The following is a 144,179-nucleotide window of genomic DNA, read 5'->3' on the forward strand; positions in this document are numbered from 1 at the left end:
GCCTATTTCCGTTCTATGGAGGCCAGGCGTGAACGCAGACTCTACAATTTTATTATACCATCCCTATTTAAGTTAAAACATACTTATAAAAGTATTCTTATGTACATCTATATCAAAAACTCTTGTAAACGTTTTTTTTTTTCATTTTTTATTTCCATACTTTGGGGGCCAGGCGTGAACGCAGACCCCACAATTTTTATGAACCACCTTTCTGCCAGATCAAACATACCCATTCCTGATCCTCAATACATCTTCTATCATTATATGTGATCAGTTTTTTTAAAATGGTCAACCATATAGAAGTCTATTCGTGACCAGACACACACACACAGACGTTCAGCTTTATTTATATATATATATATATATATATATATATATATATATATTGATGATGATGATTGCAACGTCTTGTCAGACGAGTGCCACTCCCCCAGACACTTAAAGTCCATGAGCCCTAACATGACTTTATTTTTTATTTATTTATTTTTTTTAGTGGTATCGGCGAATTCACACACTCAAGCAGACATGACACTGAAGACGGTCATTGCTATATATACACACATTATATATATATATATATATATATATATATATATATATATATATATATATACGTACATGCATACACACGCATATATGCATACATACACAATACATATACACATGCATACTCAAATACATATGCATATATACAAATACAAACACACATATACATACATATATGCATACATACATTTAAATACATATACACATATATCTATGCATTTATACACAAACATACACATATGCATAGATACACACACACATATATATATATATACATACATACACAAACAAACATATATATATACATATATACATACAAAAACATATATACATAAACAAGTACATATATAAACATACATACACATATACATACATACACACACACACACACACACACACACAGATACATATAATGATGGCAGATCAATTATTACATGCTTCCAGCATTTCAAGCCTACACGCATCACAACTTTTCCATTGCTATAGGACTATTTTATAGACAAATACCTGAGGGAGTATCTATACAAAGATGATGTTACAGAGATTTAGCTTTGTACAACAGCTAAATCTCTCTCTCAGTTCAAAATGTTGAGGTCCAACAACAAGTAAGAGCAAGATAGCCAGCAACAAGTTAAACTGCAATGAAGGTGATGGGTACAATTCAATGAGTTTGGCAAAAAAAAAAAAAAAAAAAAAATCCAAAATAACTAAATATACATAGAATAAAACGAAAAATCCAAATGAATAGAACAGCGTTTCAAACGGCTTTTAAAATTTTTTTTAAAATAAAATGTTTGTACACAAAAACTCATGTCTCGAAGGCAGACAACGATGACGAACTTCACACATTATTTACAACCAATATACATAGAATCAGACGAAAGATCCAAATGAACAGAACATACATACATACAAATTAATAGGCTGCTCGGCATCGCCCAGTGGTAAAATACACATAAATATCATATTTTAATTCATACATAAACATGTACATGTCAGTATTGTTTTTTCTACAGTCCACTTCTTGCATGTGAAAATAAAAAAACCTACTCAGCTGAGATCAAAACCAAGACCAAAAGACAGTGTCAAGTACGAAGTTGAGAAGTGTCCTCACACACATACACACATTCTCACTTTTATAGATATATCTATATCATATATCTGCAGTAATTTAGGCACAGCACTTTTAAAGCATTCATACATTAATTGAAACTCTTTTAGGCCTCTCGTCTATTACTCTCTCTCTCTATATATAAAATAATTGATGTATACCCTTATTGAATAAATGAATAAATATATATATATTAATATATAGTTTTTATAGATTTTCCTTAATTCAATCTTGCCTCGACAGTCAAGCTGTATATTTGTTCCATTTCTTTTTTACCCACATTTTATCTTTATTTTAATAATATATTGGAATTCTTTCCCATTTCCTTGTATCTATTTGTGAATTATTTCACGGGTTTCTGTCTTTTGGATTACTTTGGATCATCTTCCAATTACGTGGTTCCCTTGGATTTTACTTGTGCAAATGGAAATTTAACTAACTTTCTTGGATTCTGCATCTTTGGATTTTACCATCATTGGAAATTTTACCCTTCACCAGACTATCCATTCATGTGAAATCACTTTTTTATTCACCCTATTCCCTCTGCTTCACTTTTTGTTATCAAGTAAGATCTATGACTTACTTGTAGTTTCATTTAATACTTTTGCAAGCAAAATCCGATCCTGCATTTTGCTAAATCCTACCCTCTGATGAGAAGGAAAGTATTTCTTCGAAACTCTGCGGATTAAGGACTATCCATTTATTTAGTGTTTCCTTTTTAAAATTAAATATGTTTTTAACTCTTTTTCAAAGTGTTTTTTAACATGTTTTATTAACTACTTGTTCTTATTATAAGCTCTATCTCCTATTTGGTTTTATCGAGCTGTTACATCTGGTTGAGATTACTTTATAAATATTAATTCTTTAATATTTATAATTTACTTTAGTTTTGCCATCTTGGATCATTTTGGTAAACTTAACTGTAATTCTTATTTTATCTTATATATACACATTATATATATATATATATATATATATATATATATATATATATATACTAGCCTACCTGTGTTCTGCTGTTACCAGAGAAATTAGATTAAATGACAAAAATGTAATACTACGACTATTATTACAAATGATGTTCACGATAATAGTAATACTGAGGAAAATATAGTAAAAATAATGGTGATACTATTGATAACAATACTCACGATATTAATAGAACTAACCATAACAATAAAATAGTACTACTATTAAATAAGAAGTGAAATAACATATGAAACAGAATGGTAATAAATGAAAGAATAATAACATTAAGACAAATAATAATCATTAGAATAACTATAACAGTGATATTGAGAATAGTAAAATAATGATAGAAATAATAGAATAATAAGAATACTACAAATACTATTAATAATAAGTCCAACTAATAGTAAAAAATGTATGAAGAATGTAGAAAGTCCAAATAGTACTATACGTAAAAACATTATCTCTTCAGTATAGTTGAACCTAAGGATGAGATTTCAATTTTATACAACCATCTCTGCTTCATTAATAAACTGGATGATTTTTTTTTTTAAATGCCAACAACTTACCAGTCAAGTCCAATTTTATAAACATAGATGATTTTATCTGTTTGTCCAACAGCGATTTTTGTAGAATCAGGGGAGAAAGCAATTGCTTTGACAGCATAACTTGTCTTGCCAAACTGAAAAAAAAAAAAAAATTGTCTTTGTGAGTTCATGTATAGACGCAATTTTTTCAAGAAATTTTTAAAAAAGTAAATTCCAACTTTAAACAATTCTATTTGGTTGATTTAATGACCAAACAATAGCAAATGTTTTCATACTTTTACTCTTAAAGAATATTTCTTGTTATAAAGGGATACAAATAAAAATTTGTGTTTTTATTCAAAATACCCCCCATATTAACAAAAATAAAGAAAAATCTGTATGATATGTGTACCCTGGATGAAACAAAAAATATGTTCCAAAAATAATGTAAATTGATCAAGCAGTTTTATTATTATAAAGGAAATCATTTTTGAATGACTAATGAGAATTCATAGGCATTACAAAATAAATCTCCAATCTTGAATTATTGTTGAGTTATCTCCCTTTGTTTCTTGACTTTGTTGTTAAAATGACGGACAAGATAGTAAGATAGTCTCTCTTCAATTACTCATAAAATTTGATTTTTTTAAAAATAAAACTACTTGATCTATTTACATGATTTTTGGAATAAGATATTTTCATTTCATCATGGGTACATACATCATACAGTTTTCTTTATTTTTGTTTTTAATATAGAGAGAATTCTAGACTAAAATTATCAATTATCTAAAAAATTCCAAAATGTGAAACAATCATCATTCTTAAGATTAAAAAAAATTCTATTTTTTATTAACTCCAAACAACCGATACTGTCACTCAAGCATAAAAAAGGGGTAATTGTGATAGTGGTCAGATTTATAAGGGAGGGGGCAACCTAGGCGGAGAGTTGTCAGAATAATGTTTGTTTACATTACATTTAAATTTATACATGTTGGCACTGTCACGGAAACAACTTGATTGATACTTTCTACTCTATTTCTAGGGAACGCAATTCTGTCAGCATAATAGCTTAAACCTACACAAGGTTTATATATAGTAAAATCCAACCTCTGGTTCACATCCTGGAAGATGATAACAGGGTTAATAAATAGCTGTATATCTTGAAACAAAGCTTTAGTTTGTGTCATTCAGACAACTATCCTCATTTTTTATGTTATTCTTAAAATTTTTAGCAATGTAACTCCCAACCTTCTCCAGATGCAACTTTTAAACTGGGAAATCTAATATACATTAGTCAATAAGTACCAGACCTAACATAAGATAGTGCCACTAATAAAAAAACATAATTTTTTATAAACTATTAACCTTCAAACTGAGCCCCATTAGATTATTAGTGTACAAATTACAGCGAAGCTACTTTCCAAAACAATAGAAACATTTGAATTTTTTATATTGATAAAGCATTGCTTTCTGATGAGAAAAAATACTCTTCAAGGAAATAAATAACTTGAGTATTATTCAGAGCTTGCTCCATCAGAAGCAATAATTAAGAGGTGGTATGCTATTTTTAACTTTAATTATACAGATAAAAGTGATGCTAAATGCTCAGGTTATCGAAATTCAGCAGTTTTCCCTGAAAATATACATAAAAAGTTCACTAACTCGTTTTTTGGCTGATCATAAATTAAGGTTGTGCAAGAGAGCAGAAGTCAAAGATATCAAAAGGCAGTGCATTCACCATTTTGCATGTGTAACAAAGTGTAGACGCGTTTGATAGCAGCAGCTGTATGCAAATAACAGCCATGTGCGAAGTGACAGCTCAGCAAGGAAGAAGGAAAGAAAAAGATTTTTTTAAAAAAATGGCCGAAAAAAAAACAGAGATACATGTGTTACACATGTAGCCCAAAAGTGACAGGGAAGAGACGTGTCCTAAACATGGCTGGACAAAGAATGCTATGTGTTCGTCACAGCAAAGGTTTATTAAACACTTTGGAGTACAAGAAGACTTGAACAAAAGACAAGACGTTATTCTGGAAGTACCTGTAAATAAATGTCTGTTATTTCAACTAAAGAAAGGGAGTCAGATTTTTTTCCTTGTCTTTGTTTCCTTGCGACTGTTTGCATACAACATGTGGGTCCCAACTGGTGACATGTAAGAACTATGTTACACGTGAACATTTGTGAATGAGAAAGCTGCATTCTAACTGGGTGCCACAATCGATCTAAAAACAATGATACGTCAACAATTCAGCGTCGTTTGTAATTATGCACATGCAACAAAAAGAATTTTTGCATCAATATGTAACAATGGATGAAACATGGATGTGCTATTTCACTCCAGAGTCAAATCAGCACTCAGTTGCATGGACAGCAGCAAGTGAAAGTTGTCGATAACAATCAAAGATGTAAAACTGATAAAGATAAAAGTAATAGCTGGAAGATGGCTTCTTTGGTACCAGTGTGTCTACAAGAATTCTGGTGAAAGGACTGACCCTCTCAATTATCACCCTATCAATCTCCGCCCCTTCTTTGCTAAAATCTTTGAGAACTTAATCAAGCACTAGTCTACCACCTAATAAAAGCAAATCTCTTCTCTAACAAACAGTACGGATTTAGGCAATGTCGTTCTACTGTAGATATTTTAATAGTCATCTCTGAACGCATATACCATGCACTGGATAAGGTGGATAAAGCCAGAGCTGTAGCCCTTGATATATCCAAGACCTTTGACAAAGTGCTGCTAATGAAACTTAAATCATATGGTATAACTGGACGAATACTAAATATAATTAGATCCTTCTTAGACAATAGGACCATCCAGGTCATTGATGGTCGTTCATCCAAGGAGCATAAAATTAATACGGGAGTGCCTCAGGGGTCAATCTTTGGACCACTATTATTCCCGATATTCATCAATGACCTTCCAGATAATATTGTGTTCAAGATGGGTATATTTGCTGATGATACAACGCTCTATAACATGCACGAAGGAAGAATGGATGTACATAAACCTAAGGCTATGACAGAGTTGTTAGAAAATGACCTCCAGATCATAGTGGAATAGGGCCACAAATGCATGGTAACATTTAATACTAGTAAGACTAAGATGCTCCCTTTTAACAATTACAACACGCGTTTCCAACCACTGATATCCATGAAAAATAATACCCTACCTGAGAATTCTTCCTTCAAACTTCTCAGCTTAACATTCACAGGCAATATGAACTGGAACAAATACATTAAGGACATTGCAAAGGCTGCTGCAAAGAAGGTGGATTCCCTCTAGTGAGCTAGAAGACTACTCACACCTGAGAGTATCCTGTACTTCTACAAAGCCATCATTCACCCATGCATGGAGTATTGTTGCCACATCTGGGCTGGTGCATCTACCACTAGCCTCTTCCACTTGGATAGGGTTGAAAAAAAGAATCCAATCTAATATATCCCACTTTGTCAACTAAGCTCTAAACCCTGCCCCATCACCGCAATATTGCATCTCTGTGCCTGTTTTACAAATATTTTAATGAAATGTGCTCTGATGAACTTGTTGCACTCATGCCCCTTGATGTACATATCCCGACAAACTTGCTCAGCAACAAATCTCACCCCTTCACTGTTGAGGTCCTTAAATTTCAGAAAGCTTTCTACTCTAATAGTTTCTTCCCTCTAACAGCTAAACTTTAGAATTCTCTTCTTGCTACTTGTTCCCCTGACTGTACTGATTTGCCGAAGTATAAATGTAATGTAAACCAACATCTTATTAATCTTTCCTAGGCATAGTCCCAAACAGTAGCCCTTATGCCCAAGCAGCAATATGCCTTGTTAGGGGTGAATGTTAGTAAAAAAAAATCAGCAAGGTTTGGGCTTATCGATTATCTTGAAAAAGCAAGAATATCAACAGCAAATATTACATAGTATCATTGGCACTATATAACATAAAGGGAATTCTGGACAAGAACTAAAATTATCAATCCTTATCTAAAAAATTCCAAAATCTAAAGCAATCTTCATTAAGATTTTTTTTTTTTAATTTATTTTTCTTTATTAATTCCAAACAACTGATACTGCCACTTCAGCATGAGAAAGGGGCAATTGTGATAGTAGTCAGATTTATAGGGGAGAGTTGGTCAGAAAGAAATTTTTGTTCATGAATAGGTTTAGGTACAGATAAAAAGTGGGGGAAATTTTTAATAGTGTTTTCAGCCAAACAAGTATCTCTTATGAATGTTTGGTGAGGGGGGGGGGACCATAGATTGGAACTCATACAAGCACTAAATTGCCATAAAAGGGAAAAGTAGAGTTTACTGGTATATTTTCTCATCCGGGTGATTGGTGAAAGGCATCTTATTTCTTTGATGCCTCATTCCAAATGGAAATCTCACCCTCAAATATAGAGGGGGGGGGTGAATTGTCATCTAACCATACATTACTTTTCATCTTTAGTGATAAAGAAAGAGAGTGTAAAATTCTTGGAGGCAAAGAATGAGAATTTGCCAGCTTCCCGACTTCACCTAATTAGCTGGTGGCTGCTAGCACTAACTGACCAGAATTTTTAGGGTCATCAGCTCCAGAATTTTTAGGGTCATCAGCTCCAGAATTTTTAGGGTCATCAGCTCCAGAATTTTTAGGGTCATCAGCTCCAGAATTTTTAGGGTCATCAGCTCCAGAATTTTTAGGGTCATCAGCTCCAGAATTTTCCAAATGTTTTATTTGATGACTCACATAATGTCTTCCTTAACAAAAGGATACAAAACGGAGAAATGGCTAGCCAGAATGAAACATGGAAATGTCCAACATGGAAAATAACTTTATATATTAAAAGAAGGAGAATAATATTGAAATATGTAAATTTCTATATATAATAAATAATACATGTCCTACCTTAGCATCAGCAGGTTTCAAAGAAAACTTGTCTTTTTTTTCTCCCATTTCATCATAAATTAGCACCACTCGTTCTGAAGTGCACACCGCTAATTTAGCGTTATTTGGTGACCAGGACATGGCGCAGATCTTAGCAGCTCCATCCTGCAAAGAAAGAATAAAAATTATGAAATGCTAGAAGATGTACCCGGCGTTGCCCAGTATTAAACGTAATGTTAAATTCTTGAAAAAAAAAAAAAGACAGAAAGAAACTGAGACATGTGCATGCAAGTATTGTTTTTTCTAAACAGTTCACTTCTTGTAAGTAAAAAAAAAATACTCAAACTGTGATCGAAACCAACACATAAAGACAGCGAGTCAAAGACGATAACCATTAGACCAGATTGCCACGATCTTTAAAAAATTTTTCAAACCTCATGAAACAGTTGACAAACAGATAAAAATCCGATGCCCCCCCCCCCAAGTACCAATTTTTCAATTGTATAAAAATTAGCAAAAAATAAAATTGCCTCAAAGCATAAATCATTATATTATTGAACTGTTCTCTCTCTTCATCTCTTGTCCAAGTTTTCACTCTTAGTCAGTTCTTTTAGATAAAATGAAAAATGAAGAAATAACAAGACATCAATTTACAAAGAAAATGGCAAAATTGAGCTGCCGTTCACTTTACATTTAAGCTTCTGTAGATTAAGGAAACAGGAAAGGAAATTACAAAGTCTAGCAATCCGAAGGAAAAAACTACTAGAGTAGTAGGCTTTTTTAAATCTGCGGACCTCAACAGTGAATGGATGGAATTTAGCTGCTTGTCGGGAGAGGGCATAAGTGCTATGAGTTCATCAGAGTACCTTCTATTAAAGTATTTGTAAAACAGGGATGACACATTGCGGTGATGAGACAGAGGCTGGAGCTTGGCTGATAGTGTGGGACATTAAATCTGAGATTCTTTTTTGGACTTAAGAGTGAAAGACTAGTGGTATGTTTCACCAGCCCAGATGTATGGGCAAAAAGCATTTTATAAAGATACGGGGTACTCTCTGGTGTAAGCGATTTTGTGCTATGGTGGAGGAAGCCCACTTTCTTTCCAGCAACTTAGTCACATGTATATCCCAGTCATAGGAGATGATATTAGGTTTTTGCAATTCTTGCAGGGAGGTGTCGATGTTTTCCTACATACAGCACCTGGTATTTCCAAATGGTGAACCACCTGATACTGGTCGGGCTCTTAACTCCAGTGATCCTACGGGAACGGTGTGTCAACGTGACTATTCTAGGGATATCTACATAAAACTTGTCAATCCCAACTTTCTGTCTATCCAGATTCCAGAGACATCATTCCTGAAGATCCAGCACTCCTGCTATCCAAACTCCAGACATGATGTTCTTGTTGAGTCAGCCTTTCTCACTGTCCATCTTCCAGAGATGTTACCAAACTTCACCTTCAGTTCTCCTGTAATTTGCTTTTGTACCTTTGGTGCAATAAGTACGATTTCGAACTTTCACATCATTCATCTACATTTGTCTGCTCTTCTTTGCTATTACTTTTTATCCATGCCTCTTTCTTCATTGTAAGACCACTATTAGTGCAGAAAATCTGGTGCTTGTACAGAAGATGACCTTATGTACTTACCTATCAAGTTAAAATTATAATAAATTATAAAAATTACGAAAAATGATCCAGTAGAAAAATAATTACAAGTAAAAATAGAATTTATTGCATTATCGAGTTTTAATAATTTGAATGATATATTATTATTATTACATAATCATAGTTAATTAAAAAAAAATAATTTAATTCATTAAATGCTTCTGTAAGTATTGTTTTCTGTTTTGCTACCTTGTTTTTACTGCATTTGTTTTGAATTATGATAAATTTTGGTAAAAAAAATTAAATGTTGGATTGTCTTCCTTTTCCCCTACCATAACTCATCCGAAAATGAAAACAACAACAACAAAATACTTCCAGTTATATAAAGTGTATTTGTGCCAATTGGCTTTCTCCGTTCATAGTCGAAACTACTTATGTCAAGAGTACAAAATTCTGGATACCTATTCCTAAAAAGCATCAATTTTTACTTTCTTTCCACCATAACACTCACCTGTAAAATGACAACTTTTATAGATTTTCCGAGTATGCTGAAAACGAATATCACATTTAAATTTTGGTCAGACAAGTAGTTTTCTGGATCTTAAATTGTTAGGTGAAAGTACAGAATAGTTACAAGACACCCACCAGCCCGCTAACATAAATGCATAAGTACCAAAAAAGTGATTTTTAATATCGTATTCAGCTAAATCCATAACAAGCGGCACTTGAATTAATGGTTTATTTTATTGATGCTTGCTACACCGTAATCACGTGATTAAAATTTTAGCAGACGAAAAATTGGGAGTTGAAAGAGTAAGGAGAATCAAATTTTCTATTCGTTTGCTTATTTTAGAAAATACAATTAAAAATAAAAACTCATTTCATTTTGCAGATGACAGCTCCGTGCAAAACCTTTGTAAATATCGGGTGGTGAAACTTGAAGATACTTCAGTTTCTTGTTCTCTGTCAGTAGAGGGGAAATCCTTCACGACTGAGACAATTTTTATTTTTGTTCCTTTTCTCCACATTAAAAAACGACTCTGGAGTCTAACTCTGTCCCCTGGGGGAGGCATTGTAAATAGGTAAACTACATTTTTTTCTGTTCTCGGTCAGTGAAGGGGAAATCATTCTCGGTTGAGGCAAGTTTTATCTCAATCCTTTTTGGGACAGTTGGACGGTACTTGTACAGTTTAATCAAGACATTAAAAAAATGAAAATATCGAGAAAAAAAGAAGAAAAAAAAAGGTTATATTGTACGTATCCGTTATGGAATGAAGTTCTCCGGGGGAAAAAATTAACTTAATTTCATCAAGTAGTTTTTGTTTTACATCGAAAAAAGAATTTGTTATGATACCGAGCAAAAGGTTGAATTTTTAGAAAGAAAAACAAGTATTAAAGATGGGGAGCGAGCGTTGGCGCTTTAAACCGAGTTATCTCCCCGTGGCGTTTCTAAAATCCAAACAATTTTTTTTTTTTTTTTTAATTCCAAGATGTCTGCCTTCAGCGCGCTGTCATTAAAACGTGTTTTGCCGCTGTAAAAAAAAACAAAAAAAAAACACCTCGATCAAATTAAGTGAAATTTTTTTTCGGATATCTCCAGTTCAAAACGGACACGTATGATACAACCTTTTTTCGATATTTTCATTTTTTGATGTCTTGATTAAACTATACAAGTACCCTAAACTTGAGTGAAAGTTTTATAAGTTTTAGAAAATATGTTATGTGTGTATGTGACATACACGTACACACACACACATAACATATTTTCACTGTATGTGTGTGTGTGGTTATTCGGAATTTTAACGTATTGTTCTAAGGGAAGTAACTATTTTAATAAAATAATTCAAAAATCCTTTTTGCTTACAATTACTCGAATATATTAATTGTACAATATCATCGCATTTTTTTTTTTTTTTTTTTTTTGTAATTAATGTTATGGCACTTTCTTACGTTAAATGAAGTAGTTGAAGAAAAAAACAAAAAACAAAACAATTTTTGGTACTTATGCATTTTTCGTTCCGCGCTGCTGCCTGCAATAATAACGCTATTATTTCGAAAGCCATTCTTAACGGGGAGGAAACGGTGTTTTGTAACTACATTGTGCTTCCACCAATCAATTTAATAATAATAATAAAAAGATATCGTGAAAGTTAAATTTAACCTGATAAAAAAAAAAAATAACAATTTAAGAATAACGCGGTACCAAAAATACATAAACACCAAATTTTTTTCTTATAATTGTAAGTAAAATAGTTACCTCCCTTAGAAAAATAGGTTAAAATTCCGAATAACCTTCATCCCTAAACTAACTCTAACCGAAGTTTTAAGCTTGGTTTGGTTCAAATTCTATAGAAGAAGCACCGTAATAAATTGAAATAGAATTTTATTTTCAATTTAAAATAATAATTAAAAAAAATAGTTTACCAAAATTCAAGCTTAAGTTGTTTTTTGTTTTATTTTTTTTATTTTTACTCTTACACGTACATTTTGAAAAATAATAAGTCGTTTTTTGTTTTTTTTAACAAGAAACCAAACTTTTTTTATTTTTAAGAAAACAGAGTAATGGTGAAAAATAGCTTACTTGTGGAGTTAAAATATTCTTTGAATGTTTAATTAACATTGTTTTGCTTTTGAAAAAAGTTGTCAAAAGTTCATCGAATTGATAGAAACAACGTGACAACAGGTGAGTTGTTGTTTATTACCATGGCGGCCTTATCAACAAAACAACGGCGATTACACTGAGCTAGAACTTTTAGTTTCGTAGTCGGCCAACCGTGACCGGTTGAGTCAGTATTTGTCGTATATAGTGGCCTTTTGGTCAAGATCGAGGTGTGGTGTCTGTTCTTCAGATGCTGCACTTCCATTTCTTGTTCTCTTTCGGTGAAGAAGCAGTCCGTCACGATTGAGACATTTTTTTTTATTTTTGTACCTTTTCTCCACGTTAAAAAACGACCCTGGTGTCTAACTCTGTCCCGTGGGGAAGCATTGTGTGTATATATATATATATATATATATATATATATATATATATATATATATATATGGGTTTGTATTACTGTACACAGATTCGAAAAAGTTGTCAAAAAACAAATATATAACAAATAAATGCTATCATAGGTAAGATAAAGTATTTTTCTACCAAAGTGGACATATTTTTCGTGTTTTTATTTAATGTAACATGTTTATTCAGCTCGAAAAGCTGACAGTGTTTACCGATGTATTGGAAAATTCAAAATGGCGGCCGACTCTCTCTCGGAGAGGGTAAGTTTGGGAAAAGGTATTATAAATAATAAACTAGACAAAATACTGTTAGAAATTCGCTCAATATATGTTACCGTGACATAAGTTGACATATATTCGGTTGTTTTTTAATAGTATTTTATCTAGTTTATTATTTATAACATCTTTTGCCAAACTTACCGTGTTAAAGAGACAGTCGGGCGCCATTTTGAATTTTCCAATACATCGGTAAACACTGCATGTTTTTCGAGCTGAATAAACATGTTACATTGAATAAAAACACAAAAAAATATATCCAGTTTGGTAGAAAAGTAACTTATCTTGCCTTTGATAACATTTATTTGTTATATATTTGTTCTTTGACTTTTTCGAATCTATGTGTACAGTAATACAAACCCAAACAAAAAAATATGTTTGCAAAAAAAAGAAAAAAACGTAAATGTGTTTGGAAAAACAAAAAAGAAACGTAAATGTTTCCAAAACAAACAACAAAAAAATAAAATAAATATGAAAAACGAAAAAAAACGTAAATGTTTGAAAATAAACAAGCAACAAAACGTAAATATGTTTGAAAAAAAAACAAACTTAAATATGTTTGCAAAAAACACACAAAAAAACATGTTAAAATATAAGAAAAACATTTATTTTTATTTCAAGGGTGGTATTATATACATTTTGTACTTCCATAACTGGGTGGACAGACAGTAACGCCACCTATAGTTAAACGGAGGAAACAGGCTCTCTCTCTTTCTTCCAGATTACCGAACCGAAAATCCCGAGGATCCGGGTCAAATTTTGCAAGATTACCTATAATTTAATATATAATTTTTTAATTTTACCATTGGGTGATTTACAAGAAAGTATTTAACTGAAATTGGATGGTGCCATAAATGACGAATGGTTGGTTGCTTTTGTGTTACGTTGCGAAAAAAAATTAAACTTATGTTCATCTTGTGACGTATCCATTTTAAAGTGGGCTTTTAGAAAATTTGTCCTTGGGGCTCTTTATTGACGTCTGAATATTTTCGGCTGTATATCCTCAGTTTTGAAGGAGTTTCAGATTGGGCACTGGCTTATTGCTTTCACGAATAGGTGTTACTTTTGGGGGCTTTGAAGATATTTTCATTGTTTGAAAATTATTTGATTTAACACCTTTATGTTAAAAGTTGCTAGCTTTAGGAAGTGAGGAGGAAGCAGTGAAGGAAAGAGTATGAGCGATTTTAGTGTTTGTGGGAATCACTTTGGGATTCTATCACCGCAAATATTTAACAACTATTATTTTAAAGAAGAAAAGTGTTATTCTACACTGCCAATGGAAAAATAAAACTGAGATTCAAATTTTGCCCCCTTCCTCCCTCCGTATTTTTTCAACAGAAAAAAGTAAGACAGATACCCTTCATTAACCTCAATAGTAACCCTAAGTCCGGGTGACACTACAAAAAATGGGGGTGGCCATATGAGAAAAAAATCTAAAATATACAAATAGTTTTGAAAACATGTTTTACTGACTTATACTTATAGTGGCTATTGTCCTGATCGGATTGTATCGGAAACCACCACAGTCTGGGCCAGATCGCAGGAAATGGCTAGTCACTCCCGATTCCAAATGCTGTAGACCAACTACTTGTGGGCCGGATAGTACAACCATGTCACCCTTAATTGTGGTTGTCCAGGTCTTCAGTTGTCCACCAACATATTTGTGCCAACCATGACTGATGTAATGAAAGCATGCTACCTCTGTGGATTAGATAAAGGATTCTGTTTGAAATTCTCTGCAAATTCCTGCGATCAACAAAAAGACTACTAAGTTCAACAAAATACACTTGAAGAAGATGGGAGGTTACATCAGCCGAAATGTTGTGAAAATAACACTCAAGATTGTAGTGTTATCATAGAACTACTTTCATACGCGTAACAAGTAAATCATGGCGTATGAATATTGATGTCAACCGCCTAATACATACGTATTCGACAACATGGCGTAGACCTCTACACACGTACATTCGATCTCTCTTCTTATGTAAATATGTCAATAAAGTTCTATATTAAATAAAACCACAACCTGGTTATCAATTACTTATAACAACAAACATAAACTAACGACATGGTGGCAGCGAAAGGGATACTAAACATTTATAACAGTTAAAAAAAAAAAAAAAAAAAAACTCAGTTGGATTGACTAGTCGCAACCGACAACAGAAAAAAAAAAAAAAAAAAAAAAAATTCGGCAACAGACCAGAAAGGAAAAACATTCGGCAACAGACACGAGAGGAAAAATACGTTTTCAAAAGACAAAACAAGGCATGTAAACCAATTTTCATTAATTTACTCACCTGTGCATTTTATAAAATTTTGCTGTCATTCTCGTATATGCTATAAACACGTGTGAATTTTTGCACAATAGCAGACATTTTGAATTTTTGTCAACTGTTGTTATCGTATATGTCCCCGTAAACACGTGTGGATTTTCGCACACCGGCAGACATATTGAATTTTCTGTTTATCGAAAAAATACATAGCTGTTAATAATAATGTCTACCAATAATGACATTATTCCGTTTATGGACTGGGAAATGCCAAATCCAGTGGAAACTTTTTAAACAGAGGTTAGAACTATATTTTGCTATAAACAAAATAAAAACCGACCAACAAGTGAATTACATACTGCTAAAGACCGGCAACGAAGGTCTCAAAAAATTTAACACTTGGAAATTAACAGATGAGGAAAAACGTTCTCCCGACACCATTTTTAATAAATTCTTGGAGCATTTAGAACCTAAAGAAAACTTTAGGATTAACAGACTAAAACTAATGTCTTATAAACAAAAACAAAATGAGACATTAGACGACTTCGTCAATAGATGTCAACTTACGTTAAAATGCTCACTAACCGACACTGAACAAGAACAGCGAATTATAGAACTAATTATTGCGAGTACCCCAATTGTCGAATTCCAGAAAGAACCACTACAAAAAGATAATACGCTAACACTGGATTAAACCATCCGAATTGGTAAAATGTATGAAGCAACAAACGCACATATTAAACAGCATAGAGAGATGTTAAACACCAATAACGAGGAGAACAATAGCGCCAATACTGACATACAAGCAATTACAAAATATAAACAAAATAGAAAGACAAACAACTGCCTTAATTGCGGAAAAAGTCACGAACGTCGACGTGAAGCATGCCCAGCATTTGGTTCCAAATGCAAAACGTGTGGAAAATATAACCACTGGGCAACAGTATGTTTATATAACAGAAGATCAAGGTCAAGGTCGCAAAACAGAGACCGTGGGAAACAAAAACCATTAAACATGAACCAGACCAAGAAAAAACACTTCATCCAAACTGATATATTATCCAGGAACAACAGCCAGGAACTAAATGAACAATTCGAAAATTTAACTTTTTCCACCATTAACACACCCTCTCAAACACAGAGAGATGAAGCCTTCGCTTATATAAATATAAAATTACCTAATCGAAACGCGACTCACAGACTATGAATTAAAGTCGATACTGGAGCCCAAGGTAATACATTACCAATTTCTACATTCCGTAGAATGTTTCCTGAGAAATTAACCACTGATGGCTTCCCAAAACTAAAAAAAACAAAGTAAGGACAAAAAATTAATAGCCTACAATCGATAAAGTGCTATAGCAATATCAGTATACCATGCAACTACCAAACCTCTGATAGGCACGAAAGCACCTTATATATAGTATATGTAAATGGACCAGCAATTCTAGGACTACCATCACTGGAAATACTGAAAATAGTCACTCTTCACTGCATGGTGAAAGAACAAAATATAGTCAAACCAATCAACAAAATCGAAGACTTGGTACAGATCTATCCAGATCAATTCAACAAAATAGGCTCTATGCCTGGACATGTCAAGTCAACAACGAGCAAAAATGTACAAACTCACATTGACCCACCAAGAAAAACCCCAATTGCCCTAAAGGACAACATAAAACAGGAACTAGACAAAATGGTCAGCAACAAGATCATTAGAAAAGTCACAGAGCCAACAGACTGGGTTTCCAGCCTAGCTTATTCACACAAGAAAGATGGAAGCCTGAGAATCTGTCTAGACCCAAGACGCCTTAACATTGCACACCATGCAACCCCTACAGTGGAGGAGCTAACACACCACTTTGCAGGTGCCAAGCTGTTCTCTAAACTTGATGCCAAAGCTGGTTATTGGTCCATACATTTAGATCAGGAATCTCAGCTGCTAACGACATTCCAATCCCTTTTTGGCAGATACTGTTTCCAGAGATTACCATTTGGGTTAAGTGTATCCCAGGACATTTTTCAAATGAAAATGGACCAGATACTCGAACACGTTGATGGAGAAATTGGAATTACAGACAACATTGTTGTCTATAGTAAAACGGACAAAGAGCATGATAAGATCTTGTACAGGCTCATGCAAGTAGCTGCAAAAAATGGTCTTGTGTTTAATTCAGCAAAATGCAAAATAAAATCAAAAAATATATCTTTCTTTGGAATGATATATAGTGAAAATGGTGTTAGCCCAGACCCAGAAAAACTTAAAGACTTACAAGACATGCCATATCCAACATGCAAAAAAGAGCTACAAGAATTCTTAGGCCTTGTCACATATTTATCACCATTCATCCCAAATTTGGCTGACAATAGGCTTGTTGAAGAAAGACGTACCTTTTCTCTGGGAAGAGCATCACAAGGTATGCTTTGAAACACTTAAAACAATAATCACCAAAGACTCCACATTAACGTACTTCGACACGAATGAAGTACCAATACTGCAAACTGATGCGAGTATAAAAGGACTTGGTGCAGCATTAATGCAAAACAAAAAACCTATTGCATATGCATCAAAGTCTCTAACAGATGCCGAGCAACGGTATGCATGCATAGAAAGGGAACTTCTAGCAATTGTATTTGGTGTCCACAGATATCATGTCTACCTATATGGACGGAAGTTCAAGGTACACACCGATCATAAACCCTTGGTCATGATACTACAGAAACCACTGACCAGTGCACCTCATTGGCTACAACGAATCTCCCCAGTACTCAAAACACTGACATGATCGAGTTAGATATTCGAGTTGACTTGGTGAGATTTAGGAGCGAACGCCTGAATGAAATAAAAAAGGAAACAAAGGCTGATCCAATACTCAACCAATTACATGAAACCATAACAACAGAAGTACCACCAACAATTCGGTCATACTGGTCATACAGAGATGAGTTATCTGTCAGTGATGGCATAATCATGAAAGGCTCAAGGATTATTATCCCTGAAAACCAGCAGAAAACTATCCTGGACCAACTACATTACAGCCATCAAGGTATCGAAAAGACACGTCTGCCAGCTAGAGATACTGTATACTGGGAGCAAATTAACACTGATATTGAGAACATGATCAAAAAGTGTTCAATATGTCAGGAAAACCTCCCAGCACAACCAAAGGAAACTTTACAACCACATGATATCCCTAGCAGAGCATGGGAAGTTGTTGGCACTGACTTGTTCCACTGTAACGTCCAGGAATACCTCATAATTGCCGATTATTATAGTAAATTCCAAATCATACGGAAAATGAATGGTATGGCCACAAGCAACATGGTCATATCAACAATGAAGCAGATATTTTCAGAACATGGTATTCCCACCAGACTTATTAGTGATAACGGACCACAGTACTCCAGTGAAGCATTTAAAGAATTTGCTAAACAATGGCAATTCGATCATATCACATCATCTCCAAGGTTTCCTAAATCAAATGGTTTCATTGAACGACAGATTCAAACCATTAAAAGAACAATAGTCAAAGCAAAGCAAGCAAGAAGAGATGTTAACCTTGCAATGCTGTGTTTAAGAACAATGCCTATCAGCCACAAACTTCCAAGCCCAGCTGAACTTCTAAACAGTCGCATCATCAAATCGAACCTGATTGCAAAAATCACGAATCACAGATTTCCCAACCGTGACCATATCCACAAAGAACTAAAGCACAGACAGGATATACAAAAAAACCTATCACGACAAAACAGCCCATGACTTACCAGCACTTGTCCCTGGACAACATGTACGTATGTGGGATAACCAAACTGGAAAATGGAAAGCAGCAACAATTCTCAGCAAATGTACAGAACCTAGATTGTACATCCTCGAATTGCCAGATGAACCATCTAAAAAAGACGTAACAGAGTCCATATCAGAGCAGATGGAAAAGCAACCCATAAACATGTTCACTTCAGTGACCAAACCCAATCTCAATCTGGACTCCCTAACACAAGCATCTCAAACCAAATAAACACTAAGAAACACACACCAAACATAACAAGACATGGCCGTGAAATCCATAGGCCAAACAGATTTAAACAATAAATATCTGAACAATGTGTACTACTTTTCTTCCTTCTGGTAAGGGGGGGTGTAGTGTTATCATAGAACTACTTTTATACGCGTAACAAGTAAATCATGGCCTATGAATATTGATGTCAACCGCCTAATATAGACCTCTACACACGTACATTCAATCTCTCTTCTTATGTAAATATGTCAATAAAGTTCTATATTAAATAAAACCACAACTTGGTTATCAATTACTTATAACAACAAACATAAACTAACGACAAAGCTAAGAACAGTTTTTAATTTTCTTCCTTTGAAGATTGTAACGTTGACTATGGGGTAGCCAAATCAGCTGCCAACATTGCCCTCCTTTTTATTGAAACCAGCCGAGAGCTCTTTTTAGTATCCTCATTGTTCCCTTAAGTGCAATTGTCTGGATCTCTTTTGCACTTGATTCACCAGGAATATTAGTTAGGTAGGACTTCAGGTTCTTCTTCATAAGCTCTGGGGCACCTATAATAACTGGTATGATTGATATCTCCCTAAGATTTCAGTTGGAGAATCCGAATAATATGAATAATCATTCTTTCATCTTAAAAGAATCAGAAACAAGAACAATCTACCTCCGTGAATTAAGTAAAATGTTCAGTAAGAAATTCTGTACAGATTGAGCCAGCTTCTTCCTGAACACAAACTGCATCTTGAACCATCAAAGTCCAGTTTCAATGATCGTGGGCCAAATCACAGGAAATAACTAGCCACTTCTGATTCCAACACTGGAGACCAACTACTTGTGGCCCCAATAATACCACTAGGTGGCCTTAATTGTTGTCATGCAGGTTTTCAGCTGTCCACCGACACGTTTATACCATCCAGACAGAGAGGAAGGGAGAGAGGATTCTGCAAATGAGCTCTCCCTCTGATCAATGAACTGCATGTCCAAACTACCAAAGATATCATTGAAGAAGGACAGACATAGAGGCGTATGTTTAGTTTTCAGTGGAGAACAGAAACCCGAACATGATCTCCACCACGGCAGTGCAGAATGTTGTGAAGACAGTTGTTGTTGAAGACTTCCAGTTTCTGCAAATTCACTATTCTCAAAGTCCAGCCACGTCTCATATCCATAGAGAAGTATGATTCTCACCATTGCCTGCAATGCGTCTTTTTGTGTCGAAATGTATTTTCCTTTGGAGACCACAAAGACTGGTTGAGATAGAAGAATGTGGACCATCCTTTTTGCCATCCAATCTCATCAGCTGTCTGCACAGTTGGCATGATAGTAAAACCAAGATAGACAAAAGAATCCACATCATTTAGGTAAATTCCATCCAGTGTAAGCGGCTGCCATGTACCCTAGTCAATCAGCAAGGACATGACCTTTGTTTTGGAGATATTGATGTGCATCCCTAATCTGCGAGTGACAGTCTATATTCGGTTGAGCAATTCATTGCAATTCATTGCCAGTTGATCAAAGCAAGAGGATATCATTTGCATAAGAAAGGTCAGACATGTTCATGTTTCGCTCAACCGCAACCTTTTGTGACTTTGAAGAGCTTCAGTAAGTATATAATCAATTGCATATTAGAAGAGAGTAGGGAAGACGGCATGGCCCTGACCTCACCTCAAATGTCTTTGACTCCCACCATAGTGTCAGAAAAACATGTTTAAAATCGTAGTCATTTTGGAAATACAAAAAATGGTTACCTGTTCTATCCTATGCTTTGTGGCTAAGAACTGGATGACTAATAACACTTTCTAGTTTATTTTATGTTATATTTATGCAGTAAAATGAACCCCCATTTTAAATTCTAAATTAAAAAAAAATCTGGGTATTTGTGATTTAACATCACAAAAAATGTAATCTCATTTTTATTTTCCCGTCGATAGCATGGAGGCAAAGGGTAATTTTCTACTACCATAGATTATTACTAGACCATCTGTAACCCGTTGAGTCATTTGTTTTATATAATATTGAATATTTATAAAAAAAACGTTTGGAATTTCAAATATTTATGAAACTCTCTTTTGATACAATATCTCTTGTGCACAACGCAGATCAATGCCTCTTCTCTCAAGAAACTCAACAATCTCACTAGACCTTTTATGCAAGCTTTTTTTTTTTTTTTACATGGGGATCACCACTTATTAAGGCCTGGAAGCCACTCAGGGATAAGGGTTATTTTGTGTACAATAATCAATGGGATAATATCATAGTAATAGTTGGTATTGGAGATTTGATAAAGTGTCTTACTTAAGGGGGCGATTAATCAGGAATTTGTTTATGTTGGACTTGAAGACGTCCAAGTTGTAGTCAGGTGGGAAACAGGCAAACGGAAGAGAATTCCACAGGCGTGCACTTCTCAGAAAAAAAGCTATGTTCATGGAATCTACGTTTTGATTTAGGCACAGATAAAGAGGGGGGGAAACTACTGACAGTGATTTTAGCTATTAGGATTGGCGAGAGGGGATCAGAGATTGGAGCTCGGACGAGCACTTGCCATGGAAATAACAATAAAACAAAGACAGGCTCGCAACGTCTCTTCTGTGGGAGAGAGGTTGTAGGGGAGAGAAGAGAGCATACCCCACTGAGCCACAAAGTTTATTTTGTACTTTGTCAAGGCAGGATAGGCTGTTTTTTGAAGCTCCAGCCAAGATGTGGCAGCAGTACTCCATCTTTGGATGTACTTGGTTTTTATAGAGATAGAGAATTGCATCCGTAGTGAGATATCTTCTGGAGCGGTAGAAGGATCCCACTATTTTCCCAGCGGCCCGGGCAACAGCTCCCAACATTTAAAGGAAATGCAACCAAATTTTTTGTGAAATTGTTTCCTTATTTGAAGCAAGATATTTATAGACCAGATAGCCTTTTCGGACTTAATTTTGTTATCACTCCATAGCAAAAAGCAACAATCAATCAATTTTATGGATCAAAACAGAATAATTACACAACTTATAATTACAACAAAGAACAATAAGGAAAAATTGATTTTACAAATTTTTTTTTTTTTTTTTTTTAATTTATCTCTCTTTATTGATTTTGGAACTCACCAGACTTAACCAAATACCTTCACAAGTCCCGACTGACATCAATTTATCGACAAAACCATTCACAGTTGTTCTGACTCTCACTAATAATTTGATGCCTCCGTTTAGTCTCGAAAGACAAAGGATATTCTGTAGGGGCAGCTGCACGTGTAATTGTGAGGCAAGGGTAGTACAATCCGTAACCACACCTCTCCTGAATCGGTACCACTCGAGTCTAGTGGCGATGAGAAGTCTAGGACAACTGGAAACAATGCCGAGATAAGCGGAGAGCACATACAGCACCTGTAAGTATCAAATAGTCACCCATTTAGTACTGACCAGGTTCAACATTGCTTAGCTTCAGTGATCCAATGGGAACCTGTGTGGCAACATGATTATACTGTACTTCACTGATAATATGTTCAGGGATATTAGCGTACACATTGGATATTTGACTCGTGGATCAACGTCATCTGGAATTGACACAGTGGCATGTAGATGTCGAATGATGCCTGGGTAAACTCTTGATTGAAAGCCCCAAAAACTCAAGTATAAGTCCTAGTACTTCTTTCTTAGAACTGCACGCCTGTGGAACTCTGTTCCGTCTGCCTGCTTCCCTCCTGACTACAACTTGGATGTCTTCAAGTCCAATGTAAACAAATTCCTGATGAACCGCCCCCTTAAGTAGACTCTCTAAAATATCCACACTAACGTACTGTACTTACAATAACCCTTATCCATGAGTGGCTTCCGGGCCTTGATAAGTGGTGCCCACCTTGTAAAAAAAAAAAAAAAAAAAAAAGAAATGTTATGAAAAAGGGAGATGGTTTGAATACGATTTAGATGCCTGGAGCCAACACTTCTCTGTATGCCACTGAGTTAAAGATAAAATTGAAATCTATAAACTGAAGGTTATTTATATAAATAATTAAGTTTATCTATTATATAAAACGGCAGTTATCTGCATGTACATGTGTTTGTATGTTCGGCTAAAAGTGAAAACTACAAAACAAACACTCACAAATATTTGCTTCAGATGAATAATAACAAAAATTTAGAAAAAATATTCATTCTCTGGAGGTCAACTGGGCTAAGTTTCTTGGGTGTTTAGTGATTCTTTTGTCATTTTATTTACTAATTTGGAAAGAAAATGTTGAATCATTCTTTATATAAAGAAGAGTTGTCTGTGTATATGTATCCAGATAGAGAAGAATGGGCAAGGTAGGAGAAGAAGGGGATTGGGGAGAGGGAAGAAGAAAATGAGAAAGAGAGATGTAGAGAGACAGAAGTTTTAAAATAGAAATATGTTACACATTTGTCCCAGGCAATGTTAGTGCAGTTAAATGGGCTGGTATTTTGAGAAGAAAAAAAAAGAAAAAAAAGAAAAAGCAGTTCACAGATAGAATTCGTCACTGTATTTCCTTTTCCTCACAATTTTCTCTCTAAACTTCCAGCACACATCTGTCCCTCTCACCTCTGCCAACAGGCTTTTTATTAAAAAAAAAAAAAAAAAATGACTGCATTTCATTTGCATATGTGTGCAGTGGGCAGTGTGATCTCATGCGATTCCATGAGACCACACTTTATGAAGCAATGATCACCATCTTTAATCTCTCTCTCTCTCTCTCTCTCTCTCAGATCCCACTTGAAGGTAATTTGTACAACCACACAAAGCACACACATGTGGACGCTTGCTTCTTTGACTATTACCTTCAACTCCACAGTTAGTAGTAGTAGTTAGGTATCCCTGCTAGTCTGAAATATTTTGTGAACCAATGAAAGGTTAACAAACCCTGCTCTAAAACCTTAGTTAACAACAATTTAGTTCAACAGTTAAATGAAAATAGTGCCACCTATGTAATCTTTTTAAGACCCTGTCTGAGAATGAGAGACTAGTTGTAGATGTAGCAGCCCAGATGCTGTAGCAATGCTCTATGCATGGACAAATGGCAGCTTTGTAAAGATATAGATTTATGATTAAGAATATTCGTGTATCCGTACAAAAAAAAACATTACTAACCACAAACAAATGGAATTGCAGAATAATACTACATGTCTGCATTAATAGGTAGACGGATAAGAGCCCCATGAGATGTGTTATTAAACCAATGAAAACATGTGGTACAAAAGAATTAGGAAAGCTGAGTATGAAAAATCGAATTTCATATTGCAAAAAGGATACAGCACGGTATTGATATGCAGAAAGAGTAATTGAATTGTTGCCCACGTAAACCAATTAAAATCTAGTCAAAAAAATGAAGCGACTCCAAGTGAAGATAGTAGTGACACAATAAAAGGATAATATAAATGGGCATGAAAACGTGGCAGAAGATAATCATGGTTGTTCCGAAGAGTCAAATTATGAAGCATCTGGTCCTTACAAGCGGAGAAAGAAGAATGAAAAAAACAAAAAAACAAATGAAAACAAAAAAGAAAGAAAGAGTGTGTAAACTTACATGGTAAAACAAAAAGTAAAAAAGAAAAAAAAAAAAAACCGTGATCGAGAAAGAATGGAATAAAAAAAAATAGAGACAAACAAAAAATAGAAACAAACTACAGTCTATGATGGATAGAGGTGTGCACAAGAGAGAGAGAGAGAGAGAGAGAGAGAGAGAGAGAGAGAGAGAGAGAGAGAGAGAGAGAGACAGAGAGAGAGAGAATCTTAAAAAAAAAAGAAAGAAAAAGGACGTAGAATGAAAAAAAAAAGAGACATTATTATATGTGTTATGAATTGCAGTTGTATTTTATTCATTGTTTCTATTGAAGTTCTCACAAATCAAGGGGCCCCTTGATCTTTATTTGAGACACATAGATATTTGAATATTCCATTAAAGTTCTCCCCAACCTTTTAAACGCGGAGTTCGTAAAAAGGTTGGGAATATAATTTCCCTTTCTTCAATTGACTATTTAAATAAGTTATAATTTTCTTGTGGTCAACTGATCTTACTAGATTCCAGGACAAGAATTTATCTAGTCTGGTAGAGTATCCAGCTTGATGCTGTTACATGAGGTAACATCACTTGGAGAAAGTACACCATTTCTCGTTAAAGCCAGTGTGGGTTAGCCATACCGAGAAGATCTTATTTGTCCTGTGAATACATGATTTTGAATAGGCATGTTTTTGCTTATAGAAAAACGTATCCTTAAGTCAGGTTTTCCTGACAAATACCTGTACAGAAAGACCTTTGTCACTCGAGGAAAATGTAGGGAAGTGTCCAAATAAATAACAATTGTCTGATATAAGGGGTTTCCGCCACATTGATCAAACCTTATTGCATTCAATTTCTCTTCTCTATTTAAAAAATTTTTTTTTTTATTTTTCTTCCTTTGAAGATTGTAATGCTGGGTATGGGGCAGCCAAACCAGCTGCCAACATTGCCCCGCTTTTTTATTGAAACCAACCGAGAGCTCTTTTTAGTATCCTCGCTGTTCCCTTAAGTGCAATTGTCTGAATCTCTTTTGCACTTGGTTCACCAGGAATATTAGTTAGATAGGACTTCAGGTTCTTCTTCATAAGTCCTGTGGCACCTATGATAACTGGTATGATTGATATCCCCTTGTGCTGTAAAAGAAAAATAGAAACTGTGATTTTTATTTAATTATTTGGACTTTTATCCTCATCTTCTAGTTGTTGTTTTTACAACGTTTCAGCTAATTATTCCTCTGGCCTTCATCAGGTTAATTGTGATGGGATCGGAATATCAAATCCTCCATCTACATCCACACCAATTGCTACCTTCAGTAGCTGTTGTCATCTCACCACAGTTTGGTCAAATAATCTTTTAACCGTAATAGTAGAAAAGTAACTTAGCCTTCAGGACAAGATCAAAGTGTAGAAACTGTTCTTCAGATACTGCACTTCAATTTCTTGTTCTCTGTCAGTGGAGGAGAAATCCTTCACGACTGAGACAATTTTTATTTTTGTTCCTTTTCTCCACGTTAAAAAGCGACCCTGGTGTCTAACTTTGTCCCGTGGGGAGGCATTGTAAATAGGAACTAATCCTCTAACCGGGTTTGAGTGGGATTGAAACCGCTACTTCTAGACAATGCTCATCTGAAATTGCAGATATTCTGCATCTCTATACACTACACCACGGGCCCAATTATTCTTCCAATTGTTGGGTCCATACCGATTGTTATATTATTGATTAGTTAACCCAACCGTGGTGAGATGACAACAGCTATTGAAGGCAGCAATTACTGCGGATGGAGTTGGAAGATTCGACATTCCTATCCCGTTGCGGTTAACCTGACGAAGGCCAGGGGAATAATTGGTTGAAACGTTGTGAAAACACCAACTAGAAGATGAGGGTAATAGTCTAAATAATTAAATAAAAAATCATACAATTTACTCATTTCCAAAATAATTCCAAAACTAATTCAATAATAGAAACTGTGATGTCAAAAATGTCATTTGTTGCTGAGAAGATTGCTTCAGTTTTTTTTTTTTTTTGTGTATAAGGACCTTGTTTTTATTCATTGTCAAAAAACGTAGAAAAACAATCAGAATAAAAAAAGAAAAGAAACCTAGATACTCAAATAACCTTTGTCTGGCAAGAGGGTTAAATGCACACTTATGGTTCCCGTTTAGAAATTAGCCTATCGAGTTTTGCTTTGTTGTTCTTGTTTTGGGTTTAAGAAGTCTCATATCTCTGCTGTTTCGTAACTTATGTAATACTAGCGGGGGTACCCGGCGTTTCCCGGGTGTTTGAAGGTGTAAAAGAAAAAAAAAGTTCTGGTTGGTAGGTTGGTAGGTAGGTAGGCTCAAACCAGATCCCTTGAGATCAATAGCCTGATAACTTATCACCACGCTATGCAGGCAGAGAACTGAGAATAGGTGAGATTAAGCGATTAAAAAGTCAAACGATTAAAAAGTTACGTGACAGGTGCGTAACTTTAATGAGGTCAAACATCACACCATAGCAGAATGAATTCCCGCACTTAACTTTGGCTGCAAGCCAGTTTCTACGTATGTTGTTTGTTCCCCACAAGATGTTTGGGAAACCAGCTCCCCCCATTTAAAGGGGAGTGTCCAAATGAATAGCAATTGTCTGATATAAGGGGTTTCCTCCACGTTGATCAAACCTTATTGCTTTTCTGGTAGTTCTTGGCCGAGTGCTTGATCTGCTACGGGTTCAGTTTTGCTTTTATACTAAAAAGCCAAAGAAACACGCAGAGAGTAAAAAATAGTGCGAGAATAGCGTGTAAAAGTCGCCCAAATTAAAGATACATGTGACCGTGTTTCATAAATCGTAGATATTATAATCTATGTAGTATATAAAAGGTTCTAAGAAAGAGTAACCACCACGAGCGCCCCCCCCTCCAAAAGCCTTTGCCAGACATACACAAAAAATGCACACACACACACACACACACACTAACACACATTTTGCCTTCAATGTGAGAGACGACGATATGGCCAAAAGAGAAAAATGAAAGAGAAGACCATCGACACAACATTGGGATTGATATTTATTGTTGAGCAGGCAAGCATGTGCTATCACAGTGAAGTTCATAAGAGTCCAAGAGATGTAATATGGTTGGCTTGTCTAATACAGTAATTAGCTTAGCTAAGCTTTATTGCTTATAGATAACCAGGCATTACCTCCTCCTCCTTCAGGGGAAGGTTGTTTTGTTGGTGATCACTTGAGGAGCCCCTAGCAGAGAAAAGCGGGTTCGTTTTCAGTTATTTTTGTATCTGATTAAAATGTGTTCCCACCTCTGCAGGAGCTAGTTTTCCCACCTTTCGGCTTTGTGCCACATTTCATTGCAGTGAGACGCAATTAAATAGAATGATATAAGCAAAGACACATCTTGGCATCATTGTGGCATAACGGATAAAGTACTAGGTAATTTTGGTTGTGAAGGTTTAAGGTTCAATCCTCAATGTGGGCGATAGTAAGAATACGATTCCAAATTACTTAAGATTTCTACCTGATCATGGCTGATGGAACGAGAGCTACCCTTCTCGATTAAATAAAGGGCTCTGTTCGAAATCCTGTACAGATTTCTGACTAAGACAGAAAGATTCCCGAGTTGGACAAAATAAACTTGGAGAAGGTTGGATGTTACATCAGCCGAAACGTTTCATGAATCAAAATAATTCAAGTAATTCAAATTTAGTGTATTTCTTGAACAATCGCATACGTCTTTACCAAGATGAGATATAGTTAAGCTTGATTCTTAGAGATAAACTCTCCCAGGAACTACCTCCTCCTTCAGTAGGTCATCATCATCATCATCATCATCATCGTTGTTGTTATTCTTGCCAAATGCAAAGATGGTAGTGGTGGTTTATTGTCGATCGTCTGAGCATCTTTTAGTGGGGAATGCCAACGGGAGAACATTCTCTACTGTTTTTGTATCCTTTCAGAGTATCTCTTCAGTGGAGCTGTCCCGACTGCCGTTCCCACGTTATACTGAGTTCATGATAAAACTTGACAGAACTTACCAAAGAGGGCAGTAAGTAAATCGTGAAGTGAAGTCGAATGGACACCCCCTTTCGAAAAAGTGTTTTTAGAATATTTTGTTTATAATATAAACATTTGAGGTAATGGTGCATAAAACGAGACCCTAAGTTTCAAAGATGGCGGCAGGTCTGTCAATTGAGTTATGAAGCATAAAATTGATACAATACTTCTGCTATTCTTCAAAACTGCTAAATTATATATTTGGACAAAATATTTTTTTTTGTTAATATATTTTTCTAACATATTTACGTTTTCTTTTTTAAATGTAGTATATTTAAGTATACTTTATTTACATATACTTTATTTAAACCTGTGCAGTCTATTATGATCGTCGCCGACTACAAAAATTATTTTACATTTATCCCCCCCCCTATAATAAAAATATATAAAAATACATAAATTTGATTGATTTTGTGTGTTTTTTAATCGCATAGCAATATCCAAACAAGTTGACAAAATATAGTTATTTGAAAAAGATATGCGTTTAAAAAACACAAAATCAATTGATAAAGAAAGCTTACACATATTTATATATTTTTATTTTAAAGCAGGTGAAAAAATAAACCTAAATTATAGTTAACTGTATAAAAATATATTTTTTCTTATTGGGGACGATCGTAATAGACGGCACAGGTTTAAATAAAGTATATTTAAATATACTATATTTAAAAAAGAAAACGTAACTATACTTGGAAAAAAAAACAACTAAATATGTTAGATTGGTTGGTTGGTTGTTTTTGTTTTACAGCATATCAACCCTTTTCGGGTTATTTAATGCCGAATCCAAAGATTTTGAAGAAAAATTTTTTTAATAGAATATATTTGTTGTTTTCACGTCGGTTTCTATTTAACCCATAGTTGGGACCCTAACAGGTACTACCACTCCGGGTCAGAGTGGACCTGGGAGCAATGGTAATTAAAGGATGGCTCCACACTCCCCAAAGCCCACAAGCTGGGGCCTCACCACTGGATATAGTTTAAGGTCATATCCAGGACCCCCATTGAGGGACTTTTACCCTCTGCAGGGGGGCAGTCGGCGTATTCTAATGCCCCACCGACAGGGCCTAAATATGTTAGAAAAAAATATATCAACAGAAGAATCTTAATATTTTGCCCAAATATAAACAGTTTTGAAGAATAGCAGAAGTATTGTATCCATTTTGTGCTTCCATACCTCAATTGACAGACCTGCCGCCATCTTTGAAACTTAGGGTCTCGTTTTATGCACGATTGCCACATTCGATGTTTAATCAATAAAAAATTAAAATGAAACAGAAGAAATAGTTTAAATTGCAAAACAAAAACACCAAATCACATTCCACAAAAAAAACTTTCACTTAGGGATGTTAGCAAACTTCACATGATCCTTTCCATAAATACTCATTGTCCTTCTAGAAAGAATTCTAACTAGAAATAATTCTTACTAGAAAGATATTGAGGAAACGAATGCCAACAAAATCATCATTAATGCATCGCGGTCTCAAATCACCACTCCTTTGTCTTTTGTAAATACCACATGCTAATCGGCAGAAACAGACACAAAACCCGGACACTTTTGGAAAGATGTCACAATCATGTGGGTAAAAAAACAAAAAAAAGAAACTTTTTCTTCAACAACAAAGAAAAAAACACAAAACTCAATTTTTTTGCAACAAAACAAAATAACAGGATTTTTATTTTGGGGTTGAGAATAAAATATATACATGGAATAAACGCCACAGACATTTTTGCATGTAAGAAACTAAATACAGCACTCTGTCAACTGTAGCATGAACAGTGATCCATGAAACAAGTGTTTCACAGCAAATCTCCATCTCAGTTCGGGAGTTATGAGCACTCCCATCCTGATTTGACTCTGGTCAAGTCACTCTAGGGACTAAGGGTAGGAGAAGGCGATGCACACTCTGCTCTCTACTGCTACTTGCCTCCTTGGACTTCTCCTCACAGTCTGCTACTCCAGTTCCTGCAGCTTCCAACAACTCCAGTGGCCCCAGCTTATTCCTGCAGTTTCCAGCAACTCCAGTAGCTTTCAGTGACTCCAGTTCACTTCTGGAGTGACCGGTGCTTCCAGTTCACTCCCCAGATTACTTTTGCAGCCTCCAGCTCACTTCCTGCAACCCTAGTTCACTCCTGCAACTACGGTGCTTCCAGTTACTGGTTTCTAGTGCTTACTGACGTCCATCTACCTATACCAGTGCTCAATGACATTCTGCTACCTATACCAGTGCTCACTGATGTCTGGCTGCCACTTGCTACATCAAGGACCCATGACTCTCAACCTTTCGAGACGCCCGTTCTCATTGTAGCTGATCCTGAATTCATTGCCATACATATTATCTTTTCCTTGGTAAACAATAAAACACGATATCCTATTGTCTTAAACTGAATATTTGTGTTTTTCATTCCTCTTTTCTATTGCCCTCACTTTCCTTGCCTTGTGTCTACTTTGTTAGTTGTACGGTCGATTGACACCTTCACGCCTTTCAGCCCTCGGAAACAAATGATCATCATCACGATGCTTCAACAACAACAACAACAACAGCAGCAGCAGCAGCAGCAGCAGCACCAAATCAACTATCATGGTTCATTTGTGTTTCTCTCTTTTCACAATCGATGCTCGGATCCCTGCTTTGTCCCAGTCGAAAGAGTAGTTTTTGATCGTTTACCCTACCCGAAATGGACTTTCTGATCACTCGACATATATATGCGGTTAGTCATGAGGTCAGTTTAATATGAAGGAATCGGACTACCCTACCCCCCAAAGAGGAGTAGCTTAAATGGTTGCAACATTTGCTGTAATCAGACTAGAAAAGGAATTTTGTTTCTTAAATTGTTAGCACATAATAGTTAATAATGTTCTATCCCCATGTTAAGAATCAGTTTCTAAATAATAACGTTATTACTTCAGCACGGTCCGTAAACTGTAAATGTTAAAAAACGACCCTGTCTAACTCTGTCCCGTGGGGCGGCATAGTAGATAGGTACTTATAAAACAAAAATACAGAAAAAATCTTTATGACGTATGTACTCGTCATGAAACGAAGTTGTCATATTCCAAAAATTACGTAAATTGTTCAAGTACTTTTATTTTTAACTAAAAAAAAAAAAAAATCAAATTTATGAGTAAGCAAAAAGGGACTGTCAGCGTCACCATCTTAAAAAACAAACAAACAACAACAACAACAACAAAAAAACTAGGAAAGATAAGTCCACAATAATTGCGATATCATATAATGCTTCCAATTTTACATTAATCGTTTTAAATCGTTTAACAATTATTTTCTTTATAAAAATAAAACTACTTCATCAATCTAAGTGATTTTTTAAAATATGACATTTCCGTTCCCTTGCGGGTACGTACATCATAAAGATTTTTCTATCACTTTTTTTTTTTTTTTTTAAAAATAAGAACCCAAACTTTAGCACGAATTTCCTAACTGCATTTCCTTTAAAATAATTTATATCACTAATAGTAATAGATAATAGTGCAGTGGCAGTGCAGTGCACTTATTAATCCGTGCTGAAATAATAACGTTATTATTTAAAAAGCCATTCTTAACATGGGGAGGGGAGGGTGTTTTGTACCTATTCTGTACTTTAACCTTACAATTGAATAAAAAAAAAACATATCATAAAAGTTTAATTAAACTTGGAAATACGATTTAAAAAATAGCGCGGATCAATAAGTGCACTAGCACCTAGTAATGTTTATCGAATAGGTAATGACTAGGGGAAGTGCATCCTAGGAACAAACCGGACGCGATTGCACTCTGATATAGGCCCGTAAACATGTGCACGGTAATGATTTTGAAATCAAGGCGGCCAGGAGCGTAATTTAGACGGAGTTGAAACAGGTGCGCGAACGTGCGCACACCCGTGCCTACGTGTTCCTCTTATTATCCGCGGAGCTAGCAAAGGAAAAAGGAAGGGAATTTTCCGTAGTTTGGTATCCGTTCTTATACTGTTGATAGCAGCACAGGCGCAAAAATATCAAACACTACTAAAAGAGAGAGAGAGAGAGAGAGAGAGAGAGAGAGAAGAAGAAGAAGAAAAAAAAGCGGAGACAAACAGAAAGATTGAATGAACGAGTTGGAGAGAGAGCGAGAAATGGCGGGATTCCATTTGGAGAAGCTACCCTTGCCTCCAAACATTTTACGTTTATTCATTCTGGTATGTATAGAAAAACCCATCTTTTTCTTTTTTGTTCTTTCTTTTTTTTTTCACACGTTTAATTTTTTAAGTCAACGCCGCTTCATAATTCTTTGCTTTCCCCGTCAAGCCATTGCCCGCTTGTTAAAGAACGAACCCCCGGCGTCTTTACACAAGCAGTCTTAAAAAAAAAAAAAAAAATACGCTCATAACACAAACCGCACGTATTCCGTCTCTTTTAAATGTACATAACAAGCATGGACCAAAAGTGGAGGGTCGATTTTATATAAACTCTAAATAGAAATCGAATCCCCCAGTTTTTAGTCGCAACTGCCTTTTTTTTTTAATAGTAATTTTGACTTGACACTTGTATTAGCTTTATAATATCCATCTATATTCAAACGATTATTGCAATTTTATTTTTATAATAGAAAAAAATAATCAGGATTTAATTAAGCTAAAGTTTAAAAGTCTGAAGGAAAATCGAATTTTTTAATAAAAATAAGTTTGAAAAACATTTATTTTACTAAGTAAAATACATGTTTTTCGAACTTATTTATATAATTATAAAATATAAAAGGTGCTTATTTAAGATTACACTTAATTAAAAAAAAAGGTAAAACTATACAAACACCGTGACAGCGAATTAACCCTAACCCTAACCCCTAACCCTAACCCTAACCCTAAACCTAACCCTAATCCTAACCCTAACCCTAACGCTGTCACGGTGTTTGTATAATAATACCAAAAAAAAATCCAGAAAAATATTTATGATGTACGTACCCGTCACGGAACGAAGATGTCATATTCTAAAAATCACGTGAATTGATCAAGTAGTTTTGTTTTTAATTAAGAAACTCGATTTTTTAGCGATTAAAGTTTTAATTATTTTGAATACAAACAAAATCTCTGTAGTCGATTATAGTTATCGTTCTTGAATTTTCACATATTTTTTTAAAATATGGCGGCTCCCGGCCCTCGTCTCGCTTCCGTATAAAATTTGATTTTCTTAGTTAAAAAATAAATACTTGATCAATTTACGTGATTTTTTGAAGTATGGCATCTTCGTTTCGTGACGAATATGTCGAACATTATAAAGATTTTTTTGTATTTTTTTTTTAATTCAATATAAAATCAGCACCATATAAATAAGATAGGAAACTATTTTATTTATTTAGTAACTATGTTTTTTATTTTTAATATTTAAGATATAAATTTAACCCAGAATTATTTTAAATTGTACACACGCGCATGCGCGTGTAAATTACCTGTTGAATATACCCGGTGAAGCAAGTGCAAGAAAAATACAAATAATTGCTTGGTTGGAATGACTTGAATTGTGTGTGATTATCTAGCATCCGGTAGGCTGCTTCATCACCATGAAAAACAAAATGCTAAGAAAAAAAAAAAAAATGAACGCGCACACATAAATAAATAAATAAATAAATAAATAAATATATCTCGTTGAAGATTTTCTAATATATAAACAAAATCTTTTAGGAATTTTAACTTGTATATTTCTTTGATAAAAAAAAAAAATAGCGCATTTAGTATACAGAAGGGTCTAATTTAGCAACGGACAAAATGGAGGTGGGGGTGTAAGGTTTGTTTTGACGGGATCTCTCTTTAAAAATCTACCAAAAATCAGGTAATTATTTAATCAATATGAAGTTTTCACCGATTATTAAGTGAAAGATTGCACTTTATAAAAGTCTAACGTCTTTTTTTTTCCATTATCGCTAGTTTAATTGAATCCCGTTCCTATTTTGAACGGCGCACTTTTTTATGCATTAAAAAGAGAACAAGCGCTTTTTCGCTTCGCTTTGTTGACCATAGTCTCCAACGAATTTCTTTAACCAAGTGATTAATTGGGTGATTTTTATAGAATAAGAATCACTCCCATCGAAATAGATTTTTTTTTTATACGTAACCCTGATCGAAAGGAATAAATAAATAACGGGTTGGAACCCGCTTTCTTGACATGAATGATTCTGTAAAAATGCCGGCAATTCATACTGGCTAGACCAAATTGTCAAGATTTTTCTGCATTTAAATTTTTTTTTTTTTTTTTTTTTTAATATAGGGAGAATTCTGGACAATCACTGAAATTTAATTAGTATAATTTATAAAAAGAATATTTTCATTTATTTTGAGAATATGGTCGGAAATGTACAGCAGTTGTATGGGAATATATTTCCGGTAAGTAAGGTGGAGTTAGTTCACCTGACTTAGTGACTTACTATAAATATATTCCCTACTACTCAGAGGCGTCCAACGTCCATGTTTCATTCTCATAAGAAATGGTCAAGTTAAGTCCGAAAACTTAGCCTAACAATTTCCTGCGACGATTGAAATATGGGCGCCTCCTCTGTGTAGCTTAATTGCCATATTTTCATACTACTACTAATACCAAGCTGAGAAGCTCTACTCGTGTATTGAGCACAGCACTGCTGAAAATCTATACATAAAAAACAAAGAGAAAAAAAATGCGGACTATGGACAGTATTGGAAGCTTTCACAGATGAGATTTTAAAATGGATTTCAACTTAGGGGAATTAATAAGGGCAAACAGAAGGAGAAATAAATAATGATTAAAATCCAAACCAGATTATTATTTATTTATTTATTTTTTAAAGAAACGAAACAAAAATGTTTGGCACTGATATAAATTACCCTCCATGACTATATCCATAATAGATTCGGTAGTTGACTTATGACAACAGCCGAAACACAAAATTAAAATCGGGTTCATGAGAAAAAAAATCAATCACTCAATCAATAAAAAATAACGTTTTTTTTTTTTTTTTTTTTTTTTTTACTTATATATATTAGTGGTGGTGGTGGGATTAAACTTCTGTTTTTGTTTGCCATATTTTCCTAGTTTTTATTTATTTTCTTTTGTAGTTATGCGGGCAGTTTATTTACAAATCTGAGGTATTTATCTTTCTCCCACGGCGGAAAAATGTGACACTAGGATCGGAAAGTAGGATTGAGGATCCAGCTCCCACAAGAAGGAGCACTCTGATCTGCAAAAAATGCCTGGGCAGCCCCGTCGGCATTCCCGGTAGGAGCGCCTGAGGCGATTAGCAATAACGTAACCTCCTTCTCCAAGAGAGACGGCAAAGCCTGGAAGGGTGAACCTAGTGGCGCAGTTCTAAGAGGTTCACTGAACCTCTTAGAACTGCAACTGCACAGAGCGCCAGTACCGAAATCAACAGGGAAAAGGCCATTTTAAAAAATGGTATTTTATTGATTTTTGTGTCCAGAGATCAAGTATGGATTATTGAATTTCGCGCGTACACCGCATTATCTCTACTATTATATGAAAATAACTTTCTGTTAGTGAATTCGTACCCTATGGACTCGAAAACGGCGGGGTCAATTTTTATGAAATTTCAGACGAAAGTACTTTATGTGCCTCGCAGTGTTCTTAGAAAGGTTTTCCATCGGAATGTCTTCGATAAATATCGATAATCGAAATAATCCGACGAAAGAAGGAACAAGCGAGCCTAACATCACAAGTGCATTTGAGAAGTTTTCTTACCACACAAGCTGAAAGGGCCGATATATAAACTCAACAGTAGGTTCTTAAATATGACAGGGGTGCATTCGAAATGAATGTTTCTGTATAACGCACAATTGCACCATGATACTTGACTTTTAAACTTTAATTCAAGCCTTTATATATAAAAAATAAGTTTATTAAATTAAAGTAGATTCTCTCTTTAGACTACAATGTGATGTGGACTAAGTCACTGCAGGGAGGCATGTGAAACTTCCTCCCGGTGCACTGCGATGGGGCCCTAACTAGAACAGGCAATCAATCGATTTGATTGATAAATGGACGATTTCACTGATTTCGATGACAATAAAAATATGGGAATGTGGAACATTCGTTAATCATGATTCAATCCCAGGTAATGTCGGGTCCTCTTGCTAGTACTATATATCTTATATCTACATTGTAACCTTTTCCCAAAAATTGAAAAGTTGTTTCCGACTTTTGGAAGGTGACCTATTCGTTGAATAAGCGTAGACGTAAAACTCGAAGGCAAAAAAAAAAAAAAAGCAAACAAACAAACAAAAAATAAATAAATAAATAAACGTCCGTATGAAAATGCAGCAATTTATAAAAACAAACAAAAACTAAAAAATAAATGAAACAAAAACACTAGATTTTTTTTTTTTTTTTTTTTTTTTACAAAAAACAGCAAAAAAGACAAACGTTGCATTTTTCTTTTTTAATATTGCGTCACCATTTACGTTTCTAAATTTTTTATATGAGGTTTAGTCTATTCGTATTATTTGGATTCTTCGGACTACTGTTCTCATCTTTAGTATCGTTTTCACAACGTTTCGATCGATGTAACCTTTGACCTTCTTCAGGCGTATCTTGTCAAACTCTGGGAATGTTTCCGTCGAACTCGGGGGAATTTAGACGAAATTTACTTCACAGGGGTACTATGCTCTCGTTCCGTCAGCCATGACCGGATAGAGATCCTAAGTAATTAGCAGTTGTATTTTTCGGTCGTCCACACTGAGATTTGAACCTTTCACTTTCAGGAGAATGTCACTCAAGGTCCGCAAGGACCCGTGGTGTGCAGTAAGTACTGGAAAAATCGATTGTAAAAGTGATATTCCCGAGTTCGACAGAAACATTCCCGAGTTTGACAAAATACGCTTTCAGCAACAATTTGCGCGAGTGCGCGTGCGCGCGCGCACACACACACACACACACACACACACACACACACACACACACACACACACACACACACACACACACACACACACACACACACTACAATGTAACAATGTAAACGTATTAGTAAAAGTATGCAAGTTAAATAAACCAATAAGTGTTGTTTGTGGTTTTGTTTTTGTTTTTTCGTTTTAGGTTTTGTTTTTTTTTTTTTTTTTTTTTTCGCTTTAGAGACTCTGGTTTCATTTTGTTTTGTCACCTTCCAGCAATTGCCAGATTTTACCAAACCAATATAGATCGCCATGGGGGCTGATTTATATAATCGCCAAAAAGAAAAACGAATGATATGGTATGAAGAGTATTTAGTGCTTTCAGATGAGATTTTTAAAAGAAATTTGCATTTACCCAAAGTACAGAATAGTTAACATTTGATAACTCATTCCCTCTTCGTCTCCTAATGAAATTCTCTACTTAACTAAGTTTTAATATATTTTTTTTCTTGGCCTTCTGGTTTGGATCAAAGTATAGTATCATAATATATTTATGATTCAATAAAACCTTTTCAAATTTGGGTTTAACTTAAGTAGGACAGCCCCTGGAGTGAATGTGGTATTGTGGTGACAGATATTTCTAATTAAAAGTAGGATAATTTTAAGTATTTGTGATCAAGGATTTTCCCCACACTTTTGATTGGTCTTGTACCTAATTTTTTCAATTTGTAGTTTTTTTTAATATTTTGTGCAAATAAATATTTCAAAGTGTAGTATCTGTTTTTGTCTTCGGTTGAAGGCGGTGAAATGCTTTTTGACTGGAGCGATTAAGAAAAAAAGAATTTTTCCTCCGATGTAAACTACCCCCTTTTGAGGTGTTGGATATTTCCTACATCAAAAACTGACCTTGTGTCTGACTTTACTCTGGTTGAGAGGCAAGTAAAAAGTGACCTTTCCTGTGAAATGATGGGAGAGAGAGAGAGAGAGAGAGAGTGAGAGAGGTAAAAAAAAAAAAAAAAAAAGATCTCATTTTTTTTTTAACTCTCTAATTTTATTACTAGTAATGGTGGGGTTTTGCCGGTCGTGAAATATGCTTAAATATGATATTTTAATTTGTCCAGATTTCGTACATATTATTATAGTCATGATTCAAAAGTAAAAAAAAAACAACAAAAAAAAACAGTATTTAAGTGCCATCAGCTAGAATCGAAACCGAAAGCAAAACTGTAGCATTCAAAGCTTGTGACGTTATCACTGTACCAATGTGACACGCATATGAACTGATTAAAAATAAACTAAGATGAAGGTACAAAAATGTATAACGATTTTTTAAAATTTTGACCCCTTAAAAACTATTTTAACTAACCCATAAAAGAATGGTCCATAAAAAATCCAATCCTTTGAGGCCCCTAGCGCCGCTCTGCGACTTTTAGTTTCAGAAGAGATAGTTTGAAAATATGGAGACAGACAGACAGACAGGCATAGTGTTTTATAAATTAGATTTATATCCTTCCAGGTAACGCCAGGTAACCCTGCTAGTCTATAAGCTAGTAATGTTTACTTTTGTAAAAGTGAAAGTAAAACTAATTGTTTCGAAATGTCTCACTTTTATTTTCACTTTCACTCGAAGAGAAAACTTTGGCATTCTTGTGGTATAGTTTACGCATAGGAAATTGAAAACCTAAAATATGCAACGAATATACGTTTATGGAGAAATCTGCTTATTCAGTTATATTTCACCCTTTATTTATACCAATCCTTGAATTTATGAAGCCGATGTAACTACAGAGCATATACAAATAAATGACACAAGTCTCTCTATTTTTTTTTTTTTTTTTGTAAACTCTCTTATTTTGTTATTTACATCCTTCCAGGTAACACCGGGTAGCCCTGTTAGTCTACAAGATAGTAATATTTACTTTTGTTTAGAAAAACAAAAAGTGAAAGTAAAACTAATTGTTTGGACATGTTTCACTTTTATTTTCACTTTTATTTTCACTTTGACTTGAAAGGAAAACTTTGGCATTCGAAATGTATTTGTTTAAAGTACAATTGCCCAATAATACAGGGTGACCCCCCCCCCAAAAAAAAAAACGGACCCCAACTCTAATTAGGCCCCGTTTCTTAGTGTTTTGTCCGAATGAAATAAAACTTTGGTCATAACTAGTTTATTATATTCAAAACATCACATCAAAACACTAGGATCTTTGGCCTTTTTTTTCTCCGTTCTACAGCATATGTTCTAGATGGCCTCCATTTAGCATTTGTTTTTTTTGGGGGTCACCCTGTACTATAACTTTTTCATTTTCAACTTAGATTCAAGCCATTATCACTGCACAAGCAGTAAAGCCAGGCATATAAAATCAACAGTAGGTTCTTTGATATTTCTGTTTAGAGCACAATTGAACCATGATACTTTACTTTTGCATTTTAAACTTTAATTCAAGCCATCTATAATATAAATCTCACCTGTCTGTTTAAATGTATGTATGTATGTTTGTATCACTCTCAACTAGGCACTCTTTTACAGGGAGTGGTCGCTTTTTTCGCTGATATTTTTGAACGTCATCCACTCTTTTTTATTGACTAGCCTTAATTTAAACCTTCACCACTTTTAGTTTGGCAATGGACTCAACGGCAAAGACGTCACATTTTTTTTTCATGTTCTTTTCCTCCTTCCCGGTACAGGTTCGAGCCTGCCTGCCTGCCTACTATCACTTTTTTTTTTTTTTTTTTTCGCTCAACACACGCCTCCAAACATCTAGGCAACACCGGGCACCCAGGCTAGTTATTTATATATAAAAAATACTTTTATAAAATCAACAGTAGGTTCTCTTCAGTGCAATGTAGACTAGAATGTATTGTGGACTGTCAATGTGGGGGGAGACATGTGAAGCTTTCTCCCGTTGCACTATGATGGGTCCCCAAATAATTCAATTCCGGGCAACGTTGAGTCTCCTTGCTAATGTGCATATATATATACATATATATATATATATATATATATATATATATATATATATATATATTTTCCCCTGATTTCTGTTCTGTTATTAAGCATATTACATAATTACCAAAGTTCGATTATCTTTCCCATCAAATTTGATTTGAATTTCATAAAAATACAATATATTTAAAATTTTAAGGGGTTTATGTCCTAGCCCCCTTAGAAGTGCCACTTACAGATTCGGAAATACTTCCATTATTATCTTTCCTGGTAGATTTTACATAAGAATACACTTCTAGATTTTATTTAAATTCTCTAACACCAACAAACACAAATAGACATTACGTTTTATATGCAGAGATATATCTTCTTTTTATATCTCTATTGCTACTTATATATAAAATGCATTTTGTGTGAGTTTGTTCTCTATGGATTCCAAAACAGCTGGGCCGATTTTTAAAGATAATTTCACACAAATATACTTTATGTGCCTGGGAGTGTTCTTAGATAGGTTTTGTATCAAAATACATCCAATAAATATCGAAAATCGATAATTAAAACAAAATCCCATTAAAGAAGGAACAGTCTGATTTTGATCAAAGTTAACACCCTTTTACAGCCTAACATTACAAGTGGATTTGAGAAGTTTTATGAAGGAGGGCCCAGTGTATAAAAAAGTGTTCTGATTGGTTTTATATGGAAGGATAAACTTGCTCATAAGAAAATAGGGTCCAGGGTATAACCTTAAAATACATCCATTTGGGGGGGGGGGATGTGGGGTTGCTCCTTAGTTTCTTAGTTGCTTCAGGATCCACTTTGGACTGAAGTTAGTAATACCTTTTAGGGCATCTGGTGCTACCAGATCAGACTGGATAAGGTAATCACTGGTCAAAAATGCATATGGATTTTTTTCCTTTTCCTTTGCAAAACTCAGTCCTGTTCTGCAAAGTCAAAAATAATTATAATTTTTTGTTTTCCACAAAACAATCAAACCAAACACTGTAAATAAATATTTGAAGATATAAAGAAATTGAAGCATAAAATCTTTTTTCCAAAATTACTGAATTTGGCATCAAATAACGCGAAAAGGGTTGATATGCCGTAAAGTAAAACAACCAAATCAAACTAAAAAGAAAATGGAACGTAGGCGTAGAACTGCTACAATATCTTCCTCATTTTATTTTTGTCCTAAATCTCATATTACATATATTTTTGAATGACTGGCTTACCAAAGAAATTGTCAGATTTTCACATTGGTATTGTGCAGATATTGTTACAGAATGGATTGAGAGAGAGGTGAGTAAACGTGGAGTGTAGACACGTTTACCAGAACCGAGGGTCAGCTGACCAGATTACGTATGAGTGACGTGGTCAGGTTGGCTAGATCTGAGAGACTGGATTTGGACTTTGAAGAAGACGGACGGCTTAATAGCTGTTCCCTCCCCTTCACTGGGGGTGGGGGACGCTGACGTGTTCAAAGCAAGCAAGATTCACTTCCATATTCTGTGTCGACATCTGGAAGGAAAATAAAAAACTATAAAACCAATTCATCGTCTTGGAGTGATAAATCTTCGTCTAACAGGTACCAGTCTCCCTCCAAGAGAAGATGAATTCCAGATGGATCAACATCGACGACACATGAAGTAAGGTATGTCGAAGAAAATGCATGTAACACACACACACGAAAGCATATGAACAATTAGATATGAACACACACAACCGCATATGAAACTAGACGATCATACACACACGGGATTCTTTTATGACACGCATAATCTCCTTTCATTCTAATAATAATCATTCCATGACAACAAATACAATTATGGTCCTCCCCTTTTATATTATATACCAAACGTCAATTTGGTGCCCCTCTATGATAACCCTAGTGATAACTTAAGTGATAACACTATGTAACAATATCACTAAATATATTCTCAATAATTGTTATATTTTTAATAATATAATAGGTTAGATTTGGTGATTTTGTTGCATAGGGCTACATATTGGGGACGCATTAATGGGACATGTATAACGGAGACTCAGAACAGATGATGGGATGATTCTTGGGTACTTCATATTAATACGGACTGGGAGATATGATGCAACAGACCTTATAACACATATCAGAGAAGGAGAGATACATTATTGTTGATGGAGGACACATAATACTTGGAAGAGGTTACACAAGGTTCGTTACAAGATGATGATAAAACACATTTACCTTTTTTGTTCTAAGGAATGACGACACGAGACAAACACTTACAAACATAGTTGGTTTCTTTATTCTTCAATCGACCGATGTCAGGAATTCAAACTTTGGTTTACATGGTCTATTTTCCTTCCTTCGCTTCTAAAAGGCTCTCCTTTCCAACTGACTATCACCGTGTGTGATCTGCTCTGAATCTCTGATCCTCATCAACTCTAACTTCGGACCCTCAGATTCCTATATTGAGAAATCTCCTTTGTTTATGACGTCATAAGTATGTTTATCAACGTGACTATATCACGTTTTCTACATATGTCTGTCCAACACACTTTTGGCAAAACAAAGAATCCTCAATTGTAATTTTTAACTTATTTTTAAACAATATATTTTAAATCACATTGTGCATTCATTTAACTGATATATTTAATATCCAGATTTCTAAAAGAATGACAATCGACTCTTTTTCCGACATAAACAATATTTAACTATTTCTAACAGAATTAACAATGGACTTAATTTCTAACATTCCATTTTGCATTAGTATCTTTAACACTTGCCTACAGGGTTCGATTCTAGCCTTATCCTAATATTATTTTCACTTATCTAGTATGTCTTCTTACTTACATGAGAAGGGGACAGCCCTTTCATATAACACTTTCTATGGTCCCTCCTCGCCTAACTTTCACAAGAAACACTCGTCTAGCTGTACACACTATCAATAATTCCCCCCACTCTTTATCTGTGCCTAAACCTAAACGTAGATTCCATGAACGAAGTTTCTTTCTTAGAACTGCACACCTGTGGAGTTGTCTTCCGTTTTCCTGCTTTCCGGCTGACTACAATATGGTTGTGTTCAAGTCTAATGTAAATAAGTTCTTGATGAGCCGTTCCATATAAGTTATCAAATTTTACGAATTTTCATTACTAATGATTACTATATTGTCCAATTTCTACTGTACACTCTTTAACCCTTATCCTTGAGTGGCCTCTCGGCCTTGATAATGTGGTGATGCCTGTGTAAAAAAAAAAAAATATTACAGTATTGAAATAACCAAGAATATATTTTCTTTCCTAATGATATGCAGTAACATGCAGGTACTTATTTGTACTGGTAGCAGCAGCAGCTGCAATAAGATATGCAAATGACGTAGCCAGTGTGCAAAGTGATGACGTCACAGCAGAGATAAAAGGACACAAGTGTTCGGAGAAGCGGTGTTCGGAAAAAAGAGGTGTTCGATAAGCATGTGTTACAGGAAAAGCGTGTGTTCGAGATGTGGATGACGCCATAGCAGAGACAAAAACTCACACACAACCAGAGGAGAAATGAACTGTTTAAATATTTAGAAAAAAAAAAAAATGCGTTGCTGGAAATACCAAATATAAAGACTTTTGTTAAAAAAAAAAAAAAAAAAAATGAGTCAAGTTTTTTACTTTCTTCTGTTTTCTTGTGATGGAATCTACAATGTGTTGAGCCCGTTAAAATGTAATGACACCATTAAAAAAAAAAAAGGTGTACAATGTTACATACTGATGCCTGGCACCCTTTATTATATGCCCCAAAGATTCAAGGATTAGTCTTAGTATTGATAAATATTATAAAAAAAGGGAGATAATCTGAGCATGAGCCTCCACAATTTGGATTCCAGGGATAACTACTCAATCACTAATCAAATACCTGAAACTAAAGTTTGAAATAATAAACATTTTATTCATAAGGTTTTTTCAAATACAATACCAAAAGTCAACATTTTTGGAAAATTTGATGCAAATTTATTTTTCTTTTAAATAAGACCGTTATGAAATCAAAAGAAAGAGGAAATCAATTCGTCTAATGATTCCCTAGTAATGCTCGGAGGGAGGCAACTTCTTGATTGTATGCCCCAAAGACTCAAGTATAATTTCTAGTATTAAAAAATAGTATGAGAAAAGGAGTTAGTTTGAATATGATTGTATTCCTGGGGTCACTGGTTTGTCCACCCTCTCTCACCTTTCTGTATGTCACTGCATCACTGATATATTTATAAAATACTCTATTTTATGAAATTAAAAAAAAAAAGTGTTTGTTTTTTTGTTTTAGAAATCCTTTTTTATTTTTCTACTAGCAGGTCAGCCTGGCTTTGCTCATTCATAACTTTATGTGCATATATATATATCTATATATATAGATATATCTATATATATATATATATATATATATATATATATATATATATATATATATATATGCACTGTTCATAACTTTATGTGCATATGTATATGTTTGACTCATGTCCAGGTAATCTACATTTAAAATTTCAAGTGTTTTAACCCAAAATTGGCAGAGGAGTTTGGTAGAGTCTGCAAAGGTCAAATCTTTTGAACTTTGACTCCTTGGCAGCGAAATTTTTGTCCAAAAACTGATTAAAAAGATTGCCCTATGTCTGAATACACTCTACGTAAAAGTTCAAATGTTTAGACCAAAATTTGGCTGAGTAATTTGATAGAGACTGCAGAGGTCAAATTTATTTTAACTTTGACCCTAATTTTGACCCCCTTAACACTTATTGTTTTCAGCTCAATCAAATTAAAAAGTTTGATCCATGTCCAAGTAACCTACATCTAAAATTTCAAGTGTTTAGACCCAAAATTGGCAGAAGAGTTTGGTAGAATTTTCAAATTGTTGAACTTTGACCCCTTCACAGCCACATTTCTGGCCAAAACTGATTAAAAAGTTTTTCTCAAATCTCAATATCTCTTATGTCAAATCACGAGTCTGTAGATTGACAGAGTAGTTTGGTAGGGAAATGTACACACACAGACACACATACAATTTTACTTTTGTAGATATATATATATATATATATATATATATATATATTCTTGATCCTCGATACATCTTCTATCATTATATGTAATCAGTTTTTTAAAATAGTCAACCATATAGGAGCCTATTCGTGATCAGACACACACAGACACACACACACACAAGTAAGTTCTTGATGAGCCGTTCTATATAAGTTATCAAATTTACCAAATTTTCATTACTAATGATTACTATATTGTCCAATGTCTACTGTACACTCTTTAACCCTTATCCTTGAGTGGCCTCTTGGCCTTGATAAGTGGTGATACCTATGTAAAAAACACACACACACACTTTCACTTTTATAGATATATAGATTTGTTCTTTTGTTGTTAAAAAGAACAAAGTTATGATAATCTTATTTTTTCATTGTTCTTAACATAAAATCAACTTAAAGAATATCTTGAGGACAACCTCTTCAGAATGCCTTTGCCGATGCATTTCTGAAGGGACAGGAAATGAGTAGAATTGCTTTAATTTTAGTTTTAGTTTTTTGCAAATCTTTTTAAAAAAATAATCTTTCGACTGTAGTTTTGATGTATTTTTACTTGAAGATGGTTTTTGTTTAAAAATTCTTTTCGTTAAATAAATTATTTTATGTGTTTTCAATCTGAGAAACAGAATGAGAAATGAAGATAGTCTCAATATGACTTTTTAAACAGAAATTGCTCCTGACAAGGTATGAAGCTACTAGATGTAAGGAGTTAAAAATGAATTTCACTTCCCAACAAAAATTAGCTAATAAGTGTCGGATGGATAGAAATCAACATATCCTCCCTCTTTGTCAGAAACATTGTTCATGGAACGTGAGGATTAAAGGACAAAATAAGTGAAGGGAGAGATATGATATGAGAAGAATAGGATAAAATAAGGGAAATAAGAGTTGCTGTCAAATGTAAACCCTTCTATTCTCCGTATTGCCTCTTATTTTCTCCTTTGTAAAATGTTAATAGAAAGGGATATAGTTTGAATATGACTGAATAGCCGGAGCCACTGATTTGTCGATCCCCCTGTAGACGTCACCGCATCATTGTTATATATAAAAATACAACTTTATTTTATAAAAATTGGAAAAACAAATGTATTTAATTTTATTCCTGTTCTTTCTTTAAAAAGAACATTAGAATAATCTTATTTTTTCATTGTTCTTAACATAAAATCAACTTAAAGAATATCTTGAGGACAACCTCTTCAGAATTTCTTTGCCGATGCATTTCTGAAGGGACAGGAAATAATTGAGTAGAATTACTTTATTGGTCCCCTGACAAAGGAGCGATTGGACCTTGTAACTCTCATTCATTTGTTTGCACTTTTCTTAAAGTTGAATTTTTTTTTTTAATTTTGCACAAACATTAGTCATGGTGAAAGTAAATTTTTCACTTGTGAGGTGGGGGGGGGTGGATCTTGTTTGCTAGGCTTGTTTTTTCTTTTTTTTTCTTTTTTAAATCTCTTCAAAAATAATCTTTCAACTGTAATTATTATGGCTTCTTTTTATTTGAAGATCATTTTTGTTTTAAAATTCTTTTTGTTAAATAAATTATTTTATGCGTCTTTAATTTTTTTATCATGTTTTTTTAGGTGGATTCTTGAATTTTGAAAAAGTGTTCAGGTTAAAGAAAAGGATATTCAAATCTTAGAGAAAAAAAACATATATATATATATATATATATATATATGTATATATATATATATATATACAGTAGCGTCCAAAAGTTAAGGAAATGGTGAAAGACTGCCCCCTAAGTGCGTTAAAAGTACAGTAAAATTTGAAGGGGGTAAGTATAATGGTATGGGGCATATCTTCAAAAGGAACTGGCCCCTTTGCGAGGATTCATGGAAAAGTAAATACCCAAATGTACAGAGAATTTATTAGAGAACATGTGGTTCCTAATCTTTCTGATTCTGATATCTTTATGCAAGACAGCGCACCATGCCATAAAGCAAAAATAGTTTTAGAAGAGCTAAATGGATCCAATATTTGCATTATGGATTGGCCAGCTCAGAGACCTGACATAACGCCAAGTGAAAATGTTTGGAAAATTATTACTGATAAGATCACAGAAAAAACCCCACAAATCTTGATGATTTATGGGAATGTATAAGAAAATTCTGGAATAATATCTCCCCTAAAACATGTAAACGATTAGTTCTGTCTTGCAGCAAAAGATACCATAGTGTGATTGAAAACAAGGGGCTTTTCACTAAATACTGAAAGGATTCTTTGTTTTTTCATTAATAATTTCCCCCGTTTTTTAAATTTTGGACACCAGTAATTTAATTAAATTTGTTTATATGTAAAAAAAAAAAAAAAACTGATATGTATTCAGAATCAAAAACCAAAAAAAAAATTTTTTTTTATTTAACTACCATTATTAAACATTGGAAAATTCACCAAAATTTTTTTTTCCCTTTTTCATAGATAAAGTTAGAAGACATTTAAAAGAAAATGACCTTAACTTTTGGACGCTACTGTATATATGTCTATAAAAGTGAAAATGTCTCTCTGTGTGTATCTGTGTACATTTTCCTACCAAATAACTCTGTCAATTTTCAGTCTAGGTCTAAAGACTTGAAATTTTAGATGTAGGTAACTTGGACATGGGTAAAACTTTGTATTTTGATTTGAGACCAAAATAATAAATGTTAAGAGGTCAAAATTGGAGTCAAAATTAAAAAAAAACATTGACGTCTGCGATCTCTACAAAATTACTCAGATAAATTTTGTTCTAAACATTTGAAAAATTACATAAAGTGTATTCACACGTATGAACAGTACATAAGAGCTGAGCAAAGCCGGGCTGAACTGCTAGTATATCTATGAAAGTGAAAATGTGTTTGTGTGTGTGTGTACATTTCCCTACAAAATAACTCTGCCAATTTTCAGTCTACAGACTTGAGATTGGACATCTGGGCTATTCAGATTTGGGAAACTTTTTAATCAGTTTTAGGCCAGAAATTTGGCTGTCAAGAGGTTAAAGTTCAACGATTTGACTTTGAAAACTGTGGTTAAAAGTAAAGAACCTTACCTCATGCATCGTTCGGCTCGTGTTAGGAAAGAAAAAAAAAAGAGAAAATAAAAATGGCCGCCCCCTGGTATTTATGGACTGAAAATCAAGTGATGTGACGAGAGGGGGGAGGGAGTATGCAAATGAGATGAAAGAGCCGTCTTCATTATTTTGGGCGTCAGTGTGGAAAGTGCAGATAGAAGAGAACAGTTGGATTTGAGTTTCAGACTTTTGATCTTAGGTTGAGTTCAAATTTAACGTCAAAAACTTTACCAAACTCCTTCGCCAATTTTGTGGTCTAAACACTTGAAATTCTAAATGTAGGTTACTTAGTCATGGATCAAACTTTTTAATTTGATTTGATCCCAAAACAACAATTGTGAGGAGTCAAAATTGGGGTCAAAGTTTTAAAAAATTTGACCTCTGTAGTCTCTATCAAATTACTCCACCAATTTCTGGTCTAAACATTTGAAATTTTACATAAAGGGTATTCAGAGATAGGGCAAGCTTTTTAATTGGTTTGGGTCGAAAATTTGAGCTGCCAAAGGGCCAAAGTTCAAAAGATTTGACCTTTGCGGTGTCTAGCAAACTACTCAGCCAATTTTGGGTCTAAACATTTGCAATTTATACATAACGGGTATTCAGACATGTGGCAAGCGTTTTAATCAGTTTTGGGGCGAAAATTTGGCTGGCAAAAGGTCAAAGTTGAAAGAGTTGACCTTTGCAGATTCTACCAAATTCCTCCGTCAATTTTGGGTCAAAACATTTGAAATTTTAGATGTAGGTAACTTGGACATGGGTCAAACCTTTTATTTTGATTTGAGACCAAAATAATAAATGTTAAGGGGTCAAAATAGCGGTCAGAGTTAAAAAAAAACATTGATCTCTGCGGTCTCTATGAAATTACTCAGACAAATTTTGGTTTAAACATTTGAAATCTTACATAAAGTGTGTTTACACATAGGGAAAATTATGAAAAGTACATAGGGCCCAAGCAAAGCCGGGCTGAACTGCTAGTTTACACACACACACACACACACACACACACACACACACACACACACACACACACATACACATATATATATATATATATATATATATGCTGTAATATGTAATAGAGAAATAGTCAATCACCTCAGCAAAAACGATCTCAGTGACATGCAATATGGTTCCTGTCCTGCTAAATCTATAGCTGATGTGCTAACTGTAATATCACACAGGATTAGTGAATCTCTTAAGTAAAAAAACAAATAATATTTATTGACATTTTGTAATTTTTCAATTAAATATCAACCATCACTTTAAAAACAAAATTTTTTTTGTTAATTTTTTTGATTAGTTGTATATGAATGAACTTTTGTGTACCCATTTAAATACTAACCAGGCTTAACATTGCTTAACTTTAGTGATATAACAGCAACCAGTATCTCAATGTGATTGTGCCATATATAAAGTTGTAATGCACAAGATGTCAAAAAAAAAAAAAAATAAATAAATAAAAAAACTAAAAAAAAAAACAGTATTTAGTCTAATTCTTGTCGGTTTCTTATTTAATTAATTCTCTGGTAAATTTAATTTATTTGTCGTAATTTCAAAATTATTGGATTGAGTGTTATTTTCTGTGCACGCTTTCCAGGCAGATGACAAATACAAGAATAAGAAAGATTTTGCCAAGGCATTTTTTTTATTCTTAGTTTAAACAATTCGATTTTCTTTTTATACCGAGTCACTACTTACTAAGACTAAAAGCTACTTGAGGACAAAGTTTAATCTCAAGGATCTGTGGCATAACAGATAAAATAAGATTCAGCTCTAGTTGAAACTTTCTGGAAGCTGAAGGTTCAGTGTGAGGAATACTAACAATACAATAATGAATTACTTAGGGCTTCTATGCAGTTATGGCTGACGGAATGAGAGCATAGTAACCCCGTGGATTAAATAAAGGATTCTGTCTAAAATTCTGTGCAAATTTCTGACTTTGACAGAATGAATACCATTCGACAAGATACAGTTGAAGAAGGTCAAAAGTTTAATCGGCTGAAATTTTGTGAAAATAATACTTTAGATGAGAACAGTAGTTCGAATAATCCAAATTTTTCATCCTCATCTCAAAAATTCAGAAACATAATAAACATGAAATTTTCCTTTGCTTGATTTAAAGCTCACATGTGATTAACAATCCCACCTCAGCTTCCTTTTGTGTACTTTGGTGAACAAGTTCCTATCCATTATTATTTCCTTCCACATCAGAATAAATGGATCAGTGGGTTATTCACACGACCCCACTAACTTAACCGTATCATATGGGCTTAATCAGAGGAAGAAAAATCCTTTTTGAGTAAAGTAGTTTTGATTTTTGTCGAAATCAAGATTTTTTTCCTTCTTGCAGAACTGGATTTTCTCCACATTAAAAATCAATATTATGTCGAACACCCTTGATATGTAGTGATCTATTTGTAAAAAAAAAAAGATAGAAAACAAGCACAAAAAAAAACTGCCCTTGTGAGGAGACTGTTTAAAGACATAGACCACTTAAAAAAATGTCATTTTGTAATTAGTTTGAAAAAATAATGAAGTCGAAAGAGAAAAGAAGAGCGCACATATTGTGACACCTTGTGATCCCCTGCTTGACAACGATTGTCGAACCTAACATTGTGTTTGTAGTCTTCTTTTTCTTTCATTTTCTCATTCTGGCCATGTTGTTGTCTCCCATGCATTCACAACTATTGTATAAACTGTGACGTGCCCCTTCTGGAAGACAAAAAAAAGGGGGAATTGAACAAATATGAGTTGCTATAAAGAAGGTTTGGCTTCTGAAAACTATTGGTTTGCTTGCTGCATAGCTGATTGTCAGCGTTTAGGTTGGAAATATTTCTATAACAAAGAATGTTTGAATAACAAAAAAAAATGTTATCAAAGCTAAATAAATATTTAAAGATAAATTATGTTAAAATAGTTTAAAAAAAAAAAAGAATGTTAACTAACGTAAACAAAATATGTGACAAAATTGTATTATCCGATTTGTGTCTTTGGTCATGTGACGTTAATGATGTAACGAGGTAGCTTGGTAATACATACGTAATGAGTTTAGTTTGGAGTCAAAGAGGAAAACTCAGACAAGTTAACACGAAAGATATCGTCTCAGTGTTTTGGAAGTTGGGCAAAATGTCACTTTAGCATAATGAAAATTACAACATCTTGCAGCTGTGGTTGGAAGCAGGGCTCTATGGACAAAATTATCTTTAGTTGACCTTTGACAACTAAACATTTTCGTTTACTAGCCAAATAAAAAAGTTATTAGCCACACCCAGATGATTTTTAGAATATGACATCTTCGTTCTGTGACGAGTATGTACATTATGAATTTTTTCTGCATTTTTTTTAATAAGTGTAATTCTAAATATACAACAAATTTTATGTTGATACTTGAAGGTATAAGCATTCTAATTTATTCAGATGTTTTTTTTTAAACAGCCTTTATTAAAAAAACGAGTATATTGTTCTATAAAATTTTTATTGTTTAAATAATTTAACTTTGTTCGTTTTATTAAAAAACGTTGAAAAGATATTTTTTACTCAGTAGTGAGTTTTGGAAGATTGTCAGTGAAAGAAATACAATCGCCAAAAGATAAGCGTTTCATTATTTCTAGTAGCCATTTTGAAAAATCACTTGCAAATGCGACTGTTTCACACGCAATGTAGAGCCCTGGGAAGTCGAGAATAAAGTTATATCCAAATATATAACCTAGTGTTGTTTGGTTTCCTTCAGAAGGAGATGAACTTCAATAATAAAAAGAGACAAAGACACAATGGAGAAAAGTGTGTTCTTTGCTTGTGCGCTACACAGACTGAATGTTAATGAACTGTTTTATTATATGTGAAACACACACACATACACACAACAATAGAAGAACACTTTAACCACTAGACGTCACACATTGTACATATCACAACATTAAAGAGATATCAGTGAATTAGACACTGCAACACAACAAAATCCACAATTGACATTAAAAACCAATATTATGTCGAACACCCTTGATATGTAGTGATCCATTTGTAAAAAAAAAAAAATAGATAGAAAACAAGCACACAAAAAAACTGCCCTTGTGGGGAGACTGTTTAAAAATATAGAACACTTTAAAAAAAATATCATTTTGTAATTAGTTTGAAAAAATAATGAAGTCGAAAGAGAAAAGAAGAGCGCACATATTGTTACACCATGTGATCCACTGCTTGACAACAATTGTCGAACCTAACATTGTGTTTGTAGTCTTCTTTTCTTTCATTTTCTCGTTCTAGCCATGTTGTTGTCTCCCATGCATTGACAACTGCTGTATAAACTGTATAAACTGTGACGTGCCCCCTTCTGAAAGACAAAAAAAGGGGGAATTGAACAATAAAACCCACAATTGACCTTGTGTCTGACTTCAATACAAAAATGAGAAATGCCGGCCTTGAACAAGTGAGCAATCCTTACATATACAATGTCATCTTACTATATTAATTTCACATCATAAACTTTATGTACAAAAAGCTCTACCTAATCTGGATGTCAAAGTCTATCATTAGTTTCAGGTCAAATTTTCTATCGGTCATTTTTATTCAGCAGGTAATCAGTGAGTTAGCTTTTAGTTATCCAGGGGGGGGGGGAGTGGATTTCACTTGAGAAAATATAGGCTGCCAGATTTTGTTATTTGGACTCTGTCCAACACCTTAATAATATTAATTTCTGGCAGAGGGTCGGAACATAGCCGTCCATCTACCGCCAGAACCTCGATATCAATGAAAGCCACACTCTTCATGCCAATGTTTCAGGAATTTTTGAGATGCGAATTGATAATTTGGATTATGCGGATTAGTATTCTTGATTTGATTTTTATTTTCACAATGTTTTGGCCGATATTGTAGTAGCAGTTACAAATGTTTAAAATCATTTGATATTTATTTGACTTAAATGCTTGGTGCTACATTTTCTTAAGCAAAACAGTTCAACGACAGGAAGCATATGGTCTTTTCACACATGCGTATTTGTGTTTTCCACAAACGAATACTTGTTCACCCATGGGTTATCCCCAGTGGGCGATCAAAAAACAATTCAATTAATAAAGTCTTATGTGTGTTTGATCTTCATCCTTTGATCGTTGCATTTCCATGTGGCCATTTCTTGCATCGTCTAGTGGTTGTAATCAACTCAAGGTGAATAAAATGCATTGTTGGCAGTTTTAAAGGTTTTATTGGGGAGAGAGAGATTCATTTAGAAGGGGAGAGACCAAAAATTTCCTCCTTATGAAATATTAGCTTAAATTAATTTCCTCTAACTTAATTTCTTAACTAAAAATTGTTCGATGAATGGACAGGCCAGAGGAGATTCACTTAGAACTCTATATTCTGTGTACATCTGGATCGGCTGCTTCCACAATGCAAAACTGCCTTGTAATGATCAAACATGTGATGCAATTTCCATCTAACAAGCCAACATCTACTTCTTTTGTCTAGGGAGCTGACCTCTGAACTATCGCACTAATCACGCTAGGTGCACTGGGTTCATCTCCATTTATGGCCAGGTTATCCCAATATGCACTTAATGAAACATTCTCCAAATTCTACTAGTTGAAATAATATCTACCTACCTGCATAGGACCCCAATATATAATGTTGGTACTGATTGGATCAGATACTCAATTCTGATTGGTTCTATATGTAACATAGCGCATATGGGCATGTGAGGAAATCAGCAGCAGCCATCTTAGCACACATACAAATTAAGCAAGTGTGCTTGCGCTGACGTCATGGGAAGAAAGAAGAAAAAGGCAGAAAAAAGGACAGCATGTGGTTGAGCAAAAGAAGTGAGAGAGAAAATTTGCCACATGGTTGAAAAAGCAGAAAAGCAAGCGACGGAAAAGATGCATACATGAAAGGGCGTCTTGACAGACATGTTCGATGCATGAGTGATATTTTGAAACAGTGAAGTGCGTTGTTGGAAATTACTGGAATAAATGCTTTTTGTATTCACCTAAAAAGAAAATGCTGAGTCGTATTTTTTATGTGCTTTCTGGTTTGTTTATTCCTGTGACGGTGATAGACAACGTGTGGGTCCGAGTGGTTGAACTGTATGTAATAACATGGTTCAAGTGAAAAGGTAACGTTACATTTATGTCATTATTTAAACAATCGGGAATAATCTCCCCTGGAGCCGAGCACCTGTTTATGAACCTTATTTAAAAAAGTGTTATAATCAGCTGGCAAAATGGCCCAGCCGCATAATGAATCTTTTTCATTTTGAACATATCCTTCTTTCTTCATGTATAAATGAATGCCATCTTTAGCCTCTGGCTATTGATAATATTGGTGGGGCAAACACGTGGACGTGTCCTTCGGCCTGCACAATGGAGTTGGAGTGCAGCGAATGCAGTACTGGTCCCACTCTTTACACCTAGGATTCAGCTGCCATGGCCTAGCAAGCTGGGACAGTCACAGTGAAGTCCTCAGATCATAGGTTTTATGGACTATCCTCGCTCAGAGAGGTCATGTGCAAGTAGTCTCCTGCCTGGGAAACCAAGCAGTGACCCAACGGCGATCACTACAGCTGGGAAGGAGGGGTTATGGGGAGCATGGGCCCTACGCATCACCTCCCTTTGATGAGTGGAACTACCAGCACCAGACCTCATCAACCCTCTGATAATAATCTAATCAATAGAAAAAGGTTTTGAAAGTACTGCTATATATTGGGTACAATATAATAATCAATAGAGAATTGACTATAATAATAAATATGAAATCTGTATAAATTAAAATATCATATTTGAGTGTATTTTATGGTATTATTGACGTTTGAAATCATAAAATGATATTATAATGACAATCGGGTAAAATAAAATTCTTTTCTTATGGACTTATAATAACATTTTCCTTGTCTTGACTTTTGGAGTTTTAATATTCACTTTATTCATCAAGACACTTGAACATTTAACCCCTTAATTACGTAACTATTTCTGTAAATTGTTGAATGAAGATAAGAAATAAAGTTAGTATATCGTATACTAGCAGGCCGCCTGACATTGTCCGGTCGTAAAATATGCTTAAATATGATATTTTAATTTATGCAAATTTTGTGTTTATTATTATAGAGCCAATTCTTTATAGCTTACTAGTGGGGGTACCTGGCATTGCCCAGGTGTTTGGAGGTGTAAAAGAAAAAAAGTGTTCGTAGGGAGGGAGGGGGGGGGGCTCGAACCCGAAGGCGGAAAAGAAAGTGGAAGAAAACATGACATCTTACCGCTAGGCTACGAGGCCATAGGAAGTGAAAAGCATTCAAATTTAGCGATGTCAATCAAAAAGTTGAATTGCTAAGTGAATGCAGAAATGAATGTTGGCTGAAGGCCAGTTAAGCTTTCTGCCATTTCATTTATTTGTTTCCCTCCTATGTTGGGGAAACCAAGCTGCCCTGAAAAAGAGTGAACTCTCGAATGAATAGCAGCTGTCTGATATAAAGGGTTTTCCCCACATTGATCAATTCTAATTGCTTTCAAGATGTCCCAGCATGAAAAGCCGCTGACGGCTTTGCTTTCAATTAGTTTTGCTTTTATACGAAAAAGCCGAACAAACTCGTGACAGAACGGAAGAGCGTGAATTTTGTGAAAATCACTGAAATAAAAGATATAGACGATCTCCGTTCGCAAATCGTAGATATTACAATCTAGGGAGTATATAAAAAGTTCTAAAACATAGTACCCCCCACCCCCCAAGAACCCCCGTGAAAAAAAACTTTTCTGGACATACAAAAACGTGCATGGCCATTTTGCCTTTTATATATATAGATTATGTTGCATTCATAGTGATTTCAATAGTAAAAAAATGTTTAGATTATATATATATATAATGTAACTCTGATGCCATCAGCTAGAATTGAAATCAAAACATACAACTCTCCAATCTTCTCTGTTAGTATAGAAATACTTAAAAAAGTAATGTAAAATGTATAACTGTATTTGCACATGCCTACAAGAACTGTTTCAATTGACTTATGCCTGCCAAATGCCAAGTTTTCTCAATGAAGATGAAAAATAAAGTTAATCTATATATATATAAAAGGCAAAAGCCGTGTGCGCATTTTTTGTATCTCCAGCAAAGGCTTTTTTAAGGGGGGGGGATTCACCGGGGGGGGGGGGTTACCATGTCTTAGAACTGTTTATATACCCCCTAGATAATATGTATGATTTGCGAAGGGACGTTGTGTCTAGATTTATTTTGATCGACTTTTATAAAATTTGCGCTATTCCATTCTGTCCTGTGTAGCAATATCAGGTTTGATCAATGTGGTGAAAACCGACATATCAGACAATTGCTATTCATTTGGACACTCCCCAACATCTTGGGGGAAACAAAACACTGCCTCGCAGCCAAAGTTAAGTTTTACCTCATTAAATTTACGCACCTGTCACATAACTTTTTAATCATTTAATTTCATCTACTCTTATTCCACTGCCTTCATAACGTTGGGGTAAGTTATCACGCTTTTTTTCCACCTTCACCTCAAGGATTCGGGTTCAAGCCTTCCTGCCTACCACCAAAACTTTTTTTTTTCTTTTACACCTAAGCAGCGCTGGGCACCCCCACTAGTCTATTATATAAATCTCATCCGTCTGTTTAAATGTATGTATGTCTGCCTAAAACTTTTGACAGAGGCGACAAATTTTCATGAGATCCATATTCTTTTAAAGCTCGACCCTTCGGATGAAAAATATAAAAAAATTGGTTAAAAACATTAATTCCTTAACCCTCAACTGGGCACTTTTCTACAAGGAGGGATCGCTTTTTTTGCCTATATTTTCGAAAGTCATCCCCTCTTTTTGATTGACTAGCCTTAATTTAAACCTTCGCCACTTCCGGTCTGGCAATGGACACAACGGCAAAGACGTCATGTTTTTTTTTTTTCACATTCTTTTCCTTCTTCACTGTATGGATTCGAGCCTGCTTGCCCACTACCACGTTTTTTTTTTCTTGCTCAACACGCACCTCCAAACACCCGGGCAACGCCAGGCACCCAGGCTAGTATCTTATATACTAGCAAGCGATGCAGTGTTGCCCGGTTGTAAAATATGCTTAAATATATTTTAATTTATGCAGATTTCATATTTATTATTATAAAGCCAATTCTCTATTGATTATTATATTGTACCCACTGCCTCACATTGCCCAGTCATAAAATATGCTTGAATATGATATTTTATCTTATGCAGATTTCATATTATTATTATAAAGCCAATTCTCTATTGATTATAATATTTTGAAAGTAAAAAAAAAAACTTGGATGCCATCAGATGAAATCAAAACCAAAACATTTAGCTTTCTAGTGGTATTTGGTACCATCTGAGCTAGAGATACATGTATATCAAAACTTGACAAATTAACACACTTAAATGACTATTTTCACATGCGTAGTTCCAATTTGTACCCCCCTTTAACAGCTATTTTTTTTTTTTTCAGCTAAAAGCCAAATGGCATTTGTTCCACAAGTCTGAATATCCTATATATCAAGTTTCAAGTCAGCAGACCAAACAATTGACAGAGTAGTTAGGTAGAAACCGTTCCACACACACACACACACGCACACACACACGCACACACACACACGCACACGAGTCCACTTTTATAATATATACGAATTTCATAAACAAATTCTGATGGGAAAAGATGGGACTAAAGAACACTGGAAACATGCAGACAACCATTTTTCCATTTGATGTCTTCCATCTTGAGAATCTTAATTCGCGAACATAAAGAAAATTTGAATGATTGATATTTCTAAATCCAAAGCTTTCAATCAATAATTTTATTCAGCATGAGGCTGCACAGTCAGACTTTATATTTCACATTGCCTAATGCGTTCGACATGGTTTTACCTGAATTTGCATCAGAAGATGGTTTAGAATTTCTCTTTTTCGAATTACTCTTCAAAGTGCTCGTCTGAGCTCCAATCTATGGTCCCCCTCCCTCGTCAAAGTTTCACGAGAAACACTCATCTAGCTGAAAACACTATCATCAATTTCCCCCCACTATTTATCCGTGCCTAAAGCTAAACATAGATTCCACAAACAAAAGCTTCTTTCTTAGAATTGCACACCTGTGGAACGGTCTTCCGTTTGCCTGCTTTCCGGCTGATTACAATATGGTTGTCTTCAAGTCCAACATAAACAAGTTCTTGATGAACTGTTCACCTTAAGTAATCCAATTTACCAAATTTCCACTACTAACGATTCCTATGATATTGTCCCATTGACTACTGTACAGTCTTTAACCCTTATCCGCGAATGGTGACTCCTATGTAAAAAAAAAAAAAAAAAAAAAAAAACTATATTGATATGAGAGGCATTAAACCAAACATCATGATGAAACAGTCCCACCGTGTTACATAAATGCTTATAATGGAAGAAGCAGAAGAAATATGGAATATCAGAATTCGACAATTTTTTTTTTAATGTCGTCAAAAATAAGTTCTTGGGCTAATAGCTGTGGAATAATTGAGGTAGCAGGGTCAGTTAACAGGGGGAAAGGTGAAAAGATGAACACATGGGAGGAAGTGATGAGAATGAGCATGAAAAAAAAAAAGATGGATAAATAAAGCTAGAGATAGGTTAATTTGGGAGTCAGTTCCTAAAAGCTGTCCAACACATGCCAGTATATAAAATGGACATTAAACCGAATAGTATTATGATGATGATGGTGGATGTGTAAGGTGAGTTTTAAAGGCAAACTTAGATCTGATGGCTTGAGAGGAAGATTAAATTTGGCCCGATATAGGGAGATCAGTGCAAAATTAGAAATTTTGATTGTATAGCCATCTTGATTTGTAAGCCATGTTTGGTTTCAGAAGAGTTTCCGATGGTTAGTTATTCTATACAAGTCTTGGAGATGACAAATTCTCAGTAGACTGCTGTTCTGTACAGGTTCCAGACTTTATAATTTTGCAGCCAAAGAGCAAAAGACCCTTCTCGTGTTGACACACACACACACACACACACACACACACACACACACACACACACACACACACACACACACACACACACACAAAGAACATATGCAAGGTTGCTAAATAGGTTTAATTTTTATGGAGCAATTCTGGTTTCTGATTGGTTGATAGCAGATCGTGAATTTGATTCGTCAGTTCCTCACAGCAGCGTTTATAAATAGAATCTCCCAACTCTGAAGGAGAATACCCTATTATGAGTTAAAAATACTGCAACAGATGTAGAGCAATTGAGGTAGCAGGACCAGCTATGAGGGGAAAGCTAAGGGGAAGTGATAAGGAATGGACTTGAGAAAAGAATGGATAAATAAAGACCTGGGCAGAGATAGATTCGCTTGGGAATCGGTTTCTAAAAGCTGTGTAACAAATGTCAGCATGTAAAATGGACGTTAAACTGAATCTGGTGATGATGGTGATAATGATGATAATGACAATGTGGGCAGTGATGATGATTGGTAATTGATGGTGATAATTGATGATGATGATGGTGGTGGTAGCGATGATGATGACAGTGATGATGATGATATTGATACTTGACTTTTGCATTTTAAATTTAAATTCTAGCCATTATATAAAAATAATTTTATAAAATCAACAGTAGGTTCTCTACAGTGAAATATAGATTACAATGTATTATTGACTAAGTCACTGCAGGGAGGCGTATGAATCTTCCTCTTGTTGCACCGCGATGGGTCCTAGCCATAAGCCCCTGGAGGGGCATAGGCCATCCACAACTTTGTAGATGTTTTTGTAGCGAGGAGTTCTTTTTGGGGGCTGAGGGTGCTGGCCCTATGCCTAACCTTCCCAGAAGGTACATACAGCGCCTAGCCTTCCCAAATAATCACCCACCTGGTACTGGCCAGGCTCAACGTTGCTTAACTTTGGTGATCTGACGAGAACTGGTGTTTCAACATGATTGTGCCGTACCACCGCGGTGGGTCCCTCACTAGAAATGGGCGATTTCATCAATTTTAATGACAATAAAAGTATTGAAAGCGTGGAACATTCGTTGATCCTCATTTCAATCCTGGGCAATGTCGGGTCTCCTTATACATACATACATATATATATATATATATATATAGATAGTCATCCACATACTGTACTGTTTCGCTGTTTCATAGCTAATCAGTGCCTCAACTGCCAGGATCGAAAACCGACCGCCCAAATGACAGTCAAGGCTTCTCACCATTACGCTATGCAGCTGATTCTGTGAGGGTAATGAATTTAACGATGTTTTGACATCGACCAAATGCCTCTGCTCGATTTGTTTACACAAAGAGCGTCGCTCTTAATATGCCGATGGCAGTTTGTATATCACTTCCCAATATGCTCAATCAAAGATAGGGAGCATTAATATATATATATATATAGAGAGAGAGAGAGAGAAAGAGAGAGAGAGAGAAAATAAAAAGGAACAAACCGTATTATGTGTTCATCAACGTTTCGTCTTTATTTCGAGACTTCCTCTGGGTGAATGAGATTAAGAAACAAAAAAATACACATTTTTTGTTTCTTAATCTCATTCATCCAGAGGAAGTCTTTCTCTATTTTGTCGGAATACTATTTCCATCATTTTCATCATATATATATATATATATATATATATATAATTTCGGATGGTGTCAAAACATTGTTAAATTTACTACTCGTTCAGTAGTCGCCAATACCGTAATGGTTAGGAGCCTGGACTGCCGTACAGACGGTCGGGTTTCAATCCTGGCTTGAGGTAGTTGCCTGTCTAGCCGCACTGATGAGCTGTGAAACAGCGAAACAGTACTGTATGTGGATGACTAATTATATATATATATATATATATAATATATATATATATATAATTTGAGGTAGCTATTTTTCAAAAGTAGGATAACCAGTGAAATATAACGAGGTTAATACAATAGTGCTCAATATAGAAGTAGAGCGAGTTACATTTAAAATTTGTCTTTACATAAGCAGTGGTTTGTTGCTACACAGTCATGAGCATGTTTCAGTCTACTTCCGCTTTCGAAAATAAGGGTTGTTGCCTGAAGAGGTCTCTAGCTAATAAATACTAGTAGTTCGAAACATGCTCATGACTGTGTAGCAACAGACCACTGCTTATGTAAAGACAAATTTTAAATGTATATATATATATATGTGGGACATAAGTATAAAACATCAGACTTAGACGTTTTATTGGGTCATCCATAATAATAGAAGAGATGTCTATGTTTCTAATAATCACCATATTGAGTCAGCCGCAGTCATTTTTCTGCTTGATGTTTTCCATATAAAGAATTTCAAATTCCAAACTAAAAAAAGAAGAGAAAATTCGAATGGCTGACTGATATTTCGAAATCAAAAAAAAAAAAAAAAAAGAAAGAAGTTTTTGATCAATGATTTTGCTCAGCACTCGGATCTTGCATCTCCGATTGCGGAATACATTCAATTACCTGAATATACGTCGGAAGCTGGTTTACAATTTACCTTTTTATAATTAGTTATTGATCTATTAAAAATACCAGTTAAAGTACTTTTTTTTTTTTTTTTTTTTTTTTTTTTTACAAAGGCATCACCACATTATCAAGGCCCAGAGGCCACTCAAGGATAAGGGTTAAAGAGTGTACAGTAGAAGTTGGTCAATATAGTAATCATTAGTAATGAAAATTTGGTAAATTTAATAACTTATATGGAACGGCTCATCAAGAACTTATTTACTTTAGACTTGAACAAAACCATATTGTAGTCAGCCGGAAAGCAGGAAAACGGAAGACAATTCCACAGGCGTGCAGTTCTAAGAAAGAAGCTTTGTTCATGGAATCTACGTTTAGGTTTAGGCACAGATAAAGAGTGGGGGAAATTATTGATAGTGTTTACAGCTAGACGGGTGTTTCTTGTGAAAGTTTGGCGAGGGGGGACCATAGATTGAAGCTCAGTTGAACACTTTCCATGAAAATAACGATACATCAGAGACAAACTCGCAACATCTCTTCTGTGAGATAGAGGTTGCAAGGAGGAGAAAAGGACATCTCCTACGAGGCTACGAAGTCTATTTTGAACTCTATCAAGGCAGGACAAGTTCTTTCTAGCAGCTCCTGCCCAGATGTGGCAACAGTATTCCATCCTTGGACGTACCTGGCTCTTATATAGATAGAGAATAGCATCAGCAGTGAGATATCTACTGGATCGATAGAAAGATCCCACCATTTTTCCAGCGGCCTTGCCAACAGATTTGATATACGTGTTCCATTTAAGATCAGGAGTAATGGTCAAGCCCAGAAGCTTGTCAAAACTTGAGGCCTCCTGAAGACGAGAGCCATTCATTTCAATTGATGACAAATGTGGATTAGAATGTTGATGATGTAAAGAGAGAAGCTTGGTTTTAGATGCATTAAAAGTAACCAGCCACTCCTTTCCCCATTGTACTACGTGCTCAAGATCAGAGGAGAGAGAATTGGAGAGAACTTGCTTGTTTACTGTCTTAGATGTGGTACCATAAATGGTAGTGTCGTCAGCATAAATGTCTACAAATGATGTAAGGATATGATTTGGAAGATCATTAATGTAGATCAGGAAAAGAGTTGGGCCCAGGATGGATCCCTGAGGGACACCGGCATTAATATTGTGAGCTTCTGATTTTTGCCCCTCAACTACTACTCTTATGAATCTATCAGAAAGAAATGATTTAATAATTGAGAAGACTTTTCCAGCTATACCATAGCTAGCGATCTTATGAAGTAAACCTTTATGCCATACCCTATCAAAGGCTTTAGATATGTCAAGAGCAATTGCCCTAGAAAGATTGTACTTGTCTAGGCCGGGTTTCTCTGCTTTGTTTGAATTTTATAGCCAACATTACAAGTTTAGAATATCTATTAATCAGATATTTTTCATTCGCTTTTTATTAGTTTTTGATGACGATCGATATTGGCTAGAAAATAACTGGAATGTTATAAGCAAAAGCAACAAAAAAAAACACAAAAAAAAAAACAAAAAAAAAACTGTCTTCTGTGTGATTTGAACCCACGATTGCATAAACTATTGTGACTACAAGGTCACCCATAAAAGAAATCTTGTCTTTTTAACCTATTTAAATATGTTTAGAATAGGGATTTTTTTTTTTTTTATCTATCATAGATCCAAAATAGTTTGATTGTATAAAATAAAGAATGACACAATGAAACCTAAATCTAATTTATGAAACTCACTATGTCTGTCTGTCTCCATTTTTTTTCAAAGTGCATCTCCTCAGGTACACAAGGTTGCAAAGCTACGCGAGGCAGGTCAAATATGATTACATTTTTAGCAAAAAAAGTAAATTAGCGAACATTTATCAAATGTTTTTTTTTTTTTTTTTTTTTTTTTTTTTTTTGCAAAGTGTGACAATATTGTTGGATAGAAAAGAGTTCATGTGAACTGTGTGTGTCCCCCCCCCCCCCGCCATAATAAAAATCCTTCTAAATGGACTTTCTACTTAAAGTAAAGTTCTGGGTGATTTTAATTTGGCGATTTCAACTCATAAGCCTAAGCTCGGGGTCTCTCTCTTAGCAACATGAATTTGGTGGGTGAACAAAATTGACTCTCTTGTTTACGAAATGTAGCTGATTATATTGTGACAAGAATCCAGCAAGGCAATCTGACACTGCTCGGTCAATTCCACTCACTTTCTCCCTGTTGCCTCTAGAGGAGGACGAACTACTAGACCTCCAGGCCTCCTATTTCTCTGACTGTATTATGTTCGGAGTGAAACATTTGCATTTGTGAGTGATTTTTTTTTTCTTCCAAGTGGCGATGAGAAAAAATAAAACTCTTATTTTTTTGGCAAATGTGTTTTTTTTTTGGTTTTTTTTTTCACTGACAATCTTTCAAAGCTCATTTCTGAGTGAAAAATGCCTTTTCAACCTTTCTTTTAAGATTTTTTTTTTAAGTCAAATTATTTAAACAGTAAAAGGTTTAATAGAATTATATATTCTTTTTTTTTTTTAAACAAAGACTCTTTAAAAAAACGTCTGAAGAATTTTAAATATTTATACCTTCAAGTTTTAACATAAATTGGGTGCACATTTAGATTTACACTTATTTAAAAAAAAAATACAGAGAAATCTTTATGATATATGTATTCGTTATAGAACAAAGATGTCATATTCCAAAAATCATGTAGGTTTGGCGAGTAAGTTTTTTATTTGGCTAGTAAATGAAAATCTTTAGTTGTCAAAGATCAACTAAAGAAAAATTTGTCCGTAGAGCCCTGATGCAGAAATTTAGATGTAATATAAACAGACATCTTGCTGCTCAACTCCCTACATAGTGTCCGTGCAGACATGATCCTAAATTTTGCCCATTATGCCATTGTGGCACTATACCTTGTTTGGAGTGAATAAGAATGAAAAAAAAAATACTTAACTGATTTACTCGGATATTAATGTACCTATTTACTATGCCTCCCCACGGGACAGAGTTAGACACCAGGGTCGTTTTTTAACGTGGAGAAAAGATTAATGTATCTTATAAAGAAATTAAGTGTTAGACCTAGGAAGGGGCCTCTTGCTCCCTGAGAACTTATCGAAGTAAAATGAAAAAAAAAATCAGAAGTGAAAGAAGTATTTTATGTTACTCTTTAGCAGTTGAGGAAGAAATCTGTTATAGACCAGAAAATATTTCCTTTCTCTCCAACAACGATAAATTCGTAACAGTGTCTTCTCCCTCCAAAAAAAAAAAAAAAAAAAAAAAAGTACATAATTTTATTAAACCTTTTACTGTTTAAATAATTTGACTTTGTTCGTTTTATTAAAAAAAAAATAATAATAAAAAGGGTTTAAAAGGCATTTTTCACTCTGACTTTTGAAAGATTGTTGGTGAAAAAAACAAAACAAAAACACAATTGCCAAAAGATAAGTTTAATTTTTCTCGTCGCCACATGGAAAAAAAAAAAATCGCAAATACAAATGTTTCACTCGCAACATAATAGTCATTTTTTTTTTTTAATTTTTTCTTCCAATTTATATATATATATATATATATATATATATATATATATATATAATTTTTTATTACCATATCTTTCTGTTAAGTTACATTATTGTTTCAGCTACCCAGCCGTTTTTTTGGCCATCTGTAGCTTCCTCAGACTTTTACAGACACGTTCGTTATGATGGGATGAAAGAGTGAATATATATATATATATATATATATATATATATATATATATATATATATATATATAAACTACTTAATTTACTCACATAAAATTAATATACGAAAGTATAGATTTATGCGTACTTCAAAAGTGCTCAATATGTAGGTAGAGCTAGTTAGTAATTTATAAAATATATATGGCGATTAAGCTACACTGAATATTCCACATTTCATTCATTCTAGGACACCTCAGGCTAGTCCTAGAGTGGATGAAACGCTGAATATTCAGTGTAGCTTAATCGCCATATATATATATATATATATATATATATATATATATATATATATATATTAGTGGAGATGGTAATTAATAAAAACTGAAGAAAGTGCTCAATACTGTTGTAGAGCAAATATGCGTTTTATTTTTTATTACCGTATCTTTCTGTTAAGTTACATTATTGTTTCGGCTACACGGCCGTTTTTTTGGCCGTCTGTAGCGTCCTCAGACGTTTTACAGAAATGTTCGCTATTTTGGGATGAAAGAGTGCTAGAGTGAATGAGGTCGGGGGGGGGGTGCGAGGAGGGCGGGAGAGGAAGGGAACAAGGAGGGAAGGTGGGGGGCGTTTCGTTTGGTATGTCGATAATGTTTTAGTTTTGGGGTTTAAGGAACTTGTGGGGAGGGTCTGGGAAGTTCATTTCTGGTGTGGTGGAGTCATAGAGATACATGAGGGGAAGGGGAATATGTGGGGGTGGGAGGAGGGGGTTACTTTAAAATTCGAGCCCCCCCCCCCCGAAACAATGATGTAACTTAACAGAAAGATACGGTAATAAAAAAATAAAACGTATATATATATATATATATAAAAATGTCTGCTTACATTCTTATTGACTAAAGCCCACAGAGCATTTGATATCACATTCTCATTGGTTATTCATTTTTACCATTGAGATCGGTCTATGCATTCCTCACATAACATTGCAATCGGCTGTTTCCACTTATTTCCATCATTTGCCGGACACACCTGAGTAACTTTGTGAAAATCATGGGTCAGTAAATACAGGAGTATTGGAAGTAACTTATACTATAACATCCGTTATGACTATGCAATGCCTGCAGTTACATGCTTAGAATTCCAAAGTTTAACAGTTCATGGGGGAAAAAAACTAGTAGAATAGAAGTCTTTCCGGTATCTAGGGACCTCAACACTGAAGAGGTGGGGTTTTGCTGCTTGTAGGATTAGTTGAGAGGATGGTCTTGTATTTCAAGAGAGCACAAGTATTATGATTTCATAAGAGCACATTACATTAAAGTACTTGTAAAACAGGCATAGGGATGCAACATTGTGGTGATGGGACAGGAGTTGGAACTCAGTTGATAGTGTGGGACCTATTAGATTTGGGACTCTATTTTTTTTTTGGACCCTGTATATGAGGGAGAGACTAGTGGATGTATCATTTCAAATGTGACAACAATACTCCATTCATAAGTAAATGGTGGCTTTGTAGAGGTACAGGATACTCTCAGATGGGAGTAATTTTCTAGCATAGTAGAGGGAACCTACTAAGCTTTATCTTTGTTTATCCTTCTGGGGATTGAGCGAAGGAGAAACTCATATAATGTGTGAAAGAATAAAAACACCATTGAGAAAATATGTTAGCGGCATTTTTTTTTTTATATCCGATACGTTATACGCAGCTCTAAGGAAAAGGAAGACTCTGAAACTTCCACTATGATCACTTTACAATCAGACATCACCATCCATTGAGCAACTGATCTCATTGACTTTCAAGATCAGCATCAAGGTCCATCTGAAGTGGGATCTACAGATGAATAGACATAGACAAGAATAGAAATATCATATCCATAAAAAAAAAGCTCTTGCAAATTTTTGTAAACCTTGTTCAATCAGCAGCAGTGGCCGTTGTAGAAGTACTTAATAGACCTTAATAGAATGTACCCTCATAAACTCATTGAACTTGTATCTCCCCCTCGATGTATATACCGCCAATAAACCCGTCTAGCAGTAAAATCCCCCCCCCCCTGTCACTCTACACTTACCTATTTTTTTATCACTTATCAAGGCCCGGAAGCCACTCAGGGATAAGGGTTATTGCAAGTACAGTACGTTAGTGTGGAGATTTAATGAAGTGTTTACTTAAGAGGGCGGTTCATTAGGAATTTGTTGATGTTGGACTTGAAGACATCCAAGTTGTAGTTAGGTGGGAAGCAGGCAGATGGAACAGATGCTGGAAAGCTTTCTGTTCTAATAGTTATTTTTCCTTGGACTGCTAGACGTAAGCATTCCCTACCTTTTCTACTTCTCTGACTGTGCTATCATGCAGAAGTTTATATGTAAGGTGAACAGACATTTTGGTTATCTCCTTACATAGTCCTTCGTAGACATGGTCCTTAATAGAAGTCCCTTATGTCTAAGTGGCAATTTGCCTTGTTTGGGGTGAACAAGAGTAAAAAAAAAAAAAGCTTGGAAAAAAGTCAGCTTACAAACCAAAGAGCCCCAACCCCTAAATTCTAACTTTTCCTCATAATGGTCAGGCTAATGGCAGCGTGATAGTATCAGATGTGCTAACGGAGTTTGAGACGATTGTGTGAGGGAGATAATTAGCATCAACTAAGCAAAAATAAGCATTTTGATACTCTTGGAAAATAACTTTGTTCATGTAATTTGCACTTGGTCTGTGGTATGGACAAAGAAAAGAAAGTTCCCTGCTGTAGTTGTACCTATTTACAATGCCTCCCCACGGGACAGTTAGACACCAGGCTCGTTTTTTAACGAGGAGAAAAGGTACAAAAATAAAAATTGTCTCAGTCGTGAAGGATTTCTTCTTCACTGAAAGAGAACGAGAAATGGAAGTGCCGCATCTGAAGAACAGATACTACACTTTGAGGTATTTATTTGCTTGAAGACATCCAAGTTAGGTGGAAGCAAATAAGGCACAAGGCCGATTTTTAAAGTGAGGAGTGAAGGGGAAATGGGGACCAACTCCCCGGGGAGTAGGGAGCTGGATAGTGACAATTGGTATGAAGTCCCCTACATTGACCAAGGTCTTATATGTGGGGTCGCCCCCACATATGGTCTTTGCTTGCAGTATCTGCCGGAACAGATGGTATTTATTTGCTCCCCCACCGAGCAAATTAGGCACAAGGCCAATTTTTAATGTGAGGGGTGAAGGGAGGGGGAAGGGAAAAGGGGACCAGCTCCCGAGAGGTGGGAAATGGGAGCTGGTTAAAGGTCAGGCATGTGGGTTTGCCCCCACATCTGGTCTTTGCTAGTCATAGCTAGTCATAGCTTGCAGTATCTGTCAGAACAGATGGTATTTATTTGCTCCCCCACCGAGCAAATTAGGCACAAGGCCAATTTTTAATGTGAGGAGTGAAGGGAGGGGGAAGGGAAAAAGGGGACCAGCTCTTGAGAGGTGGGAAATGGGAGCTGGTTAAAGGTCAGGCATGTGGGGTTGCCCCCACATCTGGTCTTTGCTAGTCATAGCTAGTCATAGCTTGCAGTATCTGTCAGAACAGATGGTATTTATTTGCTCCCCCACCGAGCAAATTAGGCACAAGGCCGATTTTTAATGTGAGGAGTGAAGGGAGGGGGAAGGGAAAAAGGGGACCAGCTCCCGAGAGGTGGGAAATGGGAGCTGGTTAAAGGTCAGGCATGTGGGGTTGCCCCCACATCTGGTCTTTGCTAGTCCTAGCTAGTCATAGCTTGCAGTATCTGTCAGAACAGATGGTATTTATTTGCTCCCCCACTGAGCAAATTAGGCACAAGGCCGTTTTTAATGTGAGGTAAAAACCAGCTCCCCTAAAAGAAAGGGGGCACTCTGGTTACCCAAAAATAATAATTGTCCCAGTATAGAGGGTTTCCCCTCCATTGACTGGTACAAATTATCTTAAGTGCAGCATCTGCCGGAACAGATGGTATTTATTTGCTCCCCCACCGAGCAAATTAGGCACAAGGCCGATTTTTAATGTGAGGAGTGAAGGGGAAATGGGGACCAACTCCCCGGGGAGTAGGGGAGCTGGATAGTGACAATTGGTATGAAGGGTTGCCCCTACATTGACCAAGGTCTTATATGTGGAGTCGCCCCCACATATGGTCTTTGCTTGCAGTATCTGCCGGAACAGATCGTATTTATTTGCTCCCCCACTGAGCAAATTAGGCACAAGGCCGTTTTTAATGTGAGGTAAAAACCAGCTCCCCTAAAAGGGGTCACTCTGGTTACCAAAAATAATAATTGTCCCAGTATAGAGGGTTTCCCCTCTATTGACTGGTACAAATTATCTTAAGTGCAGTATCTGCCGGAACAGATACTACACTTTGATCTTGGCCAGTTGTAGCCAGGCAGAAAAGAGAAGAAAATTATGTTCCCAACTTCTTAACTAACTCGGTGTTTGAGATGTCAAGAAGAACTTTAATGAAATATTCGAATATCTATGTGTCTCATATAAAGATCAAGTGTTAGCCCCAGGAAGGGGGTCCCCTTGATTTCTGTGAACTTTGATTGAAGTAAAATGAAATGCTCCAGTAATAAAGAAAAAACGATGGCAACGTCATGCCCTCTGATATTTAATCCTTTTATGGCACTGTAAAAATAAACAGAGCTCCGGGGGGGGGGGGGGGGAATATACAGAGCTCCGAGAAAAAAAAAAAAAAAAAAACCTACTGAATTTTATTATCCTCATCTTTTAGTTGTTGTTTCACGACGTTTCGGCCAACTATTCCTCTGGCCTTCTTCAGGGGGTGACTGCCAGGGATAGGAACTCCGAATCTCCTAACTGCATTCTCAGCAATTACTGCCTTCCATAGTTGTTGTCAATCCTACCTAAAGTTGGCTAGAGGCTTAGTTGGCCAAAACGTGATGAGACAAAAAACAACTATGGAAGGCAGTAATTGCTGAGAATGGAGTTAGGAGATTCAGAGTTCCTATCCTGTAGTGTAATGAAATAAAATATGAATCCTATTAGTTCACCGACCAAAGAAAGCTCTTTCTCGTTTCTTCATTATGTAGGTATGCTGAATGCCTCTGCCTTGCACATTTCTAGGTCACTCTTAGGCAAGGTGTAGCACCTGTTAGCTGCCCAAAGGGTTACCATACAAAGGGTAGATGAAGCTTCTCGACCATGGTGAAGGCAATCCATCTAAGAGAAGGAAACTGATGAAAAACTGGATAGAAAGTGTCCATTAACCCTGTATGGCAATTTCCAAGTGATGATGTTACAAACAAAAATACCCGCTTCTAATTTGTCACGAGCCAGCACGGAAGTAGTAAGATTTAGAAAACTGTCATAAGAATACTCATGTCGGTGTGCAATCTGGTCAAAGTAATTATGGGAACAACTGGACTCATGAAAAAGAATTTAAAAAACTACCTGGCAAATATACCCAGTGAACCAAGTGCAGGAGAGATTCAAACAATTGCACTTAAAGGGATGCTTAGAATCTTAAAAAGATCTCTCGGTGTGAATGTATGAAATAGTGGATGAATGTCTGGCATCTGGTAGCATGCCCCATCCCCAGCTAGAACAAAATGAAAAAATTATAAAAAAAATCTAACTAGAATTGTTGAATAAGCTTAATCATGTCTTATTTTGGATTTTCTATTTGTGACATCATAATCTTACATGTAGCTCTGTGTTTTTTTGCTTAATCTAACCTAATGTGGAAAATTCTGTTTTTATTACTATTTTTACACACACCCAATATTGCTACGTTGGTTACACGCATACAGAAGTCTTGTTGCATGAATTCAGCAATCTGTCTCCTCTTATCTTGAAGTTTCATCGTTGCCAGAAATACCAATCAAATGCTTTAGATTTCAAAATATCATTCAAGCATTCTCATTTTTTTTTGTTTGCGATTCGAGAATGTTTATGCAAAAGACATCAGATGGAATTGGTTAATTTTGCTTCTTTTGTATTTTTTAGTCTTTGATTCTTTATTTGTATTTTTTGAGATAATGTTGTTTTTTTTAAATTTTGTTTGGTTTTCTAGTTAAGAAGATAAGCTTAGAAAGCGGATTTTTTTTTTTTTTTTGCATTTAATGTTTAAAATATTTTTTTTTTTGTTTTTACAAATTTTAGGAAAATTTCTATAGTTGAAGATATGCCTACTTATCTGTGTGAGAGGATTATTTATTTGTTGCTTGGTCTGCCACGTTGAGACTTGTTTCAATAAATCAGAATATTATTCTTTTGTTTTTTATTTTTTGGAATCCTTTAAGATGAGGCTTCATAATTCATGCATTTGTTCTTTTTGCGGACTGTTATCCTCATCTTCATAGTTGTTGTCGTTTCATCGTGTTTCAGCCAACTCCTCCACCGGCCTTCTTCAGGTGATTACCTGTGATGGAATAGGAATGCTGAGTCTTGTAACATATCCCCAGTAATTACTGCCTTCCATAGTTCTCGTCTCACCACGTTTTTGGCTAACTAATTCTCTGGCCTACTTTGATAGGATTGAGACCGCTATCTTCAGACAATGCTTACCTGGAACTGTAGAGATTCAACACCTCTATCCACTGCGCTACAGGCTCCGGGGGGGGGGGCGATCAACATTGGATTTTATAGTCCTATAAATCCAAGCAGGCCTAAGAATTAGTTGGCCAAAAGTGTGGTGAGACGACAACTATGAAAAGCAGTAATCATAAATAAGTTACAAAGCTCAGCGTTCCTATCCTGTCGCGGTTAATAACCTGACGAAGGCCAGAGGATAAGTTGGCCGAAATGTGGTGAAACAACAACTATAAAGATGAGGATAACAGTCGGCAAAAAGAATGAATGCACAGATCAGAATATTTTTTGGAATTTTTGAGATGAGACTTGATAATTTTTTTTTTTTTTTTTTTTTATAGGCGTCACCACTTATCAAGGCCGATAGGCCACTCAAGGATAAGGGTTAAAGAGCGTAGAGTAGTCAAAAGGACAATATAGTAATCGATAAACACTTTTTCACACATGTATGCAGTATTGTTGTCATATTTGAACTGGCGAATCTCTGTTCCACTTGAGGCTTCTTGATAAAGTGCAGAAACGTCTCTGTAATTTGCTTAGTTCCACTATTTCTTCTCTGCAACTTCTCTCTCTCTCTCTCACACAGACATGATATTGTCAGTCTCAATCTATTTTTTTATAAATACTATTATAACATGTTCATCAGAATTGTCTGATCTATTCCCTGCTTTTGTTCCAGCTCGTTTGACTCTTTAGTCTAGTGGTGTTCATCAATTTGCTGTTTTGATACTTCATTGTAGTATCATTTCCTATTCCAGTACCTTCTTTCTAAGGACTGTGAACTTGTGGAACTCTCTTCCTACTGACCGTTTTCCTCCTACCTATAACCTTTGTCTTTTCAAGGCTAAGGTTCATAGGCATCTTCTATCTTTGCGATAATCATTTTTAGTTCTTGTTAGCTCCTTGCATCAAATGGCTTCATGCCTTGTCTAAAGCGATTTCCATGAAAACATAAATATGGATTTTTCGAACTACTATTAACATTTTAGTTGTTATTTTTACATAATCTCGAACCTTCTTCGGTCCTGGATATGACCTTAAACTATATCCAGTGGTGAGGCCCCAGCTTGCGGGCTTTGGAGTGTGGAGCCTTTTGGAGTGTAGAGCCACCCTTTAATTGCCATTGCTCCCAGGTTCACTCTGACCCGGAGTGGTAGTACCTGTTAGGGTCCCAACTATGGGTTAAATAGAAACCGATTTGAAAACAACAAATATATTGTATTAAAAAAATTTTCTTCAAAATCTTTGGATTCAGCATTAAATAACCTGAAAAGGGTTGATATGCTGTAAAACAAAAACAACCAACCAACCTTCTTCATCTGCATCTTTTTGAACATTGGAACCTTCTAGTCGAACTTAGGAATTTGAGCACAACTGATTCTCTAAAAGACATTCGCAGGGCATAATAGTCTGCAAATTTGGTTTGTGTGTTCATGCACTGATACATTTTACATGGGTGGTAAGGCTCTAATTTGAGGTTTATTTTGGAAAGTGTGGAATGGCATCTTGGTTACTATTATTTTCAGGTTCACTCTGACTCTAAATGATGGTAGTATCCGTCAGGGTGGTCCTAGGAGTGACATTAAATGTGATTTTTGACAGTATTATCTATATATTAATATGATAGCGCGTGTGTTCTTTTGTGTGTCATGCTTACATCCGCGTCGTTTAATTGTTATGTTCTTCTATTTCTTTTCATAAATAATTTTACCAAGAATTCTTCATAAGTTTTGGTTACGGTTTCGACTATAGCTGATGGCACTTAAATCATCTATTTTTTTTTATAAATAATTTTATGAAGAATTCTTCATAAGTTTCGGTTTCGATTATGGCTTAAGGATTCAAGTTATATATATATTTTCATAATTTTTTTATTCTGGTTCCAACTCAAACTTATGCACCCAAGTCATATGGATATATTTTTAATTTTTGAAATTGCAACTTTATAGCATATAAAAATCGATAGAACATTAACTCTATAATAATATATACAAAATCTGCAAGAATTAAAATATCATATTTAAGCGTACTTTGTGACCAGGCTTTTGCAACGTTCGTGCTAGCTTAGATAAATACTTTTGCAGTTTTAACAAAAAAGCTACAATAATATCAGACCGTCTCCATTTACACTGAACATCTACAGAATACCAACATCAATACATTACATATGAATCAGTCCCCTGTAGAATCTCCACGGGTCCCGCTGGATAGTATTATCATAATACTAGCAGGGATGGGGGGGGGGCGCTTGGCTTTGTCTCGTTGTAAAATACGCTTAAATATGATATTTTAATTTATTCAGATTTCGTATATATCATTATAGAGTCGTGATTTCGAAAGTAAAAAATAAAAAGTATTTGAGTGCCATCAGCTAGAATCGAAACTGAAAGCAAAACTGTAGCATTCAAAGCTGGTGAGGTTACCACTGTACCAACGTGACACGTATATGAACTGATTAAAGATAAACTAAGATGAATGTGTACCGAGTTTTTTTTTTAATTTTGACCTCTTTTTGACCCCTAAAACCTATTTTAACCAGCTAAAAACTCATAAAAGAACAGTCCATAAAAAATCCAATCATCTGAGGCTCCTAATGCTGCTCTGTGACTTTTAGTTTCAGAAGAGATAGTTTGAAAATGTCAGGACGGACAGACATAGTGAGTTTTATAAATTAGATTTACATCCTTCCAGGTTATGCCAGGTAGCCCTACTAGTCGAAAGGCTCGACATATATAATCTACAGTAGATTCTTTGATATGACAGGGGCGTGTTTGAAATGAATGTTTCTATTTACAGCACAATTGAACCATGATACTTGACTTTTGCATTTTAAACTTTAATTCACGCCATTATATATAAAATAATTCTATAAAATCAACAGTAGATTCTCTACAGTGCAAGGTAGACTATAATGTATTGTGAAATAAGTCCCTGCGAGAGGCATGTGAGCTTCTTCCCGGTACACCACGATGGGTCCCCAACTAGAGCAGGCTATCAATCGATTTGATTGAAAAATGGACAATTTCACCGATTTTGATGACAATAAAAATATGGGAGCGTGAAACATTCGCTAATCATTATTTAATCCCGGGCAATGTTGGGTCACCTTGCTAGTATTATTATAATAATTGTAAATCCATCCATCCATCCATAGCCCTTGAGCCTCTGGGGGGGGGCATAGGCTGTCTACAACTTTTTGTAGATGTTTTTGTAGCGAGGAGTTCTTTTTACAGGGTGAGGGTGCTGGCCCCACGCCCAACCTTCCCCGAAGGTGCATACTGTGCCTAGCCTTCCCAAATGGTCACCCATCTGCTACTGGCCAGGCTAAATGTTGCTTAACTTCGGTGATCTGGCGAGAAGTGGTGTGTCAATATGACTGTGCTGTACAAATAATTGCTATATTATTATTATTATTATAATTATTTGGATATTATTATTATTATTATTATTATTATTATTATTATTATTATTATTATAAGTATTATATAAGTATAATAATAATAATAATAATAATAAAAATAAAAAGAAGAATGATCATTATTTATTAATTTCCTAGCGATGGGAGAAGCAACTTCGCCTGCATGTAAAATACACTTTAACATGAAAAATAAACTAAGATGAATGTACAAAATGTTTCACGTTTTTTTTTCATTTTTAACCCATTTTTGACTCCTTAAAAACAATTGTAACTGAGTAAAGACCCATAAAAGAACAGTCCGTAAAAAATCCAATCATCTGAGGCCTCTAGCGCCGTTCTGCGACTTTTAATTTCGAAGGAGATAGTTTGAAAAATTGTTATAGATAGTCAAGATTTCAAAAGTTAAAAAAAAAAAAACTATTTGGGTGCCATCAAGTAGAATCAAAACCGAAACTGTAGCATTCAAAACTGACTGTACCAACGTGACATGCATATAAACCAATTAAAAATAAAGTAAGATGAATGTACAAAATGTTTAACGAATTTTGACCCATTTTTGACCCCTTAAAAACAATTTTAACAGGCTAAAGACCCATAAAAGAACAGTTCGTAAAAAATCCAATCATTTGAGGCCCCTAGCGCCGCTCTGCGACTTTTAATTTCGGAGGAGATAGTTTGAAAATATGAAGACAGACAGACAGACATATAGCTGTTTACAGATTAGATTTTTATTTACTTATCCATTTTTATATATATATATATATATACTAGCAGGGGTGCCCGGCGTTGCTTGGGTGTTTGGAGGTGTATGCTGTGCAAAAAAAGCAAAAAAACAAAAAAAAATGGTTAATTTTTTAAAACTTTGACCCCTATTATGACCCTTTAAAATTTATAGTTTCGGGCTCAAATCACTTTATTAAGTTAGATCCAGGTTCAAGGAACCTATATCTAAAATTTCAAGTGTCTAGACCCAAAATTGTCGGAGGAGTTTGGTAGAGTTCTTAAAGGTCAAATCGTTGAAATTTGACCCCTTAACAGCCAAATTTCTGGCTGACACCTGTCACATCGATTTTCCCAAATCTCAGTACCCGGTATTTCAAATTTCGAGTCTATAGACTAAAAATTGACAGAGTTATTGCGTAGGGAAATGTACACAGACAGACAGACACACAGACAGACAGACACGTTCACTTTTATACATATATATATATATATATATATATATATATATATATATATATATATATACATTTGTGAACCAAAATGTCTGTGCGAGTCAAAACAATTTTTTCCAATTGAAATGAATATGAATCCAATTAATCTGTTCACCTGCGCCAGAATCTATTTTTCGTTAATCCATATTTTATCAATAATTTCTACTCTTCTTTTTTCTTTGTTTACATAGCCACTCCTGAAGTCACATATGCCTTTAGTTCATCTTTGATTTTTCCATGTTGCTGTTGTATTGTTCATAAACATTACAAACATGAGAAGTGCGTTCATGTTCGTACTTGTGAAACAGTATGACGTGGCAGGCCGATAATAATCAGGCCAAACACATTGGTATAAATTACAAAAAGAGTATTGAGAAAAGAAGTACACATCATGATTCTGGGGCCATAACTGCTACAAATTGCTGGTATTTACTTTCTTCCCACTGCAGGAAGAAGTGACACAAAGTCGGAAGGTGAGGAGATGCAAGCTTCAGAAGAAGGAGAACTCTGGCCTATTCAAAATTGCCTAAGTAGCCCCGTTTGTATTCCCCGGTCGTGGTGTTTCGAGTAGTAAGCAATAAACTTACTCCATCTAAAAAATGGTTAGGCCTGGAAAAGCGGACCTTCTAGGACTACTCTGAACTAAAGTCTCAGCCCATTGGATAAAATACCACTAAAATGACAAATTGTCTGCTGGACTGATTGTTAAGATTGGAATCTGAACTGGTATGTATCGTTGATCAGAGCGGGTGACCAAATAAATGGCCTGAATTGCACTTCCTTCTCACTATAGGAAGATGTGACATAAGGTGAGGATAATAAAACCAAACCCCCCTATAGGAGGTGTACTCGGGCCTATTAAAAATTACTTGAGTAGCCTGTCGGCCTTCCCTAGTCAAGACACCTCAGCTAATAAGGAACAAACTTACTCCACCTGAAAGATAGGAGGCAAGGCCTGGGAGGGGGTGGACATCCTAGGACTACCCAAAATGAATGATTCAGCCTGCCAAATTAAAGGTCACTAAAATGACAAATTTTCTACCAAACTGATTGTCAAAATCAGAATCAACAGTTGGAGTGAGTGGCTAAATGAATAGTGCTATCCACAATGTGTTAAATGTAAGTATATTTATAATGTCTGGAAAAGTTCATTATTCTTGAAATAGGTAGATCAGCTTATCCCATAGCATCTATCTTAAAACCAAAGATGAACTAAAGTGTGGAATGATGTGGCTATACGAGTTACAATTAGTGTTAGGACATTTAATCATTTGGAAAAATCAGAATCATAAAAATTTATGCCTATTTTCCGATGCCAAAAACGATTCTTTTAATTGTCTACTTTTTTTTGATTTTGTTTGAAACAAAATCTTACTCTGCTGATAATAACAATAAAATAATCAATATTTATTGATTTTAAACTACCAGTAAAACTAAAATCTATAGATCAACCCTGACAAGTGTATTTTTACATTTAAACGTGTTTTTACAGTAATTGGGGGGAAAATAGCAACTATAGTTATGTGTTTAGAGTTTTATAAAGAATCGGAATTGATAATTGTATCAGAATCGGGAATTTAGTATGGAATCGGTAATTGTATCGGAATCGGGAATTTAGTATGGAATCGGTAATTGTATCGGAATCGGTAATTGTACCGGAATTGGTAATTATATCGGAATTGGGGGAGAAATATTGGAATTGTTTCATCACTAGTTATAGCAATTAAATGAAAGACAAAGATCTCATGTGTGAGAAGACAGATCGCAAATTATTTATGGTATGGATCAATGAAAGTCGATTTGTTTCTTGGCAAGTGATTAGATTAATGTGATTTGCATTAACTTCCAATGTAAAATTTGTTTTGTCTTGCACGGACATTTGGTTCACGAACGTAATCAAAGAACAGATTAAGTTTGTGAATTGAACTATCTATATCATATTTCTCAGTCTGTCCATTCTGCTTTTGCTCAGAAACTATTGGACTGATTTGGTTTAAATTTTGTATAAGCCTTTATGATAAGGTACAGCGAACTAAGTATTATGGTACTCATTTGATGAAAAGTTAGTATTAGTACGTAATGGCAAAATGAACACAAATTTAACCATATTCAATCATCAATTTGGCAAAAGCACCCATTATAAGTCAACTAGCATGGATGCCGGGCGTTGTCCAGGTGTTTGGAGGTGCATGTTGACCCAAAAAAAATAACAAAGTGGTAGTAGGCAGGCAGGCTCGTATCCATACCGTGAAGAATGAAAAGAATGTAAAAAAAGAAAAAATTGTGATGTCTTTGCTGTTGCCTCCATCGCCAAACCGTAAGTGGGGAAGGTTTAAATTAAGGCTAGTCAGTTGAAAAGAGGGGATGACTTTCGAAAATATCGGCGCAAAACGCGACCTCCTCCTTATAGAAAAGTGTCTAGTTGAGGGTGAAGTAATTAATGTTTTTAGCCAATTTTTTCGATATTTGTCTTCCGAAGGGTCGAACTTCAAAACGATACCAATCTCGTGAAAATCCGTCGCCTCTGTCGAAAGTTTTAGGCATACATACATACATTTAAACAGACAGGTGAAATTTATATTATAGATGGGCTATAACTTTTGCTTGCTTTTAACGGGCTAAAATGTCCAGTATTTTCTATTTGGTGATACTTTTTTTTTTCTTCTGTTTTTTCACTTCCGACAAGGCACAGTGCCACTAAGTTGTAAAGGGCTACTAATAATGAGCATATTTGCCGGGATACTCTGTAGGGAGTTGAACAGCAAGGTGTCTGTTCACATTACACTTGAACTTCTGCATATCAGTACAGTCAAGAAAACAGGGGCTGGAAAGGAATTCCAAAGTCTAGCAGTTTGAGGGAAGAAGCTATTTGAGGAGAAGGCTTTACGGTATCTAGAGATCTCTATATTGTAGGGGTGGGATTTTGCTGCTTGTTGGGGGGGTATTTATGTTGAGAGGGTACTAGTACTTTGAGTTCGTCTGAGCACTTTCCATTAAAGTACTTGTAAAACAGGCACAGGGATGCCACATTTTGGTGATGGGACAGAGGTTGGAGTTTGGATGACTCTTTTTTTAACCCTATCTAGGAGCGAGAGACTAGTGGCAGATGCACCAGCCCAAATGACAAGTAAGATGTTGGTTTGTTTGAATAGATTAGAAGGATGGTCGACAGTCATCTATATAAAAAAAACTTGTAAACGTTTTTTTTTTTTGATTTTTTATTTCCATGCTTTGGGGGCCAGGTGCGAGTGCAGACCCCACAATTTTTATGAACCACCGTTCTATCAGATCAAACATACCATTTCTTGATCCTCGATACATCTTCTATCATTATATGTAATTAAGAGACGTTTGTTTAGTTCTGCAGCATATCAATAATAGATCACAATAGAAGCAATTCTTTATGTGAATCACAAATATATAAACATACGTACATACTCATGGCTCTTGTGAACTGCAACGTTATTTGGTTGTGTAAGTAATTATATAATCTCTCATATTCTGAAAAATCTATTACTAATTGCTCGCTAGATTAGCTTGATGGATGGAATCATCGTAGCGAGTATATAAAAAAAAATTCCTAGTTGTGAGACGTCAGATTGGGTTATTGTTGGTTTGATGACCGCATCCGTTGTTCAAGACAAAGTAGGCCCATTCCATAGTCGGATTTCACTGCGGTTAGCTTGATTTGTGTTAGTTAATAGACTTTCTTGTGTGCAGGGTGGGTTTGCTCAGGTGGGAGAGCACTTGCCTTGCATGTAAGAGGCTTGGATTTCTAATCCCAAGTTCGAATATGTGTAACTGATGAGTCCAAGTGAGGTCGAAACTTGAGTCTTCGACTTCCGGTTTGTTGGCTGTCATGGCTCTTGTGAACTGTGACGTTTGTTTTGCTGTGAAAGTAATTATATATATATCTATAATATAAAGCTGAACGTGTGTGTGTGTGTGTGTGTGTCTGGTCACGAATAGGCTCCTATATGGTTGACTATTTTAAAAAACTGATTACATATAATGATAGATGTATCGAGGATCAAGAATGGGTATGTTTGGTCTGACAGAACGGTGGTTCATAAAAATTGTTGGGTCTGTGTTCGCACCTGGCCCCCAAAGTATGGAAATAAAAAATGAAAAAAAAAAACCGTTTACAAGGGTTTTTGATATAGATGTACATAAGAATACTTTGATACATATGTTTCAACTTAAATAAGGATGGTATAATAAAATTGTGGGGTCAGCGTTCGCGCCTGTACTCCATGGAAATAGGCACAAACTTTAACAAAGCCTTTTCATATCTGTTTGCGTAAGTATACTTTGATAATTATGTTTCAGTTTGAAGAAATATGGTATAATAAAATTATTGGGTGTTCGTTCGCCCCTGACCTCCGTAAAATGGAAATATGTCACAAAATTTAACAAGGTTTTTTAAAAAGGGTGAGGGTGAACAATAACACCTTAGCTTTAATCTTAATTCACGTTAGCATTTATTTTTTTTTTTTTGAGTTGAATCATATTGTGTCGAATAAATTCACGTCATAAATTCATGTTCTTATTAAAGTGAAAGCCAAAAGAAAAGTCGGAACTTTAGACAGTTTCCGACACAAATTTTGCATAACTCTGTTTTTTTCCTTCTTCACTTGCATATGGCACTCTTTCGAAAATAGATAAATAGATAAATAATAAAAAATAAGAATGTTACTTGTTATTGTGTCAAAAGAAGGAAAAAAATCCTGTTCCCGTGATTACATGTCTTTTTAAAAACATTTACATAACATTTTTATTTTTATTTATATATCTGTTTAAGCTTTTTTTTGTCAGTGTACTAGAAGGAATTCACTTGATTACAACCTTTTCTGCGTGTTCTTTACATTACAATAGTACAACCCTGAATCTGACTGTGCAATACTACACCGTTCAATACTGTAAAACTGAAACGAAGCTGTTCTGTTTGAAAAGGGCGCCATTTTCTTCTTATTCATATTTATATCGATTCTTTGCTTTAAAAAACTAAAGTAATTTTTTAATATCCCATTTTGCTGTTTCGGATTATTTTACTAAAGTAAGTAAAGCTTCATTATTTTTCAAAACTGCTTTTGTTTCTTTGTTTTTCGATATTTCGTCGATATTATTTAGTAAGAGTGTTTACCAGAAAAGCCAACAAATGACTACCCGAAAAAATAAATATACACAAAATAAATGTTACCGTAGTCAATAAAAGTTCAGTTCATGCTTTTTTTTGTTTTGAAATAGTTTTTAATGCTCTTTACTTGAAATAATTTCAGTGAACCGAAATTAAAACGAAATTTGAGGCGATAACTACTTAAATGAATTTTTATATAAACTACACATGCCATAATCGGGTATTCCTCAAGCACAAAATAATGGAAAACATTAAAATATGTTTATAAATATTCCTTACATTGACGGAACTCTCTTAAATTGTTAACACAGAATGCTCAAGTGCCCCTCTAAATTTAAAACGCAACTCTCCATTTCAAAGTCGCTGCCATTTTGATTTTTTTTAAAACCGGTTCGTGAATTAAAAAAAAAAAAATTTTTTTTTTTACAAACTACTTAAAAATACAAACCAATGAACTTTTCTACCATAAAAGTAACTTTTATTGACTATGGTAACATTTATTTCTTGTATATTTATATTATTATATATATGTATAACAGTTTCTATTTGTAAATAAACATCATTTTGTTGGTCACTCTTTGCTATGAATGGAAACAAAGTTGATATAAAAAAATATATATTTTCGCGAAAATTATATTTACTTTCATCATATTTTGCTTAGGGTAAAATCTTTGAGTATCAAAACCTATCTCTTTACAATCCCCTCCTTTTCATAACCTATCATACTTTCATCAATCACAGTCCATTTTCTGTAAGCTGTTTTTGAATCCAGTCAACGACGGGTACTTCTGCTAGTATATATATATATATATATATATATATATATATAATCTCATAATTTAGGAATTTAAATTTTATGATTTGAAAAGGTTAAATTTCAAATATAGAATTTTTATTGTATGCAAAATAAAGAATACCATTTAATAAATATGTTTCCTTAACCCATGAGTTTTCGATGATTAATCATCTCCTCAGAGAAAAAAATATTAGCAAATATTATAAATGGTTTGCACCTTATTTGTGAAAGGCAATAAACATAGAAAATTAAGAGTTTTTAAATCATTTTAGCGGCACAGAATAAGGGAAATTATATTTCTGTGGAAATATACTTTATTTCCTTATAATATATACCAATCCTTATTTAAGAAGCTCAATGTAATTACAGAATAATATAGTGAATAAAGGACAAAAGACTATATTCCAAAGTTCATGATGTTGACCATCTTAAAATTTATTCCTTTAATTCAGTTGACATTTGCAATTCTTGACAGTATCTGTTTCATAGCATAAAATCAATCACTTAATTATTATATCAATAAAATCAATCACTTAATTATTATATCAATCAATAAAATCAATTACTTAATTATTATATCAATTAATAAAATCAATCACTTAATTATTATATCAATTAATAAAATCAATCACTTAATTATTATATCAATTAATAAAATCAATCACTTAATTATTATATCAATTAATAAAATCAATCACTTAATTATTATATCAATTAATAAAATAAATCACTTATTATATCAATCAATAAAATCAATCACTTATTATATCAATCAATAAAATCAATCACTTAATTATTATATCAATCAATAAAATCAATCACTTAATTATTATCAATCAGTGAATCTATTTTGCCCTTAACTCATCAGAAGAAATAGCAACAATCAATCCACCAAAAGAAAACAAAATGCATTTGGACATAAAGTGTGTTTTGACATGATTAAAATCCGAAAATTTGAAGAGAAGCTGTAAATACCTTATAATATGTTTACATTATGCCATTTTGAATTAAAGGAATAAATTGTAAGATGGTCAACATCATGAACTTAGGAATATATACTTTTGTCATTCATTCACTATATATATATATTAGGCACCGCCAAAAATGGCCGAAAAATGAAGTTGTTGTTGTTTTTTAAAACGAAATTACATTTATTAAAAACCATGATTTCTGAGTAACTTTTTTTTTTCCAGAAAGATAAAACCCTGAATTTTATCATATAGAAAACAGAATAATGTAAAGCTTTTTCTACTATTTTTAATTAAATTTTAAATGTTAAAATTTCCCAAAAAGTTAACAATTGACATTTTTTGTCTTGCACAAAAAGCATATATAAATATTTTTTTAAAAAGGTTTTTGAAAGAATTAAGTTGTTTATTTTTAGTCTAACTAAGATTTAGGGTGATTTTCTATGAATATATGCAAAAATATTATAATATAAGTACCTGGATTTCAAATAATTTCACTTATTCATATAGGCAACCAGTTACTTCGCGTCCATATAGAGTCCATATCGAGAATATTTACGTTTGTGTTTAATAAAAAGCAAACTATGGAAGACCAAAGAGGCCAAATAAAACTTATTTTTCAGTGACGAAAATTTCAATGTATTATTAACGCTGAGGCTGGCCAGTACCAGATGGGTGACCATTTGTATGAGTTTGGTTTTTAATGTGTATGTGTGGGGGTTAGGCTCCCAAAAATGGGGGGGGGGGTAAAGCAGAATAAAAATTAAAATTGACCCAGTCTAGAAAGATTTCTCCTTCATTGAACGAGGAAGAACTGTAGGGTTTTTTGACTACATAACCAACCCCGAGGCTGGCCAGTACCAGATGGGTGACCATTTTGATGAGTTTGGTTTTTATGTGTATGTGTGTGGGGGGGTCAGGCTCCCCTAATGGGGGGGGGGGATTCAAAGCAGAATAAAAATTAAACTAAACTACATAAGCAACCCTGAGGCTAGTCAGTACCAGATGGGTGTCCATTTTGATAAGTTTGCTTTTTAATGTGTACGCGTGTGGGGGGGCTCAGGCTCCCCAAAATGGGGGGGATTTAAAACAGAATAAAAACTAAACTACATAAGCAACCCTGAGGCTGGCCAGTACCAGATGGGTGACCATTTTGATGAGTTTGGTTTATAATGTGTATGTGTGGAGGTTAGGCTCCCAAAAATGGGGGGGGGGGGGTGTAAAGCAGAATAAAAATTAAAATTGACCCAGTTTAGAAAGATTTCTCCTTCATTGAACGAGGAAGAACTGTAGGGTTTTTTTGACTACATAACCAACCCCGAGGCTGGCCAGTACCAGATGGGTGACCATTTTGATGAGTTTGGTTTTATGTGTATGTGTGTGTGTGTGGGGGGGGGTCAGGCTCCCCTAATGGGGGGGGGGAATTCAAAGCAGAATAAAAATTAAACTAAACTACATAAGCAACCCTGAGGCTAGCCAGTACCAGATGGGTGACCATTTTGATGAGTTTGCTTTTTAATGTGTACGCGTGTGTGTGTGTGGGGGGGGGGGGCTCAGGCTCCCCAAAATGGGGGGGGGGATTCTTTCTGACAGGTTTTTCAAGAGATTCACGCATAATTCACAATTTTAAGTGTGATATTCAGTCATAACACACCCGAAAACCAATTTAAATCAACTTTAGAAAAACAAGTGCATCGTTGGACAACATCGGCAATTTGACAAGAATTTATTCTAAGCTTCCTTTTGTGTAATTTTGACACTGCAAGTGTACGGGCCATACTAAAATAATAACTTTATTTAGAATGCCATTCTTAACATGGGGGGGGTCAACTATTCTGCACTTTCACCTAAGGTTTAACCATTTTTTTACGGTGCGTATTTTTCGCAGTATAAAAAAAGTACTGTTTCTAGTTTAAAATTCATTTTTCACTATAAAGTTTCGTTTATGGCAGACGGACGAACAAATGTCCGCTATAGTTTCGGTAAAATAAAAATAAACACGTGTAATAATAAAAATAAATTTTTATTTACCATCCATAATTTTGTCTCGCAATGAAAAGAGAAACGTCTCGTTTCTATGTGAGTGTTGACCAACATAAATTGTACTGATTCACGCTTGCACCGGTTTTGGCAGTCATGGAGATTCAACAAAATTATTTCAGCGCGTGTGATCCACCGTAGTCGAAAGGCGGCAAACGTTATCAAATGGGATCGAAAAACTGATGATATTTTTTACACAAAGGGCACAATATTTATCGATTTTTTTTTTGTATCGATTCTTCAAAGAATTCCCTGTTTAATAATGGTCATGCATTATTCGGCTCGCTAAAAAAAAATTATTAATTTATTTATCAAAGATTTTAAAATGGCTTTTTTCGTATAAATATTTAAATTTTTTTTTTTTTTTTTTTGCTTAGCTTAAATTAATTATTTTACTTAACATATTCACCGAATTTCACACTCCAAAAGTCAAAAGCGGAATAATTAAACACAATCAAAGTTCTGATATTCAGACGTCAAAATAAGGTATGTAAATAATTGTTTTTTTTTTTTTTTTTTTTTATCTATAATCCTGTCCCTTACAACAACGGAATATGTTTTGTTTAGTTTCAGATGATTATTTTAAGCATATTTGTTCCCACTTCAAAACAAGGGGGGGGTTGTAAGCAAAAAAATATATATAAATATCGTTTATGAAAAATAAGTACACTGTTATAAAGTTCATTCTTCCCTTAATAATCGCTGAAAATTTCGTATTGATTGGATAATTACCTGATTTTTGGTAAATTTTTAAAAAGACGGTCCGTCAAAAAGTACTTACCTGCCCCCCCCCAGTTTTGGCGGTGCCTAATATATATATATATATATATATATATATATCTTAATGAAAACAAAGGGATGTAGTGTTTACCTGATATATGCAATGGTAAACTTCAAACTAATATAAATAACAGTATTTACATATATAGAAAATTTAATCCCGACCGAATTAAAAAAAAGCTCAATACGCAATAGAGAGTAGAGCTTATTATAAGAGAAAAAAATTAAAACTGTAAGTTGAAATTTACAATCAAAATTTATTGTTCTACTGAATACTCCAAAAAACAATTTACAAATTCCGGAGTTTCAAAGAATGCTATTCTTATTATTCTTCTCATCAGAGGACATAAAGAAATCAGCAAATTATACTTGTAGCAATGCTAGAATTTGCTAGTTAAGGCGTTAAGTGAAACCGCAATTTATTGTAGTTATAAATTGTCGCATACATTTTTTCTTTTTTTTACTTGGCAATTTATAGCTATAATAAATAGCGGTTTCACGTAATTTCTTAACTAGCAAATTCTAGCATTGCTACAAATATAATTCGCTGATTTCTTTATGTCCACTGATGAGAAGAATAATAGCATTCTTTGAAACTCCGCGGAATAAGGACTTTGTGAATTGTTTTTTGGAGTATTCAGTCGAACAAGAAATTTTGATTGTAAAGTTCAACTTACATTTTTAATTTTCTTTCTCTTATATATATATATATATATATATATATATATATATATATTAGTTAAACAATAATTATTCTTTTATTACCTACACACATTAGTGTCAGATGGCTTACACTCTTTATTCTGCACTTGTCATTGCTGAGACCACTCTTGAATGGTTTCTGATATGTCCCATGGAAGAGATATATTTCTTGGAAGTAGAAAGTTGTCTTGGTTACAGTATTTAAGTAATAATCTAGCCATGTGTCTCTCTATAAAAAACTGGTCTCCCATCACCTTACTGGGTTGGCATCAAGAAGGGCATCCGGCCTATAAAAACTTTGCCTCAGTTAAGGAAATGGCTTCCAAAGAAACCTGACCAGAGATAAGTTTGGAAGTCATATATGTTCCCAGGACTTGCTGCTATATTTGATATTCAACTTTTTACAGATGGTCCAGTGGAGATATTTGCACACTGTATTGTGTCGCATTGTAAAACCTAACAGAACCTTACAACTGACCAGAGTTAAGTTTGGAAGTCAATTTTCTAAAAACTGTCCAATGCATGTCAGCAAATAAAACATGTTAAACTGCAGACGACAATGAAAGGATGGATGAGAGTTCTTGGGTTAGTAGAAGTAGAACAGTTGAGGTAGCAAGTATTGTGTAGTCGGGGGTTCATATTGGAGACACATAATACAGAAGACGATGACATTTCTATACTGTTTATATCATGACGATGACGACTGTGACGATGATTCTGAGGGAGAGACATTTATATTCTGAATTATGACATGTACAGACTTTTAACTCATCAGAGGAAAGGATACATTATTGATGATGGGAACGGGACAGTTCTATCAAGATGATAGATAAAACACATTTACCTTTTTCTTTTGGTGGAATGACAACCGACAAAGACAATAGTTTACAAATATACATGCCTAGCATTTCAGCCCGGTGTTGCCTGGGTATTTGGAGGTGTATGTTGAGCAAAAGAAATAATGCGGTCAATTTTTCACTTTGATCCTTATTATGACCCCTTAACATTTATTGTTTTGGGTTCAAATCAAGTTATTAAGTTAGATCCATGTCCAAGGAACTTGTATCTAAAATTTCAAGTATTTATACCCAAAATTGGCAGAGGAGTTTGGTAGAATTCTCAAAAGGTCAAATCGTTTGACTTTGACCTCTTAACAACCAAATTTCTGGCCGAAAACGGATTACAAAGATTTTCCCAAATCTCAGTACCCGGTATATCAAATTTCGAGTCTGTAGACTTAAAATTGACAGAGTTATTGCGTAGGGAAATGTACACAGACACACACCACACACACAGACACAGACACGTTCACTTTTATAGATATTTAGATAGATTCTTTATTCATACCAGCTGGTTGATTGATGATGGTCAGGAATTCAAGCCTTCACGATTACATTGTTGAATCTTACCCCTTCGCCTCCAAGGGCATCAATTCTGACTCTCTGACTGTGAGTCTCTAACTTCAAACACTGTCTCAATATATTGAAAATCTCCTTTCTTGATGACGTCAGAGGCATGGTGAAACAATGTGATTCCCTCACGTTTCAAATTACATGTGCGCTTTGCACATACATCCACATGCCTCTAGTAACAAAGAAATTCCTAAATTGAATTGTATCGTTTTTAACCTATTTTGTTAATCATTATTTCTAAACTCGTATTGTCCATTCTTTTAACTGACATATTTAATATCCAGTTATTTCTAAAAGAATGGACAATCGACTGCATTCCTAAATTAAATATCTATCTCTAGTTATTTGCAAGACAATGACGATCGTTCTTCATTCCTAGGATTTCAATATGCATTCTTTTTTAACTTTTCTTACTGGGTTCGATTTTAACCCTTTTCAAATCTCATTTTGAAACTTATATAGTTTGCTCTTTTACTTACTGGGGTCTGTTCCTTTTTACATAACACAAGATTAGTTGGCAGGAGAGGCCCAAAGAGATCATGGAATGAAGTGATAACGATGAACTTGAGAGAAAGATAAATAAAATCCTGGCCAAAGGTAGGTTAGTTAAAACATCCATTTTTAAAAGCTGTCCAACACATGCCTGCATATAAAACACACGTTAAATCAGAGATGATGATGATGATAATCATCATCATCATCATCTTCTGTTATGCAACTGCTCATATAACAACTACTTCAGCCTTTTCCTTTTTTTTTTGTTTATGTTATTCTCTTACTAATACTACTACTACTCCCCTCCCACTACTTATTGTCTCTTTACACTTTCTCTCTCACTATCTAAAACATTCGATGTGCAAACAACCAAGCAAAATTATCAGTTTTGGCATTATATAGACAACTGAATACCCCCCCCCCCAACCACACACTCCCTGTCCAATTGTTGATAAACTCTGACTTCTAAGCAAGTACTCCACCACCAAAGCAGAGGCGGCTGTTATTTCCACAGGAAAAAATTCATCTTTCCTCAGTGGAAGTTCTCTTGAAGATTTTGGCGTTACGCCATCCACAAAGCGCAAAACCTTTTTTTGAAATGACACCAGAGTTTCTTTCCTGTAGCGTTCCATAATTGTCAGAAGATGTTTTTTTTCCCCTTTTACTTTCCTTTTTTCTTTCTTGGATCACTTATTTCTTGTTGGCAGTCTGAGTTGATCTGTTTTTCTTTTTTTTTTTTTTTTTTTTTTACTGAAGAGATTCAGTTGAACGAGTCTCCTTTGTATTTTATTTTATTAGATGGAGGGAACCACTTATCAAAGCTCAAAGGCAAACTATATAAATTTCAAAATAAGGACTAGTGAGTGTTAAGTATCCACCATTACTGATGATCAGTAATGGTGGAATTTGGGTAGGGTTTAATTATCTAAACGGAAGACTCAACAAGAAGTTATTTACATTAGACTTGACAACGACCATGTTATAATCACCTGGGAAGCAATCACATTGTATTGTGTTCCACTGAGGTTACCGAGAGTGAAGGCTGGTGAGCATGATGTCATTACCAGATCAACATGTAGGTATATCGTGCCTAAAGTTTCTTGTGTTCAACCATGTGATCACGCTAATAGCCATAAAAAATATTTTTCGTTGCCCCTTACATAATGGCTGTGGTAATTTTATGACGGTAGTTCAAACGTGCATGTATTTTTTTTCTAAAGAGAAAGAACAATTCTCCATTTGGATAATTATATAATTGCAAAAATTGCACATTGGGATAATTTTAATCTAACAAATTATAACAGTAAGTGAACTTGTTTTTGAAATTTTCTTACATGTCTATCGAAGAAAATCGAATATTTCATTTTATTTATTTTTCTAAACTGCAAAAAAAAAAAAAGCAATTTTTATATGAGAATATTTTTCAGTCCATTCGTTTAATAATAAATAAAACTTTTCATTGAGTATTTTCAAATATTTTAAAGTTAGAAGCATTTTTCAAGACAGTTTTTTTTTAAATATTTTTTTTATTTAACTAAAACGATCGATGAATTCAATATTTTAGCACCGGGTGTAATTTATTTATTTGAAATATATTTAAAACTTATAGTTTTTGTTTGTTTTTATAACATTTCAACTGTAAATAATTCACGTGACTGAAATGGGAAATGAAATAGGAAATTCTCTGTTCTCTTCCTCGACATATTCCCCGACATATTCTCCCGAGACAAATTCATCTTAAAAATTCATTGACTAATCGGTTTTAATTAGTTTTGATATGAACTAAAAATAAAGAGTATATTAAATTTTACTTAACATATTTTCTTGTATTTTATCTTATGAATAAATGGGTACTTCACGCGTAACGTGGACCCTGCATAAACAATGTTTTTATTTAATGAAGCGTTTTCTTTCACTTTCTTTGTATATATATATATATCTCAGACATTTTTTTTAATTGTGCGTGTAGATGTTTACTAAATTTTCTTAGTTTTTAACCAATGTAAGATTATTTCTTTAGTTATGTGAACTTTCGCATTCATGTATTCTGCACTGATATTTTCAGATGTGATACTTTCTGGATACTCCCTCCCCATCGCCTGCAAAACATTCGTACCAAATACTCCTCTAGCTACCACAAATGACAACAATTTCTCTTACTCTCTGTCTCTACCTAAGACTAAACAAAAATTCCATGACCAAAGTTTGTTTCCTAGAACTGTCTGTGTGGAACCGAGGCCACCGAGAGGAAGAAGGCCTGTTAACTGAAAAATGCCTGCAGGCAATGTAGGTAAGATTTGTCTCTAGAGTATGATATTCAGGCCTCTTCACCCTGTCTAATGCGTGATGTCCTGCATCTTGAGAGAGATCAAAGACTGATTACTTGAATGGAGCAGGATCTATCAGATCTGTCCTATGATAGCCGACTCTGAAAGCTTAACATTTTCTTCCTTGAGTGCTGACAATTACGCAGTATTATCATTTTGGCCTACAATCTCATCAATAGGCATGATAATATACCTCAGAATCTTTTATTCACTCCTGCACCAGATTCTTAATCTTGGACATTGGGATAGACTTCCAAATAAAGTAATAAAAGAAACACATGTCTTATCTGGTTTGTATTTATGAATACTTTTGGTGTTTTAAGCTGCTAACAAAGCAAGGAGTAGTTCTTTTACTTTTCCATGTTTTATCTTAACCATATTGCTTGCATTTTTCTACGTAAATATATACATATATATATTAGTGGAACCTCTAGATACAAGATTAATTGGTTCCAGCTTGGCTTTTGTATCTTGAAATTTTTGTATCCTGAAAGGCATTTTACATGTAAATCGTCTACTCCATTCCAAGGCCCATGAAAAAACTCATTAAATTTATAAGAGCCCATGAAATATGAAATAACAGCCAAATAATGTGTAACCTAACTCAATACTTTTACTTGCTATTTATTTTTCTTTGATATAAAATTGTTATATATTATTATATAAAATAAAATTGCTATTTATTTTTCTTGGATATAAAATTGTTATATATTATTATATAAAATAAAATTGCTATTTATTTTTCTTGGATATAAAATTGCTGTATATTATTATATAAAATAAAATTGCTATTTATTTTTCTTTGATATAAAATTGCTATATATTATTACATAAAATAAAATTGCTATTTATTTTTCTTTGATATAAAATTGTTATATATTATTATATAAAATAAAATTGCTATTTATTTTTCTTTGATATAAAATTGTTATATATTATTACATAAAATAAAATTGCTATTTATTTTTCTTTGATATAAAATTGCTATATATTATTACATAAAATAAAATTGCTATTTATTTTTCTTTGATATAAAACTGCTATATATTATTACATAAAATAAAATTGCTATTTATTTTTCTTTGATATAAAATTGTTATATATTATTATATAAAATAAAATTGCCATCTATTTCGTCGCCAGATTAAAGATGATTGAAAAATATTATTGCGCGGAAAATGAACTATTTCAAAGATCACTACGGTTTTTAGTGTGTCCATTTTTACGAAATAAAGTATGGATATCCATAATTAACCAAAGGAACAGTCATAAATATTTAGTAAAACCGTATTTTATAGTTAATATATAAATGTTTATAATATTATTAATCATTAAACTGTGTAAAACTTAAAACCTAACAAAATTATAACAAAGATTATTTATTAGTTGCCAAAGGTTTTTAAAAAAGCATTGAGTCGCTTCTGCCGTTCCATATTTCGTAAAGTAAAGACAAGTCTGACGTCACTAGTTTATGTATAAAATTCTTCACAAACGGTCCCTACAAAATACCCTCCCCTCTCCACGTTAAGAATGGCTTTCGAAATAATAACGTTGTTTTAGCACAGTACCTAAAATACATAAATACAAAAAATAGGCAAAAGAAACAAATTCATTTCCGTGTTTACAAAATATGGCATCGAATTACTATAATGTCGTAAGTAAAAATACAGCACCTCTTACAAATGTCGAAATATTAACTTTTAATTTGTTTTCTTTAATAATCTTGCATATAAGTGTCCATTCAATAATAATCCACTGAAAAATAGCAAGAAACTGAACAGAAACATATTTTTAGTAGGAGTGAAGCTCCTACAGGTTCACCATTTTAATAAAAATGTCTACTAAAATTCTACATAAAATCAATGAAAATAGAACTTACATTTTTATGGTGACTGGCAGAATATCAATCTTGTAGCATGAATTTTCTTGTCTTATCTGTTCCAAGTCAAACTCAACTGGCAAAACGATTTCAATAATATTATTTTTTTTATAATTTTCTATTGCTTTTTTTCTTCACCAATCCATATACTACATATATTGAGAACGTATTTTTATAACAGGCAGTAGTCTCAAGTAAAGGGAAGGTGACTTCAATAATTAAAAGATGTCTAACATAGAGGTGATAAAAGTTTCAATTACTGAAAAACCAAAGTATTTTAATATCTTTTAACACTTTCTTGTCAGATTTGTTAATGCTGAAGGACTGGGTAGAAAAGAGGTTATGTTTTTTTTTTCACACAGCTAAAATAAACCCACTTCATATTTTTATGTTAACTTTTATTTTCACTAGTAGCTTAAAAAGAAATGTTCTACATATTATCTTCTAATACAAACAAAATAAATTTTTTGGAATCGTTTTGTCACATAAGTTTGAAAAACTACTTTTCATTTATTTGTCACCTAAAAAAGCTGTTCTAGATCCTGATTAGCTGCCTCAGCACTAATTATATCAGTATTTTCCATAAGAAAATCTGTGTTGCATTAAAAAAAACAAAAACAAAAAATAAAACAAATGAAGAAAATTCAGTTTCATCAACAATTTTTTTTTTTTTTTTACTTTTTGACAATGGTGTTTATGTAAATATTAATCAGCATCAAAATAGCTATACAAAGATATCAAACTTGACCATATTGGGAAATATCAAAATGTTTTATATGAAGTCGCAGGTACTAGGTTCCGCCATTTTTAATTTGCTCACTTCTTTAAAACGCTTGTAATGATAGTTCTAGTGAAAGGCCCATCATGAAATTTGGAATATATACTGTCATACAATAGACAAATTTTCTGTCAAAATTTAAAAAAAATTGAAAGAACCATTTTTGAGATAATTCAGGTTAAAAGTTAAGGTCATGGTCAACTTTTTTAATTTGACCTTTATAAAAAATATTCCAAAATAAAATTATAGATCTATCCAAGTACTTTAAAATGATATATGAATGAACTTTGTAGGCCCATAAACAACAGAGATATTGTCTTATAAAGTTGGTCACTTCTTCATAAAAATTCACATTTTTGTAAAAGGTCAAGGTCATATCTCAGGAACCCCTTGACCTTGAGATATTTAACAAGTGCCATTCAATTCCTTTCATGGAGATCTATAAGTGTAGCAAATTTGAAAAATATCCGTGTTGGACATGGTTTTACTCTCTGTCGATTTGACATGGAATGAGCTATAATATATATATATATATATATATATATATATATATATATATAATTCCTCAATGGTCATGACGATAGTGATGATGTTACAATTCAATGAATACACACGATAATAAACATGAAAATAAATCCACAGATGCAAAACGTAAAACAAAGCAGTCATGAATCTTGATGTTTTTGTTGTTGTTTTTTTTTTAAAAAAATTAAAAAAATTACATGTATGCATGCATATGTGTGCATGTGCGTGCATGTATATGTGTACATGTGCATGCGTGTATGCATGCATATATATGTATACATTTATTGGACTTCCGGTTCTTTGACTGTCATGGCTCTTGTGGGCTGCGACGTTGTTTGGCTGTGCAATTTAATATGTATGTGTATGTGTATGTATATGTGTATGTGTATGTATAACAACAAAGCGGGAGACCAGTACCCGCATTAAGCTGGTCTGCAGTTTGACTTGTTGCTGGCTATCTTGCTCTTGCTTGTTGCTGGATTTCAACATTTTGAACCGAGAGAGAGATTTAGCTGTCGTACAAAGCTAAAACTCTGTAACATCATCTTTGGCATTTGTCTATTAAAAAAAAAAGAAAAAAAAAAGACCTGTGGCGATAAAAAAAGCTGTGGCGTGTGTACGCCTGTAATGCTGGATGCATGTAACAATTAATCTGCCATCATTATATGTATTTATGTATGTATATGTGTATGTATATTTATATGTATGTGTGTGTGTGTATATTTATATATGTACATGTGAGTTTATATGTATTTATATCTATGAGTATGTGTATATATATTTGTTTATGTATATATACATTTATATATGTTTGTATGCATGTATGTATGCATGTGTGTATGTATGTGTATGTGTGTATGAATGCATATATATAGATGTGTATGTATATGTAGGTAAGTTTATGTATATATATGTGCATATGTGTACGTATATGTATGTGTAAGTATATGTGTGTATGTATTTGTATATGTGGATGTATATGTATGTATATGAGTATGTATGCATGTGGGTATGTATATGTATGTTTGCTTATTATGCATTGTGTATGCATATGGGTATATATGAGCGTATGCTTATAAACATGTATGTATACATGTATATATTTATATGCATGTATACCAATGACCGTCTTGTTTATGTTTGCATGTGTGTGTGTATGTATATGTATGTGTGCGTATTGTGTATGTACGCATGTATATATGTGTGTGATATGTGTACATATGTATGTGTGCGTGCGTGAATGTATATGTATGTATAACAATGACCGTCTTTAGTGTCATGTCTGCTTGAGCATGTGAATTCGCTGGCAGGACTATATGTCTTTTTCGGGCTCATGAACTTTCAGTGTCTGAGGGAGTGGCACTCGTCTGACAAGACGTTGCAATCATCACATATTTATATATATATATATATATATATATATATATATATATATATATATATATATTAGTGTGGGGGCAATGAATCAAAATCATGAATCAAAAAAATTGGAACTTTTGGGGGTATCTGAACCAGAAAAATTTATGTCTATTTTCTGATACTGAAAAGGATACCTTTAATTATCTTCTTTTATTTTTTGTTTAAAACAAAGTATTTGACTGCTGATAGTAATAATAAAATATTTATTGATTTTAAACTACCTGTAAAACTAAAATCTATAGATTACCCCTCCCCCCCTCCAACAAGTGTGTTTTTACATTAAAGAAAATATATGCACATTTAACATGTGTATTTTTTTTTTACAGTAATTAGGAAAAAATAACAATTTTATAGTTAAATATTTAGAGATCTATAAAGAATCAAAATCTGTAATTATGTCGTAATTGGGAATTTATTACGGAATTGGTTATTGTATCAGAATCTGGAAAAATATTGAAATCATTCCGTATATACAGGGAGGTCGCTAGAAAAGCGGGAAATTTGTCAAACAATTTTACAAAGAATAATTTTTACAAAGTTTTTCAAAGACAAATGTTATATTATACTCATAGATACTCAAAATGTCGTCTGTGCACTTCACTGCAGCACCAAACAACTGTTGTATATTGGTTTATATTGGAGGAGATGATATATTAAAACATGTCATGTGTTATCTAGTGGATGTAAGATATTGTTCTTTTAACAGACAGATAATAAACGTATAAATCGTATGCATGTTGTTAGCCAGGGGGCATGATATTGACGTGTAAACCGAGTCATGTTGTATCAGACTTATCACATGGGATATTTTTACAGTTCATTTGTAAGAAGAATAATATACGCTTCATACCTTTTTTTCTTGAAGATTTCTTCTGTATCTTCCCGCTGCTCCATGACGAACCATGAAGCGATCAGCACCATATAATTGAGACAACTGTTCTTATTTGTGAAACCATTAAAACAACTCTTTATATTTTTGTAATATAAATTTATTACAGTTGTCTCAATTGGTTTTCACAGGATCTGCAGTTTCTACATTTTCTGTTCATACAGCTCGCTACCAGCTATCTGTCCACCCTTGTCTAGATGTCTGTCTGCTCTGGTGGTCAATCCTCAACTCTCTGAATCTCTCCAAAACTAACTGCATCACGTGTTCTCTTATGTCACCTAATTACGTGTCTCATACCAATCTAATCCACCTAGTTATTTGCTTATTCAAAACCCCAAAATAATGTTTACATATATTTTCTATTTTCATATTCTTTTTGCGATTCACACATCAATCATTTCTTTTGCAATTTAATTGTTTATTCTTCTAATCATAATAACTGATCCAGCGACCATCCGTTGCTCAAATCAATTAACAAGAATACAATAACAATAATAATAATAATGTTTTGACCCTTGACCCCGCTTGCCATAGTTAACAGATACTATGCTATGATCACAGCCTAAAGGGTCATAACATTACACAACGATTTATTTTTACACCACTCACATGGCACCAATCAAAAAATAGCAATCACACATTTTATTAATTAATTATTTGTAAATTACTTTTACTTTTACTCCTTTTGTCTTCTTTTACTTAAAATAATTTTTGTCATTATTTTTGTCTTTTCCAGGTGTGTTCATTGGTGCCGTTTGCCCTGCTCACTAGTTGGTCAAGCAATGGAATCGCTTATTATGATTTCAACACGAAAGATTACAATTATATCCAGTCCTTTGAATTTTACCTCGTCGTCTCTGTCATCACATTCATTTTTAGCATCATCATGTTCATTAATATCCTGCTCGATCTACAAGTAATGCCGTGTCTCTTGGTAAGATTGCTATCAATATTAAATATAAAAAAAAAACAAAAAAACTCTAAAATATCAATAGTAAAAAGAAAAATAGTAATTTTTTTTGTTTATTCATTTTAGAAAAATGTAAGCATCTACAGGCGTTTGTAGTAGCAGTTATTATAAGCCAACATAACTCTTCTGGAACACAGTAGAGAAATTTTCGAAATGTAAGCAAATGACAAACATATCTAGAAATGGTGTCTTCTTTGTATGACAGTCATTGTTGATTGAAATAGCAGCGAGTATAGTGCATCTACTTTCATACAAGTCTCTCTCCACAGTATAGTAGAACCCCGGGTATACGGCATTAAAAATCAGTAACAAAATGCAGTACAGTATATAATACACATATAATCAAATAACATTATAAATAACACCATAAGGCAAGGCAAATACTGTAACCAGGGTCCAGAAAAACATTGTATTCCACATTGTAACCTGAAAAAACTGTATCCTAGTCTAACTCAATCTCTAACTGCCCGTTTCGACACTGGGACCCGTTCATATAGAGAGGTGAGGGCTGCTTCCTGGACCAATCCTGTCCAGTTACATCACCCCAGGGGAGGTCTCTTCCTCCTCGAGTGCACCTGTGTATTACAAGTGCCGTTCTCATAACTGACAGGTCAAGCCCGTAACCTCAGTTCGGGGTAATTGTACTCAAAGTCTAAACATTTCTCTTCTACCCTTGAGTCCTCATTCGTTGGCATCGAAAATGAAATTATGTTTTCTTTACCTTTTCTCAAAGTGACATGGAGTTGTCGCTTTTTCATAAAAGAATGAAATTTACAAATCTAATTTTTCTCTCAGCAAGGTCTTTTGCTGTCGCCCGAGCACCCAAACAATAATTAAAAAATAAGGAAATCATATCTGCCTGGCTTCCCCAGCATTTTGGGAGTCTTGACCTCTCCCCATTGGAGCCCAATTGCCCCTTGAGATGGTCACGTCACACTAGGGCCACTGTATCCCGGGCTTCTAGTGTAGTTGTTAATGTGTAATAACAGCTCTATCTGTCTATCTATCTATCTATATATATATATATATATATATATATATATATGGGATAATTACGTTGACACATCGGATCTCATTAGTTAGTTAAGCAATATTGAGCCTGGTCAGTATCAGATAGGTGACCATTTGGGAATAGCAGACATTGTATGTAGAGAATATTGACATCTCCCTGCAAAACTGAGCATAATGATCACCCATGACTGAGAAATACACGTGAGTGGGTACCGTTTGTGAATTTGATATTCCCTAGAAACTTCCTCCTTAGGAGGAAGCTGGTTCAAACTACCAAGGATGAATGCCATGTGTTAAAAAACCTCAAAAAAACAAGACGAAAAAACAAACTCAGCTCCTCATCGTTGTGGGTTATCATTTTTCTCTTAAATCATTACACGTTATGAGTCTTAAAAGGGGGAGGGAAGAAGTCCTTTAAAACACTTTTGCCTCATCTTGAAAACAGAACAAGAGAGAGTCTAGTGCTTCCTTTTGCCACATTTTTTTTTTTTTGCTATCAGTTTTCGAAAACAATTTCCTGTTCATTACATAGCACAGTCAGTTTGTCAACGCCAACTTCGTACACCATGGACAACCCACTTTTGAGTGTTTCAACAGCTTGTTCTAACTTCCTTTTGACACTATGAACACTGCTATGAGAAGCAACATTGAACAGAACAACAGGGAAACATTCAAGGTTTTTTGTGGAGTTTTCACAGAACTCGCGAGTTCGTAGTCTGGATCCATTGTGTCATCAACTGTCAAACTCTCATATTTCTTTGTACACTGACGACAAAGAAAATGACCTGGCGTTACATTATACCCTCTTGCCTCCAGATTTTTGCCATCTGACTTTATTCTTGTGTTGTAAAAATCCACCAGAACACTTCTTTGTGACCTTTGCTCTACGCTCAAACACATTTCCAAAATATTGTTTGTGATGAAAGCAAATGGTTCATAATTCACCTTCATTTCTTTCAGTTCAGCTCTCAACAAAAATATCTCAACAAAAATATCTCAACAAAAATATCTCAACAAAAATATCTCAACAAAAATATCTCAACAAAAATATCTCAACAAAAATATCTCAACAAAAATATCTCAACAAAAATATCTCAACAAAAATATCTCAACAAAAATATCTCAACAAAAATATCTCAACAAAAATATCTCAACAAAAATATCTCAACAAAAATATCTCAACAAAAATATCTCAACAAAAATATCTCAACAAAAATATCTCAACAAAAATATCTCAACAAAAATATCTCAACAAAAATATCTCAACAAAAATATCTCAACAAAAATATCTCAACAAAAATATCTCAACAAAAATATCTCAACAAAAATATCTCAACAAAAATATCTCAACAAAAATATCTCAACAAAAATATCTCAACAAAAATATCTCAACAAAAATATCTCAACAAAAATATCTCAACAAAAATATCTCAACAATTTCTTGTTCCAAGTCCGATAGATTCTCAGATCCCTTGAACTGATTATATTATATTATATAACAAAAATGTCTCAACAATTTCTTGTTCCAAGTCCGATAGATTCTCAGATCTCTTGAACTGATTATATTATATTATATAACAAAAATGTCTCAACAATTTCTTGTTCCAAGTCCGATAGATTCTCAGATCTCTTGAACTGATTATATTATATTGTACTGTGACCACAATATATATTGCTATGATGATGCTTAAAACCAATATTCTACATGGGCATACATCCTCGACCTACAATCATGTCATAATTCGATCAAATTTTAACTCTGTTTTATGAGTCATAACTTTGCGTATATATCCATTAATATCTTATGTTTTTATATAGACGGATGTGGTTCTCAGTTGATTAAGTGTCTGTGTTGGATATATACCCAAGAGTCAAAAGAACGAAAAGAATATGCTGTTGTCACAGCCCTAGTTATGACAGTATCCACGAGATCAATCAAACACTTTTTTTCTTATTTCTGAATCTTCATTCAACTCAAACTTTTTAACATCCAACTTTCATGTTTCTGTTCTTATAGGATCTCAGCGCTAATCTCATTCTAATGACTTTCTGGATTGTTTCGGGCAGTTTGCTTGCCGTCACCTTGTCCGATCTCAGCATGACGATCGCTGTAAAAGAAGCCAGAATCAATTTCAACCAAATAGAAGCTGCACTTGTAAGTATCTGTTCATTAGTTCATTTCTCTGTCTCTTTGTCCAGCTTTCAATGTATTTGGATGTGGATCGTTCCATCTGCATAATTTGTATATGAAAATTCCTGTTATTATATAATGTGAGACAATAAAGATTAGAAATAGGAAAAAAAATGATACAATATTTAAAAAAACAAATAATTTTGCATACTGGGAGTCTGTATAACATGAGAGGGTTGCATATATAAACGTGTCTAACAGCTTATTTGTATATATAATGTGTATATATTGATGAGTTTCTATTATTGTCTAGTGTATATATGTTGCGTAGCGGGGACAAGACATTCATATAACGGGGACGACGATGAGACAATTATAATAGATTACACAGAGTTCATATTTATAACACATAGGGGATGAGAATTCATTACTGATGAAGGTGGATTCAGTTAACATCATAGAAAGAGGGTGTTTCATACAAAGTTGTTTTGGATTATTCGGACTACTTTTCAACCTTCTTTAGATGTATCTTATCAAACTCTGAATCTTTAAGAAATTTCAAATGGTTTCATTCCATCAGCCATGACCCGGTAGACATCTGATCTATCCCTGGGTGAATATAATCAGTATAAAATAATGAGACTCTGCACACATTGGTACAATGTAACAAATAGATATCGACAATCGAACGTATCTTGAATGCCGTACTATCAAGACTAACTTACTTCCCAGCTGGTTACCATTTTTTAGCATCTTTTATAAACTGAGTAATCCCTTCTATCATTGTCTAGTGTATATATGTTGCGTAGCGGGAACAAAACATTCATATAACGAAGACGACGATGAGACAATTATAATAGATTACACACAGTTCATGTTCATCACACATTGATGATTGATGATCTGGAATTAAATTGCCTTTCAGAGTTACATTTTCTTGTTTCCCTTTCTGGTTGCTTCCAAAAGGGTTTCAGCTAACTCTCCTCCTCTGACTGTTCTGAACTCGACTCTGCCCGAACTGACTGATTTTGAACCCTCTTAATTAAATACATTGAAAACTATCTTTCTTTGTGACGTCAGAAACGTGCTCAAACATGTACTCTCTTTATGTGTATTTACATATCATATGTCCAACACATTTTTTGCAAAACAAAGACATTTACATTGTCCGATATCTGATCTACTAGTTGTAGTTAGGAGGGTGTTTCATACAAAGTTCGCTTACAAATACGATAGAGAAAATCACAATACCTTTCAAGTTGAAAGATTACAAACAAAGACTTATAAATATGATGATCTTTATTCCATCCGGATGAGATGATCAGAGATTCAAATGCCTTGATGATTTCTACATTGTCTTTCTTTCTTTCCTTCCTTTTGCTTTCGAAAGGGGCTTAGCTAACTCTCCTCCTTCACGACTTGACTCTGACTGGTTCATATCTATTGTTCTCTCTGATCTGATTGACTGAATATATTGTAAATTACCTTTCTTTGTGATGTCAGCAACGTGCCCAGACATGTGAGAATCCCCACATGGATTTATATATCATATGTCTAACACGTTTTTGGCAAAACAAAGACATTCCTTAATTTACATTGTTCAATATTGGACGTACTAGTTGTATCGTTATTTAGTTATTCTTAAACACAATGTCAATTCACTAAATTCCTGAGATTGCATTATGTATTCATGTTAAACTTTTGAATGCTGAGTTCAATTTTAGCTTTTTCCTTTTAATAAATATTATTTTAAAACTTATTCACTTTGTTTTTTTAATTACTGGGGTCTGCCCCCTTCCATATATAACATATATTTACATATCAATACATTTGATAATCTAGTGATAAGAGTATGAACAGAACATATCACAAAAAGGAATGATGACCGTTCTCTTTGGGAGGGTTAACATCGGTCTATCGAGAAACATATCTGGTCCATCTTTGGTCTTGTTTAACGGGAAACTGCAAAGAAGATTCATCCTAATAAATCAACAAATCCTGGGTTGTTTTTCAGCAACTTTATTCTGGATGTTTCCTTATTGGAAAGCTGCAATGTTGGTTTTAGATTTTTACTAGTTACATTTTCTGACAGACTCGGAGCCATTACCACCATCCTATCTGACTACCTAAATTTAAAATTGTCACTGATTTCTATAATTTATTAATATACTATTGATATACTTTCTCCTCGCCTGATTTCATTCTTTACTTCCCCTATCTTATATACCTGTGTGTCTATGTGTATATGTATGTGTCTATGTGTTTATTTTATGACCGTGTGTACTAAGATTCATATATTTCTATATTATTTTGAATATCCTCCTTTGTTGTGTACTCCCCTAATAATGTTTATTCAATCCATTTGTATGCTTTTATGTGTGTATGCATCTATCTGTACTCTTGCCAAATAATTTGTATTCGTATGTATTTCTATATATATGGTTTAAGTGAATTATACATATTTATGTGTGCGTATATATATATGTGTGTGTGTGTGTGCGTTGTTGTATATTAGTATATGACTGTGTGCATATATTTGTGTATTTTTTGTATGTATGTGTATACATAAAATTATATATATATATATATATCTGGCTGCCGACGCATGACTCCTTTTTCTACATGTCTTTCAAACTATTTTTTTACGTCATTAACTCCACGTGACCAAAGACACAAATCCGATAATCCACCTTTCACATATTTTGTGTATGTTATTTAACATTCTTTTCACAAAGTTACCATTTTTTGGGAACTATTTTAATAGCAATAATTTTATCCTAAAAAATATCTTTCGCCTTCATAACATTCTTTCTGTTTCTATATTTACAAATATCAATAATGATCATAATAATAACTGTTCAGACAATCAGACAAACTATGTAACAATAATCCACATTACCGATTCTATAGAGCATGAAGGTATGCATAAGTCAAATCGGACACCTTGTCTGTATATGCAAACTAGCCTGGGTGCCTGGCGTTATTCGGGTGTTTGAAGGTGTGTGTTGAGCAAAAAAAAAAACATGGTAGTTGACAGGCAGGCTCGAAACTGTACCACGAAGGAGGCAAAGAACATAAAAAAACCCTGTAATATCTTTGCTGTTGCACCCATCACTAAACTTGAAGTGATTTAGGTTTAAATTAAGACTAGACAATCAAAAAGGGGGATACCTTTTGAAAATATTGGCAAAACAAGTGACCACTCCCTGTAGAAAAGTGAAAAGTGCATACTTGAGGGTGAAGGAATTAAAGTTTTTGGCCAATTTTTCGATATTTGTCGTCTGTAGGATCGAGCTCCAAAATGATACTGATCTTGTGAAAATCTGTCGCCTCTGTTAAAAGTTTTAGGCAGACATACAAACATACATACATACATACATACATTTAAACAGACAGGTGAGATTTATATTATAGATGTTCTGCCAATCACATGTAGAAGAAATGCCATTTAACGCATTGAATAGTGTTGTTTTCAACTTCCTAGAATTACTTCAAACCCACAATTTTTGTCATTTTGTTAATCAGGTTGGCATAATATCTGGAATAGAAATAGATTCAGATTTATTAAAAAAAAAAAAATAAAAAAAAATGAATAGACTTAGCGCGATTTGCATTTTGAATTTCTAACAGCTATGTTTGTTGGGGAAAGCAAAAATCAACCATTTTTCATTATTCACCAATAACATCCAGTATGAATACAACCCAAAATGGTTGGAGGTTACATTGGCCGAAACATTGTGGAAAAAAAACAACCAAGATGAGAATAATAGTCCAAACAATTGAAAAAATACAAAAAAATGATCATCAATCCTCATCTCAAAAATATACAAACATTATATGACAATAAGAAGTATGGCGTGGTTTACTTGAAGCATTGTTAATGAATAAATGCAGGAATGAACAGCCATAATGAAATGAATGATAAATAATTCAATAATTTTTTTTTCTATATTATATTTTTTTATATTTATTTATTTATATCTACCTGAATTTTTTTTTTTTTTTCAACTGTGGATGGTACTTATTCCAAAGGTCCTTTAAGGTAATAAACCATCATCAGTGGAAAAACAAATCCTCTCTCAAGGCTGTAAATTGTAAAGTAGCTGTTATGTTTAGATTTTAAATCCAAACGCTCAAAGATTGATTAATTCCGTTACATCCACAGTTTGAAAAAAAAAAAAATCCAGGTAGATATAAATCTACCTGGATTTTTTTTTTTTCAAACTGTGGATGTAACGGAATAAATAAATATAAAAAATAATAATAAATAAATAAATATAAAATAAATATAAATAATAAATAAATAAATATAAAATAAGTATAATAAAAAAAATTATTGAATTATTTATTTATTCATTTATCTGCTCATTTTGCAAGCTTTCAAAAATACCTTATTATATGATAATGTTTATTAAATGGTTTTCATTTTTGAATCACACCTAAAATAAAAGAAATACTTAATATCAGTAACAAAATTTGTATATTGGATAGTCTGATGAACACGTACATATTCTCTGGAAACATGTATCAGTGGTTTGCAAAACAGATTAGGATATGAAGATCAAACTCGCTCCAGGAGATATCTCACTGCTGATGCAATTCTCCATCTATATAAAAGCTATATGATCACCTATTACGTTTGCGGATTAAACAGCAAACCCCTGCTTGCTATATCTCCACAGGTTACATTTTATTGTCAAAATATCATTATTTTGTATATTCTAATTACATATTTACAAACAGCTAAGTACGTCCAAGGATGGAGTACTGCTGCCATATCTGGGCAGGAGCTGCTAAAAACAGCCTATCCTGCCTTGACAGAGTACAAAATAGACTTCATAGCCTAGTGGGGGATTCCCTTTTCCCTTCCCTGCAACCTCTCTCCCACAGAAGGGACATTGCGTTGTTTTATCGTTATTTCCATGGGAAGACTTGTCTAAGCTCCAATCTCTGGTCCTCCCCCTCGTCAATCTTTCACGAAAAACACCAATCTAGCTGAAACCACTGTCAGTAATTTTCCCCACTCTTTATCTGTGCCTAAATGAAAACGTAGATTCCATGAACAAAGCTTCTTTCTTAGAAGTGAACGTCTGTGGAACTCTCTTCCATTTGCCAGTTTCCCATTTTACTACAACTTGGATGTCTTCAAGTCTAACATAAACAAATTCCTGATGGACCACCCCCTAAAGTAAGACACTTTATCAGATCTCCATTACTAGCGATTACTACAATATTATCCCATTGTTTACTATACATGCAATAACCCTTATCCCCGAGTGGCCTCTGGGCCTTGATAAGTGGTGACTTCCTTGTAAATATATATATATATATATATATATATATATATATATATATGTTACCATGACATAAGCTGACATATATTCGGTGGGTTATTAACAGTATTTTGTATAGTTTTTATCCTTAACTCCTTTTCCCAAACTGACCATGTTCATCAGAGAGTCAGATGCCATTTTAAATTTTCCAATGCATCGGTAAATACTGTATGTTTTTCGAGCTGAATAAACATGCTACATTAAATAAAAACACAAAAAAATATCCAACTAGGTAGAAAAGTAACTTATCTTGCCTTTTGATAATATTTATTTGTTATATATTTGTTTTTTGACAATTTTTTTCGAATCTGTGTATAGTAATACAAACCCGTTCATTCCTTCAATTATTTTGTTGAGGTTACAATTTCACCGTTGTCTAATTCTTTACGATTTCCTCTTCGAAACTCGTATCGAGTGGATTACCTCATTCCACGCCCATCCTGGCCAAAAGCCTATACGTAACTGTTCTCCCCAACTAACTAAACTCCACGTTCATATCTAAAACTATTATTCTAATTTATAACGTCATCATCTAATGGTTGTCAAATAATCCATTTGTTATCATTCCCACATTCCAAACTGGCCCCTTGATTCCAAATTCATCTTCCAAGTGAAAACAGTTGTCAGAATAAAATTCCATTCTATCAAGTTAACATGCCTGAGTTATTGTTTATAAACATTTCATTCTAAAATAACTATTTCAGGTTAAATTCCATTTAGACTAAAATAACTGACTAGTTTATTTTCCAGCGCTGGTCGGAACCAATCACATAACACCCCTTCCATCCTATTTTATCAAAAATATATGACATACATTTTTCTATACACCCATCCTATTTTCAGCTGGCATGATCGCTAGATTCTCAGGCTCCACCAGAAAAATGTCAGACCCTTATTACTATTTTCTTCACTTTATTCTGTGATCACCTATTACGTTTGCGGATTAAACAGCAAACCCCTGCTTGCTATATCTCCACAGGTTACATTTTATTGTCAAAATATCATTATTTTGTATATTCTAATTACATATTTACAAACAGCATACCTTTTGTAATCTTGTAATCTCTTCTTAACAACGCTGGACAAATTTGGTGATTTTGTAATCTTTTATTCTTCAACTATTCCGTTGTGGTTGCAATTTCATCGTTGTCTAATGCTATGAGCTCCCTCTCAAACTCGTATTGACTGGATTACCTCATTCCATGTCTGACCAGGCCAATGGCTGATATTCGACTGATTTCTTTGACTAACTAAACTCCACGTTTATATCTAAAACTATTATTCTAATTTATAACGTCATCATCTAATGTTTGTCGAATAATCCATTTGTTATCATTCCCACATTCCAAACTGGCCTCTTGATTCCAAATTCCTCTTCCAAGTGAAAACAATTGTCAGAATAAAATTCCATTCTATCAAGTTAACATGCCTGAGTTATTGTTTATAAACATTTCATTCTAAAATAACTATTTTAGGTTAAATTCCATTTAGACTTGCGAAACACAATAATAATAATTGATTAATTACACAATCATAATAATACAAACACTATAATAATAATAATAATAATAATTGACTAATTTATTTTCTGGCATTGTCTAAAACCAACAACAACATAACACTTATAATTTAATTAATTGGAATTCATTACTGAGATGTTGTGTATATGCTCAACAATGCATACATATACATACAGAAACACACGTGTGTGTGTGTGTTTAAGAGAAGTGGTAGAAGGCTATCACAATGCAAAGAATGGAATATTGTTGGTGTTGTGGAAAGAAAACCAAAAACAAGTAATATTAAATAATATATATATATATATATATATATATATATATATATATATATATATATATATATATATATATTAATTTTTTATATCAATAATAAGGCTTATTCATTTATTTATTGCAACTAAAAGATGAGGATAACAGTCTGCAATGAATAACATAATACTTATACATAAAATATATATGAAATACATATTTTATTAAAAAACATTTTTTTATCATTTTCAGGGAGTTGGTTTTATGTGTGCAGTTCTTCTGTTAGGAAATGTCTGGTTTGCCCTGGCTGGTCATCGCAAAGAGCAAGAGATTGAACCATCACTTACCGGCCGCAGTCCTTTAGTAACAGATATCCCCATCGATATCTTATCCTGATGCTCGTATTGTCCATTGTTTCCATTCACCATTTTTACCTACGACTGCTGTTGCTGCTGCTGCCAATGTCATCATCGTCTTCTTCACCCGTCAAAAAACAGGTTTGGCAATATCAGAACATATCAGAAACATAAGTGAAAACTTTAAAATTTTAACAATGTTATGTATATGCTCAACAACGCATAGCTATACATACAGAAACACATGCATACATGTATGTGTATATATATACATATATATATGTGTGTGTGTGTGTTTAAGAGAAGTGGTAGAAGGCTATCACAATGCAAGGAATGGAATATTGTTGGTGTTGTGGAAGTAAACAAAAACAAGTATTATTAAATAATATATATTCTTAATTTTTTATATCAATAAGGCTTACTTGATATATATATATATATATATATATATATATATATATATATATATAATTGAGTTTTTTTTTATGACAACAAGGTCTCAAATCCAGCGAAATTGGTTTAATTAAAAAATAACAGCTGTACAATCAGAACATTGGTAGTTTAATAAGTCTGAATTAAAAAGACAAAATAATCTTCGGATTTACAGCAGAAATCTAATTTAATATTGGACAATTTCACAAAAACCTCCATTTACTTTCTTTTAATACATATGGCAAATCATCTCCATGGCCTGCCATTTTTCAAATATATGAATTATTACTTTCCCGAAGGTGTATGTATGTATGTAATATATATATATATATATATATATATATATATATATATATATATATAATGATGATGAGAATAATGGAAATAGTATTCCGACGATATAGAAAGATAAAAAGGAACAAACCAAGTTATGCTTCCATCATTTCATTCAGAAGAAGTCTTACAATAAAGACGAAATGTTGATGAACACATAACTTGGTTTGTTCCTTTTTTATTTCTCTCACTATCAATATATATATATATATATATATATATATATATATATATATATATATTATTTGTTTTATGCAAGCATTTATATGTTGCTACACATTCATGAGCATGTTTCGGTCAGCTAGTTATAAGTAATTAGAAATCTTTTCATATAGAAGAGTCTGTTATGAAAATTAGAAAATATTTTACAGCACATTTAAATCAGGAGGTTAGTCACCTGATATCTAAATACAAAATATACTAAAATAAGCTTTTTAAGTATATTTTAACATGACTTAAATATGCTGTGAATTTTTTATTCAATTTTCATCACGGACTCTGCTTGAAAAGGTCTCTAGTTACTTGTAACTGGCTGATCAAAACAGGCTCATGAATGTGTAGGGACATATCAATGCTCATGTAAAACAAATAAAAAGTATATCTTTTCCTACTTCAGTATTGAGCACTCTTGTAAGAACCTCATTAAAATTCATTAATTGCTTCACCTCTGGAAAATCTTAAGCTGGAATATATATATATATATATATATGAAAACGTATCTGACAATTACACTACACAGAGGCAACTTTCTGCAGGAAATCATCAGGCTAAATGCATGGATTATTTGTTATTGATTATTTTTATTTATCTAAGTAGTGCTTAGTTTAGCTAAATAAACAATAAAATTCATTATTTCTCTCTCTCTCTCTCTCTCTCTCTCTCTCTCTCTCTCTCTATGGTTAATTTTTTCATTAATTAATGGTGTTTCTATCAAACAAAACTTAATCATTGGCTAATGAAAACATTAACAAGTGATAGGGAAATTGCAATGAATGTGATTGGTTATTTAGCTATATTAAACACGACTTAGATTTAACATAACAATCAATAACAATAATCTGTGCATTTAGTCTGGTGACTCCCTGTGGGGTTGAAATATAGATGACTCTGTATAGCATAATTGCCGTACATATATTTTCATACTACTACTAATAAGCTTTGGTAATGTATTGAGCACTGTGGGAGTAAATTAGCTAAAATATGCAGTCTATTATATCGCCATATATTATATATGTATATACATGAAATATATATAATATGATACTTCAAAAATGTTTTCTATTTGATTAAAAAAAAAGCATTTTAATGCTACTAATTTCTTCTGCCCATTCTGGAAACATATTTTCTTGATAAGCAAAATACGAAAATATTTTTAAAAAGCTTCATCAGCCTATATTTTTATTTGTCACAATCAAGTTAAAGAAAAAAAAAAAACCCCAAAAACTAAGATACAACTGTCAGCATTCCAAAATAATTCATAGAACTTTTTTTTTTTTTCTCAGTCAAAAAGGAGATTTTTTGAAAAAATTCAACTCATCTATAGGTAATGGTTCAAGATAGATACATTATAACAATTAAAAATCTTTTCATTTTTTTTTTTCTTTTCAAAAATGATTAATAAGTTAACTATATAGTGTTTGTATTATTTGGATTCATCGAACTACTGTTCTCATCTTGAGTGTGATTTTCACAACATTTCAGTCAATGTAACCTCCGACCTTCTTCAGCTGTATCTTGTCAAACTCGGGGAATGTTTCTGCCGAACTCAGGAATTTGGACAGAATTTCGATCGGAACCCGAGTTCAACAGAAACATTCCTGAGTTCGACAAGATACACTTGGAGAAGGTCGTAGGTTAGATCGACCGAAACGTTGTGAAAATTACACTCAAGATGAGAACAGTAGTCCGATGAATCCAAATAATATGAATAACCAATCCTCATCTCAAAAATTCAAAAACCTTATATAGTGTTTTTTTTTTTTAAATTTTATTTGGCTTGATTGTGAGGCTTTAAAAATGTACACTGATGAAGCCTTTTCGGAAATATTTTGCTATCCTGTTTCTTAAAAAGATACATATTTTTGAAAAGAACGAAAGCAATTGCTTGTGTTAAAGTGTTTAATCAAATCTGGAACATATATTATTTTTATTTTTTATTTCTTTATGTATTTCTTTTGGAATCCTTTGAGATGAGGCTTCATAATTTGTGCATTCATTCTTTTGTGAATTGTTATCCTCATCTTCATAGTTATTGTTGTTGGATGTGTTGGCCGAAATATGGTAAAGCAACAACAACATAATGAATATGAGGATAACAGTCCGCAAAAGAATGAATATAAAAATCTGGAACATTTTTGAATTATGACACTAGCGGGGGTGCCCAACGTTGCCCGGGTATACATAAAAAAAAAAAAATTTGGTAGGGAGGTAGGCTCGAACCCGGAGCCTTGAGGCGAATAGCCTGCAACTTACCATGATGCTGTGCAGGCAGAGAATTATGGTTTTCTAGGTCAAACATCACGTAGTAGTAGTACAGATAAATTGAAATCACAGTGCAAATTTTGTAACATAAAATTCGCTGAAATAAAAGATAGACGCAACCTCGCTCTGTAAATTGGACATATTATAATCTAGGGAGTATATAAAAAGTTCCAAGAAACAGTGACCCCGCTGAGCGTTCCCCCCCTCCTCCAAAAAGCCTTTGGCGGATATACAAAAAAATGCACAGACACACATTTCCGCTTTTATATTAAAGATTATATTTTGAATTCTAGTGGTATTGTACGCTATTGAGCTACTGCCTAAACTTTTTGTGTGAACTTAAAGAAATTCATATAAACTTACATATATAAATTAAATAAGTTCAAATGTATTGAACTAAAAAAAAAAAAAAAAAATAGATACTTTTTTTAAAATTCTTTTTTTTTTATTTTTTACATAGGAGTCACCACTTATCAAGGCCGGGAGGCCACTCGAGGATAAGTGTTAATGGGTATACATCAGTCAATGGGATTATAGCATAGGAATCGTAAGTAGTGGAAATTTTGTAAATTCAATTATTTAGGGGGAACTGTTCATCAAGAACTTGTTTACGTTGGGCTTGAAGACAATCAAATTTTAGTCAGTTTTTCAAAAGTGCTCAGTGCATAAGTAGAGCTTTTATAATTAAGCTTATATAAGCTTCAGAAACGGCCCTACCCAGATCGATCTGTTTTAATACTTATCGTTAAAGCAATTATTGAATCCCTAATGAGACAATTTGCGTCGAAACGTAGATTGATCTGCCTAGGACCTTTTTCAGATGTTTATATAATTTTACTTATTTAAACATTGTTCAGATGAAAATAAAAACTTATAACAAACTCTGTATTGGTCTGTTAAGCCGCTTTCATTTTGTATATTTTAACTAATTTATTTCAACAGTGCTCAATATGTAAACACAGCTTATGAAAATATATGTATGTCACTTCTGCTACATAGAGACATTTATCTGGAACATTTTTGAATCATGACACTAGCGGGGGTGCCCAACGTTGCCCGGGTGTATATATATATAAAAAAAAAAAAAATTTGGTAGGGAGGTAGGCTCGAACCCGGCGCATGGAGACAGACTAAATGCACAGGTTATTATTATTGATTGCTTTTATGCATTTAAGTAGTGTTTAGATTCGTTTCTATTTCCCTCTATCATGTTAATGTTTTCATTAGTCAATGGCTAAGCGCTTTGTTTGAAAGAAAGTACGCCATTGAATAATGAAAAAAAAAATTAACCAGAGAAAGAAATAATGAATTTGATTGTTTATTTAGCTAAACTAAGCACTAGCTCAGTTCCCGAGTTCAACAAGATACACCTGAAGAAAGTTGGAGGTTACATCGACCAAAATGTTTTGAAAATATCACTCAAGATGAGAATAGTAGTCTAATGAATCGAAATAATACAAACACTATAGTTAACTTATTTATCTTTTTTTTGAAAAGAAAAAGAAAGTGAAAAGATTTTTTAATTGTTATAATGTATCTATTTTGAATGGTTACTAATAAATAAAACAATCAATAGCAAATGATCCATACATTTAGCCTGATAATTTCCTGTGGAAAGCTGCCTCTGTGTAGTGTAATTGTCACATGTTTTCATAGTTTCTGTTGATAAATGCTGAAATATTTGTGTTACATTTAAAATTTCAAGTGATGTTGTTTTTATCATCAAGTCATATGCAGGATCATAAACACAATTTTTTTTATGCGCTTAAATAAAAAAAAAAAAAAATGATGAAATCGGAATCTGTGTACAAGATTTGAAATTTTAATATTTACAGCAGAGTTTAACAGGACAGAAGAATATGCTATGGCATTTCATCTGTGTACGTATGTTATCATTTTTCACATATATTAAAAGCAAAAAAGGTCCTCTAATCATAAAACAATTCTCAGAAATAATTTTTTTCTATGATTTTATAGGATCACTCCTGTCCGGAGTCGGGCGTTTCTTTCTTTCTTTTTTTTTCTTTCTTTTTTTTTTTTTTTTTTAAAAAATAAGGACTCTTTTAACTCCACCACTTCCATATGTCCCAGTGTCAAGCTCTCCTCACTCACCCAGGAAAAAAAAATTCCTTAATGGCTCATAATAAATTAGACAAAAACGGTTTGATAAAGATAATGATTTTATATAAAAAAAAAAACACTTAAAAAAAAAAAAAATTTACAAAAGAATATTATTAATAAATAAGCCTGTATTTTGAAATATGATGCCCAAACAATTAAAAAAAAAAAAAATTAAATGACGGTTACCTCCCTTTGTTTAAAAGCTCTATTTAAAACTTTTAAAAAATGCTAATGACCTCCCTTTATCTATTGAATAGATAGCTTGACAACTTTTTTAAATGTTCATTACCTCCCTTTGTTTACTAAATTATAACTTAATTTTAAATATCAATTCTCTTACGTTACTACGCAGATAGATTAAAAATGATAAATATCCGCATTCTTTTGCTTACTAGATAGATGAATTAAAGGCTATTTTTTAAAAATGTTAATTACCTCACTTAGTTTACTGTATGGATTAACAACTTATTTTAAAATATAAATTGGAGCAACATCATTATATTACGCTTATTAAAAAAGAGATAAGATGACAGGGGAAATAATTGTTCTGTTGCTTACATCACCTGATGAACGTAATTCAAAATGGCGGACAAATTTTTATTCCCCCATGTAAACTTTCTTGAAACCTGTTTTTCATTAATAATTATTTTTCTATCTTATCGTTTTCCATAAATTTTTGGATATGTTACTATTTGCGACATGACAATTGAGTAGGAACTATTTGTTTTACTTGAAATTCAATATTTCGATTTTGAATTTTGTTTGTTCAATATAGAAGTACAAAAAATCCCTTTTATTCTACAGTAAATCTTACTTGATTAGTCAAAACCGTTACACAGTGATCTAATGTGTGTGATCGTGTTTCATTATATATTTCAAAGAAAAAAAACCCTCTTTATCAAATGATAGGTGTTTCAGATCCCTAGAAAGGATGTTTTATATTAATACTAGTTTTTAAAATATTGATTATCTCCCTTAGTTTACTGTTAAAACAAATCTGTTAAAACTTTTGTTTTCTAAATATTTGTAACCTTCCAATTTTTTTTTAATGGATTTTTTCTTTTTATTTAACATAACAGCCCTTCGTAGTCAGATTTTAATGTTATTTTATGCAGATTTGTTAGCGTGATCTTTGTCTATACTATACGATAATCTATACTTGTTAAGTCAATCACCACTGATGTAGGATCTACAATATATAACTACATATATTTACTTATATATCGCGTAAATTATGTATATATTTATAAATTAGTATGTGCAGGATTAACTCCTAAACTAATTAACTGATCATTATAAATTTTGGAACACAACTACTAGGCGTAAGGAGTTGTAATGTGTGCTATATATACTTTAAGTTAGATTAATGTAAAGGGATTAAAGTGAGGATGCAGATGGATCTGCTCCAATTCTGTACTTCAGCTTTCTGTTCTCAGTCAGTGTAATATCAGACTGATGTAATTTTTCTTTTTCTTTCAATCCAGAGTCCTTTTGTAAGGAGAATTGGATTTTGTCCACATTAAAAATCGACCTCATGTCTAACTCGGTTGCCGTGGCAAAAAAAGTAAATAGGAACTGTTTATTATACCCTACATTTATCTCCCTTACCAAGAGATATTTTTAAGCATGATTGATCTTGCTGAAAGAGTTTGAGCGAGGCCACAGAGAGGAAGAAAAAGGCCTGTTAACTGAAAAATATCTGCAGGCAATGTAGATAAGATTTGTCTGACTGCCAGTACTATACGAGGGCCTTTTGAAAAAGAGCATTAGACATTTTTAAAAAGAAAAGAAAAGAACGCAGTTCAATTAATACAGAAACTGAACTTTATTCAATATAAAATATAAATATTATCTCTGTAAAATTACATAATTTTAAAGCAATATAAATCTAATACTGATAAAACTGAATTATGAATTTAGGGAACAAACAATTAAAAAAAACATTAAACATAAACGATAAATAATTTTAACAATGAAAACAGGATAAAATACAAAAAATTGAAATCAAACAAACAATTTAAATACAAACAAAGAATAAAAGTTACTAGTGCAGAAATATTTTTTAAATTTAATTTAGAGAAAAATCACATGGGTTGAATGTTATCTTTCGGAACTTTAGAGATGAGGATTGATAATTTGTATTCGGACTAATGTTCTCATCTTGCGTGTTTATTTCACGTTTCGGATGATTTAACTTCCGACCTTTATCAGGTGTATTTTGTCAAACTCGGAAATCTGTTTCTGATGAAGGTTGGAGGTTACATCAGCGAGAGATAAGCATACAAGGCGAGTACAATAGTCATAATACTACAAATAATACAATTTAGTTGAATGTTTGAAATTTTCTTTTTCTTATTAATTTTTATTAAAACTATCATTTTTCTTAATACGAAACTTGTTTAAAAGAGAATTTGAAGAACTTAATTTTTTCTATTTTTTCAATACTATGACCATCATCACATGATCAACATGAAAAATTACTTGTTTCCTGGAATTTTAAACGTTATTTTCGTTTTCTAGCACCTCCGAAAATCTGTGATAGTGGTAATTTTCAAGGATATTTTAGGATGGAAAAATACTGCCAGAAAGAAGACCCCCCCCCACACACACACAAAAGGGGGCCATGGTGTGATCCCCCACTTTTTAAAACCAAGATTTCTTCATTTTCTTTAATTTGGGATTTTTGACTGATTAGCAAGGCTCTTCATGACCATAAGGAGATCGCCATTTTTTTTTATTCCAATATACTTGACACAACTTTTGTTTTGAAGTAAAGAAAGACGTAAGTTATAACACAGTTGGAATATTAGTAACTTATCTATGTCTTTGGTAACATTTATCTTCGGCACAGGATCACAGTGTAGTATCTGTTTTGATGCTACACTTCATTTTTTTCTGATCTCAATCAGTGGAGGAGAAATCCTTCATGACTGAGACAATTTTTATTTTTATTTTTGTTCCTTTCCAAAGTGCCCCATTTTTGGGAAGCTAGATTTTCCCACATTAAAAAACCGACCTTGTGCCTAATTCGGCCCTCATGGGGAGGAAAGTAAATAGGAACATTAATTTTTTTATATTTGTTGCTATTTTAACTAAAATTTAATGTACCCTTTCTTTTTTTTTTAGTTCATAGTGACCATTTAATTAAAAATTATTTTCTTTTAACTTTCTTCAAAAGAACAGAGTATTTCTTTGACAATTATATTTTTTTTAGTAACATAAATTATTTAACGCTTAAATGTTGTAACACACAAACAAACAAAATTTTAACACCTTTAAATATATTTCAACGTCCCCGGCTAAAACATTCTTACCGATGACCATGTGTTCCATTTTCTCATTTTTATAACATGACTTCTCTTCCAAAAAATAAATGTAACTTTAAAATATTTGGACATGCTGAATGAAAGGTTTTATTTATTATTAAGAGAACACTTTGAATAACATTCAAATTATTTGTTTATAATTCTAAAAAGAAACAACTAAGTTGAAAGTATAACATTCACAGCTAACTTTAATCACGTCTGCGTGTTACATATTTGGATTTTCAACACTACTTCTCTTTTGAAAAATATATAACTTTAAAATATTTGGGCACGCTCAATGAAAGGTTTTATTTATTGTTAAGAGAACACTTTGAAAAACATTCTCATGTAAAAATTATTTGTTTATAATTTTAAAAACTAAAACAAAATTAAATTAATTTTCAACCTTCCTAATAGACATTTTAGCTAAAATAAACCGTTAAAAATATCACCATAATATTTGCTGTATTATCAATAAATAGTATCGTTTCTTTAATTTATATTAACAATGTTATTAAACGTTATAAAAGTACTTGAATACAGTTCTAATTAAATACGTGTTTAATTAATAAAAATAACATTACTTACTTTACTATATTTGGTTGGAATAAAATTTTCCCTTCTAATGGCACGTATCTTAATAGAGACTTGCTCCTTCTCTTCAAGAATAAACCATGTTGGACAGCAAATGGAAACTGTAGATGAAGCGGCTACTGATAGACACTTTTACCTAGATCTCACTCTGGTAATGACGTCACGCTCTCAGATTCACTAGCCTCTTTCTCTCTTGGTAGCCATGGTTTGAGGCAGAATTATCTGCCCCTTTGTAAATTGGAGAATCATGAGAGAATATCAACAGATTATTAATCCATTCTACTTCATAGTAATTCAGTTGTAAAATTGTTAAATAAATCATTCTATATTGTTGATCTCCATAGAATCGTTTTCATCCATTTTTTTTTCTTCAAACCTGTCTCCCCATCCAACAAAGGTCAACGAAATATTCTTTAAATAATAAAACAAATATATCTCTCATGGTTACAATTTATTGAAAATTGTAACAATTTATATATTTTTAAAACAATAAACATCCTCTTTTTGCTGACCAAATAAAATAATTGTTAGCTAAATACTTTCTTTTAAATAAATAAAATGAGAGTTTTTAACAGTTTTGTTCAATTTATTTGTTGTTGCGATTTAAATCCGTTCCAGTTGCTTCATTCTTCATTCAATAATTACCGCATAAATAACCTTTTTAAATAAGTAAATCTTAGTCAATCAGGCAATTACACCATTTAGGAAAAAGGGTGACAGGTGGTAATGTACATACGAATATGAAATTGCTTTTGCATATCATTATATAAATTGCTAATTACAAGTGAAATTGGTCTGCATCTCATCTAAAATGATAGCCATTTAAAGTTTTCTGTTTTTTTTTCCCCAAAATTGAGAACATTTGAAAAAAAACAAGAAAAAAAATTATTTGTCTCATGTATTTGCATTTTTGAGATGAAGATTGATAATTTGTGTTATTTTGGCTGCGAGTCAGTATTCAAGCACGTCTGATTGAACATGACAGAATTATTTTTTGTTCTGATTTTTTTTTAATATCTTTTCCATGCGCCGAATCTCATTTAACACCGCGAAAAATATACTAGCAGTATTTAATAACTAACAAGAAACTAAATAAATAAACTATAAAATAAAAATAAATCGCCCCTAACCATCGTGCACCCACCTTTTATAACCAACTAGCGGGGGTACCCGGCGATGCCTGGGTGTTTTGAGGTAAATGAAAACACCGGGGGGGGGGGGTTAAATTATAAAAAAAAAAGTTTTGGTACATGTGTATGAGGATCGAACCCGAATCCTTGAGGCAAAGTTGGAAATTAAAGTGTGAAAAAAAAAAAAAAAAATGTGCGGCGTTAACCATTGGGCCACTGCGACATACAATGGAGACATGTTTGAATTTATTTATTTAACTATTAAAAACAGGTGTCCGCATTAAAAGTTAACTCTGATGCTTCGATTTGACCTAATTAAGAAGGTCAAATAGAAGTCACACAGTTAACTTTTGCTGCGAGAGAGCATTTAGGTTTGTTTACCCATTTCCCCAACAGATGTTGGGGAGGGGGAAACCAGCTCCCAATTGTCCAGATTGAGTAGCAATTGTCTGATATACAACATTGATCAAAGCTGATTGCTTCTGGACGTTTCCCGGCGCGATGCTGTTAGCTTTGAATTAGTGTCGCTTTTTATACGAAAAAGCCCAATCAACATGCAAGAAGCCACAATAGCAATAATTTTGTAAAAGTCGATGTAAATAAATCTATACGCTACACGCGTAGCAGTGTCAGAAATTTCGTGAAAATAGTGAATAATTCCACCCCATCTTTCCAAGCTTATAACTCCTCGAAAAATGTAATTCAAGCCCTAATTTTTTTTTCAATTAAAGGAGCAAGAACCAAGGTTTCATTAAAAAAAAAAAAAAAGACAAAAAAAAAACAATGTGTTCTTATAAAATAAGGTTTTAAACTTCGGACTTTACAGGTAAATTTCTAAAAAAGGGATTTTTTTTTGTTTTAAATTTGAATATATTATTTATTGACCTTTTCTCTTCAATTTGTGATATATAAAACTCCACGACATAAATTAATTATTTACTTTTTAAGAGAAAGTTGAAAATGGGTGACACTTGGGGGGGGCGTGAATTTAAAAAAAAACGTTTGTCTAAAATATTATATTCGGTTTATTGGAAAGAACATAAAATTTCACATTGACCCTGAAAATATCGTAAAAATAGAATCAATAGAAAAATTTTGATAGATTTTTAAAGTTTAAAAATTGAAAAGTTTAAAAATTGAAAAAAGTTCGGAAAATTCATTACTGTTTAAAAAAAAAAAAATATTTTTATTACTTTTAAAACAACTGTAATAGTTTATTTTGGAAGTATAATCAATAAAGAAAATAAATAACCCACTTTTAACAGAGAAATTACGAGATTTTTATATTGTATTTGCAGTTTCGTGTTAGGGGTGTCAAAAATTCCTACAAAAATTCTGATACTGCTACTACACGCATTCTCAAATCCTAGATATTATTATCTAGGGGCTATATAAACACTTCTAAGCGATCGTAACCCTTCCGGGAGCGTGTGCGAGAAAAGCCTTTGCGAGACATACACGAAATGGTCACACACATTTTGCCTTTTATATATATATAGAATATAATAATAAAAATATATATATATATAAATACACCAACCCTCAAAGGAAATAGAAAGCGCTTGAGAAGAATATGGCTGAACAACAACTTTTGGGTGCCATTTTATACAACATGCCAGCTGAAATAAAAAAGACCACTTGGCGAATGGAAACGATATCCAGAAAAATCGGGAAAAAGAATAACTCTCTCGTGTTCATTCAGACGTGCTTGAATTCATGTTATTTGGATAACTGTACTCATCTTGAGTGCTATTTCAGGGTTTGCACAGATTTGAAAACGCCTTGAATTTTAAGCTTCATCTTAAAAAGACTTTATTTTTTTTATTACCTTGAAAAGGTCTTGGAAGTATGGAATTTCTTGAAAAGAAAATTGTATTCTTTATATTCAGTAAAAAAATCTGTGTCGGAATATTAAAATAAAATCGAAATAAATGCTATTATAATATTTTTAAGATATTAATGAAAATACTATTAAACTATTTTTTAAATATAAAAAATAAAATCAAAATAAATACATTCTTCTGAAATTGCATCATATTATTTCAGGTAGTTTCGGTACAAGAGTTATGTCCCTTTATCACCCAATGTTATCCATATACATTACAGATGTAGCTGAAGTGAAAATTGAAATTAATACTATTAAAATATTTTTAAATGTTAATTAAAATATTTGTTTTTTTGGTTTATTATATCATTCTTTGTGTATCAAATTTTGTTTTGATGATTTGAATTTTGTCTGGAGAAGGCCTTGAAAATGTCTAAAAAAAAAAAAAAAAAAAAAAAAAAAAAGCCGTGAAAATTCCTTGAAAATGGACATTGAAAATCTGTATGAACCCTGTATTTGCACAATGTTTCATCTGTGACGTAACAGATAAAGTACTAGGTAAATTCAGTTATAAGTGACACTCTTTTGGAGGTTGAAGGTTTGGTCTTTAGTCCAGGGTGATACTAAGAATACAATTATTAATTGCTTAAGCCTTCTACTCGGCCATGTCTGGATGACAACATGCTATTCTCCATCCCTGAATTAAATGAAGGATTTTGTTCAAAATTCTGTGCAGATTCTCGAGTTTAACAGAAAGATTTCAAAGTTTGACAAGAGACACCTGAAGAAAATCAGAGATTACAACAGCTGAAACATTGTGACTAATACTCTGGATGAGAACAGTATATATTATTTGGATTCTTCAGATTACTGTTCACATCTTGAGTTTGTCATTCTCACAATGTTTCAGCCGATGTAATCTCTGATTTTCTTCAGGTGTATCTTACCAAACTATTGAACTCAGGAATCTGCATGGAGTTTTGAATGTGAGCTCAGCAAAAAGTTTCCAGGGTTCGACTAGGTACACCTGGAAAAGATTGGAAGTTACATTGACCAAAATGTTGTTCAAATAACACTGAAGATGAGAACAGTAGTCCGAAGAATCCAAAAAATGTGAATTATCAGTCCTCATCTAAAAAATTAAAAAACATTAGAATGGTAGTTTGAAGAATCCATTCCTCATAGTTTTTTTGGGTTTTTTTTTCATGGAAATCACTTGAGACAATGTGTGAAGCCACTTGATTTAAGGAGCTAACAAGAACAAAAGATGATTATCGCAAAGACAAGAGATGCCTATTGACCTTAGTATTGAAAAGACCAAGGCTGTAGGTAGGAGGAAAACAGTGAGCAGAAAGAGAGTTCCACAACCATGCACTTCTTGAAAAGAAGCTACTGGAATAGGAAGTTAACAACGAGGTATCAAAACAGCGAATTAATGAAGACCACAAACCAAAAAGTCAAACGAGCTGGAAGCAGGAAATAGATCAGACAATTCCGAAGAATGTATGCCATAATAGTATTTATAAAAAAAGACTGAGACTAGCAACATCACCTCTATGAGAGAGAGAAGTTGCAGCGAAAAAGAAAGTGTAGGGCCAATCAAATTACAGATACATTTCTGCACTTTACTGAGATCAACCAGCTTAAATATAACAACAGTACTCCATACATGATCTGCATTGAAGGCCTCTGTGATGTTGTTGGGCTTGCTGTTCACTTTCTTTCTCTGCAAACGTTCCATGTAAAACAGTTGGGAGGATCCCAGTCTGAAAATGAGGGTTGAAGGGATAAGTCGGACAACCAGTGGTAAGGCACGATGCTGAAGAGCAGCAGAAATAAAGTCCTGTCGAGAAAGACGTAAGACTTCCCATTAGTTGCTAAGGCGTACTATTTTCTCATCACACCTTTGAAAAACTCGCTATGCTGTGACAGCGGCATCTCACTGTTGCCAATAACAAAAAAATGACGGATTTTATCTGTGCCATACTTTATTTTAACTTTAAAATTTCATTTTTATGAGTTTTTTTTTTTTTATAAATCCTCAGAGAAACTTGATTTTTTTCTTTTGAACCAACCACCTGATTTCCATAAAGTTGACTAGAGCTTGCTCAGTAGCTGTCAGAAATAACCGGAAAAATTTGGCCGAGAGTTCGTCAATTTTTAACCAACCTCGTAATTTCCACGAAATTGGCTTTAGCTTGCTCAGTAGCTGACAGAAATAACCGGAAAAGTTTGGCTGAGCATTCCTCAATTTTTAACAAACGAGCTGTCTGTTTTTAGCTAATACGGATCTATGGAGGCTACTTTTTTTACAAATTGAAAGAAATAAAAAATTAATTTCAATCCCGCAAGTTAGGATTAGATACATGTTTGTAATTTTATTTATTGTATATCCGTGTTTTTCCTGTTGATCATTATAATTTTTTGTAGCAGTTTAACGTTTTGTGATCAGCCACTTCTGGTTATTCCCATCAGCATCCAAGCACACCCGAAAAACTTCATAGAAACTGCGGGTCGGTAAATATAGAAGTACCCTTTTTTCGTGTTTGTTTTATGGGGTTTTGTATATGGAGTCTAAAAAAAAAAAAAAAAAATTCATTTTTGTGAGTAAAGATTTTTGTTTTTGATTCGAGAAATATTTTTTCTTCAAGGAACCAAATTGTTTTGATTTCGTTTATATATATATATATATATATATATATATATATATATATATATATAACATTTTTTTTTATTATTTAAAAAATTGTTTTTTTTTAATTTCCTAATTTCACTAATTGCATTTAAAAAAAAAATCTTTATTTTGTGATTTCATTAATTAAAAAAATATTTAAAGTAATGATAAGTTTTTGGATAAAATAATATAACTTTCGATTAAGGTATGATATGCTTTCATAATAAATTAGGTATCAAAATGCTTCTGCAAACCACAGGAGATCAAGTGACAGGCTGGAAGACTTTGTATTACAATCAAGAGTCTTGAACTGAAGCTTCTGATTGTTATTAGATCATACATGTTTCCAATCTGTGTCGTTAATCACTAAGCCACCCTCATCTTCAAGTTTCTAATCATACACAGTAAAATTTAGCTTCTACACTGATAACAGACAAAAAGGTAAATGCTATAATTTCCAACAAAATTTGGTCATAAGTCAGTGAGCTAAGTGGGATGTGACGGTGGTCAAGTGTTTAACGACACAGACTGATGACCTGGGTGTTCCAAGTTTGAATCTAGTCCATTCCACAAAAAAACAAAAAAAACAAACACTTTCAGTTAGGATGTTGGCATCTTTCATGTGAATCCTGATTTATTTCTAGTAAGAATTTTGACTAGAAAAATATCGGGGAAACCAATGCCAACAATAGAATCTTTGGATTCATATGGTATGATGATGATAATGGTAGCTAAGTAAACTACCAAAATAAATTTGGTACGGTTGTTTATATTTTACAAACATCTATGTTTCCAGAGTAAAAGTTAAATGGATAGTCCTTAATCCGTGGAGTTTCAAAGAAATACTTTCCTTCTCATCAGAGGGTAGGAATTTACTTGTACAAATGGAAATTCTTTTAACTTTCTTGAAGTTTTACATTTGGATTTTACCGTCACTGGATTTTTTATCTTCCACCAGACTATCCATTCGTGTGTAATCACCTTTTTCTTTACCATATTCCCTCTGCTTCGCTTTTTTTGTTATCAAGTAAGATCTTTGACTTGTTTCATCAAATACTTCTGCATGCAAAATCCGATCCCGCATTTTGCTAATTCCTACCCTCTGAGGAGAAGGAAAGTATTTCTTCGAAACTCCGCGGATTAAGGACTATCCATTTATCTAGTGTTTCCTTTTCAAATTAAATGTTTTTAACTCATTTCAAAGTGTTTTTTAACATATTTTATTAACTGTTTGCTTATATATATATATATATATATATATATATATATATATATATATATATATATATATATATATGCTAGCAGGCCATCCGGCGTTGCTCGGTTGTAAAATACATTTAAATATGATATTTTAATTTGTGCAGATTTCATATTTATTATTATAGAACAAATTTTCTATTGATTATTATATTGTACCCAATATATTAATGCTTTCTGAGGATTTAAAAAAAGTGACTTGTACTCAATATATATACAGTAATGAGTTCAAAAGTAAAAATAAAAAAATGACTTGAGTGTCAACAGCTAGAACTGAAACCAGAACATTCAGCGTTCCAACCTTAGTCAATATTAAGCGCTTCAGCCTTCAATGTTACTGTCTGAGCTGTCACCATATGGATAGAAGAGGTTAAAAATTAAGCGACAAGCTAAAAATGTATATGTACGCATGCTCAGAAGTTAGTCAGTCCAAGGCCAACTGTTTTATTTTTTTTCTAATTGTGACACCTTAGCAGCTATTTTTACAGGCTAAAAAAACCAAATCGAAAATTTTCCTGGGGTCCAAATACCCTATATATCAATTTTCGCTGGAAAACCTACAATTACAAAAAAGAATTCAAGTATATAATAGTGAAACACAAACTTAAATTGTAAAATAGAAAATGAGGATCATCAGCTGTTTACCATGTATATCTTTCGGAGATTTAAAAATACTGTAGATATTAAGTACATGACTCCAGTGGCACTAATCAAAATACTATTTCCACAATAAATGAACATCAACACAGTTGAAATCATAGCGAGGGTAAAACTCAAAGCCTAAGAGAAACAGAATAAATGCTGCAGTTGCTGCACTGCAGGAAGCAAATCAACCTGAAGAAGGAGGAGGAGGAGAAGAAGAAGGAGGAGGAATCTACGAATTGGCTATATTCTCATTAAGGTGCGTTTGTTTATAGTAGTGCAAAAACAGTCGTTTGTGAGTACAGTTGGCTTAGAAAGAACCAGGGAGTACATACGGAATAAATTAAACGGGCCCTTTTTGGTGGAGATAAAGCAAGTTGTGGCTATTTCCATTGCTCGCTCCAGGTTGTGGATCATCTTGTCCATCACAGAATACTTGTTTAATCAGATGGAGTATGCAAGGAGTCAACAAAACAAAATATTCCTTGATCTATCAGTCATTATTTTGAAAACGATGTTCATTTCACCAAGGGACATAACTCCTTTTTACTATTCCCCAATTACATCCCTTGTTGGTTGAAAAAATGTAAATTCTGGCTTTGTGAAAGCATTTAACCGATAAACCCTTAAAATACTGGTTTCATAGCACTGAAATTAACAGGAAGTAGTAATCCTACACTAAGGATGGTTGGTAAAATCCATTGAGTGCGTACGGTGGTTATATGAGAAAATAAAGCTGTGTATGCGTTAATGTTTCTTTTCTGTGTCTTATGTTACAAAAATATCCACCAAGAAAATAAAACATAACAAAATAATCCGAAAAGCGCAAAGTTCAAGCAAAAAAAAAAAAAAAAGAAAAAAAAAGGCAATTGTCAATTTGGTCTCATTTCGTTTTCCGATACGCTCGATCTGACTTTTTGATCACCCGTCTGGTCGGCCATATTAGATATTCATCGTTAGTTATTTAGACGAGACATACACATTTAAATCATGATTTTCTCTAGATCAGATGGGTGCAGCAAATAAACTTTTAACTCGAAATGACCCCTAATGTACTAATGTATAACATGACACAGAAAAGAAACATTTATAATGCGTACACACACAGCTTTATTTTCTCATATAACCACCGTACGCACTCAATGGATTTTACCGGATGGTTTATAACGAGTAAAATCTGTGGAGCGATGAATAACTTATACAGAAATATGTTGGCAAGTTGTGATGCAAACTGTTCATTTCTATTACTTTTGCGCATGCGCAAATTCGCTCATAGCTTGAAATAGTTTAATTATAAATGTTTCTTATCTATCGATCTATCTATCTATCTATCTATCTATCTATCTATCTATCTATCTATCTATCCAATCTATCTATCTATCTATCGATCTATCTATCTATCTATCTATCTATCTATCGATCTATCTATCGATCTATCTATCTATCTATCTATCTATCGATCTACCTATCTATCTATCCATCTATCCATCTATCTATCGATCTATCGATCTACCTATCTATCTATCTATCTATCCATCTATTCATCTATCTATCTATCTATCTATCTATCCATCTATCTATCTATCTATCTATTCATCTATCTATCGATCTATCTATCTATCCATCTATCTATCTATCTATCTATTCATCTATCTATCGATCTATCCATCTATCCATCTATCTATCTATCTATCTATCTATCTATCTATCTATCGATAGTTCAAATGTTAGAGAATGTGGCTGTAGTGCTAAATGTTTTGGTTTCGGTTCTACCTATTGGCACCTAATTAATTTTTTTTTAAAAACTTTTGAAATCAGAACTATATATTAGGTACAATAGAATATTCAATAGATAATTGGCTCTGTATTGCTAAATACAAAATCTGCACAACTTAAAATATATTTAAGCGTTTTTTTTATGACTGAGTAAGGCTATGCGTCTCCTGCTAGTCGTAAATAAACTAATTTGCTGGTGAATATTTGAATTATTTCTCCTTAGGGGTCCGATTTCAGGAGCAGATTTTTGAGGATAACAGATTTTAGGGAGACGTTTTTAGTGAAAACTGTTTTTTTTAGGTTTAAACTTAAATGTGAAAGAGTATATTATACGAGACTAGCCTGGGTGCCTGGCGTTGCCCGGGTGTTTGTAGGTGTGTGTTGAGCAAAAAAAAAAAAAAAAAAAAAGTTGTAGTAGGCAGACAGGCTCGAACCTGTGACGTGAAGGCAGAAAAAAAGTAGAGGTGTGTGTAACAGTGTTGGTTGAGTGAAAAAAAAAAAGAAGGAAAACTGTGAGCAAAAAAAAAAAAAAGGAAAACTGTGAGCGAAAAAAAAAGAAGGAAAACTGTGAGTGAAAAAAAAAAAAAAAGGAAAACTGTGAGTGAAAAAAAAAAAGGAAAACTGTGAGTGAAAAAAAAAAGAAGGAAAACTGTGAGTGAAAAAAAAAAAAGAAGGAAAACTGTGAGCGAAAAAAAAAAAAAAGGAAAACTGTGAGTGAAAAAAAAAAAAAAAAAGTAGTAGGCAGGCAGGCTTGAATCCGTACCGTGAAGGAGGAAAAGAATGTGAAAAAAAAAAAAAAACCTGATGTCTTTGTTGTTGCGTCCATTGCCAAACCGGAAGTGGCAAAGATTTAAATTAAGGCTAGTCAATCGAAAAGAGGGGATGACTTTAAAAAATATTGGCATAAAAAGCGACCCCTCCCTGTAGATAAGTGCCCAGTTGAGGGTGAAGGAATTAATGTTTTCAGCCAATTTTTCGATATTTGTCGCCCAAAGGGTCGAGCTTCAAAACGATACTAATCTCGTGAAAATCTCTCGAAAGTTTTAGGCAGACATACAAACATACATACATTTAAACAGATAGGTGAGATTTATATTATAGATGTGCAGACGATAATGAGAAAAGAATTGTGTGAATGTTTGTTCGTTAATGTCTGTGTGCATAGGCGTATGACTGCGAATTCAATTAGCAGCCCCAAGGCTAACAGAAGGGTAAGGGGGGGTGCTAAGATAATGTAGATCTTAGCTCTGTCATAGATTCTTTTCAGATCACCAAAGTTAAGCAAATCTGAGCTGAGCCAGCACCAGATGGGTGACCATTTGGAATTACCAAGGCATAGTATGTAGGTGGAAGGTCAGGCCAGTCCTCCTGTTTTCCAATATGTGTGCTGCTGACATGTGCACATATTAACAGCCATATAAAAAGATGAAGAACTCCATCATCTCAACTGCAGTCAGAAATTGATGATTATTTTATTGAAGAAAAAAAAATCTAGTCTTATATGGATCCAAAAGGGCCATTCTGAATAAATTCATAAAATTATCTGATTGGTCCAAAATATTGTTATTTGTTTTTACTAATTCAAATGAATGCCTGCATGAATATGACTGCACAGAAACGAGTTTAAGCATTTACATTTAAAAAGATTAATGCGTTGTGTGCATGCGTGTGTTATTATCTGCGTGCATATGCTTATGACTGTATATGTGAGTTAAGATAGCAAACTCAAGCCCCACAGATGGGCGAAGACGGGCTGTAGCAACGGTTTAGATTTTAGCTCAACTGGTTTTAAAAGAAAAAAATCTGGTCTTATATGGGGACCGAGGTTGATCTAAAAGGGTTATTCTGAATAAATTGAAAATCCTCTGATTGGTCCAAAATCCTTTTCTTTTTTTTTTTTTAATCAATTAATTTGGGTGAATTCATGCACCAATCCAGTTGGGAAATGAAGTGTAAACTACTAGCACCAAATACTTCAATAGTCATGAACTGTTTGAATCAATAACTAACAAATATTATTTTCTTAATTTCATGCTACGCTTTTTGAGATCACGATTTATTGCTGCTAATTATTTATAGCAAGATTTTGCCATTTTATTCCTTTAGTTGAGGAGTACAACCTGTTAAGGAAATTTCACGTGGCGAGGTTTATTACCGCATTTGTGTCTGATCGATTGTGGGATCGATTGGAACACAGTATTATTACTGAAGAGCAGTTGTCTGTGTATGTGTGTGTGTATATATATATCCAGCTAAAAATCAAGAACTATAAAACAACCACCCACAAAATTGGTATATTCTTGATTGGTAGGATAAATAATATAAAAATTAAAAAAAAAAAAGTATTCGTTCTTTGGGAGTCAACTGAGCAGGTTTTGTCTCAGTACATTTTTTTCAACCATTTGTAATGTTATCTATTATATAAAGGCGAGGTGAATTATTTTCATTATTATTTTTTTTAGAGAGGAAATGAGCAGGGGTAAAAGAGGGGTGGAGGAGAGAGATGTTGAAAGACAGGTAAAGAGAGAGAGGGAGAGAGAGAGATAGAAGTTTTGATATAAAGATGTTATACACACTTTTTTTTTTTTACCTTTTTTATTCTATTTCGTTTTTTTTTTTTTTTTTTATGGCTCTGGGTGTCACTGGGTACCCTGATTTTGTTATTTTTATTTTTTATTTATTCTTTATATTATGTTCCTTGAAGATCTTTTTTTTTTTTCTTTTTTGGTTGTGTTTTTCAAATCATTGTAAATCTTTAAAAAAAAAAAAATTTTTTATTAAAAAAAAAAATACCCATTTTCTAAAAAAAAAAAAAAAAAAAAAAAAAAAAAGGAAAAGATAATTGTTCGCAAAACAAAAATACGTATGAGTAAATTTTGACATCGTTTTTCTTTTTCAAAAGTCCGGAACAATTCTTCATTTTTTTTGTTTTTTATTTATTTATTTATTTAATTATATAAAAAATAAAAAAAATAAAAAAGGATACAACACAGCTCATCTTTGTCATACTGAAAACAATTGTAAAATAAATTACTCCGGATCACATTTTTCTGTTACATGTTTGTTTACTTCAATAAATTATAATAAAAAAAAAATATACAAAGTTTTCTTCATTTCTTTGTTTGATTATATGATTTTTCTTTTTCATGCATGCCAATTCATCATCTTTTCTCTGTCACAATTTATTATTCTACTAGCAAAGGGGCATCGTAAAATACACTTAATAATATGCAGATTTTGTATTTATTATTACAGAGCCAATTCTCTATTGAATATATATATATATATCTTTCAGAATGTGAGAGAATATATAATTATTTCCACAGCCAGACAATGTCGCAGCTCACAAGAACCGTGGCAGTCAACAAACCGGAAGTTCAAGATTCGAGTTTTGCCCTCATTTGGGCTTATCAGTTAGACACATCCGAACTCAGAATTTGAAACCCGAGTCCAGATGTGTCTTACTGATGAGCTCAAATAAGAGTGAAACTCGAGTCTTGGACTTCCGGTTTATTAGCTGTCATGGCTCTTTTGAGCTGCGTTGTTGTCTGCCTGTGGAAATAATTATATATAGTGGATTCTTTAATAGAAGATGCATGATTTTCAGCAGCTCCTAATCTCTGTGACACCACATGCATAATCACATTAATATATATAAATATATAGAATATTAGCATAAGTATTAATAAGATCCACTTTGAGAAGCATGCGGACAAACGAAATTTGAAATGTGTGATTAGAAGAACGGTAAGGTGCGAAGTTGTATCTTTAAATAAACAGATATTTATTTATTTAAAGTTATTTTAATTTAATAATTGTTTGTCAAATCACTGCATGAGTTTATTGCTAGAAAATAAAATTTTGTGTAACAAGTTATTGAAAATAGCAATTCATTTGATAACTTTACCTAATGTTTACATATTTAAAGTGTAAATTTCTCAATACAAAATGTGTATTTCTCAATAGATTTTAACTCAAAAAGATTTCTTATATAATAATATTTAACAGAAAAACAAAAAAAAACATTTTAATGTCGACACAAATTTTTTTTTTCTCGCAATAAACACACGCCATTATTAATTTTGGCAATTATTTTCGACAGATTGTTATGAAACTTGATAGTATGGTTGGCATGACATTTTTTACAATTAATATGATGTTATTTTCACTAAAAGTAAAAATTGTCATTAGACAAATTATTTGAGTTCTTGTCAAAAGCAGGCGTTCAAGGAGAAATCATTTTCTAAAATAAATCACATGGAAAAAGTCGTTTTACTTTGATGTGATGCCACTGCTGAGATGCTGAAATAAATATTAGTATTCAAATGGTGAGTTATCTCCCTTGCATTTGTGACTTTGACATGTATTTGAAAAAAGATATAATGATACTGAAATTTATTCTGTCTAGAATTCTTATCGCAATTTTGATCAAAATCCATTCATTACATTATTTTGATTCTATAAAATATCTAAAATTTAAGGCTTAAGCTTAAAAGGTTTTAAAATGAAATTGAAATTCAAGGAATCTTGCTTAATTGGGGTCATATATATATATATAATTATTATAGTAAAATATATATATATATATATATATATATATATATATATATATATATATATATATATATATATCCATGTGTGTACATATATATACAGTCCTGGTCAAAATCATAAGACCACTTAAAGTAAGCATTTACGCATAATATCGAATTTTTAATCAAACAAATGGTTGAAACCATTGCCAAAAGGGGAAATATGATGGAAAAAAAATGAAATCTGCTTCATTCGCAACCTTGATCTAATAATTATTTTTTAAGTGGTCTTATGATTTGGACCAGGACTGTATATATATATATATGAATATGGGTAGAATTCAAACCAAATTTGAAATATTTGAAGTTTAAAATAGGAGATTGTGTCCATATTTTTTTTTCCTTAAAACTCATTATTTATATATATAAAAATGTAATTTTTGGTTCGTTATAAGTGAATAAAACCATATTTCTACGTTACCAATTTATTTGAAATTTTCCGACAACCCGTTTTTAGAGTCGAGGGATGTTTTTATGTTATTAAAATAAATTTACCTCGTGAATTATTAAAATATTAAATAAAATAATATATTTTCGTAACCGTTAGTGCGAACCTGTTTTGTTGATAAAACTGAACTTCCGGTTCGATTCATTTCACTGCCACGAATTGACAAAACGAAGTAGATTTCATTTTCTGTTTACTCGATAAGTAAAAAACAACAACAAGAAAAACATAATTCATTTGTTTATCTTCCAAATTTTTTAATTTAAACATTTTTTCTTTATTATATAAGGCAAAAAAAAAAGTTTGTCGCTTGCTTTTTGAGTTTTTTTTTGTTTTTATTGTTTTTCGATATAAGATTGGTTGGTAAAAGTACAGTTTTTTTTTACGGATTAGTAACTTGCTTAAATAATATTTGGTGCTAATGCAAAGAGTGGTCCGCGCTATTTTTTAAATCGTATTTTCAGGTTTAATTAAAGTTTTATTATATGTTTTTTTATTCAATTGTAAGGTTAAAATACAGATTAGGTACAAAACACCCTCCCCTCCCCATGTTAAGAAGGGCTTTTTAAATAATAGCGTTATTATTTCAACACGGATCACTCTCTGCATGAGTACTGTACTTTCACCTAACAATTTAATAAACAAAACATGGTACTTATGCAGAGAAAGTACCATAATAATATAATAATAACGTTATTTAGAAAGCCATTCTTAACATGGGGAGGACGTTTTGTTACTATTCTATACTTTCACCTAACAATTTAATAAACAAAAGATGGTACTTATGCAGAGAAGGTACCGTGCTGAAATAACGCTATTAAGAAAGCCATTCTTAACATGGGGAAGGGAGAGTGTTCTGTAACTATTTTATATTTTCACCTAACAATTTAATAAACAAAAGATAGTACTTATGCAGAGAAGGTACCGTGCTGAAATAATGTTATTTAGAAAGGTATTCTTAACATGGGGAGGGAGTTTTGCATCTATTCTATACTTTCACCTAACAATTTAATAAACAAAAATAGATAGTACGTATGCATAGAAAATACCGTGCTGAAATAATGTTATTTAGAAAGACATTCTTAACATGGGGATGGTATTTTGTAACTATTCTGTCTTTTCACCTAACAATTTAAAAACAAAACATGATATTTATGCAGAGAAGCTACCCCGCTGAAATAATGACGTTATTATTTAGAAAGCCATTCTTAACATGGGGATAGGGGTGTTTTGTAACTATTCTGGACTTTCACCTAACAATTTAATAAACAAAAGTTAAACTTAAGCAGACAAGGAACAGTACTGAATCATTAACATTATTTAGAAAACCATTCTTAACATGGGAGGGAGAATGTTTTCTAACTATTCTGTACTTTCGGTGCTAATGCAGAGAGTATCTGCGCTATTTTTTAAATCGCATTTCCACGTTTAATTAAAGTTTTATATGTTTTTTATTCAATTGTAAGGTTAAAGTACAGATTAGGTACAAACCCCCTCCCCTCCCCATGTTAAGAATGGCTTTTTAAATAATAACGTTATTATTTCAGCACGGATCACTCTCTGCATGAATACCGATTAACGTTTTGTTCTTTGCTTTTTTTATCATATTTTTTTGTTTTTTTCAAGAAAACCTTTTTAACAAAGATTGAAAGTGCACGTTTTTTCTTTTTTTTTTACAGAAGTTGTTTTTATATAAGAAAATATGAATGCTTTTAAAGAAATTGGGTACTCGTGCACTTATTGATCTGCGCTGAAATAATAACGTTATTATTTAAAAAGCCATTCTTAACATTGGGAGAAGAGGGTGTTTTGTACCTATTCTGTACTTTAACCTTACAATTGAATGAAAAAAATGGTAAATTTTTAGATTAGGTCCACCTCCACAATTTTCTTTTAAATGACGACTTTTGTAGGTTTTTGACTATGCTGAATACGGAAATCGCATTGAAATTTTGCAGAAATAAGTAGTTATCGAGATATTAAAAATTTGTATAATGCATTGTAATCTCTGGCAGACGTCTTTTTACATGCTTGCGCGCGTCATAAACAAATCTATGCATGTAACAAAGATGGCCGCCAAAGAATACAATGCATAAAACAACTATCTATATCTCGATAACTACTTATTTCTGCAAAATTTCAATGTGATTTCTGTATTCAGCATAGTCGGAAACCTTTAAAAGTCGTCATTTAAAAGAAAATTGTGGAGGTGGACCTAATCTAAAAAAAATACCAAAAAAACATAAACCTTTAATTAAGCTTGGAAATACGATTTAAAAAAATAGCGTGGATCAGTAAGTGCATTAGCACCCATTAATCGACTCACGTGACCTTATTGCCAAATAAGGTCTGGCTACAATGTTGAACGCGCCGTTCACATTGTTTTTTTTGTTTTTTTTCAAGTTAAATTCAACTTTCACAATATCTCTTTATTTTTTTATAATTTCACAATATCTTTTTTTAATAATAAATTGTTAGTTAAAAAAGCACAGAATAGTTACAAAACACCATCCCCTCTCTATGGTAAGAATGGCTGAAAAAAATATTAGGTACTCATGTAGAGAGCGATCCGTGCTGAAATAATAACGTTATTATTTAAAAAGCCATTCTTAACATGGGGAGGGGAGGGTGTTTTGTATCTATTCTGTACTTTAACCTTACAATTGAATAAAAAACATATCATAAAACTTTAATTAAACTTGGAAATTTGAAAAATACAAACGATGATGGACACTGTTGATGATGTTTGAGAAAATGATTTAAAACTAAAAAAAACTATACAAGATACTATCAGAAACCCACCGAATATGTCAGCCTATGTCACAATAACATATAATCAGTGGGTGTCTGACATTGTTTTGTATATTTTTTAACTGATTTTCCCAAACTTAACGTATTCAACAGAGTCCGTGACCATTCGTCTTTTTCGAATACATAGATAAACACTGCGTTTTTTAAGCCGATTAAACATTTTACATTAAATAAAAACACTAAAAAATTATCCAGTTAGGTAGAAACGTAATTTACCTTACCTTTGCTTTCATTTATTCGTTTTTGAACAACTTTTTCGAATCTGTGTATAGTAACCCCCCCCCCCCTTACCCAAATATTAATTAAAAACTCACATTTTTTTAATACAATAAAAAAGAAAACTATTTAGAGTTTCAATGGTTTAGCAACTTTCGGCTTAATCCACTGAATGTTGGTCGAGCCCAAGCCAGGATTGATGGTAACTCCCGAGGATCCGGATCCAATTCTGCAAGAGTACCATATTTTTTGTCATTTTTCGCCTTTTTTTTTTTTTTTTTTTAACTTTTTGGAGTGGATTGCTGTACTAAGAATATAAGAAACATGCATTTTCTCTTTTTATTAGAATTTTCCAATACACGAAATTAAGCCACAGCAACGCGTGGCAGGGTACAGCTAGTATATATATATATATACAAGGTCCCAACAATATTTTTCGGACACTTTAGTATCCGACTTTCCGAGTGGCGAAATTCCTTCAAACGAATAGCATAAACATATAAAGACAATACTTGTAATAAAAATGGAAGAAAATCGATTAGGTAAGGAAAAATATTTAATTTTCATAATTTTTTACAAAACAGACGCAGCATTATTTTTCGGACATCATTGAAAAACTGTTAATAGTCTGTAATATCACCTTTCTTTTCAATAACTTTTATCAATCTCTTCATAATGATCAAATATATGCACAATAACATCTCTACGTGTTTCTATTAGTTGCTTTTTGGCATCTATTATTCGTTCCCATAGTTGAGCCTCTTTCGTTATTTCAGGTCCATCCTAGAAAAGTTGCGCAAGCATTTCCCAAACATTTTTCCATTAAATTTAGATCTGGGCTTTTTGCAGGCCATTCCAAAGTAGTCATGTTCACTTTAGCCATCCATTCTTTCATGAGTTTTGACTCATGGATGCTACAATTGTCTTGCTGTGGAACGAAATCATTCCCCATCTCTCTTCTTATCTTTGGTAGGGCTTTCTCGTCCAGCATCTGTTTGTAGCTTTCGCTGTTCTGTCGTCATTTCAGCCACTCCAACCATATATTTCCATTAGCAAAGATCATACCCGAAACCATAACTCCTCCTCCTCCCATCTGTCGTTCGTTCAGTACAACAGGCTCACCCCATCTCGACCAAGTATACCATCCATCGGGCCCATTAAACTTGAAACGTTTCTCATCAGTAAATATACCCTTCTTAAAGTCAACATGCTTTGTTAACCACCTTTTAGCACTCTCCAGTCTTGCTCATTTGTGTTTCTTTGTTAGTGTAATTTTTTTCTTAGCCTTTGCATACTTCAAACCAATCCTATGCAGCGTTCTTTGTACTGTTCGGATGTTTACATCCAATTCACATTTCTCCTTCACTTTTCTTGCTGTAACTTCTTCTCTAGATGTCAAAAGCTGTGTCACAGTCCTCTTCATTCTCGTTTCAGTCTTCTTGCCAATTGATCTTTTCTGTCCTTTCTTCTTTTTCTGTTTGGAGTTTGTCTTCAGCATGAATTGGACTATTGATTTCGACAGCTTCAAATCCATGGTGATCCTTCTAATGCTGAGACTATCATGATAATTCAATAATATTTTTTTATTTACCTGATTGATTTGTTTTTTCTTTCTTTTTTTTTCAACTGTATAGTATTCATCCCAAGATCCTTTCGTGTGCATCACTCCTTATCAGTGGAGAAACCTATATCCACTCTCTAAGCTGTCAACTGTAAAGAGGTCGTTGTGTTTAAATTTTTCTAATAAATTCGAATGCTCTTAAGTTTAAATTACTTAATTGTTAAGGGGATGTAATTCTTTTTTTTTTCCTTTTCTGTAGAAAAGATCATAACTCCTTTTATAATAAACTTTATTAATCGAAATAAGAACCATTAGAATCGAAACATTTTTGCCAATGAGAAACAAGTTTATTTATCCCGTTAACATAGAAATCTGGAGTTCTAGAAGTGATGAAGTCATTGAAGGCCAATTTGGTATCATCTTTTGAAGCATTTTTCGCACAGGAAATTGTCGAGATGCTTGAAAAAGTGATAATCGGTGGGTGAGAGGTCTGGTGAATATGGTGGATGAGGCAGTCTCGTAAACAAATTCGTTCAGTGAGAAACATGCGGGCAAGCGTTGTCATTGAAGAGAGTTGGTCCCTTCATATTGACCAATCTTGGGCACATACGTTGGAGCTTCTGGTGCATTTTGTCAATTTGTCGGCAGTATTTCTCCACCATAATCATTTCACCCGGATTCAAAAAGCTGTGATGGATGAGACCGGCTGCAGACCACTAAGCAGTCACCATAACCTTTTTTGGTGCAATTTCGGCTTCAGGAAGTGTTGTGAAGCTTCTCCGGCATCCAACTATTGCTATGGAAACCAGTCTTAAAGAACCTTGCTCACCTCCTTACATTTTTTTACGATTTTGCACACCAATTCATCATAACTTTTGTTTTACTGAACGAAAATGGAAATTTATTTTTCATAATATAGCTAAGAAGGTGATCTATAAACTGTAATAATTGTTTGAAATTTGGTCGAAAAATTAGCGGTGAAGCTTTAAGGCAGTTCTTAATGACTAAAACTGCCACCTAACCATATATTAATGCTATATATATATATATATATATATATATATATATATATAACATAAAGCTGAATGTCTTTGTGTGTGTCTGGTCACGAATAGGCTCCTATATGGTTGACTATTTTAAAAAAACTGATTACATATAATGATAGAAGATATATCGAGACACAAGAATGGGTATGTTTGATCTGGCAGAACGGTGGTTCATTAAAATTGTGGGGTCTGTGTTCGCGCCTGGTCCACAAAGTATGGAAATAAAAAAATTAAAAAAAAACGTTTACAAGTGTTTTTGATATAGATGTACATAAGAATACTTTGATAAGTATGTTTTAACTTAAATAGGGATGGTATAATAAAATTGTGAGGTCTGCGTTCGCGCCTGGCCTCCATGGAAGGGAAATAGAGACAAACTTTAATAAAGACTTTTCATATCTATCTGTGTAAGTATACTTTGATAATTATGTTTTAGTTAGAAGAAATATGGTATAATAAAATTATGGGGTGTTCGTTTGCACCTGACCTCCATAGAATGGAAATATGTCACAAAGTTTAACAAGGTTTTTTAATATAGATCCACAGAATATTGTGATAAGTGTTTCAGTGTGAACAGGTATGGTATAATAAATTATGGGGTTTATCTATTTTATTTTTACTTTCATCATATTTTGCTTTGGTTTTGATACCCCCAAATTCGAAGCTATCTCTTTACAACCCTTCCTTTTCATAACCTATCATACTTTAATAAGTCAGAGTCCATTTCTGCAGGCTGTTTTTGAACCTAGTCAACGACGGGTACTTTTGCTAGTATATATATATATATATATATATATATATATATATAAACGTTTTATTTTTTAATCTCTGCTAAACAAAGTAGCAAATGGGAAAAAGGGTATAAATAGTTGATAGGGATAGGGGAGAAAAAGTGATAGAGAGAGAGAGAGAAAGGAAGTGAGGGGGGTTCACAAGTTGATCAATTAATTTTATTATTTCGCAATCAATTAATGGCGATTGGATATTTTATGATCTTGTTTCTCAAATGTATTTTCACTTTGAGTTAATTTAGTTCAGGGATAGTTTGTGGCGCTGGCGCACATTGGTATTATTACTGTTTTCCTTATCCGTCAAACCAGTGCTAACCTTGTTCAAAATCGGACTGTTCTGTATTTAATCAGAATTTACGATTATCGATTCATGATTTCCGATACTTATTAGAGGCATTTCGATACAAAATGGACACTCCGACACACAAAGTGTATTTGTGTGAAATTTCCTAAAAATTGACCAACAGGTTGCGGAGTACATAGAGAACATAGACACAACGTGCTTTCATGCTGACTGACGTAAAAAAAAAAAATATTTACAAATAAAATGTTTAAATTTCAACATTATTTCATGCGGTTAACAGTAGCCAAATAGATACAGTCCTTGCTAATCAAGTCAGAGATGGCTTCTATCACCGGGTTCAAATCTAATGAGTGGTGTTAATCGTGACACCCTGCACTGAAGATTCCCGGAAGGATGAAACATTAGTGTCTGTAGGTATTCAATAATTATTACAGTAAATAATTATACAGGGTGTCCCAAAAGAAGCTGACAGATTTTAAATTTGATTAACTTCATCAATATTTAATCTATGCTTACCAATTTTCATATGTAGGTAGATGAGCCTCTCCGTGAGTTTTTTTAGTAAGATATCATAATCTACTTATTCTAATTTTATTTACACAACTTAATCTAGGGTATGTTTTTCACAAAGTCTAATTTTAGTTATGAAAAATGATGTTACTCAAATGTCCACCATTTTCATTTTCATTTTCACACTTTTGTGTTCTCTGCAGGGCATTGTCCAGCACATCACTAAATGTTTCAGGGTTTATGGCTCTAATTTCCTCCTCTATATTGTTTTTAAGGGCATTTATTGTGGCTGGTTTGTTTGCATGTACCCGCTCTTTGAGGTAACCCCAAAGGAAGAAATCTGCACATGTGAGATCTGGCAAGTGGGGTGGCCAATTTATTTCACAGCCACGAGAAATTATTCGGTTGCCAAATATGTCCTGGAGCAGATTTAATGTTTCTCGTGCCGTATGCGCCATTGCACTATCCTGTTGGAACCACATTGATCGAGAGACCCCAATTTGATTTGATCTCCTTCTTACTGATGTGGTGGATCCACGGCCACACTCTCTACTAATTTCTGACGATTTTCATCACTTCTTGCCATACGGGGTCTACAAGATATATAGAGAGGTCACATACAGACCCTTGCTCATGAAATCGAGCCACCATAACTTTTATTGCATTGGGAGTAGGAGAATGTTTTGTGTTGAAATTTCGTCAAAATTCTCTTGGAGTTTCTGATATTGACTCATTCAACCGAAAATACGACTCTACGATAAATATCCGCTCCTCGGTAGTGTAACAACTCCTGATGACCTTAGAAGGGTTACTCTAGACGATCTGAAAAAATAAAAGATAAATATAAAAAATTAAGAAAGTTATAATTTTTTTTAACCATCAGCTTCTTTTGGGACACCCTATATACATGGCAATTAAGTTACACAGAATATTCTGCTTACTACCTCGCTCTACCTATGTATTGAGCACTGTTGAAGTAAATATTGGAAATTTACACATAAAATTATATCTTCGTGTATTAATTTATGTGATTAAATAAAGTAATCATATATATATATATATATATATATATATATATATATATATATATATATATATATATATATATATAAAATGGGTTAATAAATTCCAATGAAAGAAAGATGTATATTTAAATAAGGGAGTAGTCACCAACGATGTGTATTTTTTAACATTATTTTATTATTCCGTGTCTTGGTTTTTCATTGAGAATTATGTTTGGATCATTGTAATAATGTTTTTAAGTCATTGAATTCAATGACTTAAAAACATTATTACAATGATCCAAACATAATTCTCAATGAAAAACCAAGACACGGAATAATAAAATAATGTTAAAAAATACACATTGTTGGTGACTACTCCCTTATTTAAATATATATATATATATATATATATATATATATATATATATATATATATATATATAATACTAAATTACAGTGAGCAAGTTTTTTTTTTTTAAGTCTAAAACCTATGGTACATTCAAACAGACTATTTCATACATAGATGAACATTCCTAAAATTATGTCAATTCAGGATCTTTCATCCAGGCTGCTTTTCAGAACATCAAAGTTCACTTCCAGAAAAATATATTCTAAGGTAGCAAAAAGAAAAAAAAAAAAAAATCAAACAATTTACATTAAACCTAGTTCACACGAGGAAGACATGGATTTTTATGTCTTATTCAGGCAGCCATCTTTTCTCTATGACAAAAGCTATTTTACCGAGCTGAAATGTCAGAAACAGCAATAATTAATGAGATGAATTAATAAAATGTTTTATAAGTATATAGATAAAATACATAAACTGCTATATGTATGTGTATCGGTCTGCTGTCTGTCTCCATTTTTCAAACTCTACCTTCTCCAAAACTAAAAATCGCAGAGCGGCGCTAGGGGCCTCAAATGATTGGATTTTTTACAGACGGTTCTTTTATGGTCTTTAGGCGGTTAAAATTGTTTTTAAGAGGTCAAAAATAGGTCAAAATTGAAAAAAATCGTTCAATATTTTGTACATTCATCTTAATTTATTTTAATTGTTAATTGTTAATTTTTAACTGTTAATTTTTAATTGGTTTCTATGCATGTCACGTTGATGCAGTTGTAACGTCACCAGCTTTGAATGCTTCAGTTTCGATTCTAGCAAATAGCATCTGAATACTTTTTTTCTTTTGAAATCACCACTATATACGAAATCTGGACAAATTAAAATATATTTAAGTGTATTTTACGCCTGGGCAAGCCCCCCCCCCTCCACCGTTAGTAAGATATACAAATATAATCATAAGTTGAAAAAAGCAATGTCAAATATATAATACAAAGATGCAAGGATTTTAAAGTGCAGAAGATAATTATTAAGAATAGAAAAATTATGGAAGTTTAACAATAGCCATCACTACGTATAGATAAACTTTATAGTAATATCAGCAGGAAGACATGATGTTGCCCGGGATTGAAGAGAATCAACGAATGTTCCACACTTCCAATACTTTTATTGTCATCGAAATCTGCAGAAATCGCACATTTTTTTTAACCAAATCGATTGATTGCCTCCTCTTGTCTGGGACCCACCACGTTGCACCAGACGGAAATTCCACAAGTATCTTAGTCTACAATGTTTTGTAATCTACATTGCACTGTAGAGAATCGACTGTTGATGTTGTAAAATTAGTTTTTATATAATGTCTTGAATTAAAATTTAAAATGCAAAAATCAAGTATCATGGTTCAGTTGTGCTCTAACAGAAACATTCGCTTTGAACGCATTCCTGTCTTTTCAAAGAACCTAGATGATTTTATATACAATTCTGCTTGTGCGCTGATAAAATTTCTCAAATACACTTTTGATGTTAGGCTGTATAAAAGTGTTAACTTTGGTAAAAATCAGACTGTTCCTTCTTTAATCATATATTTTTGATTATCGATTATTTTATACTGATCGGGGCATTCTGTTACAAAACCTATCTAAGAACATTCCGAGACACATAATGTACATTTTGTGTGAAATTTAAAAAAATTTGCTTCAGTTGTTTCAGAGTCCATAGGGAATGCACACACACACACACACACACACGCACATACACACATACACACACGCACACACACAAATTGCCTTCTATCTAAACATAGAGATAAGCATAAATATTGTAAACATAATTAAAAGGTTAATATCATAAAGATGATATCTAAACGTATTTAATTGCTACGTAATATAAAACGGGATAAATAGATAAGCACCGATCCACTATTTATGAACATAATAAATTAAAAATTCGAAAATGATTTTAAAACAATCTAAGTGATCGCTGATAAGCAGAAATCCGAAACTCACAGTATGAACGCTGTTGTGCCTCAGACATCCATCCTTGACTCAACTCTCTTCCTGATCACATTCTTTGTTAATTCGTCGACATCTATACAGACCATACTACTATGTATGGCAACACTTCAAAGAACGACAAAGATCAGGATCTTGCTGATTCTCTCTTCTCAAACCTGGAGCGTGTCATACAATGAGGTAAAAAATGTCTAGTTATTTATAATATAAATCTCACCTGTCTGTTTAAATGTATGTATGTATGTTTAAAACTTTCGGCAGAGGCGACGGATTTTCACGAGATTGGTATCTTTTTGAAGCTAGACCCTTCGAACGACAAATATAAAAAAAATGGCTAAAAACATTAATTCCTTCACCCTTAACGGGCCACTTTTCTACAAGGAGGGGTCGCTTTTTTCGCCGATATTTTGAAAAGTCATCCCCTTTTTTCGATTGACTAGCCTTAATTTAAACATTTGTCACTTCTGGTTTGGCAATGGACGCAACAGCAAAGACGTCATGTTTTTCTTTCTTTTTTCCTCCTTTGCGGTACGCGTTCGAGCCTGCCTGCCCACTAAATTTTTTTTTTTTTGCTCAACACAACACCTACAAACACCCGGGCAACGCCGGGAATCCAGGCTAATCTTTAATACATCCAAAACCAAACTTCTATCTTTTCACTGCCAATGCTCATACGCTCATTTCGCCCCAGTTGAAATGAATAGCTCTCGCCTTGATGAAACACTCGACTTTGACAAACTTCTGGGACTGACTTTTACCTCTGATCTGAAATGGAAGACCTATATCAGATCCATTGCCAAAATCACTGGAAAAATAGTGGGATCGTTCTATCGCTCCAGAAAGTATCTCACCCTCGATGCAATCCTCTACCTATACTAGAGTCAAATACGTCCTAAGATTGAGTACTGTTGCTACATCTGAGGGTGGAGCTTCTAAGAGCACCCTTTCCTGCCTTGGTAAAGTGCAAAACCATCTTCGAAATCTAGTGGGTAAAGGCCTTTTCGCCTCCCTACTTTCTCTTTCTCACAGAAGAGACGTTGTGAATCTATTTCTGCTCTATCGATAATTTTATGTTAGGTGCTCGACTGAGCTTAGGTCTATGGTCTCTCCTCCATATGACGTTTCCAACAAATATTCGCAACTGTCAACAGCTTTCCTCACTCTAGTGGGGCAGATTGCTGAAACAATCTTTTACTTGGAGCTTGTATCACTAAGTGAAAGATTCTTATGGAATATTGAGATAACCTGTCCCACTACTCCCTATATGTGCATAAAACGGAATGAAAATTCCATGAGCAGTTTCGTTTCTAGAACTGTTCGCTTATGGAACGAAATACTGTGTGTCTACTTCTCGACTGACTATAACATGGTCGTCTTCAAGTCTAATGTG

The 144,179-nt window shown here is 33.5% G+C and overlaps 2 protein-coding genes across 2 annotated transcripts in view; one reads left to right on the forward strand and one right to left on the reverse strand.

The window, feature by feature from the left end:
- LOC145261148 (intraflagellar transport protein 172 homolog) overlaps positions 1-12,354 on the reverse strand; it is a 265,859-nt gene extending 253,505 nt beyond the window's left edge. Inside the window, exons 1-3 of the mRNA XM_080119448.1 lie at positions 12,201-12,354; positions 8,035-8,178; positions 3,196-3,308 (exon numbers count right to left, since the gene is read on the reverse strand). Of these exons, the coding sequence (XP_079975574.1) occupies positions 3,196-3,308; positions 8,035-8,178; positions 12,201-12,239 (296 nt within the window). The 5' untranslated portion in view covers positions 12,240-12,354. The remainder of the gene's footprint in view (positions 1-3,195; positions 3,309-8,034; positions 8,179-12,200) is intronic.
- A 20,292-nt stretch (positions 12,355-32,646) lies between these two features.
- LOC145261150 (uncharacterized) lies at positions 32,647-108,756 on the forward strand. Its single transcript, XM_080119449.1, has 4 exons — positions 32,647-32,889; positions 97,754-97,951; positions 101,016-101,153; positions 108,484-108,756. Exons 1-4 carry the CDS (start codon positions 32,800-32,802, stop codon positions 108,625-108,627), a joined length of 570 nt encoding a protein of 189 aa, XP_079975575.1. The 5' UTR covers positions 32,647-32,799; the 3' UTR covers positions 108,628-108,756.
- Positions 108,757-144,179: the final 35,423 nt, after the last annotated feature.

The sequence above is a fragment of the Euprymna scolopes genome, chromosome 37 (assembly GCF_053919585.1).
Source record: "Euprymna scolopes isolate OS-2025 chromosome 37, ASM5391958v1, whole genome shotgun sequence".
Classification (NCBI taxonomy): Eukaryota; Metazoa; Mollusca; class Cephalopoda; order Sepiida; family Sepiolidae; genus Euprymna; species Euprymna scolopes.

What these genes read in the sequence shown, in the direction of transcription:
- LOC145261150 (XM_080119449.1), top strand. Translation starts at nt 32,800, where the DNA reads ATGAACGAGTTGGAGAGAGAGCGAGAAATGGCGGGATTCCATTTGGAG. An exon ending in AAGTAATGCCGTGTCTCTTG is followed by an intron (nt 97,952 to 101,015) that starts GTAAGATTGCTA and finishes CTGTTCTTATAG; the next exon opens with GATCTCAGCGCTAATCTCAT. An exon ending in ACCAAATAGAAGCTGCACTT is followed by an intron (nt 101,154 to 108,483) that starts GTAAGTATCTGT and finishes TATCATTTTCAG; the next exon opens with GGAGTTGGTTTTATGTGTGC.